Genomic DNA, 144,179 nt, shown 5'->3' with positions numbered 1-144,179 from the left:
CGGCCACCTAACAGGTTCCCAGCCTTTGAAGTGGCTGGGTCTTCAGGCAGCAGCTGCAATGGAACTCCTAAAATGCAGAGGAAACCATGCTACTCCCTGCTGTCAACCCTCCATCAGCTTCCCTTCACACCTACAAGGACGTGCACACTCCTGGCCGAGGACTGGAGGCCCTGTGTGATCTGCACCCTGCCTGCTGCCTGACACACTGGCCCTGTGCTCTCCTGCTTTGCTCCTCAGTGTCCAATACCTGCTGCTCCCCCTGCGAGGCTCCACCCTTCCAAAGATAGCTGGGTGCTTGCTCTCTTCCTTCCAGTGTCTCCTCAAATGGCAGCTCATCAGGAAGGCCTTCCCTGGCTACCTTACATAAAAAGCAACTTGCTAGGCTCCCTCACACCCAGCTGACTTAACTGGCCTAACTGTTCACCATCGAACTGTCCTGAACTCACTGATGTATGTGTGATGCCTCTTGCAATAGGATGTGAGCTCCATGAGGGCAGGGACTCTGTTGTGTTCACTACTGTATCTCCAGCACTTGGAAAACAGTACGCACTCGGTCAGGATTTGTTGATGAGAAGGTCTTTTGCTTTACATACCTAGATGGAATACAACCTTTACAAGGCACTGGTCAACACCATTACAATGCCTCCAGCCGGTCTCAGAGACTCACCCACAGTTATGCTAGCCTCTCCAATACCATATGAATTCTGTCTCTACCTGTCCACACAAGAGTCAGTGCCAGGAGGGGCTTCTGGGGAATATTTTCTGGAATCCGATCTGTTTTTCTGACAGTCTTGATTTATAATACTGCCAATTAATTCTGGATATTCCAATTATTCCAGATTTTCCAGTACTCACCATAACTTATACCCAATAATACCTTGAAGATTCCAAATTTCCCCATTTTATATGTCATATAGGGGAGATGGGGTTGTTTCAGGCATAGCCATAAATCACTATCAATAAGGAAATACAAGATGAGTAGAACAAGTGTTTTTAAACTGTTGTTAGGCTTCATGGTCAGGCAGGCCTAGGCGGTGTTGCATGCAACTAACAAACATCCCTTAGCATGGGGGTGCTTTGGTTTCCTATACTCATGTCCAAAACCCACCCACATGTTGACTTCACTGCTGGAATCTGTAAAAGGTTGGTTGGTATCTCTGTAAGATACTGATGGCCAGGTGGCCAGCACAGGTGGGATGGCCCTAACCTGCCCACCTTTGTGGCCATAGTTGTTTATCATTATATCAAGTTCCAATGGACAGATTTAACCCATAAAGGTTGACCAATGGCTAGCAGGTCATGAGGTGCAAAATATGTTAAATACACGTCTTTCCAGTGCTTCGGGGCTTTAAGGAGATGGTTAATTCAACAGAATATCAGTCAGCAGAAAATCAGTCCTTTCTTTCAGGGAGAGTCACAAAAGGACACTGTACTGGATGACCTGGAAGGCCCATGACAGAAACTATGGCCAAAGCCTGCCAGGTCTTCAGAGAATTTGGAAATAAATTTTAAAAAGGAATAGCACATGAGTCAAAGTCATCTCCTCAGGGACTGGTCTATAATGACCCTGATGATGGTTGGTTTCTTTAGAGTTCACCTTTCAATAAACCTTTCCCCTACCACTATCACCATCACCACTAGTAAAAGGGGTTCACCTGTACATCCCCAACTTGCAATCCACAGAATGCACCTGCCACCCCTTAACAGTGAAGCCTCTTCACCTTACTTGAAGAACGACTCTCTCTTTGTAGAAACTGCTATTAACTTCTCACAAAAGGAACCCACAGACTGTTCAAAACAGGGGTTGGAAAACTACAGCCCATTCACCAAACCCAAGGCTCTGCCTGTTTCCATGCATAAGTTCTACTGGATCATAGCCACACCCATTCCTCCACCCACTGCCCATGGCTGCTTCCTGCTAGGACAGCAAAGACCTGGGGCCCACACCATCTAAGACACTTACTACCTGATCCTTCATTAAAAAAATGTACCAATCCTTGTCTTAGAGCAGGCAGCCAAATAAACAGACACAAGAATGCCATTGTAAAAACACACGGCCATGCAGGATTGCTGTCCTGTCATCCACTTCCACAGTTAGCACACAGAGGAGAGCAAGCAAAGGAGTTTTGCCCATCAGCATCGTGACAGATGCTGTGTGCCCCACAGCGTCCCCTGACTCCCACCTCTAGAATTGAAAGTTGCTTTCTGCAAATACCCTAGACTGTGCTTGAAATTTTTTTCTGGCCAAACAAGGCAAGCTGAAAGCTGCCCCACAAGGCTGATCTTAATCATAGACAGATGGGTAGTTGATGAATAAATACCTTAGCTCTTTCACTCTTCAGTTGGGCTAACAGAGGTACCTCCAAAAAATTCCTTTTTTGTTTAAACTAATTCAAACTGGGTTTGTAGCCATTGTAATTTAAGAGTCCCAACTAATCTCAGTGAGCTTTTCCACAGCATCTTCTCCAGGAATTGATCTGGGGACCAAGGTGCCCAACACAGAATCACTGGGCACCCAGGGCTCTGCAGGGACAGAAATCCCAGGTAGGCCCCTTGAGCACCATGACAGTCAACACGCCTTGGCTCAAGACAGCAACGTTGGCCTCCCTACTCCCACCATTCAACCAGAGACTCACACTTGATGGCAAGTCTCCATGGTTTCTGGGGCTATGATGAGAAATGACTTCTGTCCTCCAGGGGCCTGCATGACCTGCCTCTGACTCTCTCCATGCTTGAGGCTGCCTCAGCCTCTCCACTCATAACTCTGCAGCCACACTGCCTTTCTTCCATTTCTTTCACCAGGCCAGGCCTTTGCTTTCCTGGGGCACTTTGCAGTTGCTCTTCCTTCTGCCTGGAACATTGTCTCTAAGATTTTTAAATGACTGGCTCATTATGGTCATTCAGTACTCAGCAAAAATGTCACTTCCTCAGAAAGGTCTTCCTTGACTACCCTGTCTAAAGTGGGGCTGTCACTCCTGCCCCCACACTCTTAACACATCACCCTGTTTTACCTTCCACTTAGCACTTACTACTGTGTGCTTGTATTATCAGCCTCTCTCTAACACAGTTCATGCTCCTGAAGAGCTGGGACTTCTCTCTTATTTACTACTGTTACCCCCAGCACCAAGAGGGCCCACTATAGGTGCTATATCAATGTGTGTTGGGTAGATGAAGGAGTAAATGAGTGGATAGAGGGAAAGAGGGAAGAACTAAGGGAGGGAGGGAGGGAGAGAGGAAGGGAGAATAGAAATAAGATTGATTCCTCTCCAGAACTGCCCAGATGTTGCAGCTTGGGGCTGGGTCGGTCACTACTTAAGCCAGATGTTTTCCCATAAAATAAGTATCAATGAGAAATGTATTAAGCTGCAAAACTAAACTACAATAGCTAAAAGATATGAAATTCTTTTTCTTTTTTTTTCTTTTTGAGACAGAGTTTTGCTCTTTTTGCCCAGGCTGGAGTGCAATGGTGTGATCTCAGCTCACTGCAACCTCTGCCTCCCAGATTCAAGCAATGCTCCTGCCTCAGTCTCCCGAGTAGCTGGGATTACAGCTGCCCACCACCACATCCGGCTAATTTTGTATTTTTAGTAGAGATGGGTTTCACCATGTTGGCCAGGCTGGTCTCGAACTCCTGACCTCAGATGATCCGCCAGCCTCAGCCTCCCAAAGTGCTGAGATTACAGGCTTGGGTCACCGTGCCCGGCCTATTTTTCTTACTAATAATAATTCTCATGTTAGGCAGCTGCTAGCACCAGTTTAGCTGTTTAATGGTGTCACCAGAGACCCAAGCTCCTTTCCACTTCACTGTCTTTAGTGTGGTGGCTCTCCCATATGTGTCTTGCCTCATGGTCACAAGATGGCTGCTGCAGCTCAAACATCACATTCACACTCAAGCAGAAAGAAAAGGAAGAGGTGATGACAGCCTTACCTATCTAATTCCTTTCAGGGAAGCAAAGGCTTTTGCTGAAACCTTCCACCAACCACATCATATCACATTAGAACCAGATCCCATGACACAGCTGCAAGGAATTCTGGGAAAGTGACTATATATCCCTTTCAGCCTCTATAGCAGAGAAGCAGGTGAGAGACAGGGGGTTGGAAACAGGTGTTCTGTTGAACCAAATTCTAGCTGGTCACTGAGCGTATCCCCAGCAGCCAAGACAACTGAAAGAGGGAGGAGAGGAAGCATCCAGTACTGACCAAGGAGTGTCAACAAGGCCACCAGAGAGAAATGTTTCTCTCACTGATTCCAGCCACATCGACAACTTGCAATGCAGTGAGTGTGCTGAATACAATGATTTGGGAAAACACAGCCCAGGAGTACTGAAACCAAGTTGTTCTTATTTCAATAATCGGTGGGCTTCACAATTAAATTAAATGAGATGAAATAATAATGGTGGGAAAATGTGTCAGTTTATTTTTTTTTAGAAAGGCTAAATAACTCACTACATTTAGTTATGAAGTTGTTACAAGCTGTTAATTATTTTCAGATTAGGTAAAAGAAACAAACCTGGGAGATGTGTCTGGTGTGTTAATACATATTATTTACCCTGAGGTGACATTTTAATAGCAGGGAAATCACAGGCGGTCTCCCAGCCCTGCACACATTTTGCCACAAGCCGCTGTGAGCGCATAAATCTTAGCTCTGTCAACAGTAATGAGGCCCAGAGAGTAGGCACCTGCTGGGGCCTTGAAACTTTTTCTGAGGAAAATCTACATAATTAAGGAATTGTGAGCACTCACGTCTGATTTATTATTAAAACAACACACCTGGGGCCACATTTGCTCCCTGACTCGTCGGTGCTCAACAGACAAGTGATTAAACATCAGCCTCACAGGGAGTCCCCCACACTCTCCCCGCAAACTTTCCACATCCCGGCCCCTCTTCTCAGAGAAGGAAAAGAAGGCACGGAGCAGCGCGGCAGTGAGGGTGGGAAGTGCATGCTGGGAGGCCTCTGCTGGCCCAGCTCTCAGAAGAGCAGGGCTCACAGTTAACAGCACTGACTCTGAGATGGGCCACACCTGGATTCAGAGTCCATCTCTACCATCGAATTCCTGTGTGCTCTTCTACTTCTGAACCTGTTTCTTCACTGGTAAAATAGGGTGGATAATGGCTCCTGCTTTATAAGGTTGCAGTAAGGATTAGATATAGCCCTGGGTGGAGTTTCCAGCAAACAGTCATTGCTCCTGGTCATGGGACAGCTGCCAAACAGCTAACATATCCACATGCAAGGAAGGAAAGGCGAGAAGTGGGTGACACTAGCCATATCTGTGCTATTAAATCTCCCCAACCCCTTGCCAATAGCAGTAGGAACTGCAGTGAGCTTTTCTGTGCTCCCTGAGGCCTAGGCAGTTTCTTTGCCATGGTTTCTTCTATATCCTCTACCTATGAAGATTCCGTTCCTAAACCCACTTTCTTCTGCAGGAAGCCACTCTCTGACCAAATGAGAGCTCGGTACCATGTCGACTTCAGTGAGGGCTACCACAGTGCATCTTCAAATCACCATCTCTGTGGACACAGAGTGGGAGGAGATGGCAAGCACCCACCAGTGGGAGCTTTCCCCAGTACTTTGTTATGATGCCTGATACCATGAAAAGACACCAGAGCGCCAGTGTGAAAGCAAGCCCATGCGCCAGGCGGAGGAGGTCATCATGGACTGCTCTATCGCCAGAGCCGGCTCCCCACAAAGCAAGGAGGGCGCCCCACCCTGCCCGACACTGGAGCCAGGCTGCTCCTCACAGTGTGTGGCCGAGCAAGTGGGAGCTGGGGAGACTGGTAATGCATCAGAAAGACTCTAGACGAGGGCACTGCTTCTGACAGAAATAGCTCCCAGGATGCTCTAGGCGAGGGCACTGCTTCTGGCGGGAATGGCTCCCTGGATGTTCACCTGGGTAAGGGTTCACAAAGGCTTCTCCATCTCTACCTGGGGCTCAGGGTTGGTGTGAGACAGAGAAAAATGCATGAGGCCCGACCCTCAGGTTATCGCTCCGTGGCAGCTGCATGGCTCATCTGACACTGGGTAGCCCAGGTGGTGAGCCCTCTCTGAGCTGGCAGGACACAAAAGTGGCCCTTCAAAGGCTGGGAAGTGAAGCAGGGCTGCTAGGGACAAGAGGGACTGGAAGGACAGTGAGATGCCAAAAGGCAGGGGGAGGGCTAGGGAACGGAGGTAAACATGGGCAGGCTGGGTCCCTAACACTGTATTTCCTCAACTCTAAGACATCAATTTGGGGATGAGCTTTTGAAACTCATGCAAACCCTCCCTTAAATGACACAAAGGTAAAGTGCATCCTAATTCCAGAATCTCCTGATGTGGGGGTGGACTTGAGAGCGGCCACCTGCATCAGGCACTTCTTGTCTCCATCTCTGGTGCATGTGTGCCCTCATCTCATCTTCACAACCACCCTATGAGGGACAGCATTGCCAGTTCTATTTTACACAAGGAAGCTGGAAATTGGGGCCTGCTGATTTGGTCAAGGCCTTCTCTAGCCCTCACTGGCTGGAGTTCCTGCAAATCTCATGGGAGGCAGGGGCTATGGATGGGGCAGGTCCAGTTGGGGGAAAAAGAAAGGGAGTTGCCCAGGCCCCGGCCCCCATCATCACCCACCTGTCTCATCCTCCTCCACTCAGCAATCAGGGCAACCTGCCTTCCCTTTGCACTTGGAGTGAAATCCAAGCACCTTGCACAACTGACAAGTTCTTATCCCACGCAGCCTGGGCCACTCCTCCCCACATCCTTTCTCTCTCTTGAAAAGAAAGGACTCAGCCTCTAGTCATTCAGCCCATGGCCTGCTGACCTTCCAATTACAGTAACAGTAGTCTCCTCTATTTCCTTCTTAGCTCTCTGAAATTGCCTGTTTCATTTCTGTTTGCTTGTTGGCTCCCTCTGGCCACATACACACTGGAATGAGAGCCCCACCACAGCAGGGACTTTTGTCTTTTTCTCACTGTTGCACACCTTGTGTTCTCTGAATGCATAAACCCACCCCACCCTTAACTTTGAACAAGTCACCCAAACCAGGGGGCCCAGTGGGACCCAAGTAAGAAGCAAACACAGAGCTGAGCAGTGTCCCAGCGGCTCATCCTAGCCTGTGCAGATGACCCGTCTCTAAGCCCTTCTTCCCTGAGAATGACACTTCCTAAGTGCTCCTTCCTGCCTTCTGCTCTGCAACTTCAGACCCGGTTCTTCTCTGTCTTGTCCTGTTAGGAGTGGAGCTCAGGTGCCTCTCCATGTCCCTGTTTGTCTTCACACACCAGAGGCAGCCTCTTCATCGGCACTGGCATCCCAAGGCTGCTCAGCATTCCCGAGTGATAGGAACTACTAGGAAAGTAGTTTCAGAACCTTCTTTCAGTGGAAAGCCATTGGAAGCTTGTGACCCTTTCAGGACATCAGTTAACATGTGCTTAAAGAGGCCTGGCCTGGCTCACCTTGGGGTTTATGAGAGAAGATGTAGTCCTGCCTTTGGAGAACTCAGACTCCTTAGAAAACCAAGACTGGTGCTTGCACAACTACTAAAGATTCATTCAGAATTATGTCACCTTTAAGGCTAAATTGTGAAATAAAAACAGCAGGTGCCTGAAGAGTTCACAAGCCATGGCGGGCTGGAATTGCCAGGAAGGGTTTCTTGGAGGAGGTGGGAGAGCACGCAGCCTCAGCCTTCACAGACTTACAGGGATGAATTCTCTGGGAGAGGAAGGTGCTTCTGAGACCTTAATTGAAGTCTTGCTGATGTTGAGGTTTTTCCAACGCTCCCATGGGTTTTTTTTGTTGTTGTTTTATTTTCTAACATATTTTACAACTTCTACACATGTCAAAGTCAGAGATGAAAACTGACAATTCCCAATTAATGCCACTAAAACGTCATTCTGACAGTTCCATCAGGCATCTACAGTTTCAGGCCCCTCCCAGCTTTGGGGAGCTGGGAGAGAGGGGCAGGAGCTTAGCCCACTCCCATGCCTTAACTGGCCCCAAGGATGGCTGGGGTTTGCAAACCACAATCAGAAGTGGAGAGAGAGGAGTGCTTCCCGGGAGAAGGAACTCAATGGGTAAGGAAGGTTCCACAGATGGAAATGCATAAGGAATTCACAGGACTCTTACTGAACATGCATGGAAGCAGCAATTCCTATCCACCGAGAGCCCCGTTGCAGGTGCTGGGGGAGGAGCCCCCACTGCTGCAGCTGTGTCACAGCACGGCGTTTCTAATTCCTCTGCACATGCAGAGGCTCCGGCCTAAGATTACTACTATGATTACAGACAAAAACTCCAATGTGCATTTGACACTTGAAACCCTTTATTTCATCAGATCTTCAAAACAGTCCCAGAAGGAGCAGAATCTATAAGCTGAAGAGACTGAGGCTAGAGAAATTGAGTGGTTTGCCCTGGGTCACACAGCCAGTAAAAGCACTCAACTCCGCCTGGCATTCTTATCTTCCATTCCCCTCACTACGCTCCCCCGCAGAGGCCTCATCCCGCTATTCTACCTGCGGTCCTCACAAGTGTACACACTGAATCCAAGTATCAGACTGAGGAAATAATCTTTTTGATGCAGTGTTTCCCCATTACAAAGTGATATTGCCTTGTCTTTTCATATTCCATTTTCCCTCAAAGCTGTACCATTAAGGAATATATTCTGACTTATCCAGTAAAGTGTTTAACCTTTTTTAATGTTTTATTGATTCTTAAAGCTTCAGTTACCCCAGAAGATCCTGACTGCTACATTAACAATGTCATTGATATTCTTTTAACAGGCCCTCTGCAACATAAAATGCAGCATGGGAAAGATGGCCCCAACGACCTGTTAATCAATGAGCTAGTCTTGCATCCACCTGCTGCACATTGCAGGCGAATGGGTGATGAGAAGATCGACTCTCAGGTTCTGGCAGGGGCTGTGACATCCAAGCCCAGACAGCTGGGCTGCCCGAGTGTGGAGCAAATGCCCCCTTTGGAGGCAGTTGGTGGAAGAGGATAACATTTTTCTCCAGGCTGCTTCCTCCAACCCCTTACAACCAACCTGGTTTTCACAAAGCCAAACTGAATTTCAAGGCCAGCCATGCATTACCACTGGAAGCTTTCAGCAGAGGTGAGATATACAGTTCAAATACTTTTTTTTTTTTCTCCCTGAGATAGGGTCTTACTTGTCACCCAGGCTGTAGTGCAGTGGCACAATCACAGCCCTCTGAGGTGCAAGTGATCCTCCCACCTCAGCCTCCTGAGCAGCTGGAGCTATAGGTGTGCACCACCATGCCTGGCTTTTTTATTTTTTGTAGAGACAGGGTTTCACCATGTTGCCCAGACCAGTCTCGAACTCCTGGCTCAAGTGATCCTCCTGATATAGCCTCCCAAAGTGCTGGGACTACAGACATGAGCCACCACACTCAATCAAGTCCAAAATCTTTAGCAAGGCATGCAGGCCCTCCTGTCCTGGCCTCCGCTCCAGCTGGCAACCTCATCTTTCTTCACTTGCCCCTCTCTGAAATCTATGCTGCAGCCACACCCACCTACCAGGATTAGCGTAAGGCAAGGGAAGTACTCACCTCAGGGGCAAAATTAAAAGGGGCAACAAAAAACTCAGTGATCGAGATAAATGTTATTGTAATGCAATATTTTTTTAAAAATCAAATTCAATGCAAAAGATCCATGGTTAACAAGGTATCAGAAGTTAAAATAAAGACATGATCTGCCCTGCACTCGCATGTTCCGGCCTCACCTGCCACAGTCGAATCCTGGCCCCACCTACTCCTTCTGGTTTTCCAAATTGTGCTCTATCTCACCTCCTGTGCCATCTTCCCTACCTAGAAGACTCCCCTGTAAATCATCCTTCAGGCATGAGCTGTGATGTCACTTTTTTTAGGCAAGTCTTCCTTGACATTCACAATAACTACCCACACACGCACATGCACACACCCGGGACTCAAGCCCCTACTCTGTGCTCCAGTAACACCCTCCTAGTATTCACCACATGCTATCACAATTGCCTGGCTGTCTCCCTGACCCATCTGTAAGCTCCATGAAAGTGGAGGCTGAACCTCTACTGTTGCTGTCACCACTGTTTCCAGAGCTGGTGGAAATGGTTGGGACTATGGCTGCAGTGACAGCTCCTGTGAAGGCTGCCTGCACCAAGTCAGGCTGGGCCTACATGGAGACAGGTCCCTGGGAAGTCCTGATGGGCTGGGAACCTCAGGCAGGCTGTTGGCTCCCCCACCTGAAACCGCATCTGCAGATGCTGTGAGATTAGGGTTGATGGACCTGAAACACTGAAGGATAAACTGAGAGACATCCAGGAAACACATAAGTTTGGGTCCCAATGTGAGAGAGACAGTATCCCAAAGGACCAGGTGTCATTTTCAGGGACAGGTTAGGGACAGCTGGTTTTTCATCAGCCTTCCCCTGGGTGGTCCGTGCCCATCCATTTACTCTTGCTGGGATATTTTCTGTCTCTCAGTAGTAGTGGCGAGGCAGTCATGACAAGGAGCCTGGGTGGGTGGCTCCTGACAGAGCCAGATGCAGGTAGACTGGCAGGCCTTGTGCATTCCCCGCTTCCCCAGCCCACCTCCCTCCCACTCCTCAGGTTTGGGTGATTACAGCCAAGGATGACAGCTCTTGAAATGGACAGGGGCTACGGCAAAAGTACCAAGACTTTAATAAGATAAGGTGGGAAGTCAGAGGGAGAATGGGGCTGATAAGCCTGGGCCATCTCTACTACACAGCACCACCCCTTCTCCTCCTAAATCGCCTGCCCCTAGTCCATTACTTCTCCTACCACCCCCTTGCTAAATTTACCCAAAGAGACATGAGCTAGGGCTTGGGCTTTAGCTCAATATATACTCCATGGTACTTACTTAGCAGCCAAAGTAGCTGATTACCCCAGGGAAATGTGAACTCTGAGAGGAAGGATAACGAGACACTGAAGGATGTTCCTCCATAAAAGAAAGAGTATGACACCCAACAGCCTGCACTCCACTGACAAAGCCTTTCTCCTCAACCCATCTCCAGCCAGGCTCCTCTGAGCCCTCTTCTCGTCCAGGCCTCAACCAAATTCACAGGGTTTCTTTTTTCTTTTCTTTTCTTTTTTTTTTTTTGTTTTGAGATGGAGTCTTGCTCTGTCTCCTAGGCTGGAGTGCAATGGCACGATCTTGGCTCACTGCAACCTCCATCTCCCGAGTTCAAGCAATTCTCCTGCCTTAGCCTCCCCAGTAGCTGGGATTACAGGCACCCACCAACATGCCCGGCTAATTTTTGTATTTTTATTAGAGATGGGTTTTTGCCACGTTGGCCAGGCTAGTCTCGAACTCCTGACCTCAGGTGATCCTCCAGCCTTGGCCTCCCAAAGTGCTGGGATTACAAGTGGGAGCCACTGCGCCTGACCCGTTCACAGGGTTTCTAACAGCTCAAAGCCATACCCCTAGGATGACCCTGGGCCCACTTAAAGTGCCTGCCTGAGAAAACTCAAGGCTGCCAAAAACATTTACTGTTTTTTTCCAGCCAGCACCTGAAGACAGTATAGAGCCTCTGTCTCCCACTCTCTGAAGGAGGACAGGATCCTACCTCAGTAACTGCCAGCCTTAGCCACAGCTGACCTACTCGCATTTACCTGAAGTCTGCATTTTTCACTTCCCTAACTCCGCTAAGCTTCTGCTTTCCTGTCCCTACTCCCTCTCTGTCTCTTAAAACACCTGTTCCCCTCTGCACAAATCAAAGAATAGTTCAGTTCTTGCAGAACTCTTTTCCCTACTGCAATAGTTACTGCTGATTAAAATCTGGCCTCCCCACTTTAATCAGTGTCCAGCTTTGTTTATCTTTGACATTCAGAATAAAAATTTATGACAAGCATAATAAATAAACACAAAAATATATGAAAGGCTACTGACTACGCCATTATAAACAAGATATAATTAGAAATTTGGAGAATGGAAACGAGAATGATGGAAATATAGAGCTCAATAAACGGGCTGATGGTAGAGTGGAGGGGCAGTGAGTCAGAAGGCCGTATGTTTCTTCAAAATAAGACCCATTGATCAGCAGTATCTGCATCCCCTGGGAACCCGCCCCAGACCGCCTGTGTCAGAATGTGCCTTTAGCACTACTCCTGAATGAAGTGTATGCATGGTAAGTCTGAGAAGAGGTAATGTGCTTCTTAGCCTTGACTGCACACTGGAGGGATCTGGGAGCTTTAAAAAGTACTTACGCTTGGGTCCTCACTGTCAGAGAGCTTCCAAGTAAGTAGCTTGGGGTATAAAATTGTAAACGTTCTGCTGGTCATTTTAATTTACAGCCAAGTTTGAGAACCACTGACTTAGACTCTTAGAAAAGGGATAGGGATGAAAAATGTAAAAATTACAGGAAATAGAACACAGAATTAGAAGAATCATTATACATAAGACAGAAGTCCTACCTGGAGACACAAAAGAAAAAGGAGAAGAGGGAATACTTTCTTAAAAAAAAAAATGACTTAAAATTTCCAAGAATAAAGAAAATGTTCAAGACCCTATGATAATATATCGAAAGAACTCATAGAGTGCCAAAAAGGAAACAATTTTAAACATTCACATAGAAAAATATAGGCCGAATGTGGTGGCTCACATTTGTAATCCCAGCACTCTGGGAGGCTGAGGTGGGAGGACCGCTTGAAGTCAAGAGTTTAAGAAATATTACATTGATATTTGGGAATATTAAGGACAAAGAGAAACCTTTAAAACTTCAGAGTGAAGAGGTAAATACCCAAACAGGAACAAGAACTAGACGACAGATGTCTCAACAGCCGCACCCCAATGTCATTTTGGTCTTTTCATATATTTAAAGTAGTGAAGAGAAAAAAAAATTAACTCAGCATTTTTTATCTAGTTAAACTATCATTTAAAAATGAGGGTGGAATATCCACAGTGGTACAAGGCCTCAGAGGGTTTGCCATAAAAGACCACCTCTGAACCACTTGTGTCAGTCCAGGTCCATGGGTGAAACAGAGCTGGAAGTTCAAGCGCTGCAGTGGGAAAATGGAGGAGAAAGATCAGGCAGGGGCGGCAGGGGAGCAGCTCAGACTGGTCCTTCGGCCCAGGCTCCAATATGGCTCAGCACAGTGCTGTAGCTGATGCTGGCTTTATTTAAATATGTGAGACTTTGCTCATTATGGATTTTGCGTTAATTTTGATTTTTCAATATTACTTGTCTTTAATTGCTCAGTTTAACAATTAAACTGACACCCCCTTAAATTTTGCTCCTGAGGCAAATGCCCCACCCACCTGACCCTGTAGGCCTCTAAGGATAGGGATATTTGCAAAAACCACCTCAGTTCATCAATGCTCCAGTCCAGGCAACATCCAGGTTCATGGTTCTTCTCTGGTTGTGAAAATTAAAAACCGGGCCACCACCCACTTCTTGGCCCTATCCCCAGCCAGCCAGCAGAGCATTGCAGAACGGGGGCTTGCATAGTGAACACTCTGAAGATTGAAATTCAGCCTGAGAACTTTGTGGCTGGAGATGGCTCCTGCTGCGAGAAGGGAATATGACAGATGGCATAAGATATTACAGTAATTTTACTGACAAAGCACTAAGCATATCACAGAAGAAGTTCAAAATCAATTCATCTGCTTCCAAGCAGAAGCACGTCTAACAGGCAGTGAAGCATCATCTTGATAATGTAGTTGTTCCAAAAGAAGAATGAATTAACCAGTCTACGCTAAATGTGTCTGTATGACATGCTTTTTTGTTTCCGTTACCCTGATAAGGACTTAAAATTCCATTTGTATGGAAATAAACCAAGCTTCCGAAGTTATCTTCCTGTTCCGGGGAGTTATCTCAGGAGGTCTGCTGCAGAACTTTCCTCTAACTAAATGGGATCTTAGGCTCAGAGCCTGCAAGGTTTCAGCTTTTGTTGTTAAATGGTAAAGCAAACCCTAATTCCAACCACTACAACTTTGCTTCTTTAAGGGCCGTATCCATTAAGGTTGTTTGATTACAAACAAAGAAACTGGCTCTGAGCAACCTGCTATCCTTTCAACAAGTTCTTTTTCTACTTAACATTAACTAAAGAATCAGCTGAGCAGGTTAAAATTAGAATGGGCACCATGCAGTGCATTGGGTGGTAGAAAATAGTTGACAACTCTGTCAGAGTTTATTCATTCCAACAACAGAACCCTTGCATCCATTCTTTTCTGCATTCTCTACAATTTTTTCAGTATGTTTTTTAGTATGATGTTTTACAATCTAGCATTCTCCCCTCAAGACTGAAAGTCCCAAGAAAATGAGTCCAACTGTTCATGTTTGAGTCATATGCCCACACTAGGTTGACAGTCTCACCAAGATGTTTCTCAGTGAGTGAGGAAGGTTCGCTAAAGAGACATGGCAGTGCTGTTCCAAGGAAAGAAAGAGCTGGGTGCTGGGTGGACAAGGACCACAGAGAAACTGAGAAGAAAGGTCATTTCTCCTACTGTCCCATCTCCAAAGAAGAGGAGGAAGTAAAAATTGAAAAATAACAGACTGATTGGCGCCACTGGTCAGGCCTGTAGGTTAAAGATTAACCCCCACCCTAACCACTTGTGTTATCTATAGATCACAGACAATGGTATGAAGAAATACTTGCCTTGCTCACCATCCCCACCTAGTCAAGTACCCCATTCTTGTTCGATCTATCATGACCCTTTCACGTGGACCCCTTAGAGTTGTAAGCCCTTAAAAGGGCCAGGAACTCTTTCTTAAGGGAGCTCAGTTCTTGAGACACAAGTCTGCCAACACTCCCAGCCGAATAAAGCCTCTTCCTTCTTTAACCCAGTGTCTGAGGGGTTTTGTCTGCAGCTTGTCCCACTACATTTCTTGGTTCCCTGACTGGAAAGCAAGGTGATTAAGGGACAATCATGGCAGCCCCTTAGGCAGCTGAGGCCTGCCCTGCGGAGCATCCCTGTGGGGCACTCTGGCCAGCTTTAGCAACATGAATCCTGAGAGCACTCCTGGGTAGGCATTTGCCCTGGTGGAATGCCTCATCAGAGCAGTGCACGGCAGGCCCCCACAGAGGATCAGCGCAGCGCTGAACACTGGGAAGGAACTGGCGCAAGCAGTCCGGATATCTGGAATATGGTAGTACCAGTCCTGGGAACTTACCCACTCCATTTGAGTGGAAGCATGCCCTGATCACCCACAGTGTGCCCTTATCGGCACTTTGGTCTCAGTTTTGATTTTGTTTTGGCTTGGCTTGTTTGAAAAAAAGGAAAGTGAAAGTGAGTGAATGCTTATGTTTGAAATGGGCACCAGATGGGCAGCGGTTGCATCCGAAGTGAGTGTTGAGTCCCGAGCTGCAGTTCCATAGGATACCTCATACAGCTAAGTGGCAGTTCATACTGGCGCCTGGTACCAGCCTTCCGAAGCTAAGAGGATCTGAGATTCCTGCAAGGGAAGCAGCCATTGTCGGACGAGGCGAGTGAATGACCCCTTTACCGTTTCCCTTCTTGTGGCATGAGTGTCGTTTTTGTCTGGGGAATAGGGGCGGGGGGCAGCAGCGGAGATGGGTGAGATGCAAAGTAAGCCCACTCCATTAGGAACTATGTTAAAGAATTTCGAAAAAGGTTTTAATGGAGATTATGGGGTTACTATGACCCTAGGAAAACTTAGGATCTTGTGTGAGATAGACTGGCCAGCATTAGAAGTGGGCTGGCCATCAGAAGGAAGCCTAGACAGGTCCCTTGTTTCAAAGGTATGGCACAAGGTAACTGGTAAGCCAGGACACCCAGACTAGTTTCCATACATAGACACTTGGTTACAGCTGGTTTTAGACCCCCCACAGTGGTTAAGAGGACAGGCAGCAGCATTACTAGTGGCAAAGGGACAGAGAGCCAAGGAAGAATTCCGCTCCACCTGCCGAGGGAAGTCAGCTCCTAAGTCCTGTCTGACCCAACATCAGAGGATTCATGGTAAGAAACGGTGCCAGTGGCCCCCCTCTTTCACCAAGAAGGAAGCCCTCCCACTCCTGAGCCCACTGTGCCCAAACTTCCACAAGGCCTATGGACCCCTAGGCCACCCAGAGTAGAAAAGAAAGGATTTGAGACCTCGGGAGAAACCCTCCCTTGGCAGCCCGTTTGAGGCCTAGAACTGGGATACAAATGCCCCTGAGAGAGAAATGGTATAATGGGGTAGAGGAGGATGGGCATATGGTGGAAAGGCATGCCTTTGTGTACCAACCCTTCACCTCTGCCAATCTCCTCAACTGGAAAAACAATACCCCATCCTATACCGAAAAGCATCAAGCAATAATTGATTTGCTCCAAACTATTATCCAGACCCACAAACTACTTGGGCTGATTGCCACCAGTTGCTCATGTACCTATCTAACACAGATGAAAGGCTAAGGGTGCTCCAAGCAGCAACTAAGTGGCTAGAGGAACACGTTTCGGCTGATTACCAAAATCCCCAAAAGTATGTGAGGATCCAATTACCAGGAACAGATCCCCAGTAGGACTCAAATGAAGGACAGGGTATGCAAAGGATAAACTGGTACAGGGAAGCCCTTCTGGAAGAGTTAAAAAAAAGGGAGCTCAGAAGGCCACAAATGTTAAAAAAAAAAAAGTCTCTGAAGTCATTCAAGGAAAAGATGAGAGTCCTGCACAATTTTACGAGAGACTATGTGAGGCCTATTGTATGTGTACTCCCTTTGATCCTGACAGCCCTGAAAATCAGCGCATGATTAGCATGGCTTTAGTTAGTCAAGATGCAGAAGACATTAGAAGAAAACTACAAAAACAGGCTGGGTTTGCAGGCATGAATACTTCACAGTTATTGGAGATAGCTAACCAGGTGTTTGTGAATAGAGATGCGGTAAGCTGCAGAGAGAACCGCAGAGAGAGTGAATGCAAAGCCTGGCGAAACACCGACCTGCTAGCAGCAGCTATTAGAGGGGTCCCCCCAAAGGGGTGAGAGAAGGGGGGCCCCGGGAAAAATACGCAGTCTGGCCCTCCACGTTTGCAGCGTAATCAGTGTGCTTACTATAAGGAAACAGGACACTGGAAGCACAAGTGTCCCCAGTTGAAAGGGAAACAAGGTAGTTCTGAGCAGGAGGCCTCAGATAAGGACGAAGGGGCCTTGTTCAATCGGGTAGAAGGGTTACTGGACTGAGGGGGACCGGGCTCATGTGCCCCCAAAGAGCCCATGGTCAGGATGACAGTTGGGGGCAAGGACATTGAGTGTGTTGATACTAGTGCTGAACATTCAGTAGTAAATACTCCGGGCACCTCCTTATCCAAAAAGACTATTGATATAATTGGAGCCACAGGGGTTTTGACAAAGCAAGCTTTCTGTTTGTCCCAGACCTGCACTGTGGTGGGGCATAAGGTAATTCACCAGTTCCTGTACATGCCTGACTGCCCCTTGCTTTTACTGGGAAGGGACCTACTTAGCAAGCTGAGAACCACTATCTCTTTTACAAAGCACAACTCTTTACAGCTAAAGTTACCTGGAATGGGAGTCATCATGGCCCTTACGGTTCCTTGGGAGGAGGAATGGATACTCTTCTTAACTGAGCCAGAACAAGAGATAGGACCAGCTATGGCTAAGCGGTGGCCAGGGGTGTGGGCGGAAGACAACCCTCCAGGGTTGGCAATCAACCAGGCCCCCTTACTCACAGAAGTTAAGTCTGGGGCCCAGCTGGTCAGGCAAAAGCAGTACCGAGTCCCCACAGAAGCACTTAAGGGCATCCAGGTCTATCTCAAGCACTTGAGGGCCTTTGGAATTATAGTTCCTTGTCAGTCTCCATGGAACACTCCCCTCCTACCTGTTCCCAAGTCGGGGACCAAGGACTATGGGCCAGTACAGGACTTGCGCATGGTCAACCAAGCTACAGTGACTTTGCATCCAACAGTACCTAACCCGTACACATTGTTGGGGTTGCTGCCAGCTGAGGACAGTTGGTTCACCTGCTTGGACCTAAGAGACACGTTCTTTAGCATCAGACTAGCCCCTGAAAGCCAAAAACTGTTTGCCTTTCAGTGGGAGGATCCGGGGTCAGGTGTCACCACTCAGTACACTTGGACCCAGCTCCCCCAAGGGTTCAAGAACTCCCCCACCATCTTCGGGGAGGCACTGGCTCGAGACCTCCAGAAGTTTCCTCCAGAGACCTAGGCAGTTGTGTGCACCAAGGGAACGGATACCCTGCTTCGGCACCTGGAGGACCGTGGGTATAAGGTATCCAAGAAGAAAGCTCAGATCTGCAGACAGCAGGTACGTTACCTGGGATTTACTATCCAACAGGGAGAGCACAGCCTGGGATCAGAAAGAAAGCAAGTCATCTGCAACCAGCCAGAGACTAAGACCAGAAGGCAGGTGAGAGAATTCTTAGGAGGTGTAGGGTTCTGCAGGTTGTGGATCCCAAACTTTGTAGTATTGGCTAAGCCCCTGTACAGAGTCACAAAGTGGGGAGATAAGGAACCTTTCAAATGGGGCTCCCAACAGCAACAAGCTTTTCATGAGTTAAAAGACAAACTCATGCCGGCCCCAGCCCGGGGGCTACCTGACCTAACAAAAACTTTCACACTGTATGTGTCAGAAAGAGAAAAAATGGCAGTTGGAGTTTTAACCCAGATGGTGGGGCCCTGACCAAGACCGGTAGCCTACCTCTCCCAACAGCTAGATGGAGTTTCTAAGGGTTTTGGCCCCCATGCTTAAGAGCCTTGGCAGCAACTGCCCTGCTAGCACAAGAGGCAGATAAGCTAACTCTTGGGCAAAACCTAAACATAAAGGCCCCGCCATGCTGTGGTAACACTAATGAACACCAAAGGACATCATTGGCTAACAAATGCTAGACTAGCTAGGTACCAAAGCTTGCTCTGTGAGAATCCCTGCATAACCACTGAAGTTTGCAACACCCTGAACCCCACCACCTTGCTCCCAGTATCAGAGAGCCCAGTTGAACATAACTGTGTAGAAGTGTTGGACTCAGTTCATCCTAGCAGGCCCGACTTCCGAGACCATCCTTAGACATCAGTAGACTGGGAGCTGTACGTGGACGGGAGCAACTTCGTCAACCCACAAGGAGAGAGGTGTGTGGGATATGCAGTGGTAACCCTGGATGCTGTCATTGAAGCCAAATTGTTGCCCCAGGGCACTTCAGCCCAGAAGGTCGAACTCATTGCTTTAATTCGGGCCTTAGAGCTAAGCGAAGGTAAGACTGTATGTTTACACTGACTCTCAGTATGCCTTTTTAACTCTCCAAGTGCATGGGGCATTACACAAGGAAAAAGGTCTGTTGAACTCTGGGGGAAAATACATAAAATATTAGCAAGGGATCCTGCAATTATTAGAGGCAGTTTGGAAGCCCCAAAAGGTGGCAGTCATGACTGCAGAGGACACAGGCGAGCTTCCACCTTGATTGCCTTGGGGAACTCACGAGCTGACTCAGGGGCTCGAAAGGCAGCATCCACCCCCCTCCAGGGCATCAGTCACAGCCCCCCTGCTCCCTCAGGTGACCTTGTACCTACTTATTCTAAAGAAGAGAAGGACGTTCTCTAGGCAGAGGGAGGGCAGGTGATAGAAGAGGGATGGATCCGGTTATCGGACGGAAGAATAGTTGTGCCACAACTGCTAGGAGCCACAGTCGTACTGGCTGTGCATGATACCACTCACCTAGGCCAAGAGTCACTTGAAAAATCGTTAGGCCGGTACTTCTACATCTCGCATTTGTTGGCCCTTGCCAAAACAGTGGTGCAGCAGTGTGTCACCTGCCGGCAGCACAATAAGCAAGGTCCAACTGTCCCACCCAGCATACAAGCTTATGGAGCAGTTGCCTTTGAAGATCTCCAAGTAGACTTCACTGAGATACCCAAATGTGGAGGTAACAAGTATTTGCTAGTTCTAGTGCGTACATACTCTGGGTGGGTGGAGGCCTATCCAGCACAGACCAAGAAGGCTCGTGAAGTAACCCATGTGCTTCTCTGAGATCTCATCCCTAGGTTTGGACTGCCCTTACAAAACGGCTCAGACAACCGGCTGGCATTTGTGTCTGACTTGGTCCAGAAGACAGCAAAGGTACTGGGATCACATGGAAACTACATACCACCTACCAACCACAAAGTTCCAGAAAGCGGATGAATTGGACTATCAAAAATAGTTTAGGGAAAGTGTGTCAAGAAACAGGATTAAAGTGGGTACAAGCTCTCCCTATGGTATTAAGATTAGATGTACCCCTTCTAAAAGAACAAGATATTCCCCTTATGAAATACTATATCATAGGCCCCCTCCCATACTACAGGGACTCCCAGGCACTCCTCGAGGGCTAGGTGAAATTGAGTTACAGAGACAGCTACAGGTTTTAGGGAAAATTACAAACACAATTTAGGCCTGGTTAAATGAGAGGTGCCCCATCAGCTTATTCTCCCCAGTTCACCCTTTCTCTCCTGGTGATTGGGTGTGGATCAAGGATTGGAACGTAGTCCCCTTGCGGCCATGGTGGAAAGGACCCCACACCTTCGTCTTGACCACTCCCACAGCCATAAAGGTAGAGGGAATCCCAGCCTGGATCCACCACAGCCATGTAAAACCTGCAGCACCTGAGACCTGGGAAGTGAGATCAAGCCCGGACAACTCCTGCAAAGTCACACCCGGAAGCTGACTGGTCCACGCATGGCCGAAGCATAAGGAAACTCATCGTGGGACTCATTATCCTTAAATTTTGAACTTGTACAGTAGTACTTCAACTGACCTTCCTCAGATTGAGGACTGTTCCCAGTGTATACATTAAGTCACTGAGGTAGGACAAAAGGTTGCTGCAGTCCTATTATTTTATAGTTATTATGAGTGTACCGGGATTCTAAAAGGAATTTGTTTGTATAATGCTACTCTATACAAGGTATGTAGCCCAGGAAGTGACCAGCCTGATGTGTGCTATAACCCATCTGAGCCCCCAGTGACTACCATTTTTGAAATAAGATTGAGGACTGGCAGCTGGGGAAAAGCTGACCCGAATAAATAACTGGAACAGAAGAGAAAGGAGTCCCCAAACAAATTATCTTAAAATTTGATGCCTGTGCAGCAATCAACAGTGACCTGTATGGAAATAGGCTAAGATGTGGCTCTCTAGATTGGGAAAGGGGCTACATAGTAGAAAATAAGTTTGTTTGTCACGAATTAGGATTGTGTAGTGATGAATGTAGTTACTGGTCCTGTGTCATTTAGGCCATCTGGAAAAAAAGATGAGAAGGACCCTGTCCGCCTTCAAAAAGGAAACAGTAACTCTTCCTGCACTAGTGGTCACTGTAACCCATTAGAACTACTAATTACCAATCCCCTTGATCCCCGTTGGAAAACAGAATAGTATGTAACTCTAGGAATTGATGGAACTGGACTGGATCTCCGAGTAAATATTTTCATCCAAGGGGAGGTCCACAGGTGTTCTCCCAAACCAGTGTTTCAGACCTTTAAGATGAACTGAATCTGCCAACACCAGAGCTTCCATGAAAAAAAAAAAAAAAAAAAAAAAAAAAAAAAGACAACTTGTTTCTCCAGTTATCAGGAAATGTAGCTCATTCCCTCAATGTTACTTCCTGTTATGTATGTGGGAGAACCACTATGGGAGACCAGTGGTCTTGGGAAGCCTGAGAATTGGTGCCTACTGATCCAGTTCCTGACATAATTCCAGTCCAGAAAGCCCAAACTAGCAACTTCTGGGTCCTGAAAACCTCGATTATTGGATAATACTGCATAGCTAGAGAAGGAAAAGACTTCACCATCCTTGTAGGAAGGCTCAATTGTCGAGGACAGAAGCTGTATAACAGCACAACAGGGACAGTCAACTGGTGGGGTCTAAACCATACTGAAAAGAATCCCTTCAGTAAATTTCCTACATTATAGACTGCTTAGGCCCATTCAGAATCTCATCAAGACCGGATGGCTCCCTCTGGACTATACTGGATATGTAGGCACAGAGCCTACACTCAGTTACCCGATCAGTGGGTAAGGAGTTGTGTCATTGGCACCATTAAGCCATCCTTTTTCCTACTGCCCGAAAAAACAGGTAAGCTCCTAGATTTCCCTGTCTATGCCTCCTGAGAAAAGAGGAGCATATCTATAGGAAATTGGAAAGATGATGAGTGGCCCCCCAAAAGGATCATACAGTACTATAGGCCTGCCACATGAGCACAAGGCGGCTCGTGGGGATACTGAACCTCTATCTACATGCTCAACCAGATCATAGGTTACAGGCCGTCTTAGAAATAATCGCTAATGAAACTGGCAGAGCTTTGACTCTTTTAGCCTGGCAGGAAACCCAAATGAGAAACGCCATCTATCAGAATAGATTGGCCTTAGATTATTTTCTGGCAAATGAAGGAGTCGTCTGTGGAAAATTCAAATTGACCAACTGCTGTCTGCAAATAGATGATCAAGGACAAGTAGTTGAAAATATAGTTAGAGACATGACAAAGCTGGCATATGTGCCCATGCAGGTTTGGCATAGGTTTGATCCTGGATCCTTGTTTGGAAAATGGTTTCCAGCTCTAGGAGGATTTAAAACTCTTATAATAGGAATAATAATAGTGTTAGGAACCTGCATGTTACTCCCCTGTATGTTACACGTATTTCTCCAGTTACTAAGAGGTTTCGTAACCACCTTAGTTCATCAAAAGACCTCAGCACAAGTATACATGAATCACTATCGATCTGTCTCACAATAAGATCTAGATAGTGAGGATGAGAATGAGAACTCCCACTAGCGAGTGAGGTTCTCAAAGGAGGGAATGAGGAGAGAGGCCATTTCTCCTACTGTCCCCTGTCTCCAAAGAAAAGAAGAAAGTCAAAACTGAAAAATAACAGACTGATTGGCACCACTGGCCAGGCCTGTAGATTTAAAGATTAACCCTCACCCCAACCACTTGTGCTATCTATAGATCACAGACAATGGTATGGAGAAATACTTGCCTTGCTCACCACCCCCACCTAGTCACATACCCCATGCTTGCTCAATCTATCACAACCTTTTCACATGGACCCCTTAAAGTTGTAAGCCCTTAAAAGGGCCAGGAACTCTTTCTTCAGGGAGCTCAGTTCTTGAGATACAAGTCTGCCAATGCTCCCAGCCGAATAAAGCCTCTTCCTTCTTTAACCCGGTGTCTGAAGGGTTTTGTCTGTGGCTTATCCTGCTACAGAACCAATTCTTCTCAAGTCAAATCCACACTTTTATGCATGCTGAAGTTTTGAAGTTTTCCAACAACGAAAGGTTTGGAAAATGCACTTTGCACTGATACAACACACAAAATCTTATCATTATCATCTTCACCATTATCAGCTAATGTTATTATTTGGAAAATCTGGCCGAGTATTAATAAAGGTGGGGTGTTTACTGTGGGAAAGTGAAGGCTGTCTTGAAATGGCTTTTTATCTCAATAGAAGAAATAAAAAAGGGTGGCCGAGAGTGGTGGCTCATGCCTGTAATCCCAGTACTTTGGGAAGCCAAAGAGTGGATCACTTGAGCGCAGGAGTTTGAGATCAGCCTGGACAACATGGCAAAACCCCATCTTTACAAAAAAAATATACAAATTAGCTTGGTGTGATGGCTTGTGCCCGTAGTCCCAGCTACTCATGGGGCTGAAGTGGGTGGATCACTTGAGCCCAGGAGGGGATCAAGAGGTTGCAGTAAGCCAAGATTGTGCCGCTCCACTCCAGCCTGGGCAACACATTGAGACTCAGTCTAAAAAAAGAGAGCGAAAATACAGAAGTGAGAAAACTGGTTATTGTTGGTTCCTGCTTCTGGAGAGCCTGGATTCCTGTTGCAGCCTGTGGGTCACTGCCCTGCCACACAAAGGACCATGTAACCATTAGGCACAATGGGCATACACTTAGGGGCACACACAAGTTTTTTTTTAATTAGAAGAAAAAAATGAATGTTTAAGTTGAAGAAAATGCATAATGTTATGTATTTGTCTTTATACCAAAGCAGCTGCAAAATTTAACCACAAAAGTCATAATGTAGCCCCAAGTTACCCCACTACCGTGGAATTTGTATGCTCTTTACAGGAGTGCAAGGGCTAACTTTACTCCCATTCCTGACCAACGATCTTCCTCCAGCTCACATGGGACCTTGCTGAATCATCCCCAGTGCTTTTCTCAGAAATGGGATCTAAAGTTATTCACAAATTCTGCATTCTTTCCTTTTTTAAAAACTCTACTTCTGCGACAGATTACAAATCCTGCATTCTTTATTCAATAGATATTAATTAAGTATTTAGTATTACACATGGAGACACTCTGCAAAATACTGGGACAAAATTGGCCAAACTAAGGTTTTTGTGCTTATAGGGATTAAAGACAAATTGTGGAAGCATGTAATCAATGTGCTTATCTTACTGGGCTGTAATTACTTAGTTAATAGGGGAATATATATCCATGTCTAAGATTTTCTACATTTATGCTGATCATAGCATATATAACCTACACTCTGTACTTGACATTCACACACACACACACACACAAATGCACAGAGTTCAGACAAATATGTTGCCTCTTCTTCTGTAACTTTTCCCCAAAATGCCTATCCTAACTACCCCCATGAAGCCCCCGATAAGAACCCTTATTCAAACAAGTCCAGAATACAGACTTCTCATTGGGACACTGCAAGAACAGAGGAAAGAATGGATGAATGGATGGTGTTAAATTAATATGTTAAGACCCTACCCCCCAAATGGATGGTATTAAGACAATGGGTCTTTAGGAAGTAATTAGGTCATGAGGGTGGAACTTTCACGATGAGGCAGTGCCCTATAAGAAGAGACATGCAACAGCTTCCTCTCCACAATGTAAGAAAACCTGGACCCTGCTGGCACACTAATCTTGGACTTCTCAGACTCCAGAACTGTGAAATGTTTGTTTAAGCCACCCAATCTATAAGGTACTTTTGTTACAGCAGGTCAAACAAAGTGGGATGGATGGATGGATGGATGGATGGACAGACAGACGGATGAATAATAGACTGAATAGATGAATAAGACATGGATGGGTGGAGGGAAGAAATAACGAGGATGAAAGAAGATGAATAGGGAGATTGAGGAGTGGATGTCTAGATAAATAAATACATAAAAGAAGAAAAAGAAAATGAAAGAAAAAATGAATAGATAGAAAGATGGATAAATTAATATACATATAGAACTTTGACAGTAGGGATAAATAAATGGGTAGATGGAAGGAGAAAGCAAGAATTGATTTGAGGAAAAAGAGAATGAAGGGATGTGTAAATATATTATTTAAAAAATTATAGAGGATTCAGTAAGCATGAACATAAGGGTGAAATGAGTTAATGGATGAATAGATGGACAATTAGATAAATGAACATAGTGATGGGCTACTAAATGGGCAGATGGAAGAATCAAGTAATGCAGTAAGAAGGGATAGATGTAGGGAAGGTCGAATTGATATTTGGAAGGGCAGATATACAGATGAATAGGAGGGTGATGCAAGATACATACACTGATGACTGAATGGATAATAATGAGTGGCCAAAGTAACATAGGTAGAAATAGACGGAGTTTCATTTGGTCGGGTACAGGGAAAGGTAGATTCGTGAGTACATGAATTTATGAGTGGATTGCATGAATAACTGGATGAGTGGATAGATGAATGGATGATGAATTGGTGAATGAAGATTCAATAAACACGTGGGCATATGAGCATATATGAGAAGATACTGTATTTAAAATGATATACTAGAATGTGGAACACAAAGTGTTATGTTATAGCTTGGCCTAATACTGCTTTCAACTCTTTGGGGTCTGAATGTCTCAGAAGGCATCTGAGGTAATTAGCTCTGTAAAACCTTGAAAGCAGATTTTCATTTGGGCTGCAGTGACACAGGAAGACTTTATAGGGAGGCTGGCATATTCACCAAAGTGAAGAAAACATGGCGCTGAAGGGAGCTGAGGGCCCCACCTTTTCCTCCTCAGGATGAAGAATTCCTCACCTCCTATTTCTCTGAGATAATTTGTCTGTCGGAGATTGTCACTGATAAATTGTTTGTTGCTATTAAATAACAAAACATTCGGGGTGGGAAGATATTCTGCAGGTTCTCAGATATTCCCTTTTCAGTTGTGGCACATATGCATTTATTCTTCTAGTTAGATTCCTGTTTAGAAGGGCCTGCTCTGTGCCAGGTCCTGGGCAAATCCCCATGTGGATGACAGGAAAGAGTAAGACAATCACTGCACTGCACTGAGTCCCAGAGCCTCTACACTTAATAGCCACATGACCCTGGGCAAGCTCCCTATCTCATGTCATCGTCATAGCAATCCCATGAAGTGAGTACTATGATCATCCCAGTTTCAAAGACGAGAAACCTTACGCACAATGTGATTGGAACACATAAAACACTCCCTGTATAACAGGCACTGTTTTAAGTGTTCAAAAACATTAGATTTTTTTTGTTACTCTGCTGTAGGTTACAAAATTCGCCCCAATCCCCCACTCTCTCCCTGACTTTGTGATTTTGTAATGTCACTGCAGCAATTCCCATCAAGAGATGGCATCTATCTCCTTAATTCTTGAATCAGGGCTGGCTTCAGCCAACAGAATGTGACAGATGTGATGTTGTGCCAATCCCAAACCTAGGCCTCAAGGGACACTGAGGGTTTTTCTGTCTCTTGGACCTGACGTTGCCATGTGAAAAAACTCAAGCTAGCTCCTAGAGGATGAATGACTTTATGGTTGAGAACTCTGGACACCTGGTGACAAGTAGCCAACTTCCAGACCTGGGAGTGAAGGCCTTCTAGACCAGTCAGTCCCCAGATGACCCTCAACTAGTCGACTACAACATGTAAGTGAGCCCATCTGAGATCAGTTAAGCTTCGCCTAGATAAGCAGAACTGCCCAACTGCTCCCCAGACTTGTGAGCTAGACTCATGGCTATTGTTTTAAGCCACTGAGTTAGGAGTAATTTGGGAGACATGACAGGAACCTACAAAAGCCACGTAAGTTTGAAAGATAGACCAACTTAAAATGACCAAGATATGAATACATGGCAGCACAAAAACGGAAGGAACTCTCCTCCACAAGGCAATCAGCGAGGTTCCTGGAGAGGGTGGTGTTGGGATCAAGCCTTGAGAAAAGTAGAGTCAAGTTCCTGCCAGGAGTGTCTGCAGGGCATCACCATCACCATTGGCAGAGAAGTGAAACCTAAGCCCCAAAAGCCCACCCAAGACCCTCAGACAAATAGGTGAGTCAGGCTTTCTTCCAGCTACCAGAATCATGACTTGGGTAGGCACCAAGCTGGTCAGGACAAGCAGCACAACATCTCCACTTCGGGGCCAGACTGCTGGACATCAAGCTACAATCTAAAACACCCAGCCAGGGGCTACGCTCTCCATCTCCCTGCTTCTCCCACCCATGCACTCACCAAATCCCTTATCCTCCCATACTCCCATCAGCATTCATAACAGCTCCTGTCAAGAACCAGGTAGCTCCAGACTCAGGGAAATGCTCAAAGCCATGTTCAATGTCAAAATGAGACAGGAGAAATTATGTTTAATTCAACAAGGAAGCAACTGGCCTTGGAGATGAGATGTGGTAGGCAAGAAGACAGGGGTGCCTGCCAGCTGCAGTTACCACAAAGAGGTGCTCTGTGTGCAGTATATACCACACACCAGCCATGGGGCTACTGACTCTCTGGGAAGGAACACACGGCCAACTACTGAGTGGGCAGCTGCAGAGGGAGCTAGGCATGATATCTAAACTGGCTTTGATCAAAAAGATATACATACTCATAGTTTAAGAATCAAGTACATTTACAAGACTTGCTACAAAAATAGCAGCCTTCTGCCTCTCTCTATTCCTCCCACCCCCAACTCCCAGAGACAACCACTTTCAACATTTAGCTGATTCATTTGATATTACCTTGATATCTCTGAAATATAAAAAAGGACCAATATAGTGTGCTTTTAGTTTTAGGTATTATCTCTGATCTTCCATAGTTAGAACATTCCTCTTTCACAGCTCCCCTGCCTCCACCATACCTTACCTTCCTTCCTGCCAACTTTCCCACATAGGTCTTCTTGAAGGAATCTCTCCAGACCATTCCGACTTGCTCCAGTCTGCACGAATCACCCTCATATCTGGTGCACAGCTGTTGCCCTGGGGTCTCCCTTCATTCCGTATCTGAGAATTTCCTTCACAACTCTTTTCAGTTAGATATCCTGCATTTCCATTCTCTGTTTTTCTCGCTCCCCTGATTTAAACCCTACTTTTGGTGGAGCACATCTCCTAATAATTTGATAACAGAGTATAGGAGACTTTAATGTCTAAGAAAGCTATTATTCAGTCCTTACATTTGCTTGATAGCTTGTCTGGATGAAGATTTCTAGGTTGAAAAGTATTGTCCTTCCAATCTTCCAAGGCATTAAACCAACACTGGCTTCTAGCTTCCAGTATTGCTGCTGAAATGTTTCAAGCCATTCTGTTTCCTGATCCTTTGTATATGACACAATTTTTTTTTCCCTTCCTGGAAGCTTCTAGTATCTTCCCTTTGTCCTTAGTATAATAAAATTTTATAATACAACAAAAAAGCTATAAAAAGAAACATTCAGAGAACAAGTATTGAACGCTAAAAACTGTAGAACATGAACAAAAATTCCTACAGAAGTGTTGGAAGACAAATATTTAAAAATCTACAATAAAGGCCAGGCACAGTTGCTCACACCTGTAATCCTAGCTCTTTGGGAGACCGAGGCAGGTGGATCGCCTGAGATCAGGAGTTCAAGACCAACCTGACCAACATGGTGAAACCCCATCTCTACTAAAAATACAAGTATTAGCTGGGCACAATGGCGGGCACCTGTGATCCCAGCTACTCGGGAGGCTGAGACATGAGAATAGCTTGAACCCAGGAGGTGGAGGTTGCAGTGAGCCGAGATCGCGCCATTGCACTCCAGCCTGGGCAACAGAGCAAGACTCTGTCTCAGAAACAACAACAACAACAACAACAAAATAAAATAGAGAGGAAAGGCAATCTGAGGATACTTCTGGTTGTGCTGACTTCTTTCATGTAACAGGCTTTCCTCAGCTGTCTGGAGATCCTGAGCTATCTGTGTAATTTAAGGTGAGGACACTAACACACTGATGGCAGGCTCAATCACATGATGAGATCTATCAACTATGGGCTTTACCAGAGAGGAGTCATGGGGCATTCCCTTAAAGACCCTCCAATATCAGTATCACTGGGGAAACCGACCAAGAAGAGAGACCTAAAGATTTCTCTAAACCCCTGCCTATAAAATACAGGCCTGGCAGTCAGCATCCTGGAAGCTGAGTGTGAGAAGAAAACCAGGGGTCATTCAATATAGAAATGTTCATATAACCCCATTTTCAGTACAGCATCCCTGCTGTCTTTCATGCCTGGTGTTTCACCCTCTCTGAGAAGATATACTTTCTGTTTTTTCAAGCCTCATCTTCACCTCCACTTCCAGAAGTACCAGGAAGTGCCAATTCCCGAGCCTTTAGTGGTTCTTCAGTGTAAATCAGGCTGCTTCTCAGTAGACCAGAGAAAGCTGACTCCTAAGCCAGAGGGGGGGAGAAGCAAATCAGTTCCCACTTGTCCATGTGCTTTTCAACTCCCCAAATTTCCATGTTTTTGTTTCCTCTCCCTTTTTTTGAGTTTATATATATCCATATTTTAAACCTTCTTTCTCTTTACTCAGAACTGCACTAATACACTAGTTGATGTATACATTCAATCAGCCATCTATACCTAGAACCTAAGCTGGCTTTCAACCACCAAAGAAATCCCTACTTCCCTTTTAGTTTCCTAAGAACAACCAAATACCCTTCCTATGGAACTATGAAAGAGAGAAAAGGTCCCACAATCTCTCACTCTGGGCTGTAGTAGATGATAACAGCTATTGTTTGGGACTGCCCAGCCCCATTCCCTTTCTGTGGTTGGGCATATAATCCACAAATAACCAATCATAGCATCTCATTACCGAGGGCAGTGATGGGCTCAGGAGTAGACATACGATTCAACCAAGACCGATCAGCATCCTTTCCTGGGACAAATATACAGATGTTGGGAAGAGCAACTGCAATAGAAAAAGAGTTTCTACGATGAAAAGTTGTTAATCTGGGGCTGCCAGGGGCTATCTTTTCAACACATAGAAAACACCTGTTTATAATGAGGAAAAAATAAAGCCAAGCAGAGATGTGTGAGAGAGAAAGTGAGTCCAAAAGAGAGGCACAGAGAATGCTGACAGCATGCAAACAGGAAAAACAGAAAGGGAAGGAAATCTGGAATAAGATGAAAAGAATTTTGTACCATGGACATGGAGACTGGAAACAGTTTTTAGAATGGGAAACAGGGAAGAAGTACAAAACTAACAACATGAAAATAGATGAAAGTATAAAACTCACTGTAAAGATAAAAATGTAGTCAAATTCAGAATACTCTAAACTGCAATGGTGGTGGACACATCATTTTTAACTCTAGTGTAAAAATTTAAACACAAAAGTAATAAAATAACTATAGCTGTAATAATTTGTCAATGGGTATGTGACCTATAACAGGTGTAAATTGTGACGTTAATATAAAATGTTGGGGGAAGAGAAGTTAAAAGTGTAAAGCTTTTGTATGAAATGAAAGTTAAATTGATATCAGCTTAAAATATAATGACTTAACTATGATGTAGGTAAGCCTTGTAATCTCACACACACACACACACAAATCTGACATAGATACACAAAAGATAAAGAGAAAGGATTGCCCCTACAAAAAGTTATATCACATAGGAAGACAGTGAGAGAGAAAGAATGGAACAAAGGAAATACAAAATAGTAAGAAAACAATAAAATGGCAATATTAAATTCTTACCTATCAAAAATTAATTTATATGTAAATGGATTAAGTTCTCTGATTTAAAAATACAGAGTGGCTGAATGAATTGAAAAACAACATTCAGATAAATTCTGCTTAAAAGAGACACAGTTTAGCTTTAAGGACTCAAAGACCTGACTTAGGCTTTCAGTCCATGACTGAAAGGGACAGAAAAATATATTTCATGATGATAGTCATGAAATCTTTGTCCATGCCTACGTCCTGAATGGTACTGCCTAGGTTTTCTTCTAGGGTTTTATGGTTTTTAGGTCTGACATTTAAGTCTTTAATCCATCTTGAATTAATTTTTGTATAAGGTGTAAGGAAGGGATCCAGTTACAGCTTTCTACATACAGCTAGCCAGTTTTCCCAGCACCATTTATTAAACAGGGAATCCTTTCCCCATTTCTTGTTTTTCTCAGGTTTGTCAAAGATCAGATGGTTGTAGATGTGTGGTGTCATTTCTGAGGGCTCTGTTATGTTCCATTGGTCTATATATCTCTATTTTGGTAGCAGTACCATGCTGTTTTCTTTACTGTAGCCTTGTAGTATAGTTTGAAGTCAAGTAGCGTGATGCCTCTAGCTTTATTCTTTTGGCTTAGGATTGTCTTGGCAATGCGGGCTCTTTTTTGGTTCCATATGAACTTTAAAGTAGTTTTTTCCAATTCTGTGAAGAAAGTCATTGGTAACTTGATGAGGATGGCATTGAATCTATAAATTACCTTGGGCAGTATGGCCATTTTCACGACATTGATTCTTCCTACCCATGAGCATGAAATGTTCTTCCATTTGTTTGTGTCCTCTTTTATTTCACTGAGCAGTGGTTTGTAGTTCTCCTTGAAGAGATCCTTCACATCCCTTGTAAGCTGGATTCCTAGGTATTTTATCCTCTTTGTAGCAACTGTGAATGGGAGTTCACTCATGATTTGGCTCTCTGTTTGTCTGTTATTGGTGTATAGGAATGCTTGTGATTTCCTGCACATTGATTTTGTATCCTGAGACTTTGCTGAAGTTGCTTATCAGCTTAAGGAGATTTTGGGCTGAGACGATGGGGTTTTCTAAATATGCAATCATGTCATCTGCAAACAGAGACAATTTGATTTCCTCATTTCCTAACTGAATACCCTTTATTTCCTTCTCTTGCCTGATTGCCCTAGCCAGAACTTCCAACACTATGTTGAATAGGAGTAGCAAGAAAGGGCATCCTTGTCTTGTGCCGGTTTTCAAAGGGAATGCTTCCAGTTTTTGCCCATTCAATATGATATTGGCTGTGGGTCTGTCATAAATAGCTCTTATTATTTTGAGGTACGTTCCATCAATGCCTAGTTTACTGAGAGGTTTTAGCATAAAGGGCTGTTGAATTTTGTCAAAGGCCTTTTCTGCATCTATTGAGACAATCATGTGGTTTTTGTCATTGGTTCTGTTTATGTGATGTATTACATTTATTGATTTGCATATGTTGAACCAGCCTTGCATCCCAGGGATGAAGCCAACTTGATCGTGGTGGATGAGCTTTTTGATGTGCTTCTAAATTCTGTCTGCCAGTATTTTATCGAGGATTTTAGCATGGATGTTCATCAGGGACATTGGTCTAAAATTCTCTTTTTTTGTTGTGTCTCTGCCAGGCTTTCGTATCAGGATGATGCTGGCCTCATAAAATGAGTTAGTTAGGATTCCCACGTTTTCTATTGATTGGAATAGTTTCAGAAGGAATAGTACCAGCTCCTCTCTGTATCTCTGGTAGAATTTGGCTGTGAATCCGTCTGGTCCTGGACTTTTCTTGGTTGGTAGGCTATTGATTATTGCCTCAATTTCAGAGCCTGTTATTGGTCTATTCAGAGATTCAAATTCTTCCTGGTTTAGTCTTGGGAGGATGTATGTGTACAGGAATTGATCCATTTCTTCCGGATTTTCTAGTTTATTTGTGTAGAGGTGTTTATAGTATTCTCTGAGGGTAGTTTGTATTTCTGTGGGATTGGTGGTGATATCACTTTTACCATTTTTTATTGTGTCTATTTGATTTTTCTCTCTTTTCTTTATTAGTCTTACTAGCGGTCTATCAACTTTGCTGATGTTTTCAAAAAACCAGCTCCTGGATTCACCGATGTTAGGCTGTCGATTTTAGATCTTTCCCACTTTCTCTTGTGGGCATTTCGTGCTACAAATTTCCCTCTACACACTGCTTTAAATGTGTCCCTCCGATTCTGGTATGTTGTGTCTTTGTTCTCATTGGTTTCAAAGAACATCTTTATTTCTGCCTCCATTTAATTATTTACCCAGTAGTCATTCAGGAGCAGGTTGTTCAGTTTCCATGTAGTTGTGTGGTTTTGAGTGAGTTTCTTAATCCTCAGTTCTAATTTGATTGCACTGTGGTATGAGAGACAGTCTGTTGTGATTTCTGTTCTTTTACATTTGCTGAGGAGTCCTTTACTTCCAACTATGTGGTCAATTTTGGAATAAGTGTTATGTGGTGCTAAGAAGAATGTATATTCTGTTGATTTGGGGTGGAGAGTTCTGGAGATGTCTATTAGGTCCGCTTGGTGCAAGGACTTCATGACTAAAACACCAAAAGCAATGGCAACAAAAACCAAAATAGACAAATGGGACCTAATTAAACTAAAGAGCCTCTGCAGAGCAAAAGAAACTACCATCAGAGTGAACAGGCAACCTACAGAATGGGAGAAAATTTTTGCAATCTATCCATCTGACAAAAGGCTAATATCTAGAATCTACAAAGAACTTAAACAAATTTACAAGAAAAAAACAACCCCATCAAAAAGTGGGCAGAGGATATGAAGAGACATTTCTCCAAAGAAGACATTTATGCAGCCAACAGACACATGAATAAATGCTCACCATCACTGGTCATCAGAGAAATGCAAATCAAAACCACAATGAGATACCATCTCACACCAGTTAGAATGGTGATCATTAAAAAGTCAGCAAACAACAGATGCTGGAGAGAATGTGGAGAAATAGGAACGCTTTTACACTGCTGGCAGGAGTGTAAACTAGTTCAACCATTGTGGAAGACAGTGTGGTGATTCCTCAAGGATCTAGAACTAGAAATACCATTTGACCCAGCCATCCCATTACTAGGTATATACCCAAAGGATTATAAATCATGCTACTATAAAGACACATGCACACATATGTTTATTGAGGCACTATTCACAATAGCAAAGACTAGGAAGCAACCCAAATGTCCACCAATGATAGATTGGATTAAGAAAATGTGGCACATATACACCATGGAATACTATGCAGCCATAAAAAAGGATGAGTTCATGTCCTTTGCAGGGACATAGATGAATCTGGAAACCATCGTTCTGAGCAAACTATTACAAGGACAGAAAACCAAACACCGCATGTTCTCACTCATAGTGGGAACTGAACAATGAGAACACTTGGACACAGAGTGGGGAACATCACACACTGGAGTCTGTCCTAGGGTAGAAGGCTAGGGGAGGGATAGATTTAGGAGAAATACCTAATGTAAATGACGAGTTAATGGGTGCAGCAAACCAACATGGCACATGTATAACTATGTAACAAACCTGCACATTGTGCACATGTACCCTAGAACTTAGTGCATAATTAAAAAAAAAAAAAAAGAAGAAGAAAAAGAAAATGATAAACAAAAAAGAGCCAGCGTGGCTATTTTTATATCAGACAAAATAGACTTTAAGTAAAAGAAAATGTCACAAGAGACAAAGAAGGTCATTATATAATGATAAAGTGGTTAATTCATCAAGAGGATATAAGAATTGCAAATATATAATGCATGTTGGTTGCACACTGGAGCACCTATTAAATAAAGCAAATATTAATGGGAGGGAGAAATAGACAACAATACAGTAATAGTAGAGGACTCCCATTTTCTTTCTTTCTTTCTCTTTCTTTCTTTCTGTCTTTCTTTCTTCCTTTCTTTTCTTTTTTGAGAGAGAGAGTCTTGCTCTTCCGCCCAGGTAGGAGTACAGTGGTATGATCTCAGCTTACTGCAACCTCTGCGTTCCGGGTTCAAAGGATTCTCATGCTTCAGCCTCCCGAGTAGCTGGGATGACAGGCATGCACCACGATGCCCGCTAATTTTTGTATTTTTAGTAGAGACAGGGTTTCTCTATGTTGGCTAGGCTGGTCGTGAACTCCTAGCCTCAAGTAAACCACCTGCCTCGGCCTCCCAAACTGCTGGAATTACAGGCGTGAGCCACTGCACCAAGCCAGTAATCCCACTTTCAATAATTTATAGATAATCCAGTCAGAAAATAAATAAGGAAACAGTGGACTTGGGGCTAATGGCCCTAACAGACATATACAGAACACTCCACCCAACAGCGGCAAAATACAAATTCTTTTGAAGTGCACATGAAAAAACACCCAGGACAAATCATATGTTAGGCTACAAAACAAGTTTTAACATATTAGAAAAGACTGAAATCATATCAATTTTCTTTTCCAACAAAATGGTATAAAACTGGAACTCAAGAACAGGGGGACAGTTGGAAAATTCACAAATATGTAGAAACTAAACAATACACATCTAAACAATCAACAGGTCAAAGAAGATGTCAAAAGGGAAAACAAACAAAAAACCTTGAGATGAATGAAAATGAAAAAATAGCATATCAAAACTATATGGCATGCAGCTAAAACAGTTCTAAGAGTTCAGTTTATAGTGACCAACACCTACATAAAGAGAAAACATCTCAAATAAGCAACCTAACTTCACACTTTAAGGAATTAGAAAAAAAAAAAAGAGCAAACTAAGGCCCAAGTCAGCAGAAGGAAGGAAATAAAAATCAAAACAGAAACAAATAACTGAAATACAGACTAGGAAAATAATAGAAAACATCAGGAAATTAAGACTTGTGTTTTTTTTTTTTTTAAGAGATAAGCAAAATTGACAAACCATTAGATAGACTAAAAAAAGAAAACTTTCAGATAAAAAATCTTTAAAATTAATAAAATTATAAATGAAAGAGCAAACATTACAACTGACATAACAGAAATATAAAAGATTTCTAGAGATACTAGGAACAATTATATGTCAACAAATTGGATAGCCTAGAGAAACAGATAAATTCCTAAAAACATACAACCTACCAAGACTGAATCATGAAGAAATAGAAAATCCAGGCTGGGTGCGGAGGCTCACGCCTGCAGTCCCAGCACTTTGGGAGGCTGAGGCGGGTGGATCATAAGGTCAGGAGATCGAGGCCATCCTGGCTAACACGGTGAAACCCCGTCTCTACTAAAAACACAAAAATTAGCTGGGCGTGGTGGCGGGTGCCTGTAGTCCCAGCTACTCGGGAGGCTGAGGCAGGAGAATGGCGTGAACCCAGGAAGCGGAGCTTGCAGTGAGCCGAGATCGCACCACTTCACTACAGCCTGGGCTACAGAGCCAGACTCCATCTCAAAAAAAAAAAAAAGAAAGGAAAAGAAAAGAAAAGCCAAACAGACCAATAATGAGTAAGGAAATTATATCAGTAATCAAAAACTCCCAATAAAGCCAAGACCAGTACCTGACAGTTTTATTGGTGAACTCTACCAAACATTTAAGGAAGGATTAACACCAGTCCTTATCAAATTTTTATCTGAAAAACTGAATAGGAGGAAGTACTTCCAAATTCATTTTATTAGGCCAACAATATCCTGATATTAAAGCCAGACATTATAAGACAACTACTAATCAATATCCCTAATGAACACAGACATAAAAATCTTCCACAAAATACTAGCAAATCGAATTTATCAGTACATTAAAAGGATCATACATTATGATTGAGCAGGATTTATTCTTTGAATGAAAGGATGATTCAACATACACAAACCAATAAATGGGAACCCACATTAGCAGAATGGAGGACATAAAACATGATTATCACAACAGATACTAGAAAAAAAATCTGACAAAATTCAACATGCTTTCATGATAAAAACTCTCAACAAGTAACAACTACATATGACAAACCCACAGCTAACATGACACTTAACTGTGAAAAGTAGAAAGTTTTTCCTCTAAGATCAGGAACAAGACAGGGGTGCCCATTTGTGTCACTTCCATTCAATCTAATACTGGAAATCCTACTCAGAGCAATTAGGTAAGAAAAAGAAATAAATGGCATCCAAAGAGGAGAGAAAAAAGAAATTGTCTATGTTTGTTGATGACATGATCTTATATATAGAAAACCCTAAAGATGCCACCAAAAAACTGTTAAAACTAACAAATTCAGTGAAGTTGCAGGATATAAAACTACATACAAAAATCAGTAGCAACTATATATACTAACAACAAAGTACCTGAAAACAGAAATAAACAATTCAATTTATAATACCATCAAAAAATAAAATAATAATAAATTTAACCAAGGAAGTGAAAACACTGACAAAAAATTGAAGATGATATAAGTAAATGAAAAAATATATTTATGAATTGGAAGAATCAATATTGTTAAAATGGCCACATAATCAAAAGTAATCTACAGTTTGAATGCAACTCCTATCAAAATTCCAATGTCATTCTTCACAGAAAAAGTAAAAATAATCTTACAATTGGTATGAAGCCACAAAATAACACCAAATAGCCAAAGCAATCATGAGTGAGAAGAAAAAAGCCAGAAGCTTCCATATTGTTTAGAAGTTAGAAATGAAACAAAACAAAAATCAAAGCTGAAGGCATCACACTACCTGATCTCAAAATATATTACAAAGCTACAGCAATTAAAACAACATGGTACTGGCAGAAAAACAGACACATAGAACAATGGAACAGAATAGACAGTCCAGAAATATATCCATATATATATATATATATATATATACACACACATATATATACAGCCAATCTTCAACAAAGGTATTAAGAATACACAATGGGGAAAACATAGTCTCTTCTTCAATAAATGGTATTGGTAAAACTATGTATCAACATGGAAAAGAATTAAATTAGATTATACCATATACAATAATAAACTCAAAATAAATTACTCAAATATAAGACCTGGAAATGCAAAATGACTAGAAGAAAACATAGGAGAAAAGCTTCTTGACATTGGTCTGGGTAATGATATTTTGGATATGGCACCAAAAGCATAGGCAGCAGAAGCAAAAATAGACAAATAGGATTATATCAAGCTACAAAGCTTCTTCACAGCAAAGGAAACAGTTAACAGAAGAGACAACCTACAGAATGGGAGAAAATATTTGCAAGCTGAATATTTGATAAAGGGTTAATTTCCAAAATATATGAAGAACTCAACTCAATAGCAAAAAACAAACAAACAAAAAACAACCAAATAACTTTATTAAAACACAAGCAAAGGGACCAGGTGCGGTGGCTCACACCTGTAATCCCAGCACTTTAGGAGGGCAAAGCAGCAGGATCTGTTGAGCCCAGGAATCTGACACCAGACTGAGCAAAATGATGAGACACTGTCTTTACAAAAAAAGAAAGAAAAAAAAATTAGCTGGGTGTGATGGAGCATGACTGTGGTCACAGCTTCTCAGGAAGCTGAGGTGGAAGGATTACTTGAGCCTGGGAGGTCAAGACTGCAGTGAGCCACGACTGTGCCACGGCAGTGCAGCCTGGTTGACAGAACAAGACTCTGTCTCATATGTAAACATATGGATATATGTCTCAACATAAAACAAACAAAAATCGGCAAAGGACCCAATAGACATAAAAATAGCCAACAGTTATATGAAAAAATGTTCATCATCACTAGTCTTCAGGAAAATGAAAATTAAGACCACAATGAGACATTACCTCACACTTGTTAGAATGGCTATTATCAAAAAGACAAAAGTAAGCGTTGATGAGAATGCTGAGAAAAAGGAACCCCTGTACATTGCTGGTAGAAATGTAAATTAATACAGCCACTTTGTAAAACAGTATTGACATTCCTAAAAAAATTGAGAATAGAATTACCATAGGATCTAGTTGTCTCGCTTCCAAGTATTGTGAAAGTTGATTCTACAAATTGGGTCATTCTAACTGAATGAAAACAGAGTTGAGAAGCCAGAGGGGAAAAACACTCAGGGTACGTAACACCACTCCAAGAATGTAGTTATTTGCAAGCCTGGCTGTGAAATTGCCTGTAGTAACCTGAAGTCAGTTATATCTAATAGCTACTGACACAACCTGGTGCAAATCTAGGACTAGTTTTACCATCACCACCACTCACCAATCAGAGCTTGCTCACTCCCCAGAACTTTACAAGTGCCACGAACTTTCTTGAAGAACAAATACGTAACATTTCTCCTTGTTATAAAACTTCCAACCTTCTCTTTGTTCTTTGGATACACCGAAGACCACGCAGTCTGTGTATATCTTCCCAATTGCAATTTTTCCTAAACAAAATATTTTCATGTCAGAGATTCGTCTCTATAGTTTATTTGACTTCAACAGTATATATCAAAAGGAAATGAAATCGGTATGTCAATAAAACATGTGCACTCCCATGTTCTTTGCAGCAGTATTCACAATAATCATGATACAACATCAACCTAAGTGTCCATCAATGGATGAGTAGATACAGCAAATGTGAGATTGATATATATACACACACACACACACATACATATATGTATAATGGAATACAATTCAGCTTTGAAAAAAGGATAATTCTGTCACTTGTTCTCACAAGTGACATGGCTCCGGGACTCACACCTCCATCACAGAGTTTTACAATCCTAGCCACAGGAGGGCCCCCATAATCCTCCTTAGGCCTCCAGCTGAACACAGAGCTACCCAGAGACTTTGCAGAGGCACCGCTCAAGCCCACCTGGAATCCCACAGTCAGCCTGGTGCCAGCTGCCATGCCAAGGAGGGAGGCCAGGCTCTTTGCACACCCCCAGGAGAGACAGCACAGCTGCTGTGCAGAGGAGATGCCAGACCACACACTACACCACTCCTGGCCTCGGCTGCTTCCTGCAAAATGGGGCTTACCTGCTGCAGGTCCCCCGTGCAGTTGACCCACCCCTGCAGAAACACTGGCCTTGGCTAGGTGTTTCTCTGAGACCCAGACTCCCAGAGGCCACCGACAAGCCACAGACATCTGCCACTTTCTGCTGACCCCAGGCCAGGGAGAGAGGAGGCCTGGCACCTCTGCATGCCCCCAAGAACAAAATCCAGAACTGATTCTGCAGGAGCAAAGTGTGAGTTGGCCATGTGCCCCCCGGATGCCAATCTCCAGTGCCCTGAGGGGCCCTCCCTTCCCCCGTGAAAGGCCACCTGGCTCCTGCCTGAACATTTCCGCTGTAACCACAGCTCTTCTGAGAGCCCAGTCCCCACAGGCCTGTGATCTGCCCTCAGGCTCCCACCACCTGGGCCTTCTGCCTGCGCCCGCCTGAGGGTTCTATCAGCCTCTCAGGGACCAGGCAGCCCCCTCCCTGTCACAGCCAATGCCTGAAGCCTAGGGTGCCCCAACCCCAGTCCAGCCCCTTAACGCATTTATGCCTGAGGTTGCAATTTTTTAAAATTTTTCCAATCAGACCTTAGCGATGATCTTGAGCAGTAGGATATAAATAAGTCCCATATGCTTAGCATGCCAATAATGGAACACTAGGCATAAATGGGTTTTAAGGACCCATGCTCTCTGTCCAGTAGGCCATCTAAGGGCTTGGGAACTGTGGCACTATGTAGACCAATCCAACAGTGCTGGCACCTGACCACTTTTCCCAGGGCCTGAGGTCAGGCCAGCCCAACCAGTTGACACCACCACAACAGACACCCATCCACAGGGGCTGAAAGGCAGGGTATATCCCCTGTCCCTCACAATGCAACAGCATTACCACATCAAAGGAAAGAGAGCCATACACTGTTCATATTGGGCTGAAAAGGTTCTGCCCCAAAACCACTCTTGTGGAGAGTCTCAAGACAGGTGTGTTCCATAGCTCTCAACCCACTGTGGCCTGGATGTAGACAACAGTGAGGATCTGAACTAAGAATAATGAGTCCCAGGACTGGTGTGATTGGGAATAGATCACATTCCTGCCTATCTAGCACATGGAGCTGGTGCAGCCCCCTCACCCCATGTAGAGACCTCAGCACATGTCACTGGGAGCTCCCAAAGCCGATCCCCATAAGGGTTGGTCCCTATACTTGGCACTGGAGTATTTGTGGGCAAGCCAGGGAGGCCAGCTCTGCCCAGTTCTACCCACCCCCTGCTGAACAGAAAACTCAGGGCACCAAGCACCTCACTGTCCAGCCCATCACCCGAAGCAACAGAGAGCACCTCCAGGTAAACAAAGACCAAGTACCTACCTATCTGCTGTGCTACAAGCTGGCTCTTACCGATCAGCGCCATCTACTAGCCTGCAGGTTGAACTGCACAGCCAAACATAAAGCTTGGCCAATGGAAGGGCGTGGGCTATAGAAGCAAAGCTAAAAGACCCTACACAACATACTCTACAGTCACTCCCTAGGGAAAGGGAAGGATGGAGAAAGAAAAAAATAATAAGAAAAAAAATCCCTAAATAAAAATCAATTCAAAAATAAAAGTGGCTTTCTATGAGCAGCTGCTCCAGATGAGAAGGAATCAGCGTAAGAAATCTGGCATCATGAAAAAATCTGAGTGTTGTGACATGACTAAAGGATCATATTAGCTCTCTAGAAATAAACCCTAACCAAAATAGAAACTGAGAAATGACAAAGAATTCAAAGTATAAATTGCAAGGTAATTAAATGAGATTGAAGACAAGGTTGATAACCAACACAAGAAACTATAAAAACAATCCAGGAAATGATGGGAAAGATAAGTATCTTTTAAAAAATGCAAAACGACTTCTTGAAATAAAAAGTCCACTTAAGACATCTGAAAATATAGTTGAAAGCTTTTAACAATGGATTACACCAGCAGAAGAAAGAATTTCAGAGCTTGAAGACTGATCATTGAAACTAATTTGTCAAAAGTAAAAAGAATTTTGAAAACCAAACAAAGCCTGTGAGAAATATGAATTATCTAAAGCAATAAAACCTATGACTTGTTAGCATTCCTGAAAGAGAAAAAGTAAGCCACTGGAAAACATATTTGAAAATAACTCAAGAAAATTTTCTTAATTTTGTTGGAGAGTTGGACATCCAGATACAAAAAATTCAGAGAACATCTTTGGGATTCTATACAAGATGAACATCACCAAGGCACACAGTCTTCAGACTATGCAAAGTGAATGCTGAAGAAATAAAAAATATTAAAGGCAGCTAGAGCAAAAATTCAAATCACCTAGAAAGGAAAATTGATCAAACATTGGACTTCTCAGCAGAAACACTACAAGCAAGAATAGATTAGAGGCTTATTTTTAGCCTCCTTAATGAAAATAAATGCAAACCAAGAATTTTACATCCTGCCATACTAAGCTTCATAAATGCAGGAGAAATAAAGTCTTCCCCAGATAAGCAAATACTAAGAGAATTTGTCACCACTAGACAGACCCTACAATAAATGCTCAAAGGAGTTCTAAATATGGAAATGAAAATACTATACTATCAGAAAAAGATACCAAAATACAAAGCTCCCAAATCCTATAAAGCAATTACACAATTGAAACTCCAAAACAACTAGTTAATAACACAATGACAGGAACAAGACTTCACATATCAATATTAACTTTCAATGTAAATGACCTAAATTATACACTTAAAAGATACAGAGTGGCAAATTCGGTTATAAAAAACATAAGACGCAACCACATGCTGTCTAAAAAAGACCCACCTACTGGCTAAAGACACATTCAGACTCAAAGTAAAAGGGTAGAAAAAGAAATCATGCAAATATCATGCAAATAGACACTAGGAACTCTTAAAAGGGAGGAGCATGGAAGGGGAGTGAGGGCTAAAAAATTACCTGTTGGGTACAGTGTTCAATATTTGGGTGATGGAAACACTAGAAGCCCAATTTCTACCATTATGCAGGCAATACCCTTGTAACAAACAAACACATATACCACCAGCGTCAAAAATTAAAATTTTTTAAATGAAATAAAATTTCAAACTCACAAAAGCAAAGAATAGTGTTTGCCAGGTACTGGGGATGGGGGAGCAAAATGAGATGTTGGTCAAAGTGAACAAAGTTTGGTAGACAGCATGAGTAAGTTCTGCAGATCTATTGCACTGAATGTACAATAATAACGTATACTTGAAAATTGCTAAGAGAATAGATCTTAAATGTTCTCACTGCAAAAAATAAATCTGTTAGCTTGATTTAATCTTTTCACAATGTACACTGTATAAAAACATCACATTGTACACTGTAAAGATATATAATTTCATTTGTCAATTACACCTTAATAAAATTGGCAGGGAGGGATGGGTGCAAGAAATAAGGGATATGACCAAGAAATGAAAGGCATCTGTGCTGGGCTTGACTTTTCCAATGTATTCACTTGTCACATTGGTGACAGTCTCATGTTCTAACTTTTCTGACACTGTAGTCTGGAAAAAACCATCCCCTATATGCAACACAGCCATTAAAACACACAGACATACACACACACACACACACACACACACAGAGAGAGAGAGAGAGAGAGAGAGAGAGGAAGTTAATACAGTAATATTCAATATCGCCAACTTTGCCTGTTACCATGGTAACCAGCAGCATTAAGTCCTGCTGCTAAAATTTTAAGAGCAGATAACATGAACTATTTATGTATAATTGCATTTTATAAAGAGAAAGAACTTGTCTTTCATATAAAATATGACGGTGTCTCAGATGAGATAGGTGATTATATCACACTGCTGTCAGAACAAATGTAGCAAGTCCCTTGTCCCCATGCCCTCTACCCCAGTGCATGTTACTTCCATATGGAAGTGGAAAGCAAGATGGCAATCAGGGATTAGCCTCCCACAGAAAGTGCCTGACCTGATTTGAGCTGGCGTCATTGCAAAGATGCTCAGGGCTCAAGTATTCACTTCTCCAAATTGAGTTAAGAGATTCCTTTTCATTTCTACTCTTACAAGCTTGTGCACCTGCTGTCCCCTGTGGTTGGCTGGTTCTTGAGCCACAGCCACTTTTATAAGTCATCAGCTTGGAGTGGACACAGACCAGGTCAAAAGTCTTCATCTTGTATGTAGAGATTGAGAGGGGTAATAACTGGATGTTTCTCGAGATAGGGTTGTGGTCAGTAGTGGCATCCCTTCACCGGAAATAGCATAGGCCTAAACTAGTTCAGCATTGGATCATGTTGATTTTTCCCTCATCCGGGGGTTTTCACTTTCACAGACCATCATCCTTCCTGAGCCAAGCTATCAAGGAACAAAAACAGCAGGTGTTACCTATGTGGTGACAGCTCCCACCCTTGAGCATTGAGCCTTGTTCCTGAGCATTGCAGCACTGTTCACAGCCAAGCAAACTGTCTTCAAGAAGCCTTCGTCACTCCTGCATTCAGGACCAGGAAAAAGGCTTATTCAATAACTAAGTAAGGTTATATGATTATCTCTTTAATCACATCTTTAATAAGTTTTCTGGGAATGGTAGAGGTTTTAAATGAGAATGTATTCAACCAGATAACGTTAAGCTCCTTGACGGAAGAAACAAATTCAATGTTTTATTCAAGGTGTGATCCCAGTGCTGGTACAGAGCCCCCCACAAAAGTGGTTCTGTTCTGATGCTTGTGGGATGGGTGGGAAGATAGACAATACATGGATGAAAATTTCCAAACAGGAAAATACATCTTGAATGAATGAATGAATGAAAATACTGGTTTTAGAAAGGAGGGAAGGATGGAGAGATTATCAGGGCAGGGAAGATCTTGTAGGAAACGAGCAGGCTTTGGTGAAAGGGTTTCTTGGTCATGGGAAAGATCCAGATGGGGTTGGCCTGCCATTTACCCCGCTGCAGGAAATTCCTCCAGGCCACACCATACCTTCTCTCATTTTCTCAGCTGCCGAACCTTGATTGAGCTGTGTCCCATTATAATGCCAGAATTCAAAAGGAGAAAACAAATGCGAAAATAAATTGTGATAATAATTTCTACTGCCTTAACAAGACACTTGCATTCATGTTCTGTGTGCCATGTTCTGTAGTTACCAATGCAGTTCTGTAGTGAAAAGGTTTCTTGAGCCAAGGAAAGACCCAGAAATGGACCCTTGGTGGCCATCTGGACAAAGTCTTTAATCAGCCACCTATAATGCCCACTTGCTAGTCCTGCATCCAGGTTCATGGGAAGTCTACAGCCATGACAGGTTCTGCCTGGGGTTGGCCCTCCACCAAAGGGCCTCTGGTCCCTGCCTTTTGGGGCACAGAACCCTACCACCCCCAGCCAGACTTGCCCCAGGCCTCTTCAGTCTTTATCACCACTGCACCGTGTGGTTTGGGTGGCATCTGGTTCTAAAATGTTCCCAGGCTTCTGCCTCACTCCTCAGGTGCACCAGTCTCTTCACACATGTCTGGGCTTCTCTGAAGCTGCTGCAGTTACTCCCAGTGGCCAAATCATTTCTTACTTCCCCTAATAAACAAGGCAACAGGGTTTTGATTAAAGAGTTCCTTCTTTGGAGGGCAGAACGGCTTCCTTCCCTTGATTAAAATGTTTGCCAGATGTTTCTCATTCTGGTCTCAAGGTGGCTTAAATCTTCAGGAAAGTCAGACACTTCATTCACTGGTAATTATTTTTCCTTATTAAAAATCTATTTGCCTCCATGTGACCAACATGCAACTCTCCATCATGATGTTGAGCCATTCCCACCTCTTCCATCCATCTCCACTCCAATTTGGTTTTATCATCTGATCCCACCAGGTAAGAGAGGGCAATTAGCCCTCTGCCCTTGAAGTTTGACCCCTACAAGATTAACCCGGTTCCTCAGAGTGTGTGAGCACCTGGTGAAAACAAGCGGGGCCTTTTGTCAGGTCTCTCCTCACACCTGCGAAGGTCTCTGTTCATGACTACAAGGCACGACAGCATTCACAGCACAAAACACTTCATCAACATTTTAAGTATATCCTTGCAGCTAAAAACAGTCAGTACTTGAAGGTTTTCCTCTTCAGAGATGGTCTTATCACAACAGCACTGTGTGGTCGTTCTCCTGAGTGCTGTTGCACTGCAGATAGGTCCAAAGCCCAACTTGCAGTCACTTCTTCACTTTGCTGCCCAAGATTGCACAGGACTTCTGAGGTGCTGAGGTTGAGGAAAGACCGGATACAAGAACACCTCAAGAATTTTGCATAAATGTTTTAAAAAGAAAGACAATTTTCCATGATCTTGGAAATTTCTAGGTCAGATTGCTTTCACACCTATTTTGGAAAAGAGGCCTACTCCACCCTTGCATCAACCATAGCAAAGAAAGTCAACAAAGACTAAAAATATATCTGAATGAATGGGTTTTCATTTATTCTTTCAACAATTTATTGATTGATTACTCTGCATCAGGCAAGGTTCTAGATGAAGGCACTAGGGCCTCTATTTAATCTTAATTTATCTTTTCAATACATGAGTCAACTTCTGCTGACTGGGAAGCACTAATGAGACAATTAAACAGAAATCTAATCTAGAGTGACTGGGGCGGTGCTGGTTCAGTTTGGTTAATCAGGGCAGGCTCTCTGAGGAAGCCCTTGAAGGCATACATGGGAGGGCCTACTCTCACTTGCTGGGCCTGGCCACCTATACCCCATCCTCTTCTGAAAACAGCATTTTCAAGATCACAGTGACTAAACTGACACCACTGTCAAAATCTAATTAAAACCTCTCTTCTTCTAGTAAAGATGTTAACAATGGATAAAGCAGATCTTCATCCCCAACAAAAAAAGAACTTCTTTTAATTAAATATCCAATTTTAAGTTGGTTTTATTGCTATTGTTGTGTTTTTGTTTCCATTTGTGCCAGATGGAGGACCGGAAGGCTGCAATCTCTTACAAAACATATGAACATATGTCCTAGAAAGCAAGATCCCTAGGCATGCTCCTCTGAAGTCCTCAGTCACACTCTCACTCACAGACATCTGCTGGGGTGGAGGGACTGTCAAAAACTTTTTCAGGTAATCTGGTGAGATGTATTCAAAGACTTAAAAATGTATCTTTTTTTTTTTTTTTTTTTGCACTTGTCTTTAATTATTTCCTTAATCTCTGGAAATGGAATTTATCTGCAGTGAGGTTCATTATAGTGCCATTTGCAAAGATGAAAGGCTTGCAACAACCTAACTATCCAGCCACAGGGGATAAGATGCATTCATCTACTGCGGCATGGGGCACCATCCCACGAGAAGGTGACGTGATTTACAAGAAATCTAGAAGGTGCCGTTGAGTGAAATGGTATGGACCAGTATGATCGCACTGTCATTGATTTTTAACTGTATATCCATAAGCTCAAAGAAATCCAGATAAATCCCAAAATGTTCAGAGGAGTGACATTGTGGAAGATTTTTATTTTCCCAGCAAAATTTTATTATTTTACAAACATCACATATATGACTTATCTTTTAAAGTTAATGTTTACAAGAGAACACAACAGTTGCCCAGAGTAACCCTGTCTTCTAAGTATACCTTCTACCCCAAAGTGGGCAGTAACTGGCTTGCCTGGCACCCATGGGTGATCCTGTCTAAGCTTGCTGCCCTGTACTTAGGGTCAGAGGCTACCTGCGTATTAACTTGAGTCTGTGGATTGCAGTGAAGTCCTTGAGAAGGAGCAGGCCCTCCCAGAGTACAGACACACTCGACCATGCAGTGCCCACCCTGCCAGGACTCATGGGAGAACCAGCCATTCTACTCAGCTCCTGGTTAGTCAGTCCTTTCCCTGCTCAATGTGTCCAAGCACCCACCCTCAGTGCATTCACTGAGAGTCCCCTGACCATCACACAATCACTGTCCACAGGCCATGAAGGAGGAAGGGGCGTCACTGAGGCTGCTGGACCTGCTCTCACATTGCCTGTCAGTGGCATGGAGGTTCCTCCCTCCCTGATCCACCCCCTCGGTCCTCTGCCCATGTGAACGCTGGGAGTGGGCCTGAGAAAGAAGGAAAATTGCTTCTGCTTCCAAGACTAGCCTTTCTCACGTTTGTCATGAGTGTACTTCTGAGCAGAAAAACAAGCCTCGCAAACTTCATGACTCACCTTCATGTTTTCTGCATGCTTCCCTCTCCCCTGCCTTGTCTCACTGATCCCTTTGAGGCTCCTCCTCCCCAGCCCACATTTACTCCATAGCTTCCAGCAGAGTTTCAGGTTCCCTGCAAAGTGCAAATATACACACAATTCTGTGAGTCAGGCAGAATCTTAAAGAGGTTCCATTACACCTGAAGGTTTGGAGTCACTAGCCTGTTTGTGGCATGTCTTCAAGGATGAATGAAAGATTTGAACTCTTCAGCCTTAAAATAATAAAATAAAATCTGAAAATGAAAAATCTCACCAAATTATGCTTCTACCCATTTTAGAAATCAAGGGCAACCACGGAGGAGATGACTCAGTTCTTAAAGACAAGGTTACCCAAATGGATGCACTGTGGGGTCCAGGAAGGATGCTTTTGAGCTTGTTGAGCTCAGCAACAGCACAGACACCCAGCTAGTCCGGGAACTCAGACAACGATCAGGCTCTGTCCTCGTGGGTTAAATCTTAAATCTCTATGTAGTCCATTACTATCAGCAAATGGATCTTTATTTAAGCTCTGATCTTGTATTGTGTGTATCCTTCTCCCCAGCTCTGAGCTCTCTGAGAGGACAGCCTACAGTTTTTCCATTTCTCTCTCCAGGGCCTACTCCCAAAAGATGAACATTCAGCTGTCTACATTGCACATCTGGGCCTTCAGCATCACTGATGTGCCAGCTAGCGCTGTGCTTGCATCTGCCATGTCATCTTGGGGTCCTGGGCCCCTGAATGCAGCAGGCCAGCTTATATGGCCCCATCCTCTTCATCTCTGTCTCCCTCCACAGTGTAGACAGCTCTGAAGTCACATCAGCCTAACTTCTAAGCCCAGACCTGGGGTGAGCCAGATCGCCACATCATTCCTGTATCCAGATCCAGATTTTTCCTGCTGTCTCTGTTCTTCCTAGGCCGCCCCTGTTACTCAGGCCATCCTTGTCCCACTGCCAACATAAGCACCAAGAACCACATCATTCCATTGCTTTCAGCATTCCCTCCATCAATGGTGGCACCGTACATAGCTGTGGCTGTGTAAAACAAGAGCTCCCCTGCCTGAGTTATGCGGGGTGCCCTTTGCTGCAATCTCTTTAATCTCAGATTCTTTTAGAAGAAGTTTCATTCTTTTCCATGAGGACTTTTCTTTCATCCACAGGCATCAAAAGCCCGTTAGAAAGTTCTTCTCAGTTCTGCCTGCATGTCAATATTTCTAAACAGTCTCATTTTTATTCCTGTTGTTGTTAAATAAATGCCTTACTGTCGCCCTTTCCCACACTGACTGTTGCAATCTGCCTGGCCATGCCTCGACCTTCCCAGATACCATGCACCTGTCCTACCCCATAATTAAAATTTACTGCAATCTTAGCTTTGTCATCTGGTCCGTGCCATATAAAAAGAAAGGCATAACCTCAGAATGTTTTTCCTTCTAAATTGCTGTAAAATTATGAATTATGGCAACTACAGTAAAACTTCAATTATTCAGATGCACTAGGGGAACATGACCAAATTTTGAATGAGTGAAGCAGCTTTACAAAAAAGCAGGGTGTGCGTAAGGAAAGAAGTGAGATCTCAGAGCTTCCCATTTCTGCTACAGGACAATCAGCCTCGCGCTGCAGCAGAGGACACAAGGAACCCACCTCGGAGTAAATCAGAAAGCACCCTGCAAATCAGCTCCCCTGTTAGGGTAAGGTGGAAATACACTACTGGAGGGAGGCCTCTCCCCTGTGCCCATGTGAGATGTTGGCTATAAACCCCACCCTGGTCAGAGCAGTGATTTTCCACTAGGCAAATTTAAACGTGTGTTATTGTCTCGTGTGTGAGATAACAAAACTTAAGATAAACTTTCACTCACCAAAAACTTGCCATATCTCAAGCACAGCATCCTCCCTCTTTCTTGCCCACATCTCACCTTCATTCTAGTCATGGGTGCTTTTAAACCCTATTCTGTTGGAGACAGAAAGGGTTAACAAGCACCACGAGCCAACCCAAGTTCAAGATATCATATACATTTGATTATCTGTTTTGGAAATGTTTATGCCAAAGGAAATGTTAAAGCAGGTGTCCGAATTAGAACAAGTGTCCATGTAATGCAAGAATATGGATTCTGGCTACCAAGAGCCACAAGAGCAGAGAGGGAACCAAAGGCAAGATGATGTGTCACGAGGTACGAGGAAGCAGAAGGCAAGCCACTCACATCTCTTTTAGTTCTTTAGGCATTTAATCAGCTAGAAAAGCTGGTGCCTGCTGCTCCACTCCCAGTGGCCTCTCCATTATCACTAAAATAATAATGACAAATTGAGAAAGGCACAGAGGACAGGCAAATGTGAAGCCAAGTGTTGAAGACGGCAACAGGAGGTGACAGCCAGCAGCTCTCAAACACCAGGAGGAGCCAGCGTCAGCCTTGGGGGCCTCCTCCTCTGGGGAGCAAAGTCAGCTGTCTACATTCATAGCCCACCAGGAAGGGCGGATGAGACAAGGAGGGCTGCAGGACAGTGACAAAGAATTCAACCCTGGAGCGCACTAGCTGTAAAGCAGCCTTGCCTCATTTCTGCCTGAGTAAGAGCAAGCCCTGGAATCACAGTGAAGGGATTACATTAGACAGGACCTATGTTAGACAGGAGCAGGGTCTCTGACAACTGGGCTTAGCTGGCAGGAAGGGGAGCTGCCTTCTGCAGGTTGGCTCACCTAGCTCACCTGCAGAGTTGGCCACTCAAATGGCTATCCAGAGCCCAGCCTCTGCAGCTGTCCAGCAGTCCCCTGATTTTGGGTTGCAGACTCTAGCACCCAAATTCCAGAATCCTCTTCTGTCTTACAAGCTCATAGGTTAAGGTACAGCCTGGTTTATTATCCTGCACGAAATCCCAATGACTTAAGTTAAAAAACAACAACAAACAGAAAGGCCCATCAAGCACCTAGAACTCCCTGGAGCTCCAGCTTCTTAGGTCCTAAATATCAAAACATCATCTTATGACTTCATTATTCTCTGTGTTTCCATTCTTCCTATAATTCCCTTCCCAACAACCTTCACCCAGGTAACTCCTGCTACTCCTGCTCTTCTTCAGAGACCACCTTGCATACCACCCCTCCTCTCCCATTACATTAGAGGCCCAGTTGAGCACTTTATTTTACCTTTGGGACATTTATTCCTTTCTTCATTCACTCAGCAAATATTTATTGTGCATCTACTAGTCATAGGCACAGAGCTAAACACTGGGGATTCTACCATGACCAAGAAAGAAACAAACAGTCCATGTCTTCTTGGAGCTTGCCATCTAAAGGGGAAGACATAATTAACAAGACAAAACAAATATCGTATGATAGCATGTGGTGTTTAAATGCTAGAAAGAAACAGCACACTGAGCTATGAGAAAACAGAACATGCTGGACCTGAGGTGAGGCCACTACAACTGAAGCACTACCGTAAACTTAGGCAGTTTTCCTTCCCAGCTCCACCACCTCCTGACAGGAAGCACTCTCCACAAGGCAGGGTTCCACGACCAGCAGCTCACACCACAGCACAGGGCACCAGGCATGATGGAGGGCCGGCAAGGGCAGGGACTCTTCACCCAGAAGACTCTGAAGTCTGGCTTTCCTTCACCTTCCTCTGCACCCAGTCGCACAATTTGTTCCTCATAATTAATCCATTTGACAAGTGAGCAAACTATTTTCAAAGTAAACAAAATAAATCAAAATGGTGCTAACTTCTCTCCCTAATGTCCTCCATCAATCATGGATGACTCGAGCTTTTTAAACAGAGAGACTGAGGGAGTGGAGGGAGTGAAAAAAGCTTTAAACTCAACTGTGCTCCCAGCTCTATAACATTAAGATGCTGGAATTGATTTGTCATTAAAAGGAGAGTTGCAAGTACTATCAATGCCTAGAAGGAGGAGGGGAAAAAATCAATGGTAAACCATGTAACTGGGGGGAGAGGTGAGGAAGTAGAAAAGGGTATATTCCTTATTGACTCAGAGAAAAACGCAACAAAGAGTCAAAACACCCTCATTTAATGCCTCACTTAAGGCTGCACAAGGCAGAGTGACAGCGCCAGGAAGATATAGAATAAGGAAGTATTAACTTGTCGGACCCCACATGACAACTGGGGTCCCTGAAAATGACTCTCATCAGCCTCTAAGGGCAGGAGCTGAGCTGTTTGCTGAAAACCAAAAACTCACAAAGGAGAAGTGGGAAAAGAGGAAACAAGGATAGTGTAGGTCCTCTAGAGAAACAGAGAAGACAGAGCAGCCAGCTTTCCAAATCGGAAGTCACATGCTCATCTCCACACTACCTGTAAACAACTTTTTTTTTTTTAAGTTTTTATTTATTTAATTTTGAGACAGGGTCTTGCTCTGTCACCCAGACTGGAGTGCAGTGGTGTAATCATAGCTCACTGCAGCCTGCAACTCCTGGGCTCAAGCAATCCTCCTGCTTCAGCCTTCTGAGTAGCTGGACTATAGGCGTACTAGGTTAATGTTAACCTAGTACCTAGTTTAATGTTTACCTACTAGGTTAATGTTAACCTAGTACCACCGTACTAGGTTAATGTTTTAATTTTTTGTAGAGGGCAGGCTCTCTCTATGTTGCTCAGGGTGGTCTCAAACTCAGGGCCTAAAGTGATTCCCCCAACTCAGCTTCCCAAAGCACTGATATTACTGGCATGAGCGACCACACTTGGCTCTTTAATTTTTGTACAGTGTATTGCTATGTTGCCCAGACTCAACTTAAACTCCTGGCCTCAAGGTATGCTCCCACCTCAGTCTCTCAAGTGCTGGGATGACAGTCATGAGCCACCACACCAAGCTGCTTAATGTTTTGCCATTCAAATTAAAAATAAATGTAGGTACACTGGGATGGCTACAGTAAGAAATATGGACAATTGCCAGGTGTTGGCAAAGATGGGAAGAAATCAGTGGGAACCTAAACTGGTACAATCTCTTTGGGAAACAGTCTGGCAGTTCTTCCAAAAGCTAAACAGGGAATTCCCATATGATCCCAGCAATTCCATGCCTGGGTATAAATCCAAGAGAACTGAGAACATATGGCCAGAGAAAAACTTGTACATATATATTCATAGCAACATTATTCATAATAGCCAAAAAGTGGGAATAAACCAAATATCCATCAACAGATGAATGGATAAACCAAATGTGGTACATGCACCAATGGAATATTCACATATAAAAAGGAATAATGCACTGATACATGCTACAATATGCAGGAACCTTAAAAAATGCTGAGACAGTAGCCAGACATAAAAGACAACATATTGTATCATTCCACTTATATGAAATGTCTAGAACAGGTAAATCCATGGATACAGGAGTTGGCTTAGTCACTGTCAGGACTGGAGGAAGGAGAGTGGAATGAGAGTGACTGCTAGAAGTACAGGTTTCTTTTGGGGAGATCGACATGTTCTGGGATTAAACAGCGCTGATGGTTGCACTCCTTTGTGAATATACTAAAAACCACTGAATTGCACATGTTAAAATATTTTTATGATATATGAATTACATTTTAATAAAGAGAAAAAAATAAAAAGAGATCTTATTTAGAGATCTTATTGTTTCTAAATATGCCCAATCTTATTGTTTCTAAATCATGCCCAATTTAGCAACACCTTGAAGTAGATGGTTTGAGGTTAACTATTATGGCCCTGAAAATGGTAAAAATATTACTTTTGAAACATTTTGTAGTACCAATTTTTTAACAAATTCTATTTGGCTTCCAATAGTTATGTACATTAGGAAGGTATTATGGGCTGAACTGTGTATCCCACAGAATTCTTATGTTGAAGTCATAACTCCCAGTACCTTAGAATGTGACTGTGTTTGGAGATAGGGCCTTTAATAAAGAGGTAACTAAGGTAAAATGAGGTCCTGTGGTTGGGCCCTAATCCAATATGAGTGGTGCCCTTATAAGAAGAGATTAGGATGCAAACAGGAACAGGGGAAAGACTACATAAAGGAACAGGGAAAAGATGGCATCTACAAGCCAGTAAGAGAGGCCTTGGGAGAAACCACCCTGTCAACACGTTGATCTCAGATTGCCAGCCTCCACAACTGTGAGAAAATAAATCTCTGTGGTTTAAGCCACCCAGTCTGTGGTACTTTGTCATGACAATCCTAGGAAACTAATACAGAAGGCGTTCATGTGTTAAATTCAGATTTAACTCTGTATTTATTATATGCTGAAGCATATGAGAGTGAACTAATAAAGAGTGAACTAACCACTACAAGAGCTATTCCAGTTCCTAAAAGCCATCATTAAGCATTTAACTATAAGGGTCCACCGCCAAAGCAAAACAATTTTTTTGTTTTTTTTTTAGAGACAGGGTTTCACTCTGTCACCCAGCCTGGAGTGCAGTGGTGCAATCACGACAGCCCACTGCAGCCTCGAACTCCTGAGTTCAAGTGATCATCCTGTCTCAGCTTCCCCAGTAGCTGGGACTACAGGTACATACCACCATGCCCTTCTAATTCTTTTTACTTTTTTTCTGTGGAGACACAGTCTTGCTATGTTGCCCAGGCTGGTCTTAAACTTGTGACTTCAACTGATCCTCCTGCCTTCTCCTCACAAAGTGCTGGTATTACAGACATGAGCCACTATACCTGGCCTAAAATTCTTTTTAGAAAATGAAATACTTTTTTTTGTGTGTGTGTGTGTATGCACACTTTAAAAGAATTTTATGATATATGAATTACACACACACACACACACACACACACACACACACACAGAGTAGAGTATTACTCAGCCACAAAAAGAAATAAAGCACTAATAAATACTTTCCTGCGGTATCAATGTGGGTTGCTACAACCTGGAAGAACTTCAAAACCATTATGCTAACTGAAAGAAGCCAGCGACAAAAGGGTACATACTGCATTATTCCATTTAGATGCTCTATCAAGAACAGGCAAATCCAGAGACAGAAAGTAGATTAGTGGTTACCAGGAAGTGAAGAAGGCAGAAATAAGGAGTGGTTACTTAATGGGTACAGGGTGTTTCTCTGGAATTAATAAAAAAGTTCTGAAACTGAGAAAACTGGTGCTTACACAACATTTAGTGAATATCCTAAACGACACTGAATTGTACACTTTGAAATGGTAATTGTATGTTATGTGAATTTCACCTCATTTAAAAAATCATACTCCTACTAGTATAGCAGGATACCTCTTCCCACACAGGTTCTAAGAAAATAATCAGCTAAATGTACAGTCACACATGGGTAAAAATGTTTGTTTTAGCATGCATACGGTTAAAATGTTTTATAATAGTGAAAATTTGCCTAATGTTCATCAAAGAGTAGATAAATAAACCAGGGTTCATCTATATATTGGAATACTAAACAACCAATAAAAATAATTAGGTAGATCCACACAAAAAAGTCCCTTCACTTAGAAGCACATTAAATTCCTAAGTGCTATTAAAAATGTAACTGTTGGCCAGTAAAAATGATACCACACACCTGAGTACTTGCCGCCTGTCAGTTAAGTTTTAAGAGGAAGTTCTGCAGGTCATATATCACAGACACTGCACTTTGTCAATAAGTAGAAAGAAGATTACAAACAATGTATCTGGAAAGCTGCCATTCTGAGAAATATAGACATATACATATGTAATATGTGCCAAGAAATAAGTCTGGAGACATATACATTAAAAAGTTAACAGTGATTATCTTTACGTGGTGATATTACAAATAATTTTAAAATTTTCCTTTGCATGTTGTCTGAATTTTTCTTTTAACAATAAGCACAGACAACTTTTCTAATCAGGAAAAAATTGAAAAAGCAATAAAGCCATTTCCATGTAGAAAATAAATTCACCTTATTATCTATAATTCAATTCTGAAGACTGTTAATTGGGCATGCTAGATGCTTTCACTGAACTGCTTTGGTTGTTCTGAGGTGCTAAATCCATTTAGTTCTCTAAAATAAACAACTTACTCAAAGAAATACAAACCCGTTCAGGAAATGCCAACAGTAGTAATGTCTAGCCACACGTACTGGTGGGCCACTGTTGGTCCAATTATTAAGAATCTTTCTGTTTTGGGTGCAATAAGCAATAGGCTCACTCAGTACTTATCAGGCACCAATAGTACCTGCTACTGACATTAACTGGCCAAAGCCCCCAGAGTGTCATTAGATGGGAGAAACCGTCCAGTCAGTCAATAACCAGAGGTTAATGAAAGAACACTCCACCAGCTTGCTATTCCCAAAGACCAGAAAGCTGCTATGCTCTTCAGAACTCTTAACAAAAACGACAACGACAAAAATCGCTTTCCTTGACTCTCACCTTGGGAACAAAATACTAAACCAGAGTACAATGACACAACAGAGTTTCTTGTATACTGTTTTCATTTTGGTGTCACTTCTGTTTTCTGTGACTCTTACTTTGGGAGTAATTAAACGTCATTTCCTCCAGGATCCTGAACTGGTCATACATAAAATCTTCCCGGCAGGACAAGCCTCAGGTGGACAGGGAGTCTGTGAAGTGGGGAGTCTCAATCTCAACTCCTGCAGAGGCCAGTGTGGCTCAAACCTGGCGACCTCACTCATCGAAGGGACATGAGGCGAAGGGTGCGGGTGGTTAACCTGTGCCAGACTGAAGGGTCCCGCTGCCTGTCAGCTCCTGACATGCCCGACTCAGGGTCCAGGAGCCACATCCTCCAGGCTTTAAGCAGACAATAGAAATTCTGATTTTTATGTAAATGCCTGTTTTTTGTTCTCTTAGCCACTAATTAGATTTTTTAAACACTATGCAGTCCAAACCAAGAACATCTATGGGCCACCAGTATGCGACACCTGAGCATTTGACCTTCAGTTTGATACTGACTCCAGGCCTTTCTACTCCTGGCAAGTCACCTACACAGAGGACAGTTCATTATCTCAGGACCTTTGGACTTGAATTCCCTTTTCATCTTTATTTCGTGAGTTTCCTCATAAAACTCTGGGGGAGATGCCCCTCCTAAGACTATGCTGTTGTTTGGAAATCACATCGATTACAATCCACAATCAATTTTCCCCTCTAGTCAACTGCAAAATAGGATTATAGGCCCTATTCCTAGAAAGTGTGCTTAGAAAACCATTAGCAGATGTTCACGACCTGAATTCCCTTACTCCACACTATCCTGGATTCCAACAAAGACAGGGGAGCCAGGGCAGCTCTGAAACCAGGCTTGCTAGAGTGGGAAGTGAATGACTTCCCTTCAGTGGCCCAAAAACCTGGCAAAGAGGAATGATGCCTTGGCCCCAACAGCCATGGCAGAGGCTGGCTCTTACCCCACTGGAAACCTTCGTGTCCTTCCCCTACATGCCTACCCCTCAGTCTGCTGCCCTGCCACTCCTGCATTTCTCTCTACTCCAAATGTTCTCGTGCAAAGGGCTTGGAGGCAATCCAGACTCCCTCTCTGGCCAGCCCACCAGGCTTCCAGGGCACTAAGGAGCAAACACAAATCTCCCTCTAAGCTAGAAGGATGGGACAGAATAGGTCCACACTGCCCATCTGTACTGGATTTGGTAGAAATGAAGTCCATGCACATGTGCCATCTTCCCTGTAGTCCTCATAAAAGCTCTGAGAGAGGTTTCATGTCATTTTCACAAAGGAGATGGAAGCTTAGAGAGGTTACTTTAATAAGAGAGAAGCCTTCTTAGAGAAGGTGAACTTCCAAGCAGGATCAGAAGTCCTGGCAAGAACATGAGGGGCACACTGGGAGAACAGTGAGTTTCCCCAAACTTAGCTTTCCCAAAGCACCCCTACTAGAGCCCACCAAGTCCTCAACACTCCAGTCACACGGGCTACCATGGGAAGATTTAGGGAGCTTCAGCACAGAGGATAGGCTCCTTATAACACAATCAAAGACTTCAGAGCCGGATGAAAGGCATGATGAGAGAACACGGTCAGCCCCATAGCAGACAGTTGGAGATGACAGCCTGAAAACCAAAACAGCCCACAGGTGTTTAATGAACACAGGCCCTGCCTAAAAGAGTCCATTAGCCCTACTGCTCCTGTCCCGGTTACTTCACACACACATGCACGCAGATGCATGCACACATGTGTACACGCACGTACACACACACACTCACACATATTTCTTGCAGCAGGCAAGAAATAAGGGAGACTTGAATGAAGTGCAGCAGAGGGCCTGGGAGAGAGGCCTGCAGGAAATTGCTCAGGGAAGAATATGTGGGATTCAGCAACCCAGAAAGTTGCAGGTGGAGATTGAGGGGAGGCTGTCAGGAGAGGGAGAATTGACTCTTGTTTAATAACAGCACACCCCTACAGAGCTGTTCTTCCTGCGTCGTGTTCAGACATCTAGTTTGCCCTTCGTGTGGCTATCTGACCCACAAGCATCTCCATCAAAAGTAAGGGTTTGGAGCTTGATGAAATGTCAGCGCTGGAGACACTGCTCTGAGAATTTTCTGCATAAGAATTATATTTGAAGTTGTATATATAGATGTAATCAGCAAGAAAGAGGGTATAGAGGAGAGCGGGACAAAAGCAATGAATGATGCCAGCAGCAGAAACAGAGACTGAGTCTGGGAATCTCCTACTGAGTACCTTTCCGGTAAACTCCTTTCTGCTTGTTAACGAAGGCAAAGCAGTCTGAAAGGACAGGACCAGAGCAGCGGTGGAGACCTCAAAGCAGAAATCACAAATAACCACTGCCTTTAGGAGAACCAAACCCCCATCATTTTTATTCTTCAGTCACTCTGCTCAGGAACAAGTTTCCAGGGTGTTTGGCTGGGTGGCTGCGGTGATCCACAGACATGTCACCAGAAGTGCTTCCTTAGATCACAGGAAAGTGGCCAATGACTGTCCCATTTTACCCAAGAAAATTAAATGGTCAGACCCAGATGACTTGGCAAGACCAGGGCTAACAAATCTGGTTCCCAGGTTCCACTGCTGAGAAGCAGGTCAAGGGCAGTGCATGCTTCCTGGCCTGGGCCCTTGGGACACTGCCATAGGCTGCAGAAGGGCTTTGTGTTACAGGGCTAGAAGTGCTATGATTTTTGTCTAAACAAACATTACATAACTTCGCATGCTGTGAAAACACTCATTTATTTTACATCTTCATTTCACATTGTTGCAATTTAATTTTATTGTTACTGATATCCTTCTACACATTAATCTAATATTTCATTTGGCCCAAGAAGTCAGACACTGTGAATTATGCCCATCAGTCAAAATTTCATCCAATTTAACAACCTTGATATGATTTAGAATGTAGCCATAGCCCTATCTTTAAGATAATAATAATAGATAAAAATGTTTGGAAAACCCCAAGAAAATAGATGCCAGGGTATGTTTGATAGCCTAAGTTTGCATCACCTATCTACCTCTTGGCCAGAAGAGAAAAGAAAACCTTCAGTGACCATCCTTCCCAACATCGCATCCAATGAGAGAGGAAAGATATTTCCTCTTATTAAAGTCAGGGTGCTTTACCACGTGATCTTAACCACTCATACAGAGACAGCTACACTGATTTTGGGGCCAGGGTATTATGTGTGAGCTTACCTGTGACTACTTATTCAAGAAAGCTTTCTCAGCAGATGATGCCACAGAACTCAGACTGCCTTCTCCTTCCCGTTTTCTCAAATCCATGTAGAGACAAGGGAAGGTCAAGTGTAGAGCAAATGCTTAGGGGATGTGTTGGGTGGGGCCATGCTCAAAGTTCAGTGCAATGCACAAACAACTCACTTGTTGCCAAGTGAACAAGCAACAACCAACCATGAACTCAAAATACTCTAGGAAAACTTCAAAATATACCCCTTGTGAATGAGGGATTCCAAAAAATCTTAGGAGGCAGGAATCCTGCTGGCACCCCCCATGCGCTACAGCCATGGCCCACTGTAATAAAAGATCGTCCCTACCATGCATCTGTACTGCCTAAAAGCACCTGAGAGAGGGACTTTCCACCTTTGACAAGAGCGGGTAGGCTTAATGAGTTAATGTTTTCAAATGCTTTCTGAGCTCTTTGATGGGAGCAGCTGTGCCACTATAAAGCAGCCTTTCATCTCCAGGACTGAAATAGTCTCTCTTTCTACCCCCTCTATCCAGCTAAGCCTAACCAACCTCAACAAGTTCACGCTCTCCAAGACAAAAGGAAAGGGAACAGCTCACACAGAATGTGGCCTCTGATCCTGTCTTCCTTTGCCTAATGCACCCTGGCTAATTTTTCCCTAACAGTATCATCAGCGGCACATGTGGCCCTGCTGCAATGCTCTGTGCCATTTGAAAAACAGGAGAAACCCTTCTGCTGGAAAATGAATGCAAATAGATTCTAGTCAATAGGAAGAGCTCAATTAGAGCAAGTTCAGCACACTTCAAAGGTGTTGCTATTTTCTTGCTGGCTTATCCCACTCAGCCATTTTGAGTGGCTCGACCTTGGGAGCTGGCTGGCTACAAGGGCTGTTCTAGACAACTCTGTAACTGGACCAGCAAACTTCCCACCATCCTGGATGTCTTTTGCAAGCCAGAAGAGGGGGAAAACTCCTTATTTCAGTTCAGAGCCACATTTCTCCTCTTGCACACCCCAGCACCTCCATCAGAACACTGAGGGCAACTCAGTGAAGACCTGTGCCTTGGCCACTGGTCTGAAAGGCCCTGGGGTATAGCAGCACCCAGGTCATCACAGCCACCTGCAGGAAGTCAGCTGCTTCTTCAATCTGCAAGGAACAGACTCCTTCCCAGGAGACCTCAGGTAATGAGGTGTTAAGAGTATAAGAGCCGGGGAAGTGAGGCAGAACAGGAAACACGGCCCATACGCCAAGCACTGTTTTCTGGGTTCAGATCTTGGCACTAACTACCTATCAGCTGTGCAATCTTGCAAAGATTACTTAACAATCCTGCAGCTAGGTGCTATTGTCATCCCTGGTTTATAAAGGAAACAAAGGCCGAGGTGGGTGGATCACTTGAGGTCAGGAGTACAAGATCTGGCCAACAGAGTGAAACCCCATCTCTATAAAGAATACAAAAAAATCAGCCGGGTATGGTGGTGCACATCTGTAATCTTAGGTACTCAGGAAGCTGAGGTGGGAGGATTGCATGAACTCAGGAGGCAGAAATTACAATGAGCCGAGATCATAACACTGCACTCCAGCCCAGGTGACAGCGAGAAGACTATCTTCAAAAAAAAAAAGGAAAAAAATCCTCTCAATATCTCAAAGCCTTAGGAAGAAAGAAAACTATTTAGCACAGTAACAGGTGTACAGTAAGCATTCAATAAATGCTGGCTAATGATATGCCTTCTGCTGCTGTTAGTAATACCGACGTGCTGGAAAATGTTGAGAGGAACTCTGAAAAAGAGCTAGTGGTCAGAATTTTCAGGAAAAGCTGCCTACATCCTCCTCTGTGAGTTTCATAAGGCACATTTCTGTGGTACTTTCTCAGGACTTTTAATGTGTTAAAGACAAGTTTAACTTTGAGAAACACTGAATTAAATAAATTTTTTTATATATTTTTGCTACAAAGAACATCTGTAGATAGATCAAGATGGCCAAATAGAGGAATCTACCACTCATCTCCTTCAAACAACCGACAAAAACAACATAAATAACTGTACTTTGAGTAAAGTAACTAAAGGAAAACACTGGAAGTGACAACAACTCTCTTAAGCATGAAAACTTGGAAAGCTAGCATAGGGAGGGAAGCGAAACACCTGGCCAGGATGTGCTCGGGGCCAAGGGAAAGGTAAGCAGGGGATCCCCCATGGTCTCCACAGTCACTGAGGCTGCCTGCAATCCCAGCTACAGGCTAGCCCCACAGTCCCCATAGGTCTTGAGTGCAGTGGAGGAAAATACCTTGAGTCCACAAGGTCACATTGCTCCAGAGAAGGGATGCATGCTGAGTCACCCCCACCTCCAAGAAGTCAAGCACAGTTCCACAGTGGGACAGAGTCACTGCGGGAGCGCATTCTGCCCTGGAGGCCATTAGCCGCTATATATACATCTCCATGTCCCTGGGCCCCTGCCATCATTCTACTGTGCCCACAAAAAAGGCTGAGTGCTGTGATCCCAGCTAGACCCAATGGTGCAGTTATCATCCCTGCCCCCAAGCCCATGCAGTGCTCTACACTCCAGGGAGCAGGCAGAGCACACAGAGGACAGGATGCCCCAGAACTAGGGGAGCCAGTGTACATGTTGAGCAGAGACTTAGAGCTGACCACCTCGCATCTGCCACCATCAACAACCCCTCCAGTGGCGGAGGTGCTGCACATGTGTGCACATCCTCCAGGAACTAAAGTGCAGCCAGTGCAGTGATTCCCATCACAGACGGCCACACCTCCTCCAGAGGTGGAGCTGCTGGATGCCATGTGTCCACAAGGAGCGGCCCATCTGGTGCCTACCAATGCAAGTAACCCCACCCACTCCAGGGCCAGAGCCACCCCATGCCATGCACATCCCCCAGAAACCAAGGAATGACCTGTCCAGCACTGCCAGCATCCCCACTCCCAAAACCAGTGGAGCCACTGTGCCAGGCGCATCCCCCCAGGGCCTGAGAACCACCTTGTCCTGCAACCCCCCTCAATCACAAGCAATGCTGCACCACTGCCTTTACAAATACCCGCAATTTAAGATTCTGAGGAAATCTCAGACACTGCTGGCATTAATTACAGTCAAAGAAATCAGACAGGGGCTACATTATGATGCCCACCTAGAACAAAAGCCAAAGCACCCTACCCAACAGACACCATAGGAAACGTCTATAGGAAAAGGTATTTCTCCACAAAAGTGACTCCATATATTTGGAAGACGTGACTATACTCCACCAGATGTGCAGATATCAGTGTAGGAACCAAAGAAACATGAAAAAACAAGTAAACATAACACATCCAAAGAGCACAACTCTCCAGTAATAGACACCATAGAAAAAGAAATCTATAAAATGACTGAAAAGGGATTAAAATAATATCAAGGAAACTCAGTGAGATATAAGGGAACACAAAATCAGAAAAACAATTTGCAATCCAAATAAAACATTCAACAAAAAGATATAAAGAAGAACCAAGCAGAAATCCTGGAGCTAAATAACTAAATGAATGAGATAATCAGGAGCTTCAACAATAGACTGAGCAAAAGAAAAAAAAAATTCTGAATTTGAAGACGAGTATTCTGAAATAACCTAGTCAGACCAAAGAATAAACAGGGTGGGAAGAGAATTAAAAGAATGAAGACAGTGAAGAAAGCCTACATGACATATGGCACACCATCAACTGAGTAAATATTCAAAATTTAGGAGTTCTAGAAGTAAAATAGATTTAAAAAACTATTCAATAAAATAATAGCTAAACTTTTTTGTTCCCTCAGGATGGTAGATTGGAGGCTTTTAACATGCCTCAGCCACTTGGAAATAGTAAAATAGTGAGTAAAGACCAATTCTGAAGTTTTAATTTAAGAAGGAAAATGTTTGGCCGGGCGCGGTGGCTCAAGCCTGTGGTCCCAGCACTTTGGGAGGCCGAGGCGGGTGGATCACGAGGTCAGGAGATCGAGACCATCCTGGCTAACACGGTGAAACCCCGTCTCTACTAAAAATACAAAAAACTAGCTGGGCGTGGTGGCGGGCGCCTGTAGTCCCAGCTACTCGGAGGCTGAGGCAGGAGAATGGCGTGAACCCGGGAGGCGGAGCTTGCAGTGAGCCGAGATCGCGCCACTGCACTCCAGCCTGGGCGACACAGCGAGACTCCGTCTCAAAAAAAAAAAAAAAAAAGAAGGAAAATGTTAATTCACCAGAATAGTGAAGAATACCCCAAATCCCTTTGAGAAAAAGGTAGGCAAGCAGCCTTTGTGATAGCGTTTGGCTGATAAAAATGAGTGAAGCCCCTGTACATGAAAGGAGCAAAGAGTTTTCCTCTATGACTCACCTTTCCACTTGGGATCTGTGCAACCCATGCCAAGAAAGAGCACCCTGATTCTCCCAAGCCCTGGAACTACCATGAGGAGAGGCTGAGAGACACCGAGAGGGAAAGATATTGGAAAAAGTTGCATGTATTTTCCCAACCTTGGACCAAGGGGAAGATGTCACTTTTAATCCACACTAACACAAAGTCAGTCATTGTTTGGTGACCTAACAATGCAGCCATGCAGGCATTTTAGTCTCAGACTAGAGACTGGAGCCCTTGCTTTGGAGTGGGGTAGAAGCCTTCCAGCGGAAATGGAGCAGCTAGTGCGGAAAGTGCCCCAGCAGTAAGTACTGGAATTGGGCAATTTCCCTCTACGGGACTAGAGTGGGAGGAGGGTTGCTGAAACTGTGGTTTCCTCTGAGAGGTGAGACTTGCAGCCAAGAGCAGCTTTGTAACCTGGAACTGGTCTGCGTGTCATTGCTTGGAGTTCAAGCATTCTCCCCTGAGACCATGGTGTAGCAGGGCCCTCTATACTCTATGCCCAGGCCGATCTCCAGGCATTTGAAGCACTCACTTCCCTACATTAGCAGCCTAAGCTGCCCCACGCTTGCTAAGCAGATAATTTGGTACAGTGGGGCTCTGTTTCACACCCAGGCAGATCTCCAGGCATAAGTAAGGAGCACCCATCTTCCTGGATTAGTAGCCTAAGCTACTTCATCCCTTCTATGCAGAGACCATGGTGGAGCAGGGTCAACTCCACTCCTTGCCCAGGCAGATCTCCAGGCATATGGAGCATCCACTTGGCTGGATCAGCAGCCTGAGCCACCCCAACCTTCTTCTGCAGAGACCATGGTGCAGCGAGGCTGTCTCTGCTCCACAGTCAGAGATCTCCAGGTACTCAGAGAACCCACTCACTTGATTTGCTTGAGCTGCCCACCCCACTTTCCTACAAAGACCTTATTGTACAACTAATTACTCCACTCTTCACCAGTAGATATATTTCCAGGCAATCAAATACCCACTCACCTAGATTAGTAGCCTGAGCTGTCTCTCCCTTCCCCTGCAAAGACCTTGTTGCAGCTACAGTTTTTCCAAGGCAAACTTTCAAGTATGCAGCATGCTTGCTCCCCCGGATAGGAGCCTGAGCCACCCCTCCCTTCCCATGCTGAGATCTTGGTGCAGTGGCACATTCTGTGCCCCATGACTGGACATGTCTCCAGGCCTTCAGTGCACCTGTCTCCTGGAATAGAAGTATGAACTGTTACACCTTCCCACACAAAGAAATTAGTATAGCATTACTCCCTTCACTTCACATTCAGATATAACTCCAGGTATTTGTCACACCTGCTCCCATGGATAAGGAGTTTCAGCTACCCCTTTGTCACAAGTAAAGACTTTGTAGCGGCAGCAGTTTCTCTGCTCCTTCCCCAGGCATATCATCTGACACCGGGCATACCTGGGATGGGAGGAGCTTGACCCACTCCTCCCATCCCCTGCAAAGACCTTGTTTGAACAGCAGTTTCTCGACTCCCTCCCAGAGCATGTGGCACACCTGCTTGCCTTAATGAGGAGCCTGAGCTGCCCTTCCCTTCAGGTGCAGAGACCTTAGTACAATGGTTCTCTTTCATCTTGATGCTCAGACATACCTTCAGGCATTTGGAGCACCCAGTCGTCTAGATTAGGAGTTTAGGGCATTCCTCTCTCCCTTCCAGAAACTTGGGGCAGGGAAAGTTTTCCAATTCCATGTCTAGACATATCTCTGAGTCCTTGGCAGCTTCCACTGCACCTCCTCAGAGCTCGTGCTTGTAACTGTCATTAGGGGACCTGAAGGTTCGTCTGCCTAGTTTGGCCCTGCCCATATTGGTGCCCCTACCTGGGACTGAGCAGGGAACTCAGATTGTGCATTCCACAGATCAGGCCCTTGTTTGAGGCAAGAGAGAGCTTCCTCCACTAAATAAGGATCAAGTATATACCTGTCAAGTTTGGATGCAGCCAGCTGTTACCCATAAGCATCACCTACTGGTCTGGAGGTTGAAAGATAAAACATAACAAGAAATCTGAAACAGGTGCACAGTACTGGGGAACAAGGTAAGCTTCCTAAGACCTCTACTACCCTGGCCAGAGAAGGGGTCAATGAGCCTGCTCATATGCCCAGTATATAGTTACTGCAACCAGCATTTAGTAAAGTTGCCAAATAAAAGCTATCTAAAACCATGGAACTTAATGTAGACTATTTGGTACTAAAAACACCCGGAACCAAAGCCATAGGACCCTACATAACAACATATATTATAGATACCTTCTTCAGGGGTGGAAAAAAGATGCCATCCAAACAAAAGCAAACCCAAAAAAGGAAAGATAGTTTATCCACATGAGAAAGAACCAGAGAAACAATTCTAAAAGTATGAAATAAAAAAGTATTACAACACCCACAGAGTGAAACAGTAACTCTCCAGAAACAGAACCTAACCAAGATAAAATCTAAATACTAGGTAAACAATTCAAATTATTTATTTTATTTTGTACTTTTCTGAGACAGAGTCTCACTCTGTTGCCCAGGCTGGAATGCAGTGGCACAATCTTAGCTCACTGCAACCTCCACCTGCCAGGTTAAAGAAATCTTCTTGCCTCAGCCTCCTAAATAGCTGGGACTACATGTGCACACCACCACGCCTGGCTAATTTTTGTATTTTTAGTAGAGACAAGGTTTCACCATGTTGGCCAGGCTGGTCTTGAAAACCTGACCTCAAGTGATCCACCTGCCTCAGCCTCCCAAAGTGCTGGGATTACAGGCATTAGCTACTGTACCTACTGTACCTGGCCTCAAATTACTCATTTTAAAGAAGCTCAGTGAAATCCAAGAGAAAGCTTAAAACCAACATAAAAGAAATCAGATTAGCAAGTCAAGACATAAAAAAAAGAGATAGGCTTCATTAAGGAAAAAACCAAACAGAACTCCTGGAAATAAAAAATTCATTGTAGCAGTTACAATATACAGTTGAAAGCTTTAACAATAGGCTAGAACAAGTAGAAGAAATAATTTCAGAGTTGTATGATAGGTCTTTCAAACTTACCACACAGATGAAAAGAAAGGAAATAAAAGAATTTAAACAAATCAACAAAGCCTTCAAGAAATATGTTATGTAAACCAGCCAAAGCTACGAGTTGTAGGTATTACAGAGGAAGAAGAAAAAAAAGCTAAAAATATAAAAAACATATTTGAAGAAATAATTCAAGAAAATTTCTCTGGTTTTGTGAGATAGATAGATAGATAGATAGATAGATAGATAGATAGATAGATAGATAGATAGATAGATAGATAGATAGATAGATAGATAGACAGACAGACAGACAGACAGACGTGCCATCCAGGTAAAAGAAGATCAGAGAACTCCTGGAAAACACATTGCAAGAAGAAATATACTAAGACATAAAGTCGTAAGACTATCCAAAGGCAATGTGAAGGAAAAAATTCTAAGAGTAGTAAAAGAGAAAGGTCTAATCAGCTATAAAGGAAATGCCATAAGACTAAAAGCAGACTATTCAGCAGAAACTTTACAAGCCAAAAAAACTGGGGGCCTTTTAGCTTCCTTAAAAAAAAAATGCCAGCCAAGAATCTTACATCCTGCCAAGCTAACCTTCACAGATGAAGAAGTATTTCCCAAACACTGAGGAAATTTGTAAAAATTAAAATGGCCTTTCAAGAAATACTCAAAAAGTTCTAGACATGAAAATAAAAGGATACTTGCCATCATAAAAGACCATATAAGTAAAAATCTCACAGATTCTCTAAAGCAATTACACAATTTAAACTCAAGGGTAACTAGGCAACAATACTATGACAGAAATAAAACTTCATATATTAATATTAACCTTGATTGTAAATGGCCCAAGTGTTCAACTTAAAAGATATGGAGTGGGAAACTGGACTAAAAAAAAAAAAACAAAAACAAGATCCAACCACCTGCAGCCTACAAGAGACAACACCTCCTGGCTAACGACAGCTACAGACCCAAAGTAAAAGTAAATGGGCGAACAAAGATATATCATGCAAAAGGAAAACAAAAGAAAGCAAGAGTAGCCATCCTCATATCAAATAAAAGGACCTTAAATAACAGTTATAAAAAAGACAAATAAGAGCATTATATAATAATAAAGAGCTTAATGCAATAAAAAAGATATAACTATCCAAAATACATGTTGATATGATTTGGCTATGTGCCCACCCAAATCTCATCTTGAATTGTGTAGCTCCCATAACTCCCACATGTTTTGGGAGGGACCCACTGGGAGAAGACTGAATCACGGGGGTGGTTCCCCCATACTGTTCTTGTGGTACTGGATAAGTCTCACAAGATCTGATGGTTTTATAAGGGAAAACCCCTTTCGTTTGGTTCTCATTTTCTCTCTTGCCTGCTGCCATATAAGACAAGCCTTTCGCCTTCCACCATGATTGTGAGGCCTCCCCAGCAATGTGAAACTGTGAGTCCATTAAAACTCTTTTTCTTCATAAATTACCCAGTCTCGGGTATGTCTTTATCAGCTGCGTGAAAATGGACTAATACACACATGCGTCCAACACTGGAGCATAAAACAAATATTACTACACCTAAGAAAACAGATTGATAGAAATATAATAATAGTGGCGGAATTCAATACCCCACTGACATGACAAGACAGATCACTGAGGCAGAAAATCAACAAAGAAGCTATGAACTTAAATTGGAATATAGACCAAATGAACCTAATAGTCACTTACAGAACATTATATCCAATGATCGTAGAATATCCATTCTTCTCATTTCTGCATGAATGTTCTAATACTGACCACATGCCTGACCACAAAGCAAGTCTCAGTACATTTTAAAAACCTAAAAATCATATCAAGCATCTTCTCAGACCACAGAGAAATAAAATTAGGAATCAATACCAAGAGAAATGCTCAATACTACACAAAGCTAAACAACTTGCTCCTGAATAACCTTTGGGTAAACAACAAACTTAAGGCAGAAATTGAAATCTTTTTCAAAATAAATGAAAATAGATACAATATACCAAAACCTAGGGCACAGCAAAAGCAGTGCTAACTAGAAAGTTTATAATGTTAAACACCTACATCAAAAAAATAGAAAGATGCAAATTAACAACCTAATGTGGACCCTCAAGGAACTAGAAAAACAAGAACAATACAAACTAAAATCTAGCAAGAGAAAAGAAAGATTAAGCAGAACTAAATGAGATTGAGATCAATAAAATAATTTTTCAATAAATATTACAACTGATAATACAGAAATACAAAAGAGCATCAGAGACTAGTATGAACACCTCTATCCTAAAGGAAATGGATAGATTCTGGGAAATATACAACCTCCCAAGATAGAACCAAGAAGAAATGAAATCCTGATCTGACAATTAATGAGTAATAAAGCTGAATCATTACTTCCAATAACAACAACAAAAAGGCCTAAACCAGACAGATTCAAAGCAAATTTTACCAGATATATAAAGGAGAGCTGTTACTAATCTTACCGGAACTATTCCGAAGTATTGAAAAAGAAAGATCCCTCCCAAACTACTTCTATGAATCCAGTAACACTCTGATACCAAAATTAGGCAAGGACACAACAACAATAAACATGACAGGTTAACATCCCTGATGAACATAAATGCAAAAATCCTCAACAAAAATAGTAGCAAACAAATCCAACAGCACATCAAAAAGATAATTCATAATGATCAAGTGAATTTTATTCCAGAGATGCAAGGATGGTTCAACACCTGCAAATCAATAAGTGTGATTCTTTACATTAACAGGACTAAAAACAAAACCCATATGAAAATCTCAATAGATGGAGATAAGGCATTCAATAAAATTCAAAATCCCTTCTAAATAATAAATCCTCAACAAACTACACATCAAAGCAACATATCTCAAAATAATGAGAACCATCTGTGAAAAATCCACAGCCAACTTTATACTGAATGGAGAGAGGCTGAAAACATTCCCTACTAGAACTGAAGGAAGACAGGATGTCCACTCTCACCACTCCTATTCAACACAGTACTGAAAGTCATAGCCGGAGCAGTCAAGGAAAAAAATAAACAAAACCCAAATTAGAAAAGAGGAAGTCAAATTATCTCAGTCCCTTAATGACATGATCATATACCTAAAAAAACCATAAAAACTCCTCTATTAGTTTGGTAGATTTCAGAAGTGAAGCTATCAGGTCCTGGGCTTTTCTTGCTGGGAACTTTTTTTTTGTACCCTGAGGTGTATCACTGGATTATTTGAAAACTTTCTACTGTTTTGATGTATATGTTAATTGCTATAAAATTCCTTCCTAGTGTTACTTTTACTGTATCCTATAGGTTTTGGTATGTTGAGTTTCTATTTTCATTTGTTTCCAATTTTTTTTTTATTTCCTTAATTTCTTCATTGACCCAATGATTGTCGAGGAGCATGTTGTTTAATTTCCATATATTTGTACAGTTTCCAAAATACCTTTTGTTATTAATGTCTTTTGTATTCCATTGTGGTCTGAGAATAGACTTGACATGATTTTGATGTTTCAAAATTTGTTGACACTTGTACTGTGGTCTAACATGTGGCCTATCTTGGAGAATTTTTCATGTGCTGATGAGAAAAATGTGTATTCTGTAGCTGTTGGATAAAATATTCTGTAAATATCTGTTAGGTCCATTTGGTCTAAAGTAGAATTTAAATTCAATGTCTATTGATTTTCTGTCTAGAGGGTCTGTCCAATGGACAGAGTAGGGTGTTGCAGTCCCTAGCTATTATTGTATTAGAGTCTATCTTCTTTTTTACACCTGTTAATATTTGTTTTATATATCGGGGTGCCCTGGTGTTGACTGCATATATCTTCTTGGTGAAATGACTCCTTTATCATTATATAATAATCTTCCTTGTCTCTTTACAGTTTCTGACTTAAAGTCCATTTTATCTGATAAAAGTATAGCTACTTCTGCTTTGTTTTGGTTTCTGTTTGCATATTTATTTCTATCCCTTCAATTCAATCTATGTATGTCATTAAAGGTGAAGTGACTTTCCTGTAGGCAACATGTTGTTGAGTCCTGTTATTTCCTTTTTTAAATCCTTTCAGCCAGTCTATATCTTTTAACTGGAAAATTTAATCTGTTTGAAGTCAAGGTTATTATTTATAGGTGAGGACTTACTTCTTTCATTTTGTTAATTATTTTCGGGTTGTTTTGTATATTGTTTGTTCCTTTCTTCCTTTCATTTTATTCTGATAAAAGATTTTTTTTTAACTACAGATGCAATTCCATGACTTGTTAATGGTCTGATCAGGATTTCTGTTTCTTCTTGGTTCAATCTTGGGGGGTTGCCTGTGTCCTAGAATTCATCTTCTTCCTCTGGGTTTTCTAGTTTGTGTGTATAGAGGTATTCATATTAGTCTCTGATGCTCTTTTGTATTTCTGTATTATCAGTTGTGATGTCCCCTTTATAATTTCTGATTGTAGTTGGAATCTTTTCTCATTTTTTCTTGATTAATCTACCTAGTGGTCTTTCAATTTTGCTTACCCTTTCAAAAACCAACTTTTTGTTTCATTGTTTCATTGTATAATAATTATTTTTTCATCTTAATCTCAATTAGTTCTGCTTGATCTCTTTGCTTTCTTTTCTTTTGCTAGATTTGAGTTTGAATTGTTCTTGTTTTTCTGGTTTCTTAAAAATTTTTAAACTTTGATCAAAGAAACTGAAGAGTTCACAAACACCTACAAAAAATAGAAAAAATATCCCACGATCATGGATTGTAAGAATGTTGTTAAAATACCTATACTACCCCAAAAGATACAAAGATTCAATGTAATTCCAATTGAAATACCAACAACATTCTTCACAGAAATAGAAAAAGCAATCCTAACAGCCACATAGGATTGCAAAAGATCCCAAACAGCTAAAGCAATATTAGGCAAACAAAAACAAAAAGCAAAGTTGGAGGCATCATACTACTGGACCTCAAAATTACTACAAAGCTGTACTAACCAAAACTAAAAAACTACCACAAGAAAACATAAGAGAAACACTTCAGGCTTATATCCTCAGAAATAAAACCTCAAAAGCAGAGGCAACAAAAGCAAAGATAAATGGGATTATATAACACTAAAAAGCTCTGTGCAGCAAAGAAAACAATCAACAGAGTGAAGAAACAACCTATAGTATAATAGAAAATGTCTGCAAACTATTATCCAACAAAGGATTAATATGTAGAATATACACAAGGAACTCAGACTACTCAACAGCAAAACAAAAAAAAATAATAATAAAAATAATCAAAGTAGCAATACAAATGGTCAACTATATGAAAAAATGTACAACATCATAATAAGAGAAATGCAAATCAAAATCACAATGAGATATCATCTCACCCCAGTTAGAATGGTGATTATCAAAAGGACAAAAAAAAAAAAACCAAAAAAAAAAAAAACAAACAGTTGCTGATGAGGATGTGGAGAAAAGAGAACTTTTATACACTTTTGGTGGGAATGTGAATTAGCCATCATAAAAAAAGTATGGAAGTTGCTCAAAGAACTATAAACAGAACTACCATATGATCCAGCAATCCCACTACTGGGTATATATCCAAAGGAAAGGAAATCAGTATGTCAAAGAGATATTTGCACTGCGATGGATATTGCAGCACTATTCAGAAGAGCCAAGATATGGAAGCAACATAAGTGTCCCTCAACAAATGAATGGATAAAGAAAATGTTATTATATATAAATATAGATATCTATATATAGATATGAAGATCAAATAGATATCTATATCTATATCGATATCTATACTATATCGATATCTATATCTATGTGTATCATTTAGCCATAAAGAGTGAATGCCTGTCATTTGCAGCAACATGAATGAACCTGGAAGACATTATGTTACGTGAAATGAATCAGGCACAGGAAGATAAATACCACACATTCTCACTCATATGTAGAAGCTAAACAAGTTGATCTCCCAGAAGTAGAGAATAGAATAGTGGCAACTAGCAGCTAGGAAGGGAGGAGAGATAGAGAGACGGTAGTTAAAGGACACAAAAATTACAGCTTGATAGGGGTAAGTTCCAGTGTTCTACAGCATTGTAGGCTGACCATAATTAACAATAATTTATAGTTTCCAGTAGCTAGAAGGGAGGACTTTGAATGTCCCCATAATGAAATTATAATGGTTTGATGTAATGGATATGCTAAATACCCTGATTTGATCATTATAAATTATATACAGGTATTAAAATGTCACAATGCAAGCCATAAATATGTACAGATATTATGTGTCAATTTTAAAAGAATACCTGTAAACATCAAGATACATGAATGTTATGAAGATCAAATTGAGAACTGCTAAATCAGCATATTCTCCACTCAGTCTCCTTTTCTTCCAAATAATAACATACCTGACAGACATACAAGACCCTGTGCAACATGTGAGCAGGTAGCAGGCTGAGATGTCTGCCCAGCTCAGTATTTGGATATTAACCTCCACTGTATTTCACTTTTCGCTTCCTCTAGACTGGATCATTCCAGGCTAGAAAACATTGTTAATTTATCTTCTATTTGCTTTTGAACTTAGTACATTTCAGGGTTTAGTTCTGTTTTTGTTTTATAATATCTAGCTACATATTTCATCTCTTTGAAAAATAAAAAGAAAATTGAGCCGAGACATTTGGGTTAATTTTATCAAAAAACTTTGCAGCCTTTAAAAAAAAAAAGAGGCCAGGCGCGGTGGCTCACGCCTGTAATCCCAGCACTTTGGGAGGCCGAGGCGGGCGGATTACGAGGTCAGGAGATCGAGACCATCCTGGCTAACATGGTGAAACCCTGTCTCTACTAAAAATGCAAAAAATAAGCCAGGCGTGGCGGCAGGCGCCTGCAGTCCCAACTACTTGGAAGGCTGAGGCAGGAGAATGGCGTGAACCCAGGAGGCGGAGCTTGCAGTGAGCTGAGATCCCGCCACTGCACTCACTCCAGCCTGGGCGACTGAGCAAGACTCCGTCTCAAAAAAAAAAAAAAAAAAATGAATTCGATTAGTCCATTCACTGTCCTAGTATCTGCAGCCCCAATTTAAAGCCTTCCTTTTTAATTACAAAAATCTAAATTGGGAAAATGCTTCTCCCCATGAAGATTTTAATATATGGGAACAGGGTAGAGTCACCCCAATACAAGGCCCTAAGCAGCAGAGGTGGGCCCCAGGACCCCTATGAAATATTTCTTGCACTGTTTCTTGTGTGCAAAAAGTGCCCAGAGATGGCCAGCAAGACTCTGCAACTTTCAATTCATTATTCCATACCTGTCCTTCTAAACCTCTATGCTGGGACGAAAGTCCTACTCTACCTTACCTTACCAGGGATTGTACGGTTTTCTTATGGTAAAAACAAAACGAAACGAAAAACAAAAACGAAAACAACAACAACAAAACACACACACACACACTCAAATAAATAAAAACCCTTAGAAGCTTAGGTCCATATCCTATAAAAATAATGTCACAGTTGCACTTTCAATCCCCATGTTTTGACTATCTGAGCTTTCACCCATAGCAGAAACTCAGAATGAAACTCAGACTCCTGCCCACATGACCTCCCTGAGGATAAGCTGGACTTGTAACAGATAGAGGTATGGTAAAGAGGCAGTCGCAATTAGCCCTTCCATTTTGTCCCCATATGGAGGTAGGGAGACAGTGCTTTAGTTCCTTCCCAGACTCCAAGATGCCCTCCTACAGCCAGATCTGACTCAAGTGCAAGGCAATAAAGAGGTTAGGAGTTCAGGCTCTAGAGTCAGCCTGCTCTGGGTTTGACTTCCAGTTGTGTGATCCAAAGAAGGTTTCCTAACATCTCTGAGACTCACTAGCCCAGTTTAATAGATGAAGAAGCTAATAGCTGTCTCACAAGCCATAGTTTGGAGAGAGAGAGAGAGAACATAAATGAAGCTCTCAGCTCCTGGAACATAATTAATGCCAGCCAATATTTATTAAGAATTTATTACCATAATTAGTAACTAACTAATGGGCAACAAATGCTCACAAAAAGGAGAGAAAGAAAAAGCACAGAACCAATCAACAGGGAAACAGTTACGTGACCTTGCATGTTGCTTTTGGGTTTAGGAGGCACTGGTACAAACATTGCCTCATTTTATTATGGTGAACATGTAAAAGAGGCAGGTACCATTATTCCCACTCCACAGGTTGGAAGTAAAGCTTGGAGTCACAAAGAAAACGAACACTTAAACAAAGGATTTCTCAGCAAAGCAAAATTTACTTCTGCAGAAGGGTGCTGCTCTCAAGTCTGGTCACCACGAGAGCACACCGAACAAACAGGGGAAGAGGCTTTTATCCCTAATGGAGATTGTCCCTACTACTGTGTCCTGCATCCATTGGCTGGAGTTGGACTGCACAATCTAAGCTGCACCCGACTGGCTAACTTGAGAGGTGCAGGAATGTGGTTATACCAGCGAAAAGGGCAGTTTTGGAGGGAAGAGCTGTTGTGACAGGAGGGGTAATTCACAGAGTGGGTTAGCAGATGTGGTCTCTGCAGATAAGGACTGGCGGGAAAGTAGTTTACTGAAACTAAGACAGGGAGGCATAAGGGATAAGGAAGTTGGTTTGGGCTTGAAGTAGGGAACAAAGAACAAGGGTGCTGAACAAGCTAAACCTTTGAAGAGGAACTTCTTTTGTATCTGACACACAGACTAGAAAAAGTGTACTAGGCCGGGCACGGTGGCTCATGCCTATAATCCCAGCACTTTGGGAGGCCGAGGCAGGTGGATCACCTGAGGTCAGGAGTTTCAGACCAGCCTGGCCAACATGGTGAAACCCCATCTCTACTAAAAATACAAAAAACTAGCTGGGCGCAGTGGTGGGCACCTGTAATCCCAGCTACTTGGGAGGCTGAGGCAGGAGAACCACTTGAACCCAGGAGGTGGAGGTTGCAGTGAGCCAGGATCGTGCCATTGTACTCCAGCCTGGGTAATAAGAGTTAAACTCTGCCTCAAAAAAAAAAAAAAAAAGTTCTAAAAATGTGGGTGGGTTTGCCAGAGGCCATATGACCAGGAGGCAGAGAATCCAGGAAAGGAATCCAGATGTTCTGTCCCTAAATTCACTTAGCTAAGTTGTTTCCCACGGAAAACTGAACTCCTTTCTTTATAACCTTCCAAGAGGGCTAGCTTTTCAAGCAACCAGTTCTGAAAGCATGTTCGCTAATGAAGAACTCGGGAAATGCCAAAGAAACCTTCACATGGGTGACCTTCATCTTGCCTCCGTATCCTAGCCACCAGAACTCTGCTGTTCTTCGTTATTTTGCATTGAAACAAGATATGCCCCAAAATTTCCTGATATCTTTTCCATCCACCCTACTATATTTAAAGCTACCAGCTCTGCACAGGGGATGGGAACTCTGGAACAAGTTCATGGGACTACTTCTTAAGAAATTAAATGGTAATTTTAAAAAAGCCACACCTGAAGAAAAAAAAAAACACAAAAACAAAAACACCAGTGTAGTACCTTAGATATAACAAGGCCTGAGTGACTTTTGAGATTAAAAGTGAAACATTTCTTAGAAAATGATGATTGACTTGATGTCTTAGACTCTCCAGTACAATTGCTGGCCTGGGGCCTCACTGCTGCTGCGTTTTCGAGCTGGGGTCCTTTCTGACTCACCTGCAGACCACAGTGACACCTCCTAATTAAGACTTTACCTCTTCTTCTCTCCCTGCCAAGTCACTGTGCACCCAATAAAGTCTCTTTAGAATACTTTCAACGTCATTGCCTTGTGTTCAATGTATTTTGCATCGTATTCAACACTCTCCATACCCCAATCTCCACCTCTCGGCTCTCTCTATTACTGTTCCACTACACATCCCATTCTGTGGCCAGATAGCTCTCCAAGGGAAGACCTCTGCTTAAAAGGCAGAGTGAAGTGTTTCATAAAGTCCTCTAAAATTCTGTCCTCCCAACCCCCTTCCTAAAAATCTGTGGTCAAGTTAAGAAATGTTGCTTGGTAATCCTTGATCTAGTTTCCTTATAGTTGTTACATTATTGCTTGGTGGCCATATTTGCAGAAAGCCCAGAACTCTGAATATTTAGAGTTGTGTGAAATTTTTTTTCCTGACCTCTACCACCTACTAGTCATGTGATCTTAAACATGTGAAAACTCATCTGTGAATACTTTCTCATTTAAAAAATGGGAGTAATACAGCTCTGCCTATATGCTTAGAATCCACTTCAGAAGGGTTCCTTAATGTCTAAGTCTCTTAACTAACATTCTTATGAGAATGTCTGAGCATTCCCCAGTGGCATATCTAGACAGTGCTCTGTAGAAGGCATTCTACTGGGTGTGTGGGAGAGTGAAAGATATATGAGATCTAGCTCCTGTTCCAGTGAACCTTTGTAGGTGAGGAGACTCCTACCAAAAAAGTCTGTACTACTGCACATTAATAGTCAAATGATAAACTATGATGTACAGAGAAAAGAGAAGGCACTGTAGACTGTGTGGTAGGGGGATCAGCTCATCCTGGTCCGTCTGGGACTTCCCTTGTGTTAGCACTGAAAGTTCCATATCCTAGGAAACCCTTCAGTTGCGGGCAAACCAGGAGGGCTGGTCACCCTACAATGGTTAAGGAAGGTGTGGCAGTGATTGGAGTGTGTCTCAGAGGGGCATCTTTAGGTGGTGGGAAACACACAAATTGCCTCTCTACTAAACAAACATACACCCACCCTATGACTCAGCAATTCTAGCGATATAACTGTGAGAGATAAGTTCATGGCAGCATTATTTATAATAGCCCCACTGCAACCAAGCAGATGTCCACCAATAGGAGAAGGGATATAGAGTTGTGCATTTATAGACTGGACTGTTAAATACACACAGGGTGAATTTCTCAGGTATAATATTGAGTGAAAGAAGCCAGACTTACAAAAATCAGAATCTGTATGACTTCTTCCACATGACAGAAGAGAGAATTAGGAGCTATTCATTAGAAGGTGGCACAAGGGAGATTTGGTGTGCTAGAGAGGTTCTATGCCATGATCTAGGTGGTGGTTATATGGGTGTGTACATATACATAAGTTAATCAAGCTGTTTACTTAAAATTTGTGCACTTTATTGCATGTATTATTCCTCAAAAAAAATTTTTTCAGCTGCCATTTATTAAGCATATGTGCTCAGCACAGTGTTAAATGTTTTTTTCCTCACATTCCTGTGAGGTGTAGACATTGGCCATTTTATAAACTAGGCCCAGAAAAAGAAAATTTCTCATGACCAAGTGTTCCTCAAAAAGTGTTTCAAGGAATAGTAGTTCTGCAGGTGTTAATCTGGAAAAAAAAAATGGCTTGTGTTCAACTATGTTTGGGGAACTCTGGGATTAAAAGGGTTAAATACCTTTTCACTGCAGGATTAATATGCCAATGTTCATACCTGATCTCTTTTGTAAAGCCTCCAAGGTGTAGTAAATACTGCAGAGAAATACCTGTAGACCAACATTTACATTTTGAGAAAATGATTTAGCTTTATATTGTCAATATTTGCTTTAATATTCTGAGATTTTCCCCCATGACATTATGCAGTTAATTTTACAGTATAAGCGCTTATTTAACAGTAACAGCTCACGTCAGCCCCTCCTCCAGAAATGCTTTTAGGTGATAGTGTTCTTCCCTCATCACAGCATAATGCCATCAGCAAATTAGTTATTACATTTCACAGAGCCTAGTAGAAACCTCTCCTGCCAATTACTGAGTAGTCAATTACATTCTGGACATATGCATTTTACACTGATTAAAAAAAGAATTACAGCCGTTGATTTTGCTTTTCAAATTAAGAGATAACATCTATGTAATACAGAATTACAGTAACTTGACTCAATAAAATAGTGATTTAAAAGAAAAAAAATGGGATTTAAAGAAAAACTGTGACCAAGACATTATGACTTTCCAAAAACAAGGAATAAGAAATTTTGTTAGCCTTGGCTGGGCGCGGTGGCTCATGCTTGTAATCCCAGCACTTTGGGAGGCTGAGGTGGGCAGATTACGAGGTCAGGAGATCGAGATCACAGTGAAACCCCGTCTCTACTAAAAATACAAAAAATTAGCTGGCATGGTGGCAGGTGCCTGTAGTCCCAGCTACTCAGAGAGGCTGAGGCCGGAGAATAGCATGAACCTGGGAGGCAGAGCTTGCAGTGAGCCGACATCGCGCCACTGCACTCCCACCTGGGCGAGAGAGTAAGCCTCCGTCTCAAAAAACAAAACAAAACAAAACAAAAAAACAAAAAAGAAAGAAATGTTGTTAGCCTTTCTAAGCCCCAAAGACAGAAAGACCTCAGGGAACTGTAAACTCTAACTTAATACCAATACTATCTTGAAAAGCCAAAATGTTAATTTCCTCCAGGACTGGAGAGGATTTGTCTTACTAGAAAATTTTAGATATAAACAAGTCAAAAATAATTCTTCAGTGACTCTGAGCATTCTGGCAATGACAACAGATTTGAAACGCATTTTAGAAGCAATGACAGGGAATTAAATAGATTTCTAGTGCTGTAAAGCTTAATATTACTTCACAAAGTGTTAAAGTGTCTGATCTTCCGTCAGCTCATTTGGTACCTTGTGAGCACTGAAGAAAAGCTAAGTGCAGGAGCACTTTATTCATGTATTGGAAGCCACATCAATGGTATTATGCCTAACACCTTCCAAAAAGTTTTGAGAAATCTAAAGTAAAACGACATGTGAGTTCCTAAAAGCCTTGATGGAAAATATTGGCAGCTAACAACTACAAAGCTGCCTCTAGCTAAGGGCCAGCTATAAATTAGAGATATTTAATTTTGCAGTAACACTCACGAGAAACTACAATGTATTATGCTTCCCCTGAAAATAATGCAAAGATTCTAATTAGTTTTTAATTGCTTGCTAAATTGTTCCAATTTTATTCAAAATGACCTTTAAAGAGCTACACACCAAAAATACTTCCAATATTTCTGTGAGAAAGTTGTCAGCCCTCTTGGCCTGAAGGCAGCAGAAACTGAACTCCGCAAGTACACAGGCATGGGGGGCTCATATGCTTTTTAGTAAGGGAGGATTTTATTTCAACCACCTGTGACCTCACCCAAACAAACAGGTCTGAGTGCAGAAAACAACTTGATGTAAGCAAATGGAATCTGGGTTGCTGAGATCTGGGATATGAATGTGTTCACCTGGAAGAGATAATGTCCTGGGAGGTCACTCCACCCAGACTCCCCTTTATCTAAATGTTCTCAAATGTTTCTATGGTCAAACAACAACCATTTTAGTTAAGAGCTATACAGAAATGAGTCCGAGAAACTCTTAGAAATTTGACCTGGTTACCAATTGGCTACTAATAGAGTCCTCCACTTCCTTTGGAGATAGTTCCAATCTTGAAGATTCAAGACAACTTTAGCTTTCAGTCAAGATTGAGTAACAGGTATCAGATTTACCCTCCTGCCTTAAATAACTACAAAAGTGGACAAAATATATGAAGCAATGGTTTTCTGGACATTAGATATCAGGCAACACAGGACTGAGATTCGTAAGAAGGGAAACAGAAAATATGTTTTAAATAACTGCCTTAAATGCCTTAAATAACTACAAAAGTGGATGAAATATATGAAGCAATGGTTTTCTGGACATTAGATATCAGGTAACACAGGACTGTGATTCGTAAGAAGGGAAACAGAAAATGTGAACTCTACAGTTATACCAGCTTTCTACCGGAAGGCAGTTTCCAGGCCTCAGTACAGGGAGGGGAAATGAAGCTCAGCTGATTCACTAATTCAGGGAGACAGAGTTTAGAGGACAAGGCAGCCAGAATTTGTAAGGCAGAGCATAGGAGATGAGGGAAATGCAGAGCCAGAGAGCACCAGAAACCTGCAGAGTGTCTCCTCAAGGATTATTTGAGTTCCAATCTGTATGGTGTGAGAAGATAATACTCAGCGCTGGGAAAAAGCCACCAGAAAGGAATAAGCGGGAAAAATCTCACTCCTACCAGCCAGAGTGAAAAGATCACATAATACATGAGGGACCAGACAGATTTCTTTAAAATAAAGGGGACTCACATGAGGTATCTAAATAAATCAAAATCACAGAAACAGAAGTTGGAAGATGGTTGCCAGGGTTATTGAGAGGAGACAGAATTAGTGCCTAATGGACATAGAGTTTCAGTTCCGCAAGCTGAAGCTCTGGAAAACTGTTGCACAACAATGTAAATATACTAACATTACTGAACTGTACACATAAAAATAGTTAAGGTGGCAAATTTAACTTTATGGGTTTATAACTACAATTAAAAATAAAATTTAAACATAAATAAAAATAAAATGAATAAAAGGGGAAGGAGGGCCTAAATTAGCCCGAGACTGCTCTGCGTGTGCCCAAACGAAGCTTACAAGCAAGCACTGAAAGGATCCAACTAATCCCAAATAAGTGTACTCCACAAAAAAGCCACATTAAAGAAATAAAACCAATCACAGCAATAATACGAAATTCTTCATATTCATCATCCAGTCAGAAATAAGACAGCAAAGAAATGGAAAAATATGACCCATAACCAAGAGAAAAAGTAATCAATAGAAACAGAGACAGAGGCAAGAAAGGTGATAAAAAGAGCAAATAAATATACTAAAATGGCTATTAGTAAAACATGATCAAGATGAAGAGCGAAAGACAGTAAAAACCATTTAGAAATGAAAAATACACTGTCTGAAATAAAAAATTCACTGAATGGGATTAACAGCAGCGTAAATAGTGCAGAGGAAAAGATGAGCAAACTTGAAAACATGGTACTAGAAATTATCCAAAAAGAAAAAAATGACAGAAGAATGAATAAAGCACCAGTGACCTGTGGGACAAAATGAAAGAAGTAACACGCATGCAAGGAAGAAGAGAAATGAGAAGGTGGAATAGAAGAAAAATATGAAGAAATAAACTCATATGATGAAGTACAATAAACTCCTTGCAGAATAAAAATGAAGAAAACCACACAAACACACAATAATGAAACTGTTGACCAGTAACACAATGAAAATCTGAAAAAACATCCAAGAGAAAAAGATACATGACAGCAGCATTGTCAGAAATTATGTGTACCAAATGACAGCGGAGGAACGTCCTTAAAGTATTGAAATAAACTGTCAATTCAGGATTCTCTACCCAGCGAAAGTCCTCTTTCAAAATTAAAGACATTTTTCAAATAAAAGAGTTTGAATTCAGTTGTCAGCAGAACTTAAGCCAAAGAAATGATGAAGTAACTCAGATGGAATAAGACACTAAATAGAAATTTGAACCTTTACAAAACAATAAAGAGCACTGGAAGTGGTCATTATATTAAAACTATTAAAGAAATTTTAAATCTTTATAAAGGATAAAGTTTCAAACAAAAATAACAATATCTTCAGAAGTTTATAAACATATGTAAAGGGTACAACATATGACAACAGCACAAACAATAGGTGGGAAATGGACCTTACACAGAAGGGAATAAAATATTATTTACAGGTAGTACATGCATGTTGTAAACCCTAAAGCAGGGCTCAGCAAACTCTGGCACAGACTAAATCCAGCCTGCTATTTTTGTATAGTTCAGAAGCTAAGAATGGTTTTTACATTTTGGAAGAGGTCACACAAAATCTAAAATATTTGCTACCTGGTTCTTTACAGAAAAAGTTGCTAAGCCCTGTCCTAGAATAAAATTTCTCTACCTTGGCACTACTGACATTTTGAGCCAGATAATCCCTTGTTGTGGGGGTTGTCCTGTGCACTGTAAGGTGTTCAGTGGGATCCCTGGCCTCTATCCAATAGATGCCATGAACACCCGCCCCCAGTGGTGACAATCAAATATGTCTCCAGACACTGACAAACATCCTGGGGGTGAGAGAGAAACCTGACTGCAGTTGCGAACTACTGCACTAGAGTACATCTAGTTTTTTTTTTTTTTTTAAATAAAAAAGTGGTAGAGCTTGGCCAGTTATGGTGGCTCACACCTGTAATCCCAGAACTTCGGGAGGCCGAGAAGGGTGGATCACCTGAGGTCAGGAGGTCAAGACAAGCCTGGTCAACATGGTGTAACTCCGTCTCTACTAAAAATACAAAAATTAGCTGGGCATGGTGGCACCTGCCTGTAGTCCCAGCTACTTGGGAGGATGAGGCAGGAGAATCACTTGACCCCAGGAGGTAGAGGTTGCAGTGAGCTGAGATTGCGCCACTGCACTCCAGCCTGGGTGACACAGTGAGACTCCATCTCAAAAAAAAAAAAAAAAGGTAGAGCTGATAAGCCAATAGTAGACATAAAATGAATTTCTCAAAAAACATTTTTAAACTCTCATTCCAAAAGAAGTCAGAAAAAGAAAAAAGATTTTTCAGATAAGGCATAAGTATAAACCACAGAAAAAATATTGATAAATTAGACTTGATTAAAATTTAAACTTCTGCTCCTCAAAAGACACTGTTAAAAAAATAGAAAACCAAGCCACAGACAGAAGGAAAATATCTGCAAAACACACATTTGATAAAGTCCTAGCTTCTCTGCCCCGCGCCCCCCCTCCCGCCCTGCAAAAAATATATATATATGACTCAAGACAACCTGATTGGGAAACAATATAAAAAGAAGGTCAAAGATTTAAATAGACACTTTACCAGAGATATAAATGGCAAATATGCACATGAAAATATATTAAACATCATTAATAATAAGAGAAAATCAAATTAAAACCAAAATGAACTACCACAACACATCCACAGAACACTGAAGATTTAAGAGACGGACAATAGCAATTGCTGACAAAGATGAGGAGCAACTAGAACTCTCAGGCATGGGTGAAAAGACTACAAAATGGGACAGCCACTTTGGAAAACAATTTGAAACTTTATAACGAAATAAATATGCACTTACTCTATAGTCCAGCAATCTCACAGGTATTTACCCCAAGAGAAATGAAATATATGTTCAGGCAAAAATTGTTGCCCAAATATTCTTAGCAACTTTATCCATAATAACCAAAAACTATGAACAACCCAAGTGGTCCATCAACTGGTGCATGAACAGATAAACAGAAAGAAACAAACTACTGATACAGGAAACAACAGATGAATTCATTTTAAGGGCATTATGCAAAGTGTAAGAGCAACAGCAAAGACTATATACTGACTCATTTCTTTTCTATGTAATTCAAGAAGAGGCAAAACTATAGTGACAGAAAGCACATCAATGGTTGCCAGGTTCAAGTATGGGCAGGGGAATTTGCCTGCAAAAGAAAATGAGGGACTTCTGGAAGTGATACAAACATTCAATATTATGATTGTGATAGGTATACAACTGCATATATTTGTCAAGACCCAGAGAATCACTTAAAATTGGTGATTATTTTATTGTAGCAAAAAAGATGATATAAGCTGATTTAAAACAAAAATAGCTAAGAAGCCTTTAGAAATAAGAATGGAGTAAGAGTAAGACTACATTTTCCCCTAGTCATTAGTAGGAAAAACAACTTGCTACATTCAGGATGTCTGGAACATAGTCCTTCTGGTCAAATTTGTTAGGGTGCTAGTGCTTTGGGTCCTTGTAGCAGAATATACGTTTAACTAAAATACTGGTTGGGAGTATTTAGGCCAGAGGGTTAACAGTAGGCACATGTGGGAATTTAGTATTATTCCCAGTAAATGGGGAAAGAATCAACTCTTCAATAGACAGTATCGTGAGAACTCCTGAGGCATTTAGAGAAAAATAGCTCCATATCATACAGTACACAAAATCAAATTACAGATGGAATACAAATGTAAATTTAAACAAGATTATAGTCATTAGAAAATATTAAATTTTTAAAATCTTGTGATAGATAAGGCCTATATAAACAAGTCACAAGACCCAGAAGAGTAGATCTGACTACAAGTAAAAATTAAATAAAATACCATAAACCAAGTTCACAAGCTCAGGCAGCCCAAGAGAATACTTCATACTTGAAAGTATAAACATTTCTATAGATATGAGTATGTTACCTACATATATACTTATATATATATGATGCATTTGTTTAAATACTAAATGATTAAAAGCCACACTGTATACAATAACTATAAATCAATTTAAAAACTCAAATCCAATAGAACAGGCAAAAGATGCACTGGCAATTTTCAGAAAAATAAACCTGTGAAAATATAGTAAATGATGAGATAATCAAATCAAATAACAGTAATCAAATACAAATTACAATTTTTTTTCATTCATCAGAGAAGCAGTTTTTAAAATTGCTAATATTCAGTGTTATGAAAGCATGTCAAACTGTCACTCCCATATACTGTGGGTAGGAGTGTAAAACAGTGCTCTGTTGTTCAGGACATTCTGGCAAAAGCTATCAAAATTTTAAATCCACAACCCTCAACCCAAAAAGTCTTCATCCAACGATCTAAACATAGAATATCTTAGAGAAGACACAAAGTGTTGCATTTTGAATCCTTTCTATGTATCTATTTGTAATAATGAAAAACTGGAAATTTGAATACCCATCAATACTGGGGAATAGGTTAAGTAATGACTCATCCATCCACAGCAGACATTGATGTTTTTGCCTGCAAAGCAGTCTTTCCACCTTCTTCTAGCAACAGAGCCTGCCCCTTTCCCCTAGAAACTGCCCTTCCATCACCTGGAAGGCATCATTCACGCGGCTCTACCCGCTCTCTATCAGGATAGAAACGTGATTTAATAGGAACAGATGACTCCATTTCTCTGGTTGTATAGTGAGTGGTCAAAACACAAGCAGAAAATACGGCCAGAGTCAAGCAGATGCTAGAAGAAAGAAGTCTCTCTCTCCAAGTCCATAAAAACTGGGGCTGCTGAGGCCATCTTTGGCACCGCATCGAACAAAGCCAACCTGAGAGTGACAGCCCCACCAGAAAAGGCAGAACTAAAAAGATGGATCCACCAACCATGCCTAAAACCAGCTCTTGTCCTCAGACTTCCTAGATCCAGGATCGACCCGTATAAGGCCTGCTGGAGCTGAGTTTCTGTCACTTACAACTGAAAGAACTCTGGCAATGGAGTAGAACACAAATACACAGGGATGAGGTGGATTTGCATGTACAGACATAATTTTCCACAAGGTGTTAAGGGAAAACAGCAATAGCAATTTTCAGAGCATTATTATATTATGCCTGGTTTGTTGTTTTTAAGATATATATTTTTCTGTTAATAGTGAGAGCTGGCAAAAGAGGAGAACGTTCACTTTAACACTAACACATAAAAGACCTTGAAAAATATTACTTATACACACTTTTAAAAATCACACAATAAAATAAAACTTCATGCATAAAATTTGCATCAAAGCCCAGTCATCAAATTTATCTTAATTTCCAAAGAAGCCCATGGAATTTTTTTCCTAGAAAGGAGAAGAAATAGCAGCAGCAAACTGAATTATAAAGAAACAAAAGTAGTATTGCTCCCATGAGGTCATCAGTGTTTGATATACAACTTTCTTCATCTCCATCTGGAAAGCCAAATCCAGAAAATAAATATTTCATCATCCTTCTACAACTCCAGGAAAGGGGGATATACTTGAGGTCAAATGATCTCTAGGCAGTTTTTAAAAATACATTCATGTTTACATCTATGGTGCAATGACAGAACAAGAAACCTAGGAAAGGTGATACTTGTGAAGCTCAAATGTAGTCAATTAAGGTACAGAATTTTGCTACCTGCCATATTCAGGTTACACTAAGGGAAGACCAGAAAGACAGAACACAGGGTAGCTCAATCAACACAGAAGACTATCATTTTTCCACATCAGCATTTTCATCTAAAATGCCAAATCCATACCACTCCAGGGTGCTCTCAATACTCCCTACACTATGCCATCTGAGATGTATGACTCTCCATGACTGAGAAAAAATCTACTCTCGTAACTTAAACAAGACCACATAAGGCCTATTCACTAATAACTAATCATATGAATAAAAATTAATATTAGCTTAGATTTAAACTGAAATCAAAATAAACTCTGAAAAACTATCAGGAACAAGGATGGTATTAACTTCACTGACCTATCTGTATATTGTCTTGACACTCTAGAAAGTTACAAAAGAATATACAAAATCTAAACTCCAAGATAAAGTGAAAATTCAATTGAAAAACCAACATGTTTTTTTTTTAAGATGAATAAATGGCTTTATCTTAAAGCATCATATCTAGAGGGAAAATGAAAAAAGAATAAATGGTTTTTAATCAATATTTGGCTGAAGTTGAAGTAGAATTAATCAGCATTACATTTTAAAACTCTTTGCAACAGGATTTTTAAAAAGAAATAAAAAAAATTTCAGTGATCAAACAATAAATCTAACATATATCTTTCTACATTTAGTAGCATCTTAAAAATAAGAGGGTTTTTTTTTTTTCAAATTTAAGAAACAAACATAACCACACTTAGGGAAAAAAAACAGTAATACTCTTTCTGAAACACCAAAAAGATAAAATACTGTGGGTTCTTAAGATAATCACATAGGCTACACTGGCACTATGGTCCATAATGGGTTTGAAAAAATAACAATATTTGATTTTATTATTTCATCACTATAATCTTAATCATTACGCATATTAATGTCATGTACACTTTTTAAATATATATTATTAAAAGCTGTGTCTCAACAATATGATACCAAAAACACACAACCGATATAGGTTGTATAGGTAATCATTTTGACTGTGAAAGAAATATGATCAGAATACTGTTACAATGAAGGAAAAATACCTTCTTTTTAATCATTCTCATTTAGCAATAGTAAAAATGCTCTATGTACATGGTGGCTCTGAACAACACATTTCATCTCTTTTTCAGACGTGCTGTGCTACCTATTGCTGTTTTGATGATTACACAGTTCAACATGAAAATGCATCCCATTAAGATTCCCAATAATAAGTCTGATTAGGCAGATAACTTCCCAATCATAAAAGCTTTTATTTTAGGACAACTATTATGCAAATCTAGGGTGGAAATTGGACTCACTGTAATTGGGATAAGAAGACACTCTGAGAAGAAGGCTGTACATGTGACACCTATTGCATTTTATGCACTCGTCTCACATTCTCTTCCTTTCTTCCTCCTCTTTGAAGCGCCCGATTAAAGTATAATTACACTAGACAGTTACAAATGGGCTTATTACAAGAGAACTATATGTTTAAGAAAGTGAGGCTTTCAGATAAGAAATCTCCAAATATTTTCTGTTATACGTTTTTACAATCTTTCTTATAAAGAAGGAGTGTTTGATGTGCAACATCTGCTAACAGAAATAAATCTATACTCAAGCCCAGCAGAATAATCAAATATAAAATACAGACATAAAGCAAACTACAACGGCAACAGTGATTCTTCGGGCAGCATGTGCAAAATATACTATCTTGCTATCTAATGTCATTGTGATCAGAAATGTGCCAAAACACTCTTTCTCATTCCACTTGAACTGGATCCCCATAATTCCAACAAACATCACTTGTGGCATTAGGTTGTCATCAGCTTGCATGATCCCCAGTTCACTTAACCTTTTCTTCTTTATCTGGCCTTTTTGTGTAAAGGCAGGAACCAGTTCATTTACAATTTCCCTCAACTTGCTCAGAAAGGTCAGATCTTGCATAAAGCTCCATTTCAGCAGGTGCACATTACATCAGCTCCTCTGGATCTACTCTTTCAGCTACATCTGCCTTTCTACTCGTCTGAATTTTAAGTGCTTTATTTTCTGCAGAAACAAACTATGACAAAGTTCAGTATACAAGCTAGCCCAACTAAAACATGACTATTTCTACACAGTTTGTTAGAGCTTTCAAGTTTTTTCTGCCAAACATTCCTCCTGTCATCTAACTGGAGTTTACAAATTCCTTGCCATAAGAATCTCAATGAGCGATTGTCTTGCTCTTTTATGTGGTTTCCTGATCTTCATACAGGATCACAAATTTTGAACAATTTGTCTACCCTTTTCATCCTAGAATCTTCTCCACTCAACAGATATTTATTGGATATTTACTATCTGTTAAGCATTGTGTTAGGAACTAGGATGCAGATAGGTAAGACAGTGCTATTTTCCTTTAATTCCCAATCTTGAAGCAAACTCTAGATGAGCCCCATGATCCCAGCCCCCTGGCATTATTTTCATGACGATAAAATGGCAAAAGGACTTTGCACTGCAATTTGCAATGTAACTAAGGTTCCTGATCAGTTTTCTCCAGCTGGTTGGAAAAGAGGAAGTCAGAGAGATTCAAAGCATGAAAGGTTTGCCTTGAGGGAGGTTCTCTTTTGCCGAGATAGAGGGGACCATGGGGCAAGAATCTGAGAGCAGCCTCTAGAAGCTAAGTGCAAGCCCCAGCCAATAGCCAACAAGAAAACAGAGACCTCAGTCCTACAACCTACAGAAATGAATTCTGTTGATGAATAACATGAATGTGTTCGGAAGTAGGTTCTTCCAACTGAGCTTTTTTTTTTTTTTTTTGAGATGGAGTTTCATTCTTGTTGCCCAGGCTGGAGTGCAATGGCGCAATCTCGGCTCACTGCAACCTCTGCCTCCCGGGTTCAAGCGATTCTCTTGTCTCAGCCTCACGAGCAGTTGGGATCACAGGCGTGCACCACCAAACCTGGCTAATTTTGTATTTTTAGTAGAGACGGGGTTTCTCCATGTTGGTCAGGCTGGTCTCGAACTCCTGACCTCAGGTGATCTGCCCACCTTGGCCTCCCAAAGTGCTGGGATTACAGGCCTGAGCCATTGCGTCCAGCCCCAACTGAGCTTTCAAATCAGAGCACTGTCCAGCTGACACCTTGACTTCACCCTTCAGACCTGTGAAGAAATAAAGAACTAGTTCTTCAGGAGTGGACCCTGAAGGATGACAAGGAGTACTCTTGAAACTGCTTTAAACTTTCCTTAACTCAGTCAATGCTTAATTCTTCTCTATGACTGAGATTTAGTAGACTGAGATCTATGTCATCGCTTTGAAGTTCACAAATATCCAGTGAGTTAGCTCACCTTTGCTGCCAAGAGAGGCAGATGACAGGGAGGCACTTCCTTCTACCAATAAAAAATGGAGGCAAACTCCACTATCCACTCCAGTAAACACAGCCCTCAACCTGGCACATGGATTTCCCCACCTCCAACCTCAACAGAAGCCAGCCAGAGCCACCGCTGCTATCACACACCCATCCTCATTCTATCTGTTTATAGAAAGCCAACCACGGTAAGAAGGGAACTGCAGGACCACAGAAACCACAATGTCAAAGTTTTGAATGAACAGTTGAACTAGCTGACTTTTGAAAGTTCCTTTCTCCCTCAGATTCTATAATATTATAGCTTTACCAAACTTCTCTTTCTCCATGCCCAAATATATTCTGGCAATCTTAAAAAAAAAAAGAAAAAAGAAAAAAGCAGGAAGACTCAGATCCTTAATCAGATTTTAATGCTAAAAACAAGTAAATTAGGTCTGATTTTTCTATCTAAAATTCCTAAATATTGCATACCTTCAGTTTCATCTTGGGCATTTTCTTGCAGGTTAGAGAAAATTGTAGCTGTCACCAAGAAAACACCATAACCTTCATTTTATGATATTACTCACCACGGATATTTTGGGAATGTCATAATGCTCATCTAAGAAGACCTGTGACACTGAAACAAATGTTTCAAGGAACTGTCTTTTCAACACTGCCTGCTTAAAAAATCTTGGCTTTTTTCACACTATTTTAAAAATAAAGCAGAAAAACTATGCTGATTGACATGCTGTAGCACAGTGTGATGCAGCATTCCTCTGTCATTTCTGCAGATCTATAGGCAACAAAGCATTCTTGCAAAAGACTTTCAATCATTAGCTACTGATATTATTAGAATTTATATACTATTTAGGCCTTTCAAAATCAGAAAACAATAGGACCCAACATGGGAATGTAATAAAGCATAATTTCTTAGGTGAAATCATTCCAACCTTTAGAAAGCAAGTGTCTCAGCTGATGTTCAGCTTAATGAGGAGCCCTTCCTTGCAACAGCAGGTCCATTCTCACTCAGGGAACCCGCACTTACTCCCGTATATTTCTACGCCAGCACCCTGCAAGTTACAATTTGAGATAATAACAATCAGTTCCAAAAACGCAGGAAGAGTTTTATTACAATCACTTTTTAGCCGTTTACACAGTGCAAATGCAAAGCACAAAGATAAAGTGTTTTACAGATAAGCTTTATTAGATATTTTAAACCAACACTTCATTTGTTCCAGATTAGCAAGTCATTAGCATGCATCATTTTCAAACCACCCCATCCCACCCCAACACACAGACTGAGTGTCAACATTCAATTCCTGTTCCACTGTCTTTCATTTTAGACAAATCAGTTTTCAGATTCTGCCAAAAGTAGAAATCCTTTAACAATTTTGTTGAAAGATGCACTTATTCAAAATGACCATTCTCTCATATACTCAATTAGTGAAGAACAGTATTTGAGTTTAGTAAAGTATAATTTGAGACTAGAAACAAGGCCCTACATTAAAAAAAATGCCAGTTATAAGATACCCCAATCCAACTTAAAAATTGCTTCTATGAATTAAGTAATGGCCTTCACTGCTACACAGGTTAAAATTAACAACTAATTCAAGTGTACTGCTTTGTCTAGTCAAACGACTAGGCAACCTAGAAAGACTGAAAACAGATAATAATACCTCCATTCCAGCCAAACAGCACAAAATAAAAGAGCAACCCCATTCCCATCATGCCAGCCAAGGTCGAGAAGAACCTGGACTTTCGCCCTCTGAAGGCTATAACCAGGTATCCCAACACTCCCACTGGGGTGGAATCAGTGAAAGCAAAACAGGGAGCCAGGACTTTCATCCTCACTAACTGGTTACAAGGCCCTCTCTGCAGCAGTATCAGTGACGACTGAGGAGCCTGGGCTTGTACCCCCACCTAGCAGCAACAAGATGCTTGCCCCCTCCTCACTGGGGTGGTGTCAGAGCAAGCCTAGTGGCGATTACAACTTTCACAATTAGCCAATGGTAAGAAGACCAGCCCCGTATACCACAGTATCAGCAGAGACCAAATGGGAAGCTAGAATTACCACCCTTACCCAGCAGTAACAAGGAGCTCCTCCACCCAGCTTGAGTATCAACAGAGGCCAAGGGGAAACTATGACTTCTACCTTAACAAGTTGATGGCCACCTACCCCCATCTTTTATCTTCCTGCAGGAATGTCAGAGAAGTTAGAGAAGATCCAGACTTTCATAATGTAATACAAAAAATGTCCAGGATTCAAATGAAAATTACTTGTCATACCAAGAACCAAGAAGGTGTCAAATTGAATAAGACAATCAACTGATGCCAAAACCAAGATGTCAGAGATGACAGAATTAGCTGACAATAATTTGAAAGCAGCCAGGATAAAAATGCTTCAACGAGCAATTACAAACATACTTCAAACAAATGAAAAATGAGTCTCAGCAAAGAAATAGAACATAGAAAGCATCCAATTAAAATTTTATTTTTATTTTTTATTTCAATAGCTTTAGGACTGTAATATAGTTTGGATATTTGTCCCCACCCAAATCTCATATGGAACTCTAATCTCCAATGCTGAGGGTAGGGTTTGGTGGGAGGTGTTTGGGTCATGGGGGCAAATCTCTCTTGGCTTGGTTCTGTCATTTCAATAAGTGAGTTCTTGTGAGATATGGTCATTTAAGTGTGTGCCCCCTCCCACCCCCTTTCACTTGCTCCTGCTTTTGCCATGTGAGGTACCTGCTCCCTCTTTGCCTTCCACCATGATTGTAAGCTCCCTGAGGCCTCCCTAGAAGCTAAGCAAATGCCAACACCATGCTTCCTCTAAAGCCTGCAGAACCATGAGCCAATTAAACCTCTTTTCTTTTTAAATTACCCAGTATCAGGCATTTCATTATAGCAATGCAAGAACAGCCTAATACAGAAAACTGGTACTGAGGAGTGGGGCATTGCTTTAAAAACACCTGAAAATTTGGAGGCAGCTTTGGAACTGGGTAACAGGCAGAGGTTAGAAAAAGTGTGGAGGGCTCCAAGAAAGACAAGAAGAGGAGAAAAGTTTGGAATTTCTTACAGACTGGTTAAATGGTTATGACCAAAATGCTGATAGTGATACGGACAATGAAGCCCAGCCTCAGATGGACATGAGAAACTTACAAGAAACTGGAGCAAAGGTCACGTGTGTTACACCTTGGCAAAGAGCTTGGCTGCATTCTATTCATGCCCTAGGGATCTGTGGAAGTTTGCACTACAGAGCAATGACTTAGAGTATCTGGCAGAAGAAATTTCTAAGCCACAAAGCACTCAAAAAGTGGCCTGGCTGCTGCTTCTAACAATCTACGCCCAGATGCAAGAGCAAAGGAATGACTTTAAGCTGGAGCTTTAAAGAGGGAGCAGAGCATAAAAGTTTAGAAAATTTGCAGCCTGGCCATGTGGCAGAGAAAGAAAAAGCTTTCTAGGGGAGAAGAATTCAAGCAAGCTGTGGAACAACTACTTGTTAGATATTTGCTTAACTAAAAGGGATCCAAGTGCTAATATCCAAGACAGTGGGTAAAAGGCCTTGAAGGCATTTCAGAGCTCTTCTCACCAGCCCCTCCTATCACAAGCCCAAAGGCCTAGGAGGGAAGAATTGTTTGCGTAGCCAGGGCAAGGTTCCCAAAGCCTGCACAACCTCAGGACAATGCTCCCCACATTCTGGCTGCTCTGGCTCCAGCTGTGGCTCAAAGAGTCGCAGATACTGCTCGTGCCACCAATCCAGAGTGGGTAAGCCACCATAGCCTTTGGCAGCTTCCACATGGTGTTAAGCCTGTGAGTGCACAGAGCATAAGAGTGCATGAGGCTTGGTACCCTCTACATAGATTTCAGAGGACGTACAGAAAAGCCTGCTGGGTGTCCAGATAGAAGTCTGCTGTAGGGGAAGAGCCCCCATGGGAACCTCTACTAAGGCAGTGCCTAGAGGAAATGTGGGGATGGAACCTCTAGAGTCCCCACTGGAGCACTGCCTAGTGAAGCTGTGAGAAGCAGGTGGCCAAACTCCAGATCTGAGAATGGTAGATCCGCCATCAGCTTGCACCCTGAGCCTGGAAAAGCCACAGGCACTCAACAGCCAGTGAGAGCAGCTGCAGGAGCTGAACTCTCGAAAGGCACAGGGGAAGAGCTGCCCAAGGCCTCAGGAGCTCACCCCTTCCATCAGTGTAACTTGGGTGTGGGACATGGAGTCAATGGAGATTTTTTTGGAGCTTTAAGATTTCATGACTGCCCCGCCTGGTTTTAAACCTGTATGGGGCCTATAACCCCTTTCTTTTGGCTGGTTCCTCCCTTGTGGAATGGGAATGTTTACCCAATGACTATAGCTCCATTCTATCTTGGAAGTACATAACTTCCTTTTGACTTTACAGGCTCATTTGTGGACTGGACTTGCCTTGTTCAGATGAGACTCAGATGAGATTTTGAACCTTAAACTTTGAGTTAATGCTGGAACAAGTTAAGACTTTGGGTGACTATTGGGAAGGCATGATTGTATTTTGCAATGTGAGAGAGACACGAGATTTGGGAGGGTCCAGGGCAGAATGATATAGTTTGGATATACATTTTTCCCTGCCCACATCTCATGTTGAATTGTAATCCCCAATGCTGAAGGTGGGGCCTGGTGGGAGGTTTTTGGATCATGGGGGCAGATCTCTCATGGCCTGATGCTGTCTTCAGGATAGTAAGTGAGACCTTGTGAGATCTGGTCATTTAAAAGTGTATGATACCTGCAGCCCCTTTCTCTCTCTCTTGCTCCTGGTCCAGCCAGGAGCCGCAATGTGCCAGCTCCCCCTCTGGCTTCTGCCATAATAGTAAGCTTCCTGAGACCTCCCTAGAAGCAGATGCCACTATGCTTCCTATATAGTCTGCAGAACCATTAGCCAATTAAACCCCTTTTCCTATAAACTACCCAGCCTCACATATTTCTTTATAGCAGTGCAAGAACATCCTAATACAGAGTACATGTGCTTTTTGGTTACAGGATGAATTGTATAGTGATGGAGAGTCTGGGATTTTAGAATATACATCACCCAAATAGTACACATTGTACCCAATAGGTAGTTTTTCATCCTTCACCCTCCTTCCAACCTTATCTATTCTGAGCCTCCAATGTTGGTGATACCAGTCTATAAGCCTTTGTACACCTAAAGCTTAGCTTCCACTTGTAAGTGACAACATGTAGTATTTGATTTTCCACTCCTGAGTTACTTCCTGCAGAATAATGGTCTCCAGCTTGATCTAAGTTGCTGCAAAAGACATTATTTATTTTTCATAGTTCATTATTTTCTGAGTAGTGTTTCATGGTGTGTATATACATACATAAATATATACACACACACACATAAAAATTTTAGAACTGAAGAATAATTGAAATAAATAGCTCAATGATAAGTTCAACAGCAGAATGAAAAGAACAGAGGAAAGAAACAGTGCATACAAAGATAGAATAATAAAAATTACCCTATCTGAACAATAGAGAGAAATTAAACTGAAAAATAAACATAAACAGAGCTTCAGGGACCTAATTGGACTATAACAAAAGATCCAATATTTGTGTCATTACAGACCTGGAAGGAGAGGAGAAAGAAGGTGAGGCCAAAAAGGTAATTGAGAAAATAATGACTAAAAGCTCCCACATTTGGTAAGACACAATAAGCCCATAGAGTCAAGAAGCTGAGCAAACTCCACACAGGATAAACTCAAATAAATCCGTGAAAACATATATCATAATTAAATTACTGAAAACTAATGGCAAAAACAAAAAGGAAGTATTGAAAGCATCAGTGAAAAATTTACACCTTACCCACTGGAGAGAAATTGTGATTGAGAGCATCAGAAACCATGGATGGCAGACAAAAGAGGCCCAGTATTATTTAAGGGTGGAAAGAAAAAAACTGTCAATCCAGAATCCTATAGCCAGTAAAGATATTCCTCAGGAATGATAAAGAAATCAAAACATTCTAAGAAGAAGAGAAACTAAGATAATTAGCAACCAGCAGATCTACTCTAATAGAATGGGTAAAGAAAGTTCTCTGAACAAAAGAGAAATAATAAAAGAGGGAATCTTGGAACATCAGAAAGGAAAAAGAAGCAAAAGTAAGCAAAAATACCAGTAAATAGGCTTTCCTTCTCCTCTTGAGTTTAAATTATGTTTGAAATTTGAAATGAAAATATTATTACTGTCTAATGTGGTTCTATATGTACATAAAGGAGATGTTTAAGACAATTATAAAAAGAAATTGCAGGGAGCCAAAGGCTGGTGGGATGTCACCAACTCAGCATTCCACTGGAGGCTGTATGATCAAACAACAAACTGTTTTTCATGAATGCAGGATGTAGGCAAACTCACGACTGCTCCTGCTGACAGAAGGTTTGCTGGAGGCAATCACTCCCTGGTGCTGAGGTTATCTACTGTGACATCTACAGCCCATTGTTCAAAAACTGCATTCTTGCAAGCCTGCTCTGGACCAAGCAGCTGATCCCTTCTTCCATGCCCCTTCTCACTATCTCTTTTGCCTAATAAATATGGAAGACTGTGTAAAGCTCAGGGCTCTTGTCCACTAGAGGCAAGGTGCCCCCTGACCGCTTCTTCCAAATATACTCTTTTGTCTCTTGTCTTTTATTCCCACATTTGCCCAGCTTTGTTTGGTCCCCTTAGGTTCATGCGGGTTACATAGTGGTGCCACGATCAGCGACAGAATCGGGTGCTCCACAAGAGATGTAAAGAAAAGCAGAGTTTCTCTACTTCACTTGAACTGGTGAATGAAGACACCAGTAAACTGTGAGGCTATGTACATATATTACCTGAAGCAATCACTAAAAAAAATAGCTATACAAAAAGATATACTCAAAAACAAATGAAACTATGAAAACTGCTCAGGTAATCCCCAGGATGGCAGAAAAATGCAAATCAAGAAATAAAAACCAGAACAAACAGAAAACAACAAATAGATTAATGACTAAACATCAATAATTAAATGTAAATGGTCTAAATATAAAGACATTAAAAGACACAGATTCACGGAGTGGATTAAAAACATGACTCAACTATAGGCTGTCAACAACCAAATTTAAACAAAATAATATAGGCAAGTTGAAAGTAAAATGGTGGAAAAAGATGTATCATGCAAACATTAATCAAGGGAAGGCAAGTGTGGTTATATTAATGTCAGATAAGATAGACTTTGGAGCAAAGAAAATTACCAGAGACAGATAATAACATTATATAATCAGAAATATGTTTCACCAAAATGACAGCATAGCCATCCTAAATGGGCATACAACAAATAACAGAACTGCAAGATACGTGAAGCAAAAACTAACAGAACTGAAAAGCCAAACATATCCATACTTGTGCTTAGAGATGCTAGCAACCCTATCTCAAAAACTGATAGAATTACTAAACAGAAAATCAGAAAGAATACAGAAAAACTCAATAATACCACCAACCAATTTGATCTAGTTGATATTTATAGAATGAAATACCCAACAACAGCAGAATACATATTCTTTTCATAGGGTCACTTTACACTTAACAAGATAGACCACATCTTGGGTCATGAAACAAACCTCAACAAATTTCAAAGAGCTGAAGTCATACACTGTGTTTTCTGACAACCATGGAATCAAACTAGGGATCAACTAAAAGATAACAGTAATACTCCCAATACTTAGAAACTAACACTTCTAAATTCTGCATGGGTCAAATAATGAAAATACAAAATATAAAAATTTGTGGAACACAGCTAAAGTAATGCTGAGAGGGAAGTTTGTTAACATTAAGTGTGCACATTAATCAAAAGCAAAACAAACCCAAAACAGGCAGAGGGAATGACATAATAAAAACAGCAAAAACCAATGAAATTGAAAACAGAACAATTTCTAAAAATCAATGAAACAGAGTTGGTTCTTAAAAGAGAGAGAACAAACGAGCTACCAATATAGATTACAAAACAGAGATTATCACTACAGACCCTGCCAACATCAAAAGAAAAAGAAAAGACTATAAAAAATTCCGATATATGTAAATTTGACAACTTAGAAGAAATGGTTCAATACTGCTAAAACAAAAACTACCAAAATTTACTCTATATAAAATAGGTCATTTGAATAGTTCTTTACCTATTAAGAAAATTGAATTCATAATTTTAAAAATTCCAAAAGATAAATTTCCTGGCCCAGATGGTTTCATTGGAGAAATCTATTAAACATTTGAAGAATTAACAGTAATTCTACAAAATTTCTTCTAGAAAATAAGAGAAAAAAAATGCTTCAGAGTTCATTTTATGAAGCTAGTATTAGTGATACCCAAACCAAAGACAGGAGTTCAAAAAAACAAAACTACAGACCAATATTCTTTATGAATATAGATGCAAAATTTCCTCATAAAACATTAGCAAGTACAAGTCAGCAAAATATAAAAAGATTATACACTATGGCAAAGTGGTATTAATGCCATTGAGGCAAGGGTGGTTCAAAATTTGAAAGTCAACCAGTATAACCCATCATTATTTTTTTTTCTAATAATAAAAATCAGGTGATCATCTCAGGAAATGCAGAAAAAGCATTAAGGAAAGTCAACATTCATTTATGATAAAAGTTCTCAGAAAAAGAGAAATAGAGGAGAACTTCTTTAACTTGATAAAGAATATCCATAAAACACCTAGTTAACCTCATTCTTAATGATGAAATATTGAATATACTCCCCATAACATGAAAAATAAAGTTAAGCTATCTACTCTTATTCAAAATAGTGCTGGAAGTTCTAGCCAGTGTAATAAGGCAAGAAATTAAAAAAAAAAAAAAAAGCATACTAATCCGAAAACAAAACAAAAACAAGAAAAAACAACTTTTGATACTTACAGATAACATGATTGTCTACATAGAAAATCCCAAGGAATCTACAAAAACACTTCTATAACTAATAGGTAACATTCAACAAAGTCACAAAATACAAAATGAACATACAGAAATCAATTATATTTCTATATACTAGCAATAAACATACGAACATTGAACTTAAAAATATAGTATGACAATCTAATAGTAACAAGCAATGGAGAAAAACTCCCTATTCAATAAATTTTGCTGGGATAACTGGCTAGCCATATGCAGAAGATTGAAACTGAACCTCTTCCTTTCACCATATTAAAAAACCAACTGAAAATGGATTAAAGACTTAAAAGTAAGATCTAAAAGTATAAAAACCTTAGAAGAAAAACTAAAGAGCTACTGCAGGGTATCAGCAAACTACCTACAGAATGAGAGTAAATATTTGTAAGCTATGCATCTGACAAAGTCTTAATGGCTAGAATCTATAAGAAAAAAAAAAGGCAAAAACCAAACAAACCCATGTGGGTAAAGGACATAAACAGACACTTCTAAAAAGAAGATATACACATGGCCAACAAGCATATGAAAAAATATTCAATATCAGTAATCAGAGAAATGCAAATAAAAGCCACAATGAGATACCATCTCACACCAGTCAGAATGGTCGTAATTAAAGTCAAAAAATAGCAGATGTTGGTGAAGTTACAGAAAAAGGCATGCTTAAACACTCCTGGTGGTACTGTAAATTAATTCAGTCACTATGGAAAGCAGTTTCAAGATTTTTCAGTGACCTTAAAACACAACTACCATTTGACCTAACAATCCTATTACTGGATATATACCCAAAGGAATATAAATCATTCTACCAAAAAGACACACAAACTCGTATGTTCATTGCAGCACTAGTCACAATAGCAAAGACATGGGAACAACTTAGATGCCCATCAACGGTGGACTGGATAAAGAAAATGTGGTAAATATATACCGTGGAATACTACACAGACATAAAAAAATCATATCCCTTGAAGCAACATGGATGCAAATGGAGGTCATTATTCTAAGCAAATTAACACTGGAACAGAAAACCAAATACTGCATGTTCTCACTTATAAATGGGAGCTAAAAACTCAGGACACATGGACACAAAGATGGGAACAACAGACAACAGAACCTACTTTAGCAGGGAGAGTGGTAGGTGGATAAAGGTCAAAAAACCTACCTATTGGGTACTGTGCTCACTACTTGAGTGGCTAAATCATTTGCACATCAAACCCCAGTGACATACAATTTACTCATGTAATGAACCTGCGCATGTCCCTCATGAATCTAAAATGAAAGTTGAAAAAAAAAAAAAACACAAACAACAATTGTATGCTGAAGACTACATAACGTTGATGAAGGAAATCAAAGATATAAATAAACAGAGAAATATGTTCACAGACTGGAAGACTCAACATAATAAAGATGTCAATTCTCCCCAAATTTATATACAAGTTTATTAAAATTCCTATCAAAATTTCAGTATGATTTCTTGTGTATACAAAATTATTCTAAAATTTATATTGAAAGGCAAAGAACTTGGGTAGCTAAAACAATCTTCATAGAGACCAAGTGAGAGAAATCACTCTATTTGATTTCAAGATGTAAATCCAGCTACAGGTATTAGTGAAGAAATAGGATCAGTGGATCAGTGAAACAGAATAGAGAACACAGAAATAGACCTATACAAATATGCCCAAACAATATTTTTAAAAAACGTAAAACCAATTTATTGGAGGAAGGACAGTCTTTTCAAGAAATGGTAAAGGAGCAACTGGACATCCACAGGCAAAAAAAATGAACCTTGACCTAAACCTCCCATCTTACAGCAAAATTACTAAGAACTGGATCACAACTTTATATAGAATGTAAAACCATAAAAATTTCAGAAAAAAATAGGGGAAAATATTTTGAAATCTACAGCTAGGCAAAGAGTTCTTAAACTTAACACTGAAAAGCTCAATCCATAAAAGGAAAAATTGATAAATTGGACAAAATAAAAACTTTACTCTGTAAAAGCCCATATAAAGAAGATAAAAAGACTAGCTACAACGCAGCAGAAAGTATCCGCAAAACACACACTTGACAAAGGACTAGTATTCTAGAATATATATATAACTCTCAAAACTACAGTAAAAAAGGACAAACAATCCAATTAGAAAATAGGCAAAAGTCAAATAGACATCTCACTAAAGAGGATAGAAGAATAGCAAAAAGCCTATGAACAAATGTTCAACATCGTTAACCACTACGGAAATAATTAAAACCACAGTTAGACAGTACTACACACCTATCAGAATGGCTAAAACAAAAAATAGTGAAAACATCAAATGCTTTCAGGATATGAAGAAACTGGATCACTCAAACATTGCTAGTGGGAATTGAAAATGGTACAACCACTCTGGAGAACAGTCTGGCAGTTTCCTTAAAAAACTAAACATGTAACTGCCATAGGACCTACAATTGTATTCCTGGGCATTTACCCCTAAGAAATAAAAAGTATAGTCTCATCAAAATCTGTACACAAATGCTTATAGCAGCTTTAGTGACAATAGGCAAAAACTGAAAATAATCTAGCTGTCCTCCAATGAGTAAATAAACAAACTGTAGAACCACCACACATTGGACTACTACCCAACAATAAAAAGGAACAAATTACTGGTACATACAGCAAGCGGGATGAGGCTCCAGAGAATTATGCTAAGTGAAAAATGCCAGTCCCACAAGGTCATATCCCAAAAGGAATGTGATTTCATTTTTAAAACTTTTTTGAAATGATGAAATAATAGAAATGGAAAACAGATTAAGGTTTGCCTACAGTTAAGGAAGAGACTGGTGGGAGAGGGAAGTAAGTGAATGTGGCTATAAAAGGGCAACTGGAGGAATCCCTGTGGTGATGGATGTGCTCCTCAGCCTAACTGAATGTCAGCACTCTGGCTGTGCTACGATACTGTGGTTTCATAAGGTGTCACCACTGGGCAAAACTGGTAAAGAGCGTACATACGGGATCTCTCTGTGTTATCTCTTACAACCATGTCAATCTATAATTACCTCAAAATAAAAAGTAATTAAATAAAAGCAACTGAGCTTTAACTGTTACAGAATTGTTTACAAAGTTATAATTTTAAGGTCTAAAATTCTCTGAAAATTACCATAAATTGTGAGATTTATTTTTCTTACTATGTTCTGAAAATGCTACATAAGAACCTTGTACAATTGAGCTTGCATGACTTAGTAGATATAAATGTCTGAACTTCTTTGAAGAAAGAGAATAGGAGTATGCACTTACATCTTGGTCTCACATTTTATATATTTATTTACAACTTAAACTATTTCCCACAAAAAGCTCATCATATCTTGTCACCGTGTAAATCCAAGTTCTTCATTAAAAATTCTATTGATATGCGTGCTGTGCCTCATGCTACTTCACACGGCAGCACAGTTTTCTGATGGAGTCTCACTACGGTGAGTGCTTGTGATGAAAACATACAGCTGACTGCTTTAAGAAGTAATGTACCTTTTCCAGTATCAGGGACAGCCTGGAGCTGACATTAGATATAGTCTAAATATTTAAAAGCTTCCATTTAAACTTGAATTAGAAATTCATAAAATACAAAACATGACTATTTTGAGTTATTTTCTAAAATCTAAAAGCAACATTCTTAAAAAAGAATGACTTGACCTCAGAAATGCAAAAGCACTTTTCATTACCACAAAAGAATATCAGAGAGCAACTTTGCCCCATATCCTGGGAAAAAAGTATCTTATTCAAGAAAGAAGACACAGATCCTAGGAAACAAATACTACTGCAATGTGAAGACAGCTAGTTTCAGTCTAGTGATAAATTGAAAACAATGAACACAGACCACCACATTGGAAAGTATTAAAAGAAAAAGATGACTGCACCGAGAAGAAATTAATATTAAACTAACACATTTTCAAGAATAGGCTGAACTATTTTTCACTTCAGGGTAAGATTCCTAAGTTGTCATGCTGTGTACACAAATAAATAATCAGCCTTCCACATATAGGCATATTGTCATTTCAACAATATTCAGTCTTTTTACCAGGAGTAGATTCCATCTCAAGAAATCATCTTCTTTGCTCATCCATAAAAAGCAACTCCTCACCTGTTCAAGTTTTGTCACAAGATTATAGCAACTCAGTCCCATCTCCAGGCTCCACTTCTAATTCTGGTTCTCTCACTATTTCTACTACATCTGCAGTTACTTCCTCCACTGACATCTTGACCCTGAAAGAGTGTGGGAGTGTTGGAATTAACTTCTCCCAAACTCATGTTAATGTTGACATTCTGACCTCCTCTCATGATTCTTGGATGCTCTTAGTGACATCTAAATGGTGAATCCTTCCCAGAAGGTTTTCAATTGACTCTACCCAGATCCATCAGAGAAATCACTATCAATTGAAGCTATAGTTTATGAAGTCTATTTCTTAAATATTATGACTTGAAAGTCAAAATTACTCCTTGATCCATGGGCTGCAAAATGGATGCTGTGTTAGCACAAAAAGAACATTAATCTCCTGGCACATTTCTGTCAGAGCTCTCAGGTGGCCAGGTGCATTGTTCAGTAAGCAACAATATTTTGGAAGGATTTTTTTTTTTTTTTTTTTTTTTTTTCTGAGCAGTACATCTCAACAGTGGGCTTGAAATATTCAGCAAACAATGCAAATAACAGATGTGCTACCACCCAGGCTCTGTTGTTCCATTTCTAGAGCACAGGCAGAATAGATACAGCATAATTCTTAAGGGCCCTAAGATTTTCAGAATTGTAAATGAGCACTGATTCAACTTAAAGTCACCCGTAAAAGAGTTGGCCAGTCTTTTGAAGCTCTGAAGCCAACTAATGACTTTTCTCTAGTTATGAAAGTCCTAGATGCATCTTCTTCCAATAGAAGGTCATTTCATCTACAGTGAAAATCTGCTTGTGTAGCCACCTTCATCAGTGATTTCAGCTAGCTCTTCTGGATAGCTCGCCACAGCTTCTACAATAGAAACTGCTGCTTCACCTTGCACTTTCACGTTACAGAGATGGCTTCTTTCCTTAAACCTCAATAACCAACCTCTGCTAGCCAACTTTTTCTTCTGTAGCTCCCTTGCCTCTCTCAGCCTTCATAGAATTAAAAAGAGTTAGGACCTTGCTGTGTAGGCTTATGCTTAAGGGAATGTTGTAGCTGCTTTAATCTTCTATCCTGACCACTAAAACTTTCTCCATATTAGTAATAACGCTGTTTTGCTTTCTTATTCATGTGTTTGGCTTTTGACTTGCCTTTCTCACTAGGCTTAATCATTTCTAGACTTTGTTTAATGTGAGGAACGTGCAACTCTTCCTTTCACTTGAACACATAGATGCCATTGTAGGGTTATTAATTGGTCTCCTTTCAATATTGCTTTGTCTCAGAATAGAGAAGTCCAAGAAGAGGGAGAGAGAAGGGAGCATGGCTGATTGTAGGAACAGTCAGAACACACATAACACTTACTAAGTTCACCATTTTCTATGGTGATGCAGTTCATGTCACCCAAAACAATTACAGTAGTAATATCAAAGACCACTGGTCACAGATCAGCATAACAAATATAAAATAAAAATGTTTGAAATATTGTGAGAATTACCAAAATGTCACACAAAGGCATAAAGTGAGCACCAGTTATTGGAAAAATGAGGCCAAGTAGACTTGCTCGAAGCAGGGTTACCACAAACCTTCAATGTATAAAACATTCAGTATCTGCGAAGCACAATAAAACAAGGTATTCCTGTACTTAACAGTGGCATTTCATTAAATTCTCTCTTCCATAGAAAGTAAAGTTTTTCTTCAAAGCCTAGAATGAGTAAATACACCAAACAGTCAGACACTTACTTAAGATTCCTTCTACAACACCATGCTGAACAAATCTTAAGCCTGAGATGTTAATATCCTCATTCATGCAGTCCACAGAAGTGTCACCATTTTCCCTATTTTCTATCACAATATCAATTGGTAGACCACATCCTAAGGGAGAACAGAAACATTTAAGGTAGGTGAGGGGAAATGTCCAAACACAAAAATGTAGAACACATTTCTCTACATGAAATGTAGAGACTCGAAATGATAATGAGACCAGCCAACCCAGATGCATTTAAATAAAGTTGATCTCCCCACATATCCTATTTAAACCAGGGCATCAAATTTTTAACAGTAACAACTTCCCAATGTGTCCCCATATTAGCAAGACTACTCTATCAGCCATCTCAGACCAGCCCAGCACAAAATTCATATACAAAGCTGCCATAAAAGTTAAAAAATAATCCTAAGGACCTACAGCTGGGTGAAAGGGCTTTAAAGCATTCAGCACTCTTAAGCTGTTTTCTAACTGCATGGGTGCTGTGGAAGGAACCTTAAGTATCTGAGATTCTATGATTCTAATATAAATTACATTTGAATAAACCTAAGCAGTTCTCAGGATTACCTAATTTTAATATTCTTGTAGAAAGAATGACTTAAAATTTGACAAACTGACTTAGGACAGTTTAGCTACAGGAAAAAACAGTCTACCTCATTAATTAACAAAAACCATCAGATCTCTATAAATCTTAATCAAATCAATAATATAGGCCAAGCCTCTGAGTGGGCTTACAAAACCTTGAAATATCAGAAAACTAAAAATCTCGCTTGATTTTCATTATAAAACAGAAGACAAACACACAGACAAAGCTGTAAGAAAGAAAGACCTCATTGTCTAATGATAAGTCCTTGAGTACATGAAAGCAGTAACTGCAGTAAACAGGCAAAGCCACTGAACTTATCCGTACTTGAAGGGTACAGACAAGCCTTTGGGGGCACTAGAGAAGGCAAGACGACTCCATACACTAGAATGCTATCGGGGTGGTCTAGAAATGACTGAACAGTGAGTAATTTTGTTTCTGATTCTGTATGTGTCTGCCTGTACTTTGAATATTTTCCATAATAACCATTGTTTCTTTTTTACCATTAGAAAAATTAAAAATAGAAAATTATTGCATATTGAAGAAAAAACAGATTTTTACACAAATTATGTATTCTTTTTTTTTGTGGATCTTAATTTCCATCTGATTTTCTTTTATTTTTATTTATTTATTTTTAAAATTATTTTTTATTATTATACTTTAAGTTCTAGGGTACACGTGCATAACGTGCAGGTTTGTTACATATGTATACTTGTGCCATGTTGCTGTGCTGCACCCATCAACTCGTCAGCACCCATCAACTCGTCATTTACATCAGGTATAACTCCCAATGCAATCCCTCCCCACTCCCCCCTCCCCATGATAGGTCCCGGTGTGTGATGTTCCCCTTCCCGAGTCCAAGTGATCTCATTGTTCAGTTCCCACCTATGAGTGAGAACATGCGGTGTTTGGTTTTCTGTTCTTGTGATAGTTTGCTAAGAATGATGGTTTCCAGCTGCATCCATGTCCCTACAAAGGACACAAACTCATCCTTTTTTATGGCTGCATAGTATTCCATGGTGTATATGTGCCACATTTTCTTAATCCAGTCTGTCACTGATGGACATTTGGGTTGATTCCAAGTCTTTGCTATTGTGAATAGTGCCGCAATAAACATACGTGTGCATGTGTCTTTATAGCAGCATGATTTATAATCCTTTGGGTATATACCCAGTAATGGGATGGCTGGGTCATATGGTATTTCTAGTTCTAGATCCTTGAGGAATCGCCATACTGTTTTCCATAATGGTTGAACTAGTTTACAATCCCACCAACAGTGTAAAAGTGTTCCTATTTCTCCACATCCTCTCCAGCACCTGTTGTTTCCTGACTTTTTAATGATCGCCATTCTAACTGGTGTGAGATGGTATCTCATTGTGGTTTTGATTTGCATTTCTCTGATGACCAGTGATGATCAGCATTTTTTCATGTGTCTGTCGGCTGTATGAATGTCTTCTTTTGAGAAATGTCTGTTCATATCCTCTGCCCACTTTTTGATGGGGTTGTTTGTTTTTTTCTTGTAAATTTGTTTGAGTTCTTTGTAGGTTCTGGATATTAGCTGAAACTGGATCCTTTCCTTACTCCTTATATGAAAATTAATTCAAGATGGATTAGAGACTTAAATGTTAGACCTAATACCATAAAAACCCTAGAGGAAAACCTAGGTAGTACCATTCAGGACATAGGCATGGGCAAAGACTTCATGTCTAAAACACCAAAAGCAACGGCAGCAAAAGCCAAAATTGACAAATGGGATCTCATTAAACTAAAGAGCTTCTGCACAGCAAAAGAAACTACCATCAGAGTGAACAGGCAACCTACAGAATGGGAGAAAATTTTTGCAATCTACTCATCTGACAAATTATGTATTCTTACCAATTTAAAACATAAAGCCATTACCTAAAGTGAACAGATTTTCTAAAGAAGAAAGAGAAGCCCAACTATAAGTACTATTAATACCCTGCACATAGTAGGTACTCAATATATCTCGTTTTAAGTGTTAGCTATAGATTACCATCAGATAAGCTTTAATTTACTCATAAGCAAGTGCTCCATATATTCACACCAGAGATACCATTTGATTCCTCAGTTCTCAGAAATGTCCTCTGTTAGTAAATTTACAGTCATTTTTACACTCAACTATCAGAATTTGATAGGTTATTTATGACACTCTGGCAATTACATTGCAATTTCCTCACCAATCTAAGAACTCTTATCTACTATACAATTTATAATATCAATGTTATTTTTACTCTGCCAAAAAATAAAGTGTTTTTATTGCAGTGATTTATCCTGCAGATGTGTTACTTATACATACACATCTACTATAAATCAAGCATTGGAGATGAGAAAGAACAAAATTAACAAACATAAAACAAAAAAGGGAGTGAGATGATGTCCTAGTGAACAGCAGGAAATTAAACTCCCAGCCTTGCTTCCATTAAGAAATTTTGGCGAGATAAAGATCAAGAGCACAGCTTAAGCAGTTTGTGAACAGCTGCACAAGTCCCAAAATGATATATGATTTTTTTGCATTACAAGCTTCATTGCTAACTTGTAGCAGTTTTGGTAAATAGTTGAACAGGTACAATTAAATTTGATACATTATGGAAATACACAGGACCAAGATGAACAATTGTAAAGTAATCTAAACTTAGAAATTACTCCAAATGAACAAAAAGATTATAACTTGAAAAGTTATTTTTAATAGATATTAAAGATATCTATTAAAGCAGATAATAGTTATCTATTTATTAACTAATATATTTATTTTAATATTAATATTTCAACATTGTTTTCAAAAGCATACTGTGTCGAGAGACAAAGTGTAGCATTTGTGACACTCAGCAAACTTTTAGAAAATTAAGATAATTTTTGATACCAATTTCAAGTAAAATGTCCTTCACCATATCTCTCATAAAAATAAGCTAAATTTAAAACAAAAAAGTCATGCACTAAGATATCACAATATCTATGAGATAAGAGTAAGCAACAAACTAAAAACTACTGAAATTTTAAAAATATATTGTTGCAATTTTTTTTTTTTTATTTTAGAAATTTGACATCCTTTCCATAAATCACTACAATCTGTAAAGTATGCTTCTTCCTCATGGTCCTTTTTCTATATAGGCCTGTAAGTAACTTCCCAACATATACACTGCTACAAAGAACCACAAGTCCACTTACTCAAAAACTGGGTCAACTCCTTTTAAGCTTCCAATGCCTTTAATGTTTCAAGGCAATTCAATAATTCATTTGAAGTCAAATAGGTTGAAATCACATTCTTGGAGCTTTGACAAGAACAGTCGTTTATTGTTTACTTAATCATGTCATGCATGAGAGTTTGGTTGTGTCTTCCATACCCACCTTCCAACTCAATGGAGTCAACACTGCACTCCATTATGCCATGTACCACAAAATGGCCAGGACAAACAATAACAGTGTCACCTTCATAGCAGGCATTTATAACAATGGATCACTACAGAACTAGAAAACAACATACTTGCAAATATACACCCTCACATGGTTTGGATCTGTGTCCCCACCCAAGTCGCATGTTCAATTGTAATCCCCAATGTTGGATGTGGGGCCTAGTGGGAGGTGACTGGGTCATGGGGACAGTTTCTAACAGTTTAATACCATCCCCCTAGTGCTGTCTCATGATAGAGTTCTCACGAGATCTGGTTGTTTAAAAGTATGTAGCACCTACCCTCTCTCTCTCTCTCTTCCTCCTGCTCCAGCCATGTAAGCCTTGCCTGCTTCCCCTTCACCTTCCGCCATGACTGTAAGTTTCCTGAGGCCTCCCCTGCCATGTGTCCTTATGACCTGCAGAACTGTGAGCCAATTCAACCTCTTTTCTTTATAAATTACCCTGTTTCAGGTATTTATAGGCTGTGTGCAAAGTGACAAATATACACCCCCACAAAGCAACTTGAGTATTATTCCAAGTGCCTTCATATCTCACTCTGAAAATAGAGCCAACACTGCACACTGAAGCATCTCCTTTGGTAGTGGACTGAACCAAATGAACACCTGGTAAATGGCTACTGCTGATGAAAGGCAGGGTTCTCACTACTTCCTATATAACAGAAAACCATCTCTGGGAAGCTTTTTGTAGAATTCATGAAAACGTATGGTGAATCAGAAGGAAAAAAGCCACTTGCAGCAAGAAACTCTCCTTTTACCTGTATTTCTATCTCTTCCCCCAAGGCACCTGGCAAAGCCTGTCCGTGAATAGGGTCCACAGCAGACCAGTCATCTTGGTGAAGGAGATCTCATGGGTGGAACTACTGACCACTGGATGGACACCCTTTGCTTAGATGTTAGAATTCTGATAATCAAACACATACCATGAAGAAACCAAACAAACGTATCAGTTCTCAGTAAGACAGCAAGGAAGAAAAGATGCTAACTAGCTAAGAATTACAAAGACACACATACCTCAACAAAGGATTCTCCACGAGTTTTAGCTTTTGCTTCACCTGTTCAATCTCTGAATACAATTTTAACCCTTCAACCATGGAGATATTTTCCTGCTCAAAGCTACAATTTGACAAACTGCTTCTCAGATTAAAAAATTTGCTGTAAATCTCCTCACATTGAGACAACAGATTGTGGCAGTCACGTCCTGAAGGAACTCCAGTTTTCAAGAATGTCATAATGCCTGAGAGTTTAAAAGCAAACTGAAATCCATTGCCTTTCAGACACATTTTTTCTCATTAAGAAAGCCCATCTAGTCCTCAAAGACCCACTAAGAAAAGTGCTTTATAACTCAGGTACATGTTAAGTCTCCCTGAATAGTACTCTAAGTGGTAGCTGTTGAAAGTTTGAAGCACCACTTCATTAAAGTCACTAATTTTTCTTCTTTTGAGGAATTGTTTTTTCTTAGATCCAAACATTTGTGCTTTAGAATTACCTAAAGTTCATATTGTACAATTTGTAATCATTATTTAATAAGAAATTATTTTCTTCTCATATCTTAGATTCAAAATCTTAATAAGGAGTGGGTGGCAAGGGCCAACTGGGGAATAGGTATATAGAGCAAAGTAAATTGTTTCACAATGGTTAAGACTGCCATGTTTTTCAGAGAACTGAATGTAATTTTAAAATGTTTTAAAAGATTACCATATTTATAGGATCAAAAATTAGAAATTACTCAAATTGTCTAGTCCTTCCTTGCACTTAAAGCACTATATAAGCAAAAATTGTGATGAATATTCCCTGAGAAAGATCATGGGATTTCAAAAAAATAAACCTTTGAGATTCTGAGGGGGAAAAAATGCTGTCATTATTAGAGAATGATTAACACAAAATAACCTCGTACTGGACAACCTTACTAGCACTTGAAATTTATTCATTTACATAAATTCTCAAATATAATGACAGAACAAAAAGTATGTCTCAATGTAATAAAATAACTTATAAATGTACAGTCAATAGATATTAAACTAATGGGTTTAACACTAAAATATTGCCATTACCTGTAGTTTTAAAATAATTGCTTTATTTTTCAGTTAAATGTATATCAACTAGCTGTTCCTTAGGTTACAGCTTCTCAATTCTGATATTAGAATCACCTAGGATCTTTCAAAAATACAGATGCTCAGGCCAACATCCAGAGCAATAAAAACTGGTCTCTGAAAGTAGAGAGGTATTTTTTTAAAGTTCCCTAGGGATGTAATGTGTAGCCAAAGTTGACAACTACTGTCTTAGATGACTATTGTTTTTTTAACTTAGTCATGTTCTGAAGAAGATGGGGGGGAAAAGCAGAACAAAACCCTAATTCATATCAAATTATGGTGAACACTCAATATTTAAAATGAACAGAGGATTTTATTTTCTTGCTTTTCAAGTAAATGTATTACGTAAAGCTTGAAAAAGTAGGGATTTTGTCTACTTTGGCTACCCACACTCAATTAAAGATATTCTAGAAATCTACTTTGCAGATAAGAAATTAGGAACCAAACCACTGGTCTATTAAGTCGTGAAGATTAAGACTAAAATTTTAAAATAAGTTTCTTAGCATTTCCAATATCCATGCAAGTTAGCTTATTTCTTCTCATTAGATTGAAACTTCATAGTCTAGAACCAATAAACCAACACCATCTTCAGACCCCTAAGTTCTGAAGCAGTGTGTTTTGAATTAGAAAGGAAAGTATTTGCCACACGGTGCAAAATCAAGACAGTGATTTGATCTTGCTGGCTGATAGCTCTACTCCTATCTTAGCCCAAGGACCTCTTTAGAGTCTGCCTGCATTTGGTAACATTCCAGTCCCTCCATCAAGTACCACAGTTTCTTCTCCGTAACTAAAAACAATTCCTCCCTTATGCTGTCCCATCTGCCAGTGATGTACAAGGCATGTATGGAAATCATTACTTGTTCACACATGCAAGGTTCTCAAATCAGAGTACAATTTTTGTCCACATACAGATCAAATTTGCCAGATATGCATTATATTCTCCTACCATTACATTCTACTTCAATCAAAACCAATGACTACTCTTTAAGAGCAAGTGTATCAAACCTAGAAAATACTCAAGCTTTTTGATGTTCTGGGATTGTACTGAACACACTATAGAAAAATAAGAAATGCACAATGGAAAAATTAGAAAGGCTAAATAGAAATCACAGCCAACTTATGAAAGCTGAAATCAGACATACATAATTCTAAACCACGTAGAACCATTAACCAGATTTTCATTTTTTAAATTTTATTATTTACTACTTAAACCAAGAGAAACTTACTAAATCAAATCAAACTGCATGAAAATGTAAAGACTTCTTGCCTTGTCTTATATAGTCAAATCATCTTTCACATAGGAAAAACAAATTACCTTCTACAATTTTTTTTAATGTGAGTTCTAATTTTATTGCAGCATTGCCTAATAATTTACTGCTCATGAATATAGGAGAAAATTACTGATCTTAGGGCACCATCTAGTGGAAAGATAAGTGTCACATGTAACAAGACCAGCATAGAACAACTACTTAATTTAGGTTGCATGATTAATTTTGGTATTTTTCTATGGAAGGGATTTTCCTTGTCAAAATATGATAAATTAGAAGAATGTGTTTAGGTATTTTGGATTCATCTGTTAGTTTAACCTAGTATGTTTTACTATAGGAACTTAAGAGTAAAGCCATATAGCTTAAAAAGTATTCTTTAAAAGTTTAAAGCAAAAAAGTCTCTATAATTCAAACAAGTTCACTCTTTGAAAACAACAATTGTCATTGAATAGATGTTCACAAACCTCCTGATTTTAGACTCAGTTTATAAACAGTAAAAGCAGGTTTCTCTGCACTTGTTTGTTTCATTTAATAACTTGAAAAGGGGTTGCACTATTTGTATATTGGTCTATTTCTGTCTATAGGCCCTTGGAGTAAGAGTGTGCATGTGTGTGTGTTGTGCATGCGTGTGTATGTGTGTCTCACAAAGGTAAAATTAAGCCATGATAACTATTTTTTCAATATGTACAAGATTAGTAATAAACACAATCTCAACTGAGGTTCAACACATCTGACAAAATAATCATATGCATCATCCTTTTCTTCACTCCAACTCTTCCAAATGTTTTGGTAGGAAAACCTGAAAAATAACTTAATATCATTCAAATTTAATCACTGGCTCCAAATGTTAGGATTCTGGAGGGATGAGAGCTAAAGAATAAATCAAAGCAATTCTCATATCTCAGAGAATGCTGCATATTTGCTATGGTTATCAGTTGAGTCATACAAGATAATGGCCTTCTTTGGATCAGCTAGAGGGGTTTTTCTACAACATTCTTTTTTTAAAACTTTCTTTTTATCAGAAGTAGTATTTATTTACCGCCTATAACTGGGCAGATAGTAGTTCCATTTGTTGAGATAGAAAACACTGGGAGAGAAACAGGTTTGGGGTTGAAAATGAAGAGTTTTGTCTTCACCATGTTCAGGTTGAGATGACTATCTGACCTCCCAGTAATGATGTCAAGTGTGCAGAGGAATACACAAGCCCAGAGATCCAGGGAAAGGTCAGGGCTAGAGACATAAATCTCGGAGGTGTCAGCATATTAATAGTTTTAAAGCAGTAAATGAGATCATCTAGGGACATAATATAAAGCAGCAGTTCTCAATCCTGGTTGCACATTAGGGTCCCCCGGGACACTTTAAAAAATTGATTCCCTAGCCCAGACCAATAAATCAGATATCTGTGGAGGGAGGGGGGTTAGCATCCACATGTTTTTTAAAGCTCTCTAAGCACTTTAACAAATTTTTATGACAAAAAATTCTAAACATATAACAGATAAAATAGTATCATGAATATCATGTATCCATCAGTCAATTCCAATAATTACCCACTTAGGAGCAATCTAATTTCATCTATACCTCACCAACCTACCCTCTGCTCCTCTCCTCCCACCATCCTTACCCTGGCTTATTTTGAAGCAAATCTCAGATACATAAAATCATTCACAAATTTTTAGCTCTAAAATAAATCTTTATGCCAAAAAAGTTTTAATTTCTAATATTACCAAATACCCAGTCAGTACTCAAATTTTCCTAATTTTCTCTTTGCTGTTGTTGTTTTACAGTTGACTTACTCAAATTAGGATCCAAACAAGGCCAGCTGTGGTCCTTAATGGATGTGTCTCTTAAATCATTTTTATTCTATACATTACCCCTTGCTCTTTTTACCCTTGTAATTTATTTAATAGCTTCCCATACGCTAAATTTTGTTGATTACTTCTCCAGGGGGTCATTTAACATGTTTTTCTGTTTCCTTTCTTTCTAGTAAACTGATAGTAAGATCTAGAGCCTGATGGGCTTCAGGAAAGATTTGTTGGCAGGAATACTTCAAGTGAGGCATGATGTACTTACATCAGGAAGCGCATATAGCAAGTCCTCTAATGTCAGCCTTTCATTCAATGTCTTTCATTATATAAGGGAATAAACATCAATTCCTAGCCATAGTCACAGCCTGTGTGGAGTTTTCATGTTTTCCCACGTCTGCATGGGTTTTCTACATGTACCCTAGCTTCCCACATACGAAAGATGTGCATGCTAGCTGAACTGGTGTGTCAACATCCTCCCAGTCTGAGTGTGGGTGTGAGTTCACCGTGGGATGAAATGGCATTCTGTCTCATGCTGGTTCCTATCTTGCACCCTAAGCTGCCATGATAGGTTTTGGCCACCTGCAATCCTGAACTGGAACAAGCAAGTTGGAAAATGAAAACATGAATATGAATTACTGTCAAATAAAAAATTTTAAATTAGACAATAATCATATAATGCACAAAAATAAACAATGCAGTATAAAATCGCCCAGCAAGTCCATCAAGTTTGTGACTGGTTTGAACCACATGGTGGTAAAGGGTAGTCCTTACAATATTTACTTTGCTGACATTTATTCCTCAATTTGACCAACAACCACCATGAATGACTGCCATGACTCACTGATTCACCAAAAATTGGGTAAATAATTATTTTGTTTTCTTACATGTATACAGGATTCACATTTATTTCAATGTTCAAGATTAAAATTGTTTTGGGTCTTTATTAGAAGTTTGGTGATGTTTTTGTGACCAGAAATATGCCATAGGACCTTTAACTTTTGTTTATATGTATTAGCCTATGGTAACATTAGTTTTGCTGTTTCACTTAAAGTTGAAGTTTCCAAGAACCTGTCAACAACAGTAAGTGAAGACCTCTATAATGCCTAGCCATCTCTTTTTGTGAGGTTAAGACTGATCAATGGATTCAGGTGTTGTCAACCTGATTCATCCACTACAAAGTTCTCTATTAATTTTTTACCTAAAGATTATAGCAGTCATGGAGGATCACTGCCTATAACCTTTATTTCATTAGTGGTTACAAAATATGGATATTCTATCATTCCTTCTTCATGTAGTGGTTGGAACACGTCTATAAGGAAAATCCCCAAGTTATTATAATGTGCTTCCAAGGTAGAGTAGATTAGAAAAAGAAGAGTAATAGGATTGATCCCTTGATAACTCGAACACTCTAAAAAGTTAGAGCATGAGAGAAGAGCTGGGCAAGATGGCTAGAAAACCAAGCCAGTGAGACACGAAATGAACAGTGCTGTCACAGAGGCTGAGAGGACAGTGTGTTAAGATGGGAATGGAGGAGGCGGAGCAAGGTGGTAGAAAAGAAGGCTCCTCTGATCATCCTCTGTGCAAGGACACCAATTTAACAACTAACCACACAGAAAAACAACTTCGTCAGAACTAAAAATCACACGAGCACCTATAGTACCTGGTTTTAAGTTCGTATCACTGAAAAGAGGCATGGAAGAGATTGAAAAAACAGTCTTGAATTGCCAATGCCACCCCTCACCCACCCTCCTGTGTGGTACAGAGAGCATATCTGGGCGCTGGAGGAGAGAGAGCACTGCAATTGTGAGGCGTTAAACTCAGCTGTCCTGCTACAGCAGAAAGGAAAACTGGACCAAACTCAGCTGATGCTCACCCATGGCGGCATTTAAACCAGGCCCAGCCAGAGCGGAATCACTCCTCCCAGCAGTCCAAACTTGAGATCCTGTAAACCTCGCCACTGAGGGCTAAAGCACTTTGTGTCTCTAAGTAAACTTGAAAGGCAGACTAGGCCATAAGGACTGCGACTCTTAGGTGAGTCCTAGGGCTGAACCGTAGGGCTGAACCGGGCCGAGAGCACAGTAGACTTGGTGGGGGCACACAACCTACTGAGACATCAGCTGAGGTGGCTAAGGGAGTGCTGGCATCACCCCACTCCTAAACCCAGACTGCAAAGCTCACAGCTCTAAAGGAGACCCCTTCCCTCCACTTGAGAAGGGGAAGAGTGGTGAGGTCTTCATCTTCCATCTTGGATACCAGCTCAGCCAGAGCAGGACACGTCACCAGCCAGATTTGTGAGGCTCCCTCACCCCACATTCCAGGCCCTAACTCCCAATCCCCAATGACATTTCTAGACACATCCTGGGTTACAAGGACCCAGTCCTGCCAGCATTCATCGCTTGCCAACTGAAGACCCCTTGGGCCCTGAATAACCAGCAGTGATACCCAGGTACTATGTCAAGGGCCTTGGTGAGCCACTGAGACTTGCTGGCTTCAGGGGAGACTCAGCACATTCCCAGCTATGGTGGGCCACAGGCCGAGACTCCTTCTGCTTGAGAAAAGTAAAGGGGACTTCATCTTGCACCTTAGATACTGGCACAGCCACAGCGGGGTAGAGTACCCAGTGGGCTATTAGTGTCCCTAATTCCGGGACTTGATTCTTGAATGGCATTTCTGGACCCGTCCTGGGTCAGAGGGAGGGAAGCCCACTGCCGTGAAGGGTGAGTCCCAGGCCAGGCAGCATTCACCACCAACCGAGTCGAGAGACCTGGGGCCTTACGGGAACATCAACAATAGTCTGGCAGTAGTCCTTGTGGCCTGGGATGGTGGTAGCTACGGGGTGAGGCTCCTCTGCTTTTGGAAAGGGGACAGAAGTGTGAGAAGGACTGTATCTTGTGGTTTGAGTGTCAGGTCAGCCACAATACAACAGAACACCAGGCAGACGTCTAAGGTTTTGACTCTAGTCCCTGACTTCAGGACAACATCTCTGGATCCAACTGGAGCCTGGGGGACCTCATCACCCTGAAGGGAAAGACACAGGCCTGGCTGGCTTCGCCACTTGCTGATTGTTAAGCACCAGGTTCTTGAGCAAACATAGGCAGTAGCCAGGATGTGGTTATAGTAGGCCTTGGGTGAGACTCAGTGGCATGCCGGCTTCAGGTCTGACCCAGTACAGTCACTGTAGCGGTGGCCACAGGGTAGTTGTGTCACTCCACCCCCAACTTCAGGCAACTCAGAAGAGAAACTCTGCTTGGGAGAAAGTAAGGGAAGAGAACAAGAGTCTCTGCCTGGTAATCCAGAGAATTATCCTGGATCTTGCCCAAGACCATAAAGGCAGTACCTCTATGAGTCTACAAGAACCATAGTGTTACTGGACTTGGAGTGCCCCCTAAAGCAGGTACAGCTTAGATCACAACACTCAAGTCTCTTCAAATATCTGAAAAGCCTTCCTAAGAAAGACAAGTACAAACAAACCCAGACAGTAAAGACTACAAGTAAGTACCTAACTCTTCAATGCCCAGACGCAGATGAACACCTACAAGAATCAAGACATTCCAGGAAAATAATACCTCACCAAATGAACTAGATAAAGCACCAGGGCTCTTCCTGAAGAAAGAGCGATACATGACCTTTCAGACAGAGAATTCAAAATAGCTGTTTTGAGAAAACTCAAGAAAATTCAAGGCAACACAGAAAAGAAATGCAGAATTCCATCAGATAAATTTAACAAAGAGACTGAAATAAAAAGAATTGAGCAGAATTTATGGAGCTGAAAAATGCAGTTGGCATACTGAAGAATGCAACAGTGTCCATTAATACCAGAATTGATCAAGCAGAAGAAAGGATAGTGAGCTTGAATATAAGCTATTGGAAAATACACACTCAGAGGAGAAGAAAGAAAAAACAATGAAGCATGTCTACAGGATGTAGAAAATAGCCTCAAAAGGGTAATTCTAAGAGTTATTGGTCTTAAAGAGCAGGTAGAGAAAGAAATGGGGGTTGCAAGTTTATTCAAATCCTCCTTAAGGATAGGTCATATGTTAGGTATCAAAACAAGTCTTCAAACATTCAAAAAAACTGAGATAATATCAAGCACCTTCTCTGACCAAAAGAGAATAAAACTAGAAATCAATAAGAGGAATTTTGGAAACTATGCAAATACATGGAAATTAAACAATATGCGCCTAAATGACCAGTGAGTCAATGAAGAAATTAAGAAGAAAATTGAACAATTTCTTGAAACAAATGATAATGGAAATACAACATAGAAAAACCCATGAGATACAGTAGAAGTAGTACTCAAAAGAAAGTTTATAGCTATAAGTGCCTACATCAAAAAGAGGAAAAACTCCACATAAATAATCTAACAATGCATCTTAACGAACTAGAAAAGCAGGAGCAAACCAAGCCCAAAATTATAAGAAAATAAATAATAAAGATCAACACAGACATAAATAAAACTGAAATGAAAATACAAAACATCAATGAAACAAAAGGTTGTTTTTTAAAAAGTTAAACAAAATTGACATACCCGAACTAAAAAAAAAAAAAAAAAAAGATAAGAATAAATAAAATCAAAAATGAAAAAGGAGACACTACAACTGATATTGTAGAAATTCAAAGAATTTGATTCCTAGTATCACTGGTGGATAGTATAAGCAACTATATACCAATAAATCAGAAAATCTAGAAGAAATGCACAACTTCCTAGATATATACAACCAATCAAGATTGAATCAGGAAGAAATCTAAAACCTGAACGGACCAAGAAGTAACAATGTTGAAGCTATAACAAAAAGTCTCCCAGTAAAGAAAAGCTCGGGACTGATGGCTTCACTGCTGAATTTTACCAATCCTCCCCAAACTATTCCAAAAAATAGAGAAGGGGGGAATACTTCTAAACTCATTCTACAAGACCAGTATTACCCTGATATCAAAATCAGACAAAGATACATCAAAACAAAACAAAACAAAACAAAGAAAAGAAAAAGAAAGAAAACTACAGGCCAATATCTCTGATGAATATTGATTCAAAAATTCTCAACACTACCAAACCAAATTCACTAATATATTAGATCATTCATCATGATCAAATGTAATTTATCCCTGGGATGCAAGGATGGTTCAACATACATAAATCAATGTGACATATGATATCAACAGAATGAAGGATAAAAACCATGTGATCATTTCAATTGGTGCTGAAAAGGCATTTCATCAACATCCCTTCATGATAAAAACTCTCAAAAAGCTGGGTACAGAAGGAACATATCTCAACATAATAAAAGTCATATACAGCAGACCCATAGCTCTTATCATACTGAATGCGGAGAACTCAAAGTCTTTCCTGTAAGATTTGGAACACAAGGATGCCCACTTTCACTACCGTTATTCACCACAGCACTAAAAGTCCTAGCTAGAACAATCAGAAAAGAGAATGATATAAAGGGCATCCAAATTGGAATGGAAGAAGTCAAGTTATCCTTATTTGCAGATGATGTGATCTTATATTTGAAAAAAAACCTAAAGACTCCACCCAAAAACTATTAGAAGTGATAAATTCAGTCAAGTTGCAGAATACAAAATCAATATGTAAAAATCAGTAGCATTTTTATATGACAACAGTGAACAATCTGAAAAAAAAATATATAAGTACCCCCTTTTAAAATAGTTACACATAAAATTCAATACCTAGGAACTACCCAAAGAAGTGAAAGATTATAATGAAAACTATCAAACAGTGATGAAAAAAGTTAAAGAGAACACCAAAAAAGGAAAAATATTCCATGTTCATGGAATGGAAGAAGCAATTTTGTTAAAATGTCCATACTACCCAACGCAATCTACAGATTCAATGCTATCATAAGGAAAAAGAACAAAACTGGAAGAATCACATTATCTGACTTTAAAATTATATTACAGAGCTATAGTAACCAAACTGCATGGACTGGCATAAAAACATACACAGAGACCAATGATAAAGAATGATAACCAAAAAACAAATCCCACACATACAGTGAACTCATTTTCCACACAGGTGCCAAGAACATACACTGGGAAAACTATAGCTTCTTCAGTAACTGGTGCTGGGAAAACTGGGTATCTATATGCAGAAGAAGGAAACTAGACTCCTATCTCTTGCTATACACACAAATCAAATCAAAATGAAGACTTAAATCTAAAACCTCAAATTATAAAAAACCCTTAAACTATAAAACTACTACAAAAAAAAATTAGGGTTTTCTCTAGAACATTGGTCTGGGAAAAAACTTATTGAGTAATACCCTACAAGCACAGACAACCAAAGCAGAAATGGACAGACGGGATCAAGTCAAGTTAAAAAGCTTCTTCATAGCAAAGGATACAATCAACGAAGTGAAGAGACAACCCATGGAATGGGAGAAAATATTTGCAAACTACCCATCTGACAAGAAATTAATAACCAGAATATACATGGGGCTGCAAACAACTCTATAGGAAAAAATCTAATAATCAAAAAATGGGCAAAATATTTGAATAGCCATTTCTCAAAAGAAGACATACAAATGGCAAACAGGCATATGAAAAGGTGCTCAACATCATTGATCACCAGAGCAATGCAAATCAAAACTATAATGAGATATCATCTCACCCCAGTTAAAATGGCTTATATCCAAAAGACAGGCAATAATAAATGCTGGCAAAGATGTTAAGAAAAGGAACCACACCAGGCACGGTGGCTCATGCCTGTAATCCCAGTACTTATGGAGGCCAAGGAGAGTGGAACACTGGAGGTTGGGAGTTCGAGACCAGCCTGACCAACATGGAGAAACCCTGTCTCTAGTAAAAATACAAAATTAGCCAGGTGTGGTGGCACATGCCTATAATCCCAGCTATTCAGGAGGCTGAGGCAGGAGAATCGCTTGAACCCGGAAGGCGGAGGTTGTGGTGAGCTGAGATGGCGCCATTGTACTACAGCCTGGGCAACAGGAATGAAACTCCATCTCAAAAACAAAACAAAACAAAACAAAAAAAGAAAAGAAAAGAAAAGGGAACCATTCTACACTGTTGGTGAGAACGTAAATTAGTAAAATAACTATGGAGAACAGTTTGGAAGTTCCTCGAAAAACTAAAAATGGAGCTACCATATCATCCAGCAATCCCACTCCTGGGTATATATCCAAAAGAAGGAAAATCAGTATATTGAAAAGATACCTGAACTCCTACATTTATTTGCGGGACTGTTTACAGTAGCTGAGGAACCTAAGTGTCCATCAACACATGAATGGATAAAGAACACGTGAGACTTATACACAATGGAATACTATTCAGCCATAAAAAAGAATGAATCATTTGCAATGACAGAGATGAAACTGGGGATCATTATGTTAAGTGAAATAAGCCAGGCACAGAAATATAAACATTGCATGTTCTCACTTATTTGTGGGATCTAAAAATCAAAACAATTGAGCTTATAGAGATAGAGGGTAGAAAGATGGTTACTACAGGCTAAAAGGGAAGTGGGGGGTGAGGGGAAGGTGGTGATGGTTAATTAGAAAGAATGAATAGAAACTATTAGTTCACAGCACAACAGAGTGACTACAGTCAATAACATAATTGTACATTTTAAAAGAACAAAAAGAGTCTAATTGGATTGTTTATAACACAAAGGATAAGCACTTGAAGAGAAGGATACACCATTCTCCATGAGGTGATTATTTCACATTGCATGCCTGTATCAAAACATCTCATGTAACCCATAAATATATAAACCTACTATGTACCCGCAAAAATTAAAAATAAAAAAATAAAGATAGAAGTAGTGATCAAATACCTAGAATGCAGTCAAAAGGTCAAGCAGGATGAGATCAGAGAAGTGTCAACTGGATTTGAGAACATGGAAGTCTTTGGTAATCTTGAGCACAATTTTCATGGTGAAGTTAGACTAGAAGTGTTAGGGGGATGCCAAGAAGTACAGACCGTCTGTCTGTGACTATATATAACTCTTTTGAAAAGTTCTGTGTGAAAAGAAAGGAGCACTAAAAATGAAGCCAGCTATCTTTTAATTCTTATGGATTGGGCTGTCAGTCTCTTCACCCTCTAGAGTCTATTTTTTTTTTTTTAAATGAATCTAGGCATGCCTTTACTCAATTCAAAAAAACCTCTGCCGGCCCTTTGTTGCCCTTAAAATGAAATCCTAAACGTGGTAATATAACATGGATTCATAATTTAACTCCAATTACCTCTCTTGCCTCAGAGCCCTTGTGGATAAACTCTCAATTTCACAAGCTCTTTCAAACCTCCATGTAACATGCTGGTCAGGCTGCTGGAAGTGTCTTCCTTCTCCACCTGGTAAGCTTGTATTTACATCCCACAACTCAGCTCAGATATCCTCCTCACCAGTACCATGCCGGGCACTTACACATCATTCATATCTGCACCTCCCCAGTCTTTATTCCTTTAAGCCAGAAACATGGGTATCAGCCTTGACTTCCACATCCACTCATGTCTCATCCCCCATAACCACTTGACCACCAAGGCGCAGCTATTCTACTTTCTCAATAAGCTTCTGCCCCACTCTAGACCCCTCCATATCCCCACTCTAGATCCCTCCATATCCCCACTCTAGATCCCTCTGTGTCCCCATTCTAGACCTCTCCATATCCCCATTTTAGACCTCTCCATATCCCCACTCTGGACCTCTCCATATCCCCCACACCCTCCCATATCTCCACTCTAGACCCCTCCATATCCCCACTCTAGACCCCTCCATATCCCCACTCTAGACCGCTCCATATCCCCCACTCTAGACCCCTCCATATCCTTACTCTAGAACCCTCCATATCCCCACTCTAGATCCCACCCTATCCCCACTCTAGACCCCGCCATATCCCCACTCTAGACCCCTCCATATCCCCATTCTAGACTCCTGCACATTCCCACTCTAGACCCCTCCACATCCCCACTCTGGACCCCTCCATATCCCCACTCTAGATTTCTCCATATCCTCACTCTAGACCCTTCCGTATCCCCACCTCCCTATCCATCTCCCTCCATTTATTTTCCACACAGCAGCCAGAATGAACCTTTAAAAACACAAAGCAAGTCATATTCACCCCAAAATAAAAACCCCTCAATGGTTTTTCATGCTCTTACAAAATGATTCACTGGTTGACAGAGCCCTGCACTGTCTGAGCCCTGCCAACCTCTCTACCCTGACTTCCTATGCCTCTCCCAGCACTATGTTCTGGCCACATTGACCTTGCAGCTCCTTAAACCCACTGAGTTCCTGAACCTGTTCCCCCATCTCCGCCACCCCTTTCACCTGCCACTCCTTTCACCTTTTAGACCTAAATTCGAATGTCATTTCCTCCGGAAATAAGCACAGAACGGCAACCTGACCCAGTCTTAGGACACTCTGAAATTCTTCATGGTGCTCACGGCTCCTTCCAATTGCATCTGCATCCTTATGTGATTATTCTATACAGCTTCACCTCCCACCTGTAGACTGGCAGCTCCCCGACAAAGGTGTTGGTTTTGTGCACCAGTCATACCCCACCCTCAACTGAGAACCCAGCACTCCACACTTACCGAATCAATGGGCAAATGAAAACCCTCATAATTTGACCTTCTCTAGTCACTGACCAGAATCTGAGTCCTCAACATGGAGAGTAAATGTAATCAGGCTCCTCTTGGCCAGGCCTGGTGGCTCACGCCTGTAATCCCAGCACTTTGGGAGGCCGAGACAGGCGGATCACAAGGTCAGGAGATCCAGACCATCCTGGCTAACACGGTGAAACCCCGTCTCTACTAAAAATACAAAAAATTAGCCGGGCATGGTAGCGGGCGCCTGTAGTCCCAGCTACTCGGGAGGCTGAGGCAGGAGAATGGCGTGAACCCAGGAGGCGAGCTTGCAGTGAGCTGAGACCGCGCCACTGAACTTCAGCCTGGGTGACACAGCAAAGACTCCGTCTCAAAAAAAAAAAAAAAAAAAAAAATTCAGGCTCCTCTTCCTTAACAGGAACTCTTACCAGTTCCAGGTACTTGTCTTTCTACCAACTTCTATACCCGTAGAGATTGGCACCCTCTCTCCTAATTTCCTAAACTCATCAGTTATCCCTTCACCTTCAAATGCTTCGACTGACAGACTATTTTAAAGCAAGAGAAACATAAGGGAGTTATTTTGGTCCTGGACAGAAACCAGTTCTTTAGATTTATATTGCTTGGCTTAAAACTGAACACCAGGGTTAAATGTTCTTGCATGCAATTAGAGATTGTCCATAAGATGTCAGAAGCAGCGTCTGAGGCACTCTGCTTCTTTATCAAGTATGTAAACTAAGCTTAGCAAAACCTGGTTAGCTGACTAATGGTATAGAAACAGGAAAGTACTTTCAAAACTACAAAACACCAAGCAACATTATTAACTATTATGATCATTGCATTAGCCAGTCTTCCAGTTACTAGAAGAATATAAGTCCATTTTTACATGGCTAAAAGTAGCCCTCTACAGTGAATATACTTATATATAGAAAATCCAAAAGAACTATCTGTATCAGGCACTATCTGATAGAAGATTTATCTGAAAAAAATTTTAAATCATACCTATTAATATTAATCCAGGTGTGGGCTTTCTTTCTCAGGTAAGTGACAAAAGTCTGCTTGTACAAGTGGAAATAACTGCCAAAAAGGCTGAATGGCAGGAACACATCCCCTAGGGATCCGGGAAGCAGCCTCAGAAAACACCTTCTCTGACCAGATACCTCCTTGAAGAAAATGTGTATCAGTTAAATGACTGCATACATCATCATCATGGTATACAAATATACCAACCATAAGCCTTAGCATCCGTAACTTTTAAGTCGGTTTCTAAATATACACAAACCAAATTAAGAATCCCCTACCTTTTGTTAACATTTGGGTACTAGGTAAAAGACAAACAGGAATGCTTTGTACTGTACTATTTTTGTTAACTTTTCTGTGAGTTTGAAATTATCCCAAATGATTTAAAACTTTTTTTTTTAAGCTTAAAAAAGATTATCCTATCATTGAATATTTTAAACTATTGCCATGACCAAGTTTACAGTTTGAATTTTAAAGCTGGGTCTAACACAGACCAGAATTACTTCAATTCATCCAAAGTTTCTGGCCACAAAGTGATTTTTATCAACTTACCTTCATACCTGACATGCTCAGTTGCAAGTGCTGTCTAGTCAAACACTCCAGAATCATCAAACACCACCCAGCTCCTGCAGGAGCAACTGATGTTCCTTCAGCTCGAGGAGCTCTCTCATACACTCCAAGGTGAAAGTGCTTGCTCAAGATTCACAGAGGTATGGCTCAGCAAGCTGCACCACTGCCTTCAAGGCTGAAATGGCCACATCTGTCACCTAAAATGTAAAATAATGTGACTTAACATGTGGAAATCAAAATTAAGCTCCACGTATAAAACACTACTAACAGTGATTTTTTAAAAGCATGCAATAGGGGCAGGGATTCTTCTTCCATTATGGAAGCCTATCCTTCCATAAAGGATAAACAAGAGAGGCCTAGCTTTTAGTCTCATGGAACTTACATTGTAATCAAGAGAGTAAATAAACAAGATAGTGATGAGTAGGTGACAGAGAGTAACTAGCAGGGTGGTGATCTGGTTTTGCTGGGATGGCCAGGAGCAGTCACCTCTGAGCTGAGAATGTAAAGGAAGCAGCCATCTAAAGAGCACGGAAGATGCAAAAGCCCTGTGGCAGAGATGGGCTTGGCCACTGAAAGAGCAGAAAGGTAGTCCTTCTTGCTAGAGCCAAAGGGAGGAAATTGGGAGCGGGGGAGAAACAGTAGGAGATAAGGTGGGAGAGAAAGGCAAAAAGACCAGGACACATAGAGCATCAGGCGCTTGGATTTTACACGTTCTCCAGCACAATGAGAAGCCATAAAGCCAACACGGAGCCCTTGGTAAATGCAATGCATTAGTAGTTTTAAGCAGAGAAACTGCACACTTCTTTTAAAACAATGACTTTGACTGCTTTTAGAGAAGTGACGAGGGCAGGAGGGGCGGGCACTATCATAACCCAATGAAAAGGCCTGAACTTCAACTGAAGATATTGGCATAATCCAAAATTTAAAAACTCACAAGGAAGAGCTGCAACCCACTGCCTCGTTCATAATCACTGCAGTATGCAATGCCATTTACTAAAGGAGCTGCAAAAAAATCGTGTATTCACACTCCTTGGTTTAACATTTTAGCTTAACAGGGCTTTTTGTGGTTCAGTTAACAAACACTGTGAAAAACTCACAGCTGTAATTGGAGTGCAAATTTAATGTAAAAGGCCCAGTCAGTTGAAAAATAAGATTGTTTTTACTTTCTGCAATGAGACACATTATCAAGAGATTAACCACATATCTACAAATTTACTAGGCAAAAATGGGATAGTTTTAAAATGCCTCTTTGGTTTGAGCCACTTAATGGGCTACAACTCAGAAGGTAAAAAATTAATGGAAACTGTTGACTTCATAATTAGGCCTCCTCATTTTTTAAACGATCTCAAATACTTCCTCCACTTCATAGGTTTATAATCCAGTTCCCCTTGTCAAAGGACACTGAAACTTAAGCCACTTTAATTCCCTGGTAGCTCCTCCTCAATTGCCTTTAAAATTTGCGGAACACTTCCTACACCATGGCAATTAGATGTGAAAAACATGCTATTTCAATCAGCTCATAAACTTTAATTAAAAATAAGCACTTTGGCTCTAAGAGTCTGAAGTAAAGTGCTTATAGCTTGAGACAAATGTCTTAACAACAAAATTAACTTCACCTCAAGCAGCACCTTGAGCACATTATGTGCCAGACTGCACGCCATCCAGATGGCTCAAGGACCTTCTCCAAGAACTCAGCTGTGAATTTCCGTGCCTCAGAGGCCTTGCCGTCAGCTACAAACAAATTAAACACAGTAAGAAGTGAGAATGCAGAAAGCAGAGGAAAGTTAATAAATCCACTTAAATCCATTTTCTCAGAACCAACAACTGGCAATCTGAGGGACTGAGATAGGCAATCTACTTATAAACTAAAAAGATAAAAGGGGCAAAAAAGGCCGGGCACGGTGGCTCACGCCTGTAATCCCAGCACTTTGGGAGGCCTAGGTGGGCAGATCACTAGAGCTTAGGAGTTCGAGACCAGCCTGGGCAATATGGCAAAACCCTCTCTCTAGAAAAAATACAAAAATTAGCCAGGTGTAGTGGTGCATGCCTGTAGTCCCAGCTGCTCAAGTGGCTGAGGTGGGAGGATGGCTTGAGCTGAGAAGCAAGAGGTTGCAGTGAGCCAAGATCATGCCACTGCCCTCCAGCCTAGGTGACAGAGCAAGACTCTATCACCAAAAAAAAAAAAAAAACCCAGAAAAGAAACAAAAAAGAGAACCTACTCACCTAAAATGTAGTCTTGATAGCCTGGATTACTCACAGAGCAAAAGTTGATTTGTTTGGAAGATTTCTAGGTGAAGTGGCTTTTTTCCCTCTGGAATAAAACTTCGTAAACTAGAACCTGGCTTATCAAGACAGCTACAACCACTGAGTGAATCTTCATTTTGAAAGAAACCTAAAAAACCACAAAAAATAAGCAGGCGTAAGTATCCCAGATACTTCCAGTGCTCGTAGAGTGCTTCTGTCTTCACATCCTTGCTTGAAATTCCAAACCAACAAGGATTTGAGTATGAATGCTCTACTTTTATCTCTATTACTGTCAGAAGAAACAGCTTTACAAACTTAAAAATATCTCAAAATCCAAGTTCTACTTAAAAACAGTAAGAGCTTAAGACCTTTCACAAGTTAGGTTTTTGTTGTTATGTGGGGATTTGGGGGAAAGCAGAGAAATAACGTTGTTTTTTAATCCAGTGGAAACCACCTAAGTTCTTCTAGGGATCTTTACTATAGTTAGCAAGTTATAAAAGTCAAGTATCTGTTATTTTTTTCCCTCCCAAACACTGCCATAAAGCAGCATTAAAAGAGAGAGCTGATTTCCTATACTCCCTCTCCAATGGGTTGAAACCTCTTTATTTTCTACAATATCAGTCTGCCAATGGCTCCTCAATAAACAGGGATGAGAGATTCTTAATAATGCATAAGGTTTACTTCACTAAGACTACTACTAGGTTCCTCCTCATTAATTTCAATGACTGTGTCTAAGGAAAAGATCAGAAAATGCAAATCACATTAGGTTTGGGCTGTATGTAATTATGTTTCATAAGGCATGATTCAGCCAGTGGCATATCTAATTCTGTGTAATAAGATGTTTTTAAAAGAACGAAATGACTATTAAATAAGCAATGCTGAGGGTAGCACTTAGACTGGCAGAGTAGTTTCCGAAGGCGGTTTCAAGGAAGGTGTCTGAGACGGTAATTAGCAGCAGTCTTTCTTCCCCCACCACCTTTGATTTTCTCCTTTCCCTTTCTCCTTCCTTCCATTCCTTTGTCCCGGCTCAGGCCTCTAGAATTCCCTGATCCCACAGATGAGATGATCAAAGCAGGCAAGGGTCTACTACTGTTCACAAACACTGACGCGCATGAGCCTTAGAGGGCATCAACACCTCACTGGCTGTGTGACAATCTGTCTGTGCCTCAGTTTTCTTGCCTATAAAGAGAAGATAAAAATAGTATGCCTACTTCAATTAAGAGAATTAAATAAATTACTTGTTAACCATTTACTACAGTGCCAATTCCACAGTATATATGTATATGTGTTAAATATACCTTACTTCAGCACCACTCTTTACAGCCATTTTGTTTTTCCAGCTTTACCGAAGTAAATAAAAATATTGTATAATCTAAGGTGTACAATGTGATGTTTTGATACACATTATGAAACGATTGCCACCATAAAGCAAATTAACATTTCCATCACCTTGCATTTGTGTGCTGAGAACACTTGTTTCATTCTCGGCAAATTTCAAGTACACATTAGTGTCATTAACTACAGTTACCAAGCTGCACACTAGATCCCCAGAACTTACTCAACTTTGTACCCTTTGACCCGCATCTTCCCCATTTCTCCCACTTGCAGGCCCTAGCAACCACCGCGCTTTTTCTCTCAGTTCTGTTTTATTTTCCACATAGGTGATATTATTTAGAATTTTTCTTTCTTTACAGCCACTTTAAAAATATTCCGCTTCGCACACTGTTTCACTGCGTCTTCACCACAAGAACAGTCACTGGCTCCGTCTTTAGATGGGAAAACTGCGGCCCGGAGACTTTTGCTAGTTGGAAAGGTGGGTCAGTGGTGGAATTAAGTCACACTTTTGTCTTCTCACTTCGCGGCGGCTCTTTCCACTACACGATACAACTGAACGTGTTAAAAGTAAAAAACGTGACCCAGTTTAAAATGTCGGGAGGTGGGCGGGGGAGGAGGAATCTGCCTGAGGAGGAGGCAGAAAGGACCGAGAACGAGGGGACCCCGTTCCATTTCTGGACCCTGTCCGTAGGCTGCTCGTCAGACTTGGGGTCGCTCTGCCCTGAGCGATCAGGACAGCTGCGTGTGCTCAGGGTTCCAGCTGCCTTTTTCTTCGGGAGAGCGAATGGCTCGGATCTCCGCGGAGATGGAGCTGGAAAAGCGGAGCCATTGCTCCACAGCTCGCGGCAGTTCTTTGAAGCCCACCCAGGTGGGGAGTACCTGACGCAGCCCGCTCCCTGCAGTCTCGGGGAAGCTGAGACAGAGAGGGAAGCCCCGCCCCGGGTCCTTCCCGACCCCGACGTCCTGGCCCGCCGGGTCCCGAGGCCCCGGCCCGGGCGCCCCACTAGGGTCCCGACGCCCAGGCCTCGCTCGAGAGCGGCTCCTGGCCCAGCCCGGCGGGCGCTCACCTTCCTCCCGGGCACTGGCACCTCCCCGGCCGCCAAGTGCACGCGACCCCGAGCCTCCGTCTCCCGGCAGCCCAGTCAGCCACTTCAAATTCCCGCGGACGGTCCCCCGGACAGTGACGCGACGGTGCGGCGCCTCTGATTGGACGGACGGCCGAGCTCGTACCCGTGAGAGCCCCGCCCCGCCGCCCCCGCCGAGCGCCCCCTCCCGGCAGGCGGACTGCTGCTCTCGCTCAAGCTCTGGCGTGGGGCTGCGCGGGACCAACGGGAGGGAAGTTGAACGGGGACATCATTGGAGATGATTTTTGAAAAACGAGCAAGCCATGCCTGGAATGAGGGAGAGTGGGAAATACACTGGATTGAGAGTCAGAAGACATGGTGTTTAGACGGGCTTTGGCCATTCTTAGGGGCACTGCCTTGGGCAAATCATTTCCCCTTTCAGGCGCACCTCACCTGTGCCAGGATGCTGCCCCCCCCCCCGCCCCCATGGCCAGAAAATTCCACCACCAAAATCAGTCTCTCTCTCTCTCTCTCCTCTCAACACACACACGCACACGCACAGTGTATTTTCAAAGAATGTCAAATGTAGTATTTTTTTATTATTGATCAAAGGCAGCTGTAGCTTCCAATAATAATGGCTAACATTTACTGAGTACTGTGTGCGAGACACCCTCCTGCATGCTTTACCTGAATTATCTTATTTAATCTTCAAAAACCATCCCGTGAGAGAGGAACTATTATTATACCCATTTTACAGGGAACTAATTGGAGAAGTGAAGTGACTTCTCCAGTCTAACTAGGTAAAGCCAGGAGGCGAAACCAGACAGACTACAGAAGAAACCCTTTAGTGTCTCTGCCAGGCCCTCACTGCCAGGCTGATGAGAGGAGCCTGAGATAGCCCATGTCACCAGGACACCAGGCAGGGTGAGTCCACAGGAGGCCGGGAGCCTGGACATGACACCCAGTGCAGCCTTGTCATAGGGAAACATTTTCACTTACTGCTTGGAAGGAAAACCTGGGCTACAGTCTCTCAGATCCCCTACAGCTGAAATAAAACGGAGCCAGGCGAGGTGATTGTGGAAACCTGCACTTAATTCAGCTAGCTTTGCCAGGAAACAAGATTTCTCTGACTTGTGTGCGGAGTCTGACCTTACATTTATTTGTTCACTGAACAAATATTTATTGAGCACCATAAGGTGAAAACACAGAAAACAATAAAATGAGGACTAACAACGGGGCTGGAGGACTAAGGTAGCTTTTTCATAATTTTTCCCTTTAACCCTCCCGCCCATAAACCTCACAAGTGGCAGCACTTCTCCTTACCCATTTTCATTATCACTGGAGACAACACAGCTCACTTCTTATTCAATTACCAAATATTTCTTCAAACATCGAGGTATTACTCAAACCAGTGCTTCTAGAAAATTATTTGAAAGAAACAGGAAGCAACAGGGTCAGACAAAATGCCAATGCTATTGCAAACTCCATTAAGGAGAAACTATTGATTACATGGGATACATTTCCTAGACACAGCCTTTCTCATTTCCAAACCTGTGTCACCACATATTCACTACTTGTTCAGATTCTATCAGAGGTTTTTAGAGTGTCTCCCTAAGTGGAGACCTGTTAAAAGCACATATTTCTTGGGAATTTTCTTTCCCTGCCCCTCCATATCCTAAAGAAAGTATTTTTCTTCTTCCTCCTTTTCAATCTCTTCCCTTGTAGCCTAGTACCACCTTCTACTTGCCCTAAGGTGGACATCACCTACTGCTATTCTGACTTTTTTATATCTTTGCTCTTTTTATCACTACTAGGTCCTTACCCTCTGTTTAAACATGGGCTCACAAATACCTGCGCTCCCCCTAAAACCTTCCCAAAGCCCAATTTCAACCTTGAGAAACTGTCCTCTTGCTTCCCTTCTTGGTAGCCCCAAACTTTTCAGTACAGTGCCTCCCTCTCCTGCTTTCTTGAAGGCCAGCAGCCCCTCCTGAGGCCCCCAACCTCCACCCCACAGCACTGACGTGGCTGACCACCCACCCCTGTGCTCTTTCCTCCCTTGCCCTCTGTGTCCTCTTGCTTGATCTCCATTCTAGTTCTCTGACTACAGTAGTACCTGGGTCAACTGTGGTCTGAAAGGATTGATTAAAAAATTCCAGAAATAAGTTATAAGTTTCAAATTGTGAGCTGTTCTGAGTAGCAAGACTCATTCCTTTGTCCAGAAGTGCCCACACTGTATATACACTACCCATCTGGTAGTTACTGTCACGGCCGAAGGAAAACTTCTCCTTCACCCTTGAAGGTTTGCTGAAAATCAACCAACAAAAGGCAGATTAATAAGAGAAAAGGCATACAAATGTATTCACGTGCACAGGGCTGGGGATATTACACAGGATGACCGCACCACGCAGTGGGGTAGAGATGGTTGTACACCCTTCTTCTTAGGGCAAAGGGAGGTGAGGAAGTATAGATGATTGGGGGGTAGTAAATTATTTGTGGGGAGAATGCCATGGGCTTAAAGAACATACAATGACCTGGGACGAAATCTGTTGAGCCCACAGAGCAGGCAACGGTTTATGACAAAAGTCTGTCCAAGGGTATTGAAAAACTCCAGTCTTTTTTCCTGCAATATAAATTCATTCAATGAAAATTCAGGGAAGAAACCCAAGGTTTCTTTGGTGAAGAAAGTAGAAGAAGATTCTTTGGTGGGTCAGACTTTAAGCAGAAAAAGGAACTTCAGAGAACAGCTTCATCTGTGCTTTGTGAGAGACAGAGGATTGGAAGAAGGGATAGTGAAGGTCAGAGAGACCTTGAGGCTGCTTCTCCAGCTCACCATGACAAAGCACTGTGGTTTGGGGTATCAGTTTCTGGGCCCCAATGTCACTTAGTGGCCATCTCAATTATCAGATCAAAAAGGCATAGTATAGTGTATACAGGGTTTGGTACTACTTGTAACTTCAGGCATTCACTGGGGGTCTTGGAACAGCATAGTGGGAGTACAGTAGTGTCCCCAAGGATAAAGGGGCACTACTGTACTCTTTCCTGTCCTTGTTTTTCTTCCTGCCTCTCAGATTCTCTAAGCCTAGGTGATTCCCGGGGCATATACTAGAGAAGGCCTAGTGCAGGTTATGGTGATTTATGCAAGAAAGTAGATTTGCTCATTCATTTGTCCAATAATAAATATATATAGTATAGACTGTGTGCCAGACATTGTTCTACATTCTAGGGTAACAGGGCAAATAAGACAGCCAATGTCCCAGCCTGCACAGAATTTACAGCCTAGTGGAAATACACGATGAAAAGGTTAAAAAAAAAAAAATCAATTCACAAGCAAATTTCAATTATAAAAAATGCAAAAAATAAAATTCAATGATGTGACAGAAAATGAAGGGGAACAAATTCAGATTTTATGCAAAACACTTGGCTTTAAACTGTTAGCAACTACTTTTTTTTTAAAGTTAAATATCATGTAAGCCAGAAAAACTTTACTTCCCGGGCCAAATTGGCCCATGGCCCACCAGATTGTGATTTCTGTTCCAAGCCCCAACTACTGAAAGTGTAGTCCAGGGACCAGGAGCTTGTTAGAAATACAGAGCCCCTCCCTCCCTCCCTCCCTGACCTGTCCCCAGAGCTGCTGGATCAGAATCTGTGTTTGACAAGATCCACAGTCCCCGAGTGACATCATTCACATTTGATGCAAGGGCCTTCAGAACTCACGTCTCTCCTGAGGCTGTTTCAATTTTCATATTCCTGCTGGAAAACGTGACCTGGGGTTCTTACCTGTGGTTCACCTCCACCTCCACCTCCACTATGCTGCAAAGCCACACCTAAGCACAGCCCATCTTCCAGTTCAGATGTCTCTCACCACATCCCACTCCCCAACCACAGCCTGTGTGGGCTGCCACCATGTCCCCTAGGGTTGCTGGGGCAGCATATAGGAAGTCACACTCAAGCCTCCACCTGCCCCAGCCCTTCAGAATTGACTGCTCCCCTCTTGCTGCTTCTGGTCTAGAGGTCTCAAACTATCCAAAGTCTAGACCAAAGACACAAAGCAGAGAAGTGAGTGCTGCTGTTTCTCCAGTGGGCAGGAGATGAGCCAGTGTTGCCACGTGGGCCTTCCAAGAGAAGCCATAAAGCTAAATGTAATCAGACAATTTCCGTATTAAAATGTTAACATCTAGTTTTTAAAAATTCAAACAGTATCCCTGCCAAATAAAACCTATCTGCAGACCACTAGTTTGAGACATCTAAGACCTAGTCTGCATGGTGCATTGTCACAGAGGCTGTGCACTCTTTGAAGGCAAGAAATGTGTCATGTTCCTCATTGCGTTGCAGGCACCTACCACTAGGACCAATCTAGTAAAGAGAAAAACTAAATTAATACTGTTTCTTTCTGTTGTGTGTGTGTGTCCTTTATCTTTTAAATTTTAGATTCAAGGGTACAGATGTGGGATACTTGCAAGGACATATTACATGATGCTGAGGTTTGGGTTTCTATTGATCCTAACACCCAAATAGTGAACATAGTACCTGTATTTTTCCATTTTCACACTGCTATAAATAACCACTTGAGACTGGGTAATTTTTAAAGAAAAGAAGTTTACTTGACTCACAGTTCCGCATGACTGGGGAGGCCTCAGGAAACTTACAATCATGGAGAAAGGCGAAGGGGAAGCAAATCACATCTTACATGGTGGCAGGAGAGACAGAGAGAAAGAGAGAGAGGGGAAAAAGGAAAAGGAGAAGGAGAAAGAAGAAGAAGAAAGAAGCAGCAGCAGCAGCAGAAGCAGCAGCAGCAGCAGCAGAAGCAGAAGCAGAAGCAGCAGAAGCAAATACTTTTAAACAACCAGATCTCGTGAGGACACACTATCATGACAACAGCAAAAGGGAAATCTGCCCCTATGATCCAATCACCTCCCACCAGGTCCGTCTCTTGACACGTGGAGATTACAATTCCATATGAGATTTGGATGGGGACACAGAGCCAAACCATATCAGTACCCAATAGGTAGTTTTTCAGCCTTTGCCCTCTTCCATTTCTTCCACTTTTTGGAGTCACCAGGGTCTACTGTTCTCATCTTTATGTCCATGTAAACCCAGTGTTTAGCTCCCACTTACAAGTGAGAACATGCAATATATGCATTTCTATTTCTGCATTAGTTTGCATAGGATAATGGCCTCCAGTTGCATTCATACCGCTGCAAAGGGCATGAGTTCATTCTTTTTTATTGCTGTGTAGTATTCCATGGTATATATGTGGTACATTTTCTTTATCCAGTCTGCCACTGATAGGCACCTAGGCTGATTCCATGCCTTTCCTATTGTGAACAGTGCTGCAATGAACACATGAGTGCAGGTGTCTTAGGTAGAATGATTTCTTTTCCTTTGGGTATATACCCAATAATAGGACTGCTGTGTTGAATAATTGTTTTATGTTTAGTCCTTTGAGAAATCTCTAAACTGTTTCCCAAAGTGGCTAAACAAACATTTCTACCAACAGTGGACAAGTGTTCTCTCTCTCTTTTTTTTTTTTGCAACCATGCCAACATCTGTTATTTTGTGACTTTTTAATTAATAGCATTTTGATTGGAATGAGATGGTCTCTCATGGTGATTTTGATTTGCATTTTTCTGATGATTAGTAATACTGAGCACTTTTTTCATAGGCTTGTTGGCTACATGTATGTCTTCTTTTGAGAACTGTCTGTTCGTGTTCACGTCCTTTGCTCACTTTTCAATGGGGTGGTATTTGTTGTTGCTGATTCATTTAAGTTCCTTATAGATACTGGATACTAGTCCTTTGTTGGATGCATAGTTTACAAATATTTTTGGCATTCTGTATTTTCGGTTAATAGTTTATTTTGCTGTGCAGAAACTCTTTAATTTAATTAGGTCCCAACTGTCCATTTTTGTTTTTGTTACATTTGCTTTTGAGGACTTAGTCATAATTTCTTTGCCCAGGCCAATGTCCAGAGAGTGTTTTTCAAAAGTTTTCTCTAGGAATGTTATAGTTTGAGATCTTACATTTAGTCTTTAATACATCTTTAGCTCATTGTTATATGTGGCAATAGATAGAGGTCTAGTTTCATTCTTCTGCCTATAGTCAGACAGTTTTCCCAGCATCATATATTGAATAAGGTATCTCTACCCATTACTTTGTTGTTGCTATTGTCGTTGTTACCTTTGTTGAAGATCAGTTGATTGTAGGTGTGCATCTTTATTTCTGAATTCTCTATTCTGTTTCATTAGTCTATGCATCGATTTAGTATCAGTAACATACATTTTTGATTACTGTAGCCTTGCAGTAGTTTGAAATCAGGTGATGCAATGCCTCTGGCCTTGTTCTTTTTGCTTAGGATTGCTTTGAGTACTCAGGTACTTTGGTTCCACATGAAATTTAGAATAGTTTTTCCTAGTTTTGTGGAAAGTGAAGTTGGTAATTTGATAGGAATAGCATTGAATTTGTAGGCTGCTTTGGGAAGTATGGCTATTTTAATGATACTAATTTTTCCAATCCATGAGTATGGAACGTTTTCCATTTGTTTGTGTCATTTATACTTTCTTTCAGCAATGTTTCGTAATTCTCCTTGTAGAGATCTTTCACTTTCCTGGTTAGATATATTCCTAGGTATTTTATTTTTTTGTGGCTATTGTAAATAAGATTTCAGTCTTTACTTGGTAATCGGCTTGAACATTATTAGTGTATAGAAATGCTACTGACGTTTGTATGTTGATTTTGTATCCTGAAACTTTACTGAAGTCATTCATTGAGTCTAGAGATCTTTTGGTGGAGTCTTTGTTTTTTTTTTTTTTAGGTACAGGATTATATCATCAGTAAAGAGAGAGAACATGACTACTTCTTTTCCTATTTTAATGCCTTTTACTTCTTTCTCTTTCCTTATTGCTCTGGCTAGGACATCAAGTACTGTGCTGAATAAAAGTGGTGAAACTGAATATCCCTGTTGTGTTCCAGTTCCTAGGGGAAATGGCCCAGCTTTTGGCCATTCAATATGATGTTGGCTGTTGCTTTATCATAGATGGCTCTTATTATTTTGATACATATTACTTTTATGCCTAGTTATTTGAGGGTTTTTATCATAAACAAATGCTGAATTTTATCGAATGCTTTTCCTGCATCTATTAGATAATCCTGTAGTTTTTGTTTTTATTTCTGTTTATAGGTTTAATCACATTTGTTAATTTGCATATGTTAAACTAATCTTGCATTCCAGAAGTAAAGCCCATTTGATCATGTGTGAACTAAGTTTCTGATGTGTTGCTAGATTTAGTTTGCTAGTATTTTGTTAAGGATTTTTGAATGTATGTTCATCAGGGATATTGGTGTGTAGTTTTATTTTTTGGTTGTGTCTTTGCCAGATTTTGGTATCAAGATGATACTGGTTTCATGGAATGTTTTAGGAAAGAATCCCTCCTCTTCAATTTTGTTTGAATAGTTTCAGTGTGATTGGTACTAGCTGTCTTTTATGTGTCAGGTAGAATTCAGCTGTAGTCCAGGGCTTTTTTTGGTGAGAAGCTGTTTTTATTTGTTTTTGTTGTTTGTTTGATTGGTAGTGAGTATCGTTCTTTTATTTCCATGTTTAGAACTTCCTTAAGCATCTCTTGTAAGCCTTGTCTGGTGGTCATAGATTCCCTTAGCTATCGCTTGTCTGGGAAAGACTTTATTTCTGCTTTATGAAGCTTAGTTTGTTGGCATATAAAATTCTTGGCTGGCATTTCTTTTCTTTAAGGATTCTAAATATGGGTCTCAATCTATTCTGGCTTTTAAGGTTTTTGCTGAGAAGTCTGCTGTTCATCTGCTGGGTTTCCCTTCATAGTTAACATGACCCTTTTCTTTAGCTGACTTTAAGATTTTTTTCTTTCACACTGACCTTGGATAGTCTATATGCCTTGGGGATAGGTGTCTTTTATAGTATCTTGCAGGAGTTCTCTGGATTTCTAATATCTGCATGTTGACCTCTATAGAAAAGTTGGGGAAACTTTCCTGAATTATATTCTCAAATATATTTTCCAAGTTGCTTACTTTCTCTTCTTCTCTCTCAAGAGTGCCAATATGTCATAAATTTTTATTGCTTTACATAATCTCATGTTTCTCAAAAGCTTTGTTCATTAATTTTTTTTTCTTTATTTTTGTCTGTGTTGATTTAAAGAAACAATCTTTGAACTCTGAGATTCTTTCATCTGCTTGGTCTATTCTGTTGCTAAGGTTTCCAATATAGTTTGAAATTCCTGTAGTGAATTTTTAAAATTTTCAATTCCAGAAGTTCTGTTTATTTCATAACATAACTACGTTGTCTTTCAAATCTTGAATCACTTTTCTGTTTCCTTTGTGTTGGATTTCAATTTTCTCTTAGATCTTGTTGAGTTTCTTTGCCACTCATACTCTGAATTATATTTCTGTCATTTCAGACATTTCTTTCTGGTTAGAATCCATTTCTTGGGAGCTAGTAAGATACTTTGGAGGTGACAAAACACTCTGGCTTTTTGTATTACTGGAGTTCTTGTGCTGATTGTTTCTCATCTGAGAAAGTTGACGCTTTATTTTTCAAATGTGCTATCATTTAGATGGGGCGTTTTGATTTCTTATCATTTTTTCCTTTGAGGATTTGACTGTGGTTTATGCTGTGTGTGATCAATTGACTTCATATCTGAGAGCTTTCAGAGGGCCTGGGTTCCTTGGTTGCAGACAGAGTCGTATGGTGGCTTTCTCGGAAACTGCTTGGTGTAGCAATGTGTTTTCATTTGGTGCTATAATTCAGACTGCAGTAAAGTTGATGGCACCTCAGGGTAAGGAGCCAGCATGAGGGTCTCACTTTGCCTGTGCTCACCCTCAGCAAGGGTGGAGGCAATAGAGAAATACAAGAGCACCCTCCCCGAGTACTGCTGTTCTTCAGCAGAAGTAGAAGCCCTTGAGAAGCTCGAGAACTGCCTCTTTCAGCCCACACTTCACGGGACCCAAGAGGAAGATCTGTGGCTGCATCCACAGCAGTGCACTGGGGAGAGACAGGGGCAATTAAACGACCTCCTCTCCATGTTTGTTTGTAGGCTTTGGTGTTGGCCCCTCCAGTGGTTGGCACTGCGCTTGCATTTCCTTTGACCCAAGAGAAGCTCTGACAGGCTGTGTTCTTACTTCCCTCAAAGGCAGTCCTCACCAAGGGTTAGGTCTCCAGGCGGGGAGGGGGAGGGGTGCCTCCCTTCCACTCCTCAAAGTTGGTGGGTCACGCTTCGGCAGCTGATCAAGGGAGCAAGCTGGGGCACCCAGCAAGGACACACACTGACTGGTTCCAGATTGTAAAACTGTTCTTGGCTGCAAATCCTACTGCTAAGGAGAAACCTCTTCTTCAGCACTTCTCCTCCTGTGGCAGCCCTGTAACAAGAGAATCTAATTTCACTGGCTGCTCCTGGGGTGCTCTCCACACTCACCACTCCATTCTGGCTGTGGGGGCCCTTCCCTTGCTCCAGGGCAAATGCTTCACTCTCTGGCCTGAGACTAAAATGTTTGCAGAAGACACTATTGCCAAGTTGCCACACAGTGACTGCCTTGGTATGAGCCCAGATTAAAAATGGTGTCACCCTCTCAGTCCCAAGTCTGGGAAAATGCCAGCAGCTTTTCCCAGTGTCTTCCCTCCATCTCTCAGCCTCCCCCAAGCTACCTCCAGGGCTTGGGAAAAAAAGTGGTGCTCTGTCTTGGTCTGGGTTGCACAGACCCCTAGCAGAAGGGTGAGACACAGAGGGAGACAGGCTGCCGCCCCTGCAGACAAGGGCTTCACTCACTGATCAGCCAAATGCTGTCATGGAAGCTGCTTGTGCATCTTTCCCTCCCCAGAGTCTGGTGTGTCTTTCACTAGTCTGAATTCCTGTCTTCCTTCTTGAGTAAAAGTTCACAGAGTTGATCTTTAAGCACTATTTTTCTATTTCCCTGTGGCTGTGGCATGTGCAATCTCTCATCTGCCATCTTCATCATTACCAGATTCTCTAATTTACTGCTTGTTTTATTTCCCTCCCTCCTTCCTTCCTTCCTTCCTTCCTTCCTTCCTTCCTTCCTTCCTTCCTTCCTTCCTTCCTTCCTTCCTTCCTTCTTTGCTTACTTCCTTCCTTCCTTCCCTCCCTCCCTCCCTCCCTCCCTTCCTTCCTTTGCATTCTCTTTTCATCACCAACATGGTCTCTAACCCCTAGTGGGCCATTCAGATAGTTGTTTGCCTACAGTTCTTTTTATGTATAATAATACAATGTCATTAGCCGAATAACTTGGGTTTAGAGTCCAGCAGCCAGGGCTGGGACCATGCTGGCTGCTTCTGCCCAGATGCTTCTAGGAAGCAGATTCAACATTGATGTCATTACCCGAGTCAGGGTCAGTGAAGGCTGATTGTGTTGGTGACCCTCCTTTGCCTGCAAATCATCTCAACATCTTCCCTAAGAACAGAAGCAGCCTTTCGGGTGGTAACTAACAGCATGGCTAAGGGCTTTGATTCCCTGGGAGACACGTACTACTGTAAGTCATTATTGGACATTCATGTGAATGGATTTCAGAGAGCAGATATGGACCAGACAGACAGCACATATTCTGAACAGCAGAGAAAGGGAGAGAGGGCCCCTGATTGTAGGAGGGGTCCCATTGGGGTAAGGCTTGTCTCTCTATCTGCAGCTGTATGGAGCTTCACTTGGGCCCGGGGTGGGCCTGAGCACTTTCCATAAGAAAGAAAGGTAGCCCACAACACCCATCGGCTTCAGGGAGAGAAGAGATACTAGCTCACTGCTACTGATTTGAGTATCTGGGGCTCCCAGATGATTAAAACAAAACCAAAGAAAAGCCAGGCCCAAATCTTGACATGTATTTTCCACTAGAGGGCAGCTTAAACTTTCAAAATAAAATAAATCTTGCACACTTTGTAAAGCACTATATGTAAAATTTGTATGTACACATCACGTAAAACTAGTGCTCATATTCTAGTCTTTGCAAACCCGTACAAGCAGGTCAAGTGTTTAATTGCATATGTCTGAATGTATGTATCCTAGGAAACTAGTCTAGGATACAACTGAAAAATTCTTAAGGAAGTTAAGAGAAGTGCCAATGCCCAATGATCTGCCCTCTCAGTCCAAGACTCAGGCACCACCCGCCCTGCATGGCCCAGTGTTTATGTTTTTATCAGGCCTATGGAGAGAATGCAGGTCAGCGTGTCTGCTTCTAGCTATGATGAGGAACTGAAGTTAAATTTACCTTCCCACTATAAGCGACTAGAAAACCAGACAAAATATATGAAACAACAGTTTTTAAACAATGGTCACGGCAGGGCTGTGATCCCTAAGAGAAGACAAACAAAAGTTGTGAGTCCTGTAATCCCCCTGGCTTTCTGCCTGCAGGCGTCTCCGGACTGCAGAACTGGAAGGGGGAATTTGAACAGAGCACAGCATTTCACCAAATTAGGGAAAGAGAGATCAGAGTTTGGAGAGACAGAAGTGGCTGGAATTTTTAAAAAGAAGTGTCAGGAGAAAGAGCTGATTTCAAAAAGAGCTTGAGAAATCTTTAGAAGGTTGCCACTCTAGTCTGATTCTGAATACTGAGCCACATGTTACTAGGGTGAAACTGCATGGGCTGAGCCAAGAGTTAAACAATGACCACAACTCACACAGGTGTGGGAGACATGGAGTTCAGACAAGTCAGAGTGGTGACCCCTCAAAGACAACTATCTAAAGTACATAAAGCACTCACAAAACTCTGAAAACAGCAAACAATGAAAGACAAAATAGGCAAAAAACACAAATAGACATTTCACTGAAGAGAATATAAGGATGCCAAATAAGTACATGAAAAATGTTCAACTTCATTAACTATAAGGGAAATGACAAATGAAACCTGATGGCTCATGCCTGTAATCCCAGCACTTTGGGAGGCCGAGGCTGGTGGATCACCTGAGGTCAGGAGTTCAAGACCAGCCTAGCCAACATGAGGGAAACCCTGTCTCTAATAAAAATACAAAAAAATTAGCTGGGCATTTTGTGGTGCATGCCGGTAATCCCAGCTACTCAGGAGGCTGAGGCAGGAGAATCACTTGAACCCGGGAGGCAGAGGTTGCAGTGAGCAGAGATTGCGCCACTGCACTCCAGTCTTGGTGACACAGCGAGATTCTATCTCAAATAAATAAATAAATAAATAATGATATTACTACATACATATCAGAATGATTAGAATAAAAATTAATAGAAGTAGCATAATGCTTCTAAGGATACAGAGAAACTGGAGCACTCAAACATTGCTGGTGAAATGTAAAATGGTACAAACACTCTGAAAAATAGTTTGGCACTTTCTAAAAAAAAAAAGATGAAACCTGTAAGTACCATATGACACATCACTGTATTCCTGGGCGTTTATCCCTGAGAAATGAAAATTATGTTTATACAATCACCTGTATGCTAATGTTTATAACAACATTAGTCATAATAGCCCCAAACTGGAAACAACCCAGACATCCTTCAATAGGTGAACTGTCAGACAAATTGTGATGCCTTCAAGCCATGTGTATAAATTAAACTTCTCCAGAGAAAGAGGATTAGTATAAGATTATATATGAGGGGGTGGGGGAGAGACAGAGAGAGAGAGAGAGAGAGTTCTAGAGAGAGAGAAGGGGAAAATTTTTAGAAATTGGCTCACACAATTGTAGGGGCTGGCATTTTTAAATTTTGTAGACCAAACAGGCAGACTGAAAATTCAGGTAGGAGTGGATGCTGAAGTCTTGAAGCAAAATTTCTTTTTCTTTGGAAAAACCAGTCTTTTCTATTAAGGCCTTTAACTATTTATATGAGGCCCACTACATTATTGAGAGTAATGTCTTTTACTTAAAATCAACTGATTGTAGATGTTAACCATGTCTACAAAATACATTCACAGCAACACCTATATTGTGTTTAATTAAATAACAGGGTACTATGGCTTAATCATATTGACACTTAAAATTGATCATCACACCATACTCAGCAATTAAGAGGAGCAAACGATTGATATACATAACAAACTGCGCGATTCTCCAGTGAATTTTGCTGAGTGAAAAAGCCATTTCTAAAAGGTTACATACTGTACAATTCCATTTATATGACATTTTTGAAATGACAAAATTTTAGAAATACAAGACTAATTACTGGTAGCCAGAGTGGGAGGAAGAGGTGGGAGTAGATAAGAACAAGAAGAAGGAGGGTGTAGTTATGAAATTACAACATAAGGGATCCTTGTGATGCTGGAACTGACCAGTATATGAACTGTAGTGTTGAAGACATGAACTTATACAAATTCTAAAATAATATAATACTTAATCCACACACATGATGAGCACAGCAAAATTAGGGAAATTGGATTATGGTCAGTAGATTATATCAATGTCAATATCCCGGTATAATAGATACTATATTATACTATATTATAGTGTATAATGAACATAATTTTCATGTCTCAGGGATAAATGCCCAGGAGTACAGTTATGGGTCACATGGTAGTTACATGTTTTATTTGTTTTTAAGAAAGTGACAAACTGCTTTTCAGTGTAGTTGTACCATTTTACATTTCCAGCAGCAATGTTTGAGTAATCCAGTTTCTCTGTATCTTTGGCAGCATAACACTATGCTATAACATACTATCTGTTATACTGTATTATAGTATATTATATATAGTATATATTAATGTGTACTATATTATACTATAGTTTTTTCAAATGTTACAACTGGAGGAAACAATGCAAAGTGAGCAGAAAACTCTGTATTATTTTTTAACATCAACTTTATTTTTATAATTTACATAAATAAAATGCAGCCACTTTAAGAATACACTTTAAAAGTTTCGACAAACATATGCAATTGTACAATCATCATCACAAGAAAGATATAAAATATTTTAATCATCCCAAAAGAGTCCCTTGAGTCACTTCCCAGTCAACCACCTTCTCCTAAAATCTTTGTTTCCAGCCCCTGGTAAACATTGATCTGCTATCATTATAAATTTATCTTTACTAGGTTTCACATACATAGAATCATGGAGTGTGCCTACTGTAGAATTCCAACTATATGTCATTCTGGGAAAGGTAAAACTATGGAGACAGTAAAAAGATCAGTGGTTGCTGAGAGTTATGGGGAGAGAGTGGGATGAATAGGCAGAGTAAAGAGGATTTTTAGAGTAGTATAATTTTTTGTATGAGGCTATAATACTGGATACATATCATTACAGTATACCTTTGTCAAAACCTACAGAATGTGCAACATCAAGACTGAACCCTAAAATAAATTATAAACTTTAGGGGAAAGGATTCCCTATTTAATAAATGGTGCTGGGAAAATTGGCTAGCCATAAGTAGAAAGCTGAAACTGGATCCTTTCCTTACTCCTTATATGAAAATTAATTCAAGATGGATTTGAGACTTAAATGTTAGACCTAAAACCACAAAAACCCTAGAAGAAAACCTAGGTAATACCATTCAGGACATAGGCATGGGCAAGGACTTCATGTCTAAAACACCAAAAGCAATGGCAACAAAAGCCAAAATTGACAAATGGGATCTAATTAAACTAAAGAGCTTCTGCACAGCAAAAGAAACTACCATCAGAGTGAACAGGCAACCTACAGAATGGGAGAACATTTTGCAATCAACTCATCTGACAAAGGGCTAATATCCAGAACCTAT

The 144,179-nt window shown here is 41.0% G+C and overlaps 1 long non-coding RNA gene and 1 pseudogene across 1 annotated transcript; both read right to left on the bottom strand.

The window, feature by feature from the left end:
• Window positions 1-29,395: 29,395 nt before the first annotated feature.
• Window positions 29,396-94,507, bottom strand: LOC126943632 (uncharacterized). Its single transcript, XR_007721777.1, has 4 exons — window positions 90,669-94,507; window positions 38,988-39,153; window positions 29,921-30,016; window positions 29,396-29,495 (listed from the first exon to the last, which is right to left on the bottom strand). It is a non-coding gene; the product is annotated as an uncharacterized LOC126943632 (long non-coding RNA).
• Window positions 94,508-102,771: 8,264 nt separating this feature from the next.
• Window positions 102,772-127,653, bottom strand: LOC126941728 (uncharacterized; annotated as a pseudogene).
• Between the last annotated feature and the right edge of the window lie 16,526 nt (window positions 127,654-144,179).

The sequence above is a fragment of the Macaca thibetana genome, chromosome 19, assembly GCF_024542745.1.
Source record: "Macaca thibetana thibetana isolate TM-01 chromosome 19, ASM2454274v1, whole genome shotgun sequence".
NCBI lineage: Eukaryota > Metazoa > Chordata > Mammalia > Primates > Cercopithecidae > Macaca > Macaca thibetana.
The sequence above is the reverse complement of the archived record's forward strand: the minus strand, read 5'-3'. Positions and strand labels throughout refer to the sequence as shown.